The sequence below is a fragment of the Aotus nancymaae genome, unplaced genomic scaffold (assembly GCF_030222135.1).
Source record: "Aotus nancymaae isolate 86718 unplaced genomic scaffold, 86718_ANA_hifiasm-v0.15.2.pri h1tg000006l, whole genome shotgun sequence".
In the NCBI taxonomy this organism is placed as follows: Eukaryota; Metazoa; Chordata; class Mammalia; order Primates; family Aotidae; genus Aotus; species Aotus nancymaae.
Genome location: NW_026988417.1, coordinates 95,404,796 through 95,548,974, shown reverse-complemented (window position 1 = coordinate 95,548,974; position 144,179 = coordinate 95,404,796). Strand labels below are relative to the sequence as shown.

The 144,179-nt window shown below is 43.3% G+C and overlaps 3 protein-coding genes and 1 pseudogene across 7 annotated transcripts; 3 read left to right on the top strand and 1 right to left on the bottom strand.

Moving 5' to 3' along the window:
* The first annotated feature begins 4,312 nt into the window (after positions 1–4,312).
* TLR3 (toll like receptor 3) lies at positions 4,313–22,450 on the top strand. 3 transcript variants are annotated; one of them, XM_064369610.1, is made up of 6 exons: positions 4,313–4,548; positions 12,446–12,890; positions 14,659–14,850; positions 18,064–19,916; positions 20,433–20,652; positions 22,153–22,450. In XM_064369610.1, exons 2-6 carry the CDS (start codon positions 12,450–12,452, stop codon positions 22,168–22,170), a joined length of 2,724 nt encoding a protein of 907 aa, XP_064225680.1. In that variant the 5' UTR covers positions 4,313–4,548; positions 12,446–12,449; the 3' UTR covers positions 22,171–22,450. The 3 variants fall into 3 exon arrangements, with proteins under 3 accessions (XP_064225680.1, XP_012308241.2, XP_012308242.2); XM_012452818.3 differs by having other exon boundaries at positions 4,314–4,548; positions 12,443–12,890; XM_012452819.3 differs by having other exon boundaries at positions 4,314–4,548; positions 12,443–12,890; positions 20,433–22,450.
* A 10,422-nt stretch (positions 22,451–32,872) lies between these two features.
* FAM149A (family with sequence similarity 149 member A) lies at positions 32,873–107,514 on the top strand. Its single transcript, XM_064369602.1, has 14 exons — positions 32,873–33,441; positions 71,317–71,427; positions 71,717–71,855; positions 74,318–74,460; positions 75,734–75,859; positions 76,555–76,725; positions 77,783–77,973; positions 79,442–79,596; positions 84,811–84,914; positions 85,936–86,145; positions 87,756–87,876; positions 89,095–89,223; positions 89,311–89,389; positions 96,569–107,514. The coding sequence occupies exons 1-14, from the start codon at positions 32,873–32,875 to the stop codon at positions 96,640–96,642; spliced, it is 2,322 nt and encodes a 773-aa protein (XP_064225672.1). The 3' UTR covers positions 96,643–107,514.
* On the bottom strand, positions 42,104–42,222 carry LOC135272232 (5S ribosomal RNA; annotated as a pseudogene).
* A 2,487-nt stretch (positions 107,515–110,001) lies between the features above and the next one.
* CYP4V2 (cytochrome P450 family 4 subfamily V member 2) lies at positions 110,002–132,171 on the top strand. 3 transcript variants are annotated; one of them, XM_064369590.1, is made up of 11 exons: positions 110,002–110,215; positions 113,467–113,579; positions 114,973–115,058; positions 115,832–116,022; positions 116,423–116,492; positions 117,830–117,956; positions 120,328–120,513; positions 123,800–123,902; positions 127,958–128,092; positions 128,186–128,365; positions 129,568–132,171. In XM_064369590.1, exons 1-11 carry the CDS (start codon positions 110,002–110,004, stop codon positions 129,738–129,740), a joined length of 1,578 nt encoding a protein of 525 aa, XP_064225660.1. In that variant the 3' UTR covers positions 129,741–132,171. The 3 variants fall into 3 exon arrangements, with proteins under 3 accessions (XP_064225660.1, XP_064225665.1, XP_064225667.1); XM_064369595.1 differs by having other exon boundaries at positions 110,129–110,215; positions 128,189–128,365; XM_064369597.1 differs by lacking the exon at positions 110,002–110,215 and adding an exon at positions 111,209–111,783.
* The last annotated feature ends 12,008 nt before the right edge of the window (positions 132,172–144,179 follow it).

Below are 144,179 nucleotides of genomic sequence, written 5' to 3'. Positions count from 1 at the left end.
GAGGGGAAGTTTAAGTTCAATACCACTCAGTATTTGAACTCAGTGAGAGTAGGGAGAGGGACATGTGTCATTTCCTCTCTTGTTAAAGTTGTCATTGGGGTCTTTGTCTGCTTGAGCCTGGTTCAAACTAGCTGAGGCTCAGTGAGCAGAAATGGAAGTGACACTGGTAAGAGGAACTGTACCTTCACTTTAGAGAAAGAGTTCAAAAACAAAAGAAATGCTTCCTAGAATTTCAGCCCATACAGATCAGAGCCATGTCCTTTCCGATTGGTGACTGTGAAGGATTCAGCTGAGCACAGTTCACAGTGACTGTCTATCTGGTGCTCTTAGGGAATTTAACCATTTTTTTAGGTTCATAATATATTCCTCACATTACATACCCATGAGAAATTTTAATGATAAAAACATCTAGTATTCTGGCTTCCTGCTAACCCAGAGAACATTGGTTGGTCCAGTCTCCTTATCTCCTTGTCCCAATGTAATCCGATACTTAATGGTACAATGTATGTTATTTGGGTGATGAATACCCTAAAGGTCCTGACTTCATCACTGTGTAATCTATGCATGGAGCAAAATGACACCTGTACTCCCATAAATCTATACAAATAAAAAAATAAGCTGAGGCACAATACAATTTTAAAGTGGTTTTGAGCCAGCAGTGACTCATGAACCAGAAGTGGTTGAGAGGCTCCACTAAGGGAATGCAAAGGGAGACTTTCTCAGGATGGAGAAGGGAGCAGGGCAGAGACAGTGCTTGACTGTTCACAGTTACACAGCTACCTTATTTGGTCTATCTCATTGGAAAGTCTTTAGTTATGTAAGTTTGTTGGCTGCTTCTGATTGGTTGAGCTTATGTTTTAATTTAATATAGCTATTTACAAGATATAGTGCTCAAGTTACTATGTTTGCATGTGTCAGTTATGTTTGTGGATCAAGCAAGGTTGAGGTCACTTATGAGTCCTTGCTGGTTTTGTATGTTCATGGATTCTTCCGGCCTGGTCTCCATTTTAACATACAACACCATGAATAAAGGTTTACTTCTGAGATGCTAAGAGCCATTTTAAATTAAGTCTATGCATGATATTGCCTCAAATACCCAATAGTTCACAACAATGAGATATTCATTGCTGACACAAATGTAAGTATTACTGAGCAATTAGTTCTCTATATATTTGGCCCTCACAAAGCCTGGCAAAGTGTAATTATTGTATTGTTCGGTACTAACCAGCCTTTTCATGTAGATGCATTGAGACGAGAGTCTTCTCTTTGTCCCACAATTTCAGTTCTCTATATATGCAGTTAGAAGCTGCAGTGATGCAATCCTCATGTCTAAATTCATCCATTCGGGACATTGTAAAGACAGTCCTGTAAAGCCTCAGCATTGTAGGTGCTGATAATGATGATAATGAAAATGATAAACTTTCCCTTATAAATCTTATAATGAATTGACTAGACTGCCTACAGACTGTGCACTATCTTTGTCTGCAGTTGAAATGGTTGTTTTATCCTTTAAAACAATTTAAAGGATAATTAAAATGACTGTTTTATTAAGAATTGTTGCCGAGCGCGGTGGCTCACGCCTGTAACCAGCACTTTGGGAGGCCGAGGCGGGTGGATCGCGAGGTCAGGAGTTCAAGACCAGCCTGGGTAACATACTGAAACCCCATCTCTACTAAAAGTACAAAAAAATTAACCAGGCGTGGTGGCAGACACCTGTAATTCCAGCTGCTCGGGAGGCTGAGGCAGGAGAATTGCTTGAACCTGGGAGGCAGAGGCTGCGGTGAGCCGGGATCGCGCCATTGCACTCCAGTCTGGGAGACAAGAGTGAAACTCCCTCTAAAAAAAAAAGAATTATTATTAGGAGTGGGCAGAGGTGACAAGAGTGAAACTCCATTAAAAAAATAGAATTGTTATTAGGAGTGGGCAGAGGTGCCAAGAGTGAAGCTCCTTTTTAAAAAAATAGAATTGTTATTAGGAGTGGGCAGAGGCAACAAGAGTGAAACTCCATCTAAAAAACAAAAACAGAATTGTTATTAGCAGCGGGCAGAGAAGAGCAGTGCCTGTAGGTCAGTGTGAGTGGAAGTCGCTGACCACACCCGGCTCATCACTCTAGTAACTTGCTGTTTTGTCAAGTCATTCTTCCAGAAATTTTGCAAATATTATCTTACTTACTAAATTCTCATTAAAATGACCGCTCATATAGAAGGAGGAAACTCATTTAAGTTTTTAGAATGTTAATAAATTTAAGAGACTTTAGTTGCTAGAATTCTGTAGACCTCAGTTGCCCTGGGAATAATATAGCTTCCCTTTATTCTAAGATTGGCTGATCTGTAATGCTATGAAATACCAGTGTTTACTAAATTTGCTATTTTACATGATTTTTATTTAATTCTCTCTCTCTCTTTTTTTTTTTTTTTTTTTTGAGACAGAGTCTCACTCTGTTACCCAGGCTGGAGTGCAGTGGCATGATCATGACTCAATGCAACCTTGAATTTACCTGGGCTCAAGTGAGCCTCCCACCTCAGCCTCCCAAGTAGCTGGGATTACAGGCATGCACCACTATGTCCAGCTAATTTTTGTATTTTTTGTAGAGATGGAGTTTTGCCAAGTTGTCCAGGCTGGCGTTGAACTCCTGGGCTCAAGCAATCTGTCTGCCTCAGCCTCCCAAAGTGTTGGGGTTATAGGGATGATCCATTGTGCCCAGCCTTAATTCTTTTAAAAAGGGAAAAATGAGGTTTTTTATTGTGGCTTCAACCACCATCATAGCTAAATCAGTTAATGCGTAGTTAAGAAATGTACAGTGGAGAGAAAACAATCTGTTGTATTTAGAAACTAGCAAGAATCGAGGACTAATACTATCTGAATATGAACGGGTACTAAGCTCAAACTGTTGCATTAGGAGACCACCAAAATGCATTTATTGAAAGCCGTTCATTAGTCAACCAACGTCATGGGAAATGTAATCTGTATAAGGGGTCATAAAGCATAAGGGATAGGTATGAAGGATTGTTGAGACGATGTGTTTTATTTCGCTAATAATGCATATGACACCACTGCAGCTTTTTTTTTTTTTTTTTTTTTTAATTTAAAACAACAACAATCACTTATTTGCTTGCCTCTCAAGCCTTGGTAATTGTGCTTGGTAATGAGACCTTGCTGCAAGCTTGCTAGTATCCGACTGGCCAGAACTAGTCAAATGGTCAAGCCCAGAGTCGGCGTGGGAGAAGACCGTGCAAAGGTTTGAATTCTGAAGAGGAGTCTGTTTCATCAAAGACCAAAGGAACAGTCCTCCTCAGAGCATGGCTGGGGAGTTATAATACAAAGAATCAACCTCGCCCTGACTTCAAGGTGCTCACAGAGAAGAAATCTTTGCTGTCAGCGAAGTTTTCCTGCACATCCCAATGGGTAGATGTGAGGGACAGTCACTTACTCAGGACATCTGTTTGCTTATGGTATTACGTTACAGATGTCACCAGTGAAAATCAGAGACATGGAACCATGAGCCCAGTAAGTATAACACTGTCTAGCTAAGGCTGGAGTCCAGGAGAGGGCACTTTGCACTGTGGTGCTTATTTCTTGCCATCAATTCTGCAGTCAGTTCAAGCTAATGCCACGTCCCAGTCACCCCAGCTGTTTTATTACTTTGTGTGATAGAAGCATATGGTGGCTTGTGGCACATGCTTAGGCAAATCACTCACCTCCCTAGGTTTTGTTTTCCTAATTTCTCTAACAAGGAAGTGAGATTAGGTGGTCTACAGTTTCTTCCAACTGTGATATGTTACTATTTAACAACATGGTTATAATATAGTATATCTGTAAGGAAAAAAGTGAGTTCATTTCTTAACAAGCACGTTCCCTTAACTAACTGCAGTCATTAAAGTGAATTGAAAAACAAAATGCTTAGTTAATCTGGACTTTTCTGGGCTACCAATTTGTTCCCTAACACGTCTCACTGTGGAAAAGTGCCCAGCAGGAGTGGGCTGGCTCTCAGCTTTGCCATGATTGGCTTTCTCTGCCGTGAAACTCAGTTTCTTCTTGGATGAGGGTGTTAATTTCTGCTGGGCTTATTTTACAGTGTTGCAAAGAGGTAAAAGCCAGACAAAAGATGTGAAAGTACTTTAGTTTTGATTAGGGATTTTTTTTTTCTGTCCCTGTGACCATTCACTACTCAATTCTGACAGCTTCGCATGAGTCTAGCAGAAAATTGAGGGATTCCCCGCCCACATCAAATGGTGAGGTCCCCACTTTTAACAGCTATTGCTAAATCTGTGACGCTTTCAATGAAATCCAAGGGTCTCAGCTTAAAAACAGTTAAAATAAAATAAAAGACAAGGCGTTTTTAAGAAGCAGTCTGAGACACCTGCCTGAGGTTGCCGGAGACTGTTCCTGTTTTCTCCCTTCGTCCTTCTTGGAATGCACCAAACGTAAAAGCATTCTTTTTCAAGCTTCACTTTCACTTTCGAGAGTGCAGTCTATTTGCCACACGCTTCCCTGATGAAATGTCTGGATTTGGACTAAAGAAAAAAGGAATTGTCTGCAGTCATCAAAGTGAGTAAAGGTGTACATTTCACATTCTTAGTGCGCAGGGTCTCTCTTGCTGAGTAGAGTTAGTAGAATGTGTGTGGTTTTAGCCTTCTTTGCTCTTTCTTTGATCTGGTGCTTGAAATCTAGTCAGAGTTATTCAGGAAGGGAAGTGGAAGAAAAGAGAGATGATATGACTGTGGCAGAAGGGTATAACTCAGCATACAAGTAACAGCATCAATATCTAGTTAATATGATACAATATTTATGCAGTATTTAATTTTTTTCCTCTGCAGCATTTTGTACCTGGAAAAACACACTAGGGAAGCTACGGAAATCATTTTGCTACAGCCTTTTTAAAAAAAAAAAAAAAAATCACATTTGCCTTAAAGAAACAAAACTCCAAGAGGTGAAAAGAGCGTATTCCCTCTTCTTAGTTTTATTGGCTGGAGGGGAGACAGGAGCTAGCATTGTATGACAATGTCCTGGACAGGAGAGAGCATTCAGGTGTTCCCAGGAGTCAGTAAATGCTTTCCTTCACCTAGAAGGATAGTGGAAGAAATGGAGAAGTGGAGAGATGTTCAATGTTCAGGTGTATGGGAGGATCAGAAATCGGCCCAGGCAACTGTGGGGCACTCGGGTGAAAATGGAGTCGGGCTGCAGCAGTGTAAAAGCTTCAGCAAGTTGATTGCCAGATTTACAGATGATCACGTGCTAGTATGTGTCTGCATATGGGGTGCCTGTGTATTAACCTAATAAAAAGATTGCAAAGTTTACAAACCAAACTATGAATAGTAGTTAATTAACTCCAGGTAGTCTGGCTCCAGACCCCATGTCCTCACCATTAGGCAATATTGTCTCTCATTTGGACAAAAAAAAAAAAAAAAAAAATGTAAATTTCATGTGTTCTCACAAAATATTTCCAAAATTCCATGGCCCAGTGAGTCTTTTTTAAATTTCTTTTCCATTTTCTTTATTTGTTAGATCTCATTCAACAGCAACTTTTTCTTCACTCTCATTTCATCTTTTAACTGCATTTTTGCTTGTTTTACTGAAGCATGTCCTAGAATAACCTTTTCATACAGATCGTATGGCTATAAACTTACTGAATTTTTGTATATCTCAAAATACTTGTATCATTTTCTTTAGTGATTGGGGTGGATGTGAAATTGTATTGTATTGTATTTCATTTACTGATTTAGAGACAAACTCTCACTCTGTTGCCAGGCTAAAGCATAGTGGCACGATCGTGGTTCACTGCAGCCTCGACCTCCCTGGATCGAGCAATTCTCACACCTCAGTGTCTCGAGTAACTGAGGCCACAGGTGTGAACCACTTTGCCCAGCTAATTAAAAAAAAAATTTGGTAGAGATGGGGTTTCCCTGTGTTGCCCAGGCTGATCTCAAACTCCAGGGCTCAAGGGATCCTCCAGCCTCAGCTTCCTAAAGTGATGGGATTATAGGCATAAGCCACTGTGGCTGGCCAAAGGTAATTTTCTTGTTTTTAAGATATAGGGTCTTTCTCTGTTGCCCAGGCTGGAGTGCAGTGGTGTGATCCTGATTCATTGCAGCCTCAACCTCCTGGGCTCAAGTGATCCTCCTACCTCAGCCTTCCAAATAGCTGGAACTACAGGCTTGTGCCACCACACTTGGCTAATTAAAAAAATTTTTTTGTAGATATGGGGACTCACCATGTTGCCCAGGCTGGTCTTGAACTCCTGGCCTCAAGTATCCTTCCACCTACACCTTCCAAAGTGCTGGGATTATGGGGATGAGCCGTGATGCCTTGCCTGGATATGAAATTTTAAATTCAAAATAATTTCCTCTAAATGTTTGGAAAGCTTATCTCTATTGTTTTCTAGTGGTTCATATTACCGATAAAAAGAGTTTTTTTAATCAAGATTTCTTTTCTTTGGAAATGAAGATTTTAGGATTTTTGTGTGCATGGTTGCAATTCTGAAATTTTGTAAGTTTCTCTCCATGTTTGTTTCTCTTTCACGCCTCCTGCCTAGCATTTGGCAAGTTTTGCCCACTGATGAAATGTCTTCAGATGGGGAAAGTCCTTCAGTGGTTCAGGGATATGCTTTGTAATGGATTAGTCCTTCTCAGCAATTCTGACCTCTAGCTGGAGCCCTAGCTGAGGGGTACATCTCACCTAAGCAAGGAGAATGTATCGTAGGGACTTTACCTGTGAGTTGGTAAGTGGAGGTAGTAAGACCTTATGGTACTGGAAGAGAGGTCTGGGAGGCTTTCAGAGAGGTGGCGGGTGGGGAGCTGGTCCCTGGCACTTGGGAGGATCATTGCCAGCCCTGCATTCTTCATGCGCCTGGGCAAGTCAGCAATGTGCATCCTTGCTGGCCTGGCTGTGGCAGTCCTCGTGGCCTGTGGATATAAAGGATGTGCACAGCGGCCGGGCATGCTGGGTGACTCACGCCTGTAATCTCAGCACTTTGGGAGGCTGAGATGGGCAGATCACAAGGTCAGGGCTGGAGACCAGCCTGGCCAACATGGCGAAACCCCGTCTCTACTAAAAACACAAAAATTAGCCAGGTGTGGTGGCAGGCGCCTGTAGTCCCAGCTACTCAGGAGGTTGAGGCAGGAAAATTACTTAGAACCCGGGAGGTGGAGGTTGTAGTGAGCGGAGATTGCGCCACTGTACTCCAGCCTGGGTGACAGAGTGAGACTCTGTCTCAAAAAATAAAAAACCCTAAACACTGTGCACAGCTTTACAATGATTAGTGCCGGTGTTGTAAAGGCCATGAGATGGGAATATTGCTTTATGGAAGCCAGGGTTTTTTTCTGTTTCTGAGAACTAAATTAGAATATTAGTAAAATCACTGTTTTCAGAACAGTTCTAAATACTCACATTAGTTTTGTTTTCCCAGGATTAATCACCTGAGATGATTTTATTATCTGAAATTTATCTGGAACAATCGGTGTCATGACTTTGAGATCTTACGGAATATCTGTTTAGACGTCATTCCCATCACTTCATCTCTGTACTTTGTGGGTGTATTTGATTTTTTTAAATATCTAAAATTAGGTTGTTGGTCATGCCAGAGAGTATCACCTTGGGACACATCCCACCAAAATCAGGTGTGACCGTGTGTGGAGATAGGAGCAGCTTTCCTGAGCTGATTGAAGCCCAGGGAACACTGTCGTATGACTGCATTCTCACCTTGTGATACAGAAATACCTGAGGCTGGTCATTCACAAAGAAAAGAGGTGTAATTGGCTGATTCTTCTGCAGGCTGTACAGGCGGCATGGCAGCATCTGTTTCTGGGGAGGCCTCAGGGAGCTCTTACCCGCAACAGAAGGCAAAGCTGGCACTGGCACCTTCACACGGCCACGGCAGGAGGAAGAGAGAAGGGGAAGCTGCCACACGCTTTTATTTCTTTATTTTTATTTTTAAAAATTACTTAATTATTTATTTTGAAATGGAGTTTCATTCTTGTCATCCAGGCTGGAGCGCAGTGGTATGATCTCGGCTCACTGCAACCTCTGCCTCCCTAGTTCAAGCAATTCTCCTGCCTCAACCTTCTGAGTAGCTGGGATTACAGGTGCCTGTCACCATGCCAGGCTAATTTTGTATTTTAGTAGAGACGGGTTACACCATGTTAGCCAGGTTGGTCTCGAACTCCTGACCTCAGGTGATCCTCCTGCCTTGGCTTCCCAAAGTGCTGGGGTTACAGGCGTAAGCCACCGTGCCCAGCCACCACACACTTTTAAAAAACCAATTATAAGAATTCACTCACTCACTGTCAGGAGAACAGCACCCAGGGGACGGTGCTAAATCTTTCATGAGAACTCTGCCCCGTGATTCAGTCCCCTCCCACCAGCCCCTGCCTCCAACATTGGGAATTAAATTCAACATGAGATTTGGGTGGAGACGCAGAGTCAAAGCATGTCAGCTATGTATGCAACATAGATTTATCTATTCAGAGCCAGCGCTGCTCCAAGTGTTCTAGTCCTAGACAACACAGTGTGGGATAAGAACTATGTCCTCTACTCCTACAGCTTCGCACTCTAGGGAGGAGCAATAATCAATCATCAATAATACACAACATTTCCATCAACCGTAGCACAGAAAAAGCAATCTAGAAGAAGAGCAAGATGGGAGGGTTTGTGCTTTGAACATCAAGACTCGTTATAAAGCTAAAGTAAGCAGAACAGTGTGGTATTGGCCTGAGAACTGACAAATATTTCAGTGGAAGAGAGTAGACAGCCCAGAAACAGACCCTCACTTAAAACATTCACTCAGTTTCTAAGGAAAGCACAGAACAATCCAGTGGGGGAAAGAAAGTATCCTTAAAAAATGGTCTGACTGACTGGTTACACACACACAAAACACCATGACTCCTACTTCATGCATACATACACAGTAATTCATTTCGGAGAGATCACAGACCTAAGCATAAAAACTAAAACCATAAAGCTCTTTTCAGAGGAGAGTATCTGAGTAATGGGAGTCGAAAAGTTTCTTAGACAAGAAACAGAAACAATAAAAATTTAAGAGAAAATAATGAACTAGACTTCATCATAATTAAGAAGACATCATTAAGGAAATAAATAGGTAACCCACACACTGGGAACAAATATTTACAAAACACGAATCTGACAAAGGACTGATACTCAGATATGGAAAAAACTCCTACAACACTGTAATAAAAAGGAAGCAATCTAATAAATGAGTAAAATATTTGAATATATAAGTGAAGATATATAAACGAACAATAAACACATGAAAATTGTTGAATATCGTTAGTCAGCAGGGAAATGTAAATTAAAACCACAATTAGCTATCACTACAAACTCACCAGAATGATTAAAAATAAATAAAAATAGGTACCAAATGTCATCAGGGAAGTTGGGGTGCAATACTTTCCCAAATGATCTGGCGGTTTCTCATAAAACCAAATGGCCCAGCCATTCCAGTCCTGGTTATTTACCCCAAAGACATAGGACACATTCACGTGTCACTTAACAATGGGGATACGTTCTGAGAAACGCATTGTTAGGGGACTTTGTCCTTGTTAGGGAACATCATAGGGAGCGCTTACACAAAACCAGGTAGTACAGCCTGCGGTGCCTAGGCTGCAAACCCACACAGCCAGCATGCGACTGCACTCAACACAGTTGGAACACAACGGGAAGTACTTGTGTAGCTAAACATAGAAAAGGTAAGTGAAAATGTGGTATAAAAGATTACAAATGGGCCGGGAACAGTGGCTCACGCCTTAATCCCAGCACTTTGGGAGGCCGAGGCAGATGGATCACAAGGTCAGGAGTTCGAGACCAGCCTGCCAACACGGTGAAATCCCATCTCTACTAAAAAAAAAAAAAATTAGCTGGACCTGGTGGTGCATGCCGCTAATCTCAGCTACTCAGGAGACTGAGGCAGGAGAATTGGTTGAACCCGGGAGGTGGAGGTTGCGGTGAGCCAAGATCACGCCATTGCACTCCAGCCTGGGTGACAGAGCAAAACTCCATCTAAAAAAAAAAAATAGATTACAAATGGCACTTGCATAGGGCACTTACCATGCATGGAGCTTGCAGGACTGGACGTTGCTCTGGGTGAGTGAGTAACTGAGAGGTTAGTGACTGTGAAGGCCAGGACATTACTGTGCACCATGGCGGACTTCATAAGCACTGCACACTTAGGTTATACTAAACCTATTTAAAAATGTTGCTTCCTTCAATAATTAACTTACTATAACTGTTTTACTTTATACATGTTTTAATTTTTAAAACCTTTTTGACTCTTATAATAATGCTTGGTTTAAAACAAACACATTGTACACCTATACAAAAATATTTTCTTTCTTTATATTCTTATTTTATAAGTTTTTTTCTATTTTTAATTTTTTTCTTTTCATTTTTTAAAACTTTTTGTTGAAAATGAAGACAAAAACAGACACATTAGCCTAGGTCTGCTCAGAGTCAGGATCATCAGCGTCTCTGCCCTCCGTCACCTCGCGTCCCACGGGAAGGCCTTCAGGGGCCACAACATGCACAGACCTGTCATGTCTTGTGACAACAGTGCCTTCTTCTGGAACCTCCCAAAGGACCTACCTGAGGCTGTTTTACAGTTAACATAAAAAAAAAATAGGTAGAAGGAGTACACTCTAAAATAATTATAAAAAGTGCGGTATAGTAAACACATAAATCAGTAACATTCATTTATTATCATCCACTATTATGTACTGTACATAATTGTGTGTGCTATATTTTATATAACTAGTAGTGCAGTCGGTTGGTTTATAGCAGCACCACTACAAACATGTGAGGAATGCATTGTACTATAATAGGACAGCTACATCAGTAGGTGCTAAGAATTTTTCAGTTCCATTATCATCTGCAGTGAATATTTATTTAAATGATTGTAAAACTGTGATTGAGGCTGGGCGCATTGGCTCATGCCTGTAATCCCAGCATTTTAGGAGGCCAAGGTTGGAGGGTCAATTGATGTCAAAAGTTTGAGACCAGCCTGGGTAACAGAGCGAGACCCTATCTCTGCATAAAATTTTAAAAATGATAAAGAATTGGCTGGGTGTGGTGGTACATGCCTGTAGTCCCAGCTACTTGGGAGGCTGAGGTGGGAGGAGCCCTTGAGCCCAGGAGTTGGAGGCTGCCATGAGCAGTGATAGCACCACTGTACTCTAGCCTGGGCAACAGAGTGAGACCCTGTCTCTAAAAATAAATAAATACAAACAATTTTTAAAATTGTAAATGATATTTACTGACTTTAGATTCTCTGGATTCACATAGGCCAAGAACCTCATACTTAATCCTAGCTTCAGGACAAAATGCTAACACTTCACATCTTGACAATGTCAAGCAATGTTAAAACTGATAGGTTTAGGAAATGTAAGAAAGGAAGAAGTGTGGAAAAAATGTATTTATTTATTTTACATAAAATAAAAATTAACTGGTTGGGTGCCATGGCTCACACCTGTAATCCAAGACTTTGGGAGGCTGAAGCAGGTGGATCATGAGGTCGAGAGATCAAGACCATACTGGCCAATATGCTGAAACCCCATCTCTACGGAAAATAAAAAATTAGCCTGTCACGCCTGTAATCCCAGCACTTTGGGAGGCCGAGGTGGGTGGATCATGAGGTCAAGAGATCGAGACCATCCTGGTCAACGTGGTGAAACCCTGTCTCTACTAAAAATACAAAAAATTAGCTGGGCATGGTGGCGCATGCCTGTAGTCCCAGCTACTCAGGAGGCTGAGGCAGGAGAATTACCTGAACCTAGGAGGTGGAGGTTGCGGTGAGCTGAGATCGTGCCATTGCACTCCAGCTTGGGTAACAAGAGCGAAACTCCGTCTCAAAAAAAAACAAAAAAAATTAGCCTGAAGTGGTGGCACGCGCCTATAGTCCCAGCTACTCAGGAGGCTGAGGCAGGAGCATCATTTGAACCCAGGAGGTGGAGGTTGCAGTGAGCTGATATCATGCTGCTGCACTCCAGCCTGGAGACAGAGGAAGACTCCATCTCGGAAAAAAAAAAAATTAACTAGAGAAAAGTTATAAAGAGAATGAGGGAAAAATATAATTAAATTCCTTATATTTATATTGAAATCAATAAATGAAGAAATAGAGGGGTGAGAGTATTAAGTTATGGAGGTGACCATGAGAATTACAGGCAGAACCTACCAAAGGAGAGACATTGCCCTACAACTGGGATCGAGGTGAAGGATGGGAAGGAAGTTTGGATGTTTTACTTTTTCACCTTTCTGCACTGTTTGAAATTTTTCCAGTTGATGTATTACTTGTATAATATGTACTTGTACAGCCTAAGAGTATGAGTAATAATATTACACATAGTCATATTTTGGTGATATATTTTACAAGGAATATACCTTTGAAAGCCATGTGCTATTAATGCTGCTCATACTTCTTAATGTTTCTTTTATACAGCAGAATCATGAGACAGACTTTGCCTTACATCTACTTTTGGGGGGGACTTTTGCCCTTTGGGATGCTGTGTGCATCCTCTACCAACAAGTGCGCTGTTAGCCATGAAGTTGCTGACTGCAGCCATCTGAAGTTGACTCAGGTACCCGATGACCTCCCCACAAACATAACAGTGTTGAATCTTACCCATAATCAACTCAGAAGATTACCGGCTGACAATTTTACAAGGTATAGCCAACTAACTATCTTGGACGTAGGATTTAACACCATCTCAAAACTGGAGCCAGAATTGTGCCAAAAACTTCCCATGTTAAAAGTTTGGAACCTCCAGCACAATGAGCTGTCTCAACTTTCCGATAAAACTTTTGTCTTCTGCACGAATTTGACTGAACTCCATCTCATGTCCAACTCGATCCAGAAAATTAAAAATGACCCCTTTAAAAACCAGAAGGTAAGATGAAAATGTTTATTGTTACTAAAGTTTTTAAGTCACTTATCCATCCTTAGACTTACTATCTAAACATCAAGAAAGATGAAGAAATCTGATCTAATCCAAGTTAACACAAATACTGCCATTATAATAGAAAACGCTTCCAAAAGAGAAAATATACTCTTAAATCAGTTTCATCCTTAATTTTAAATGTTTGCCTCTCTTGCTTTCTCCCATGAGAAATAGAACTTAGATGCAAGAGGTAGAAGTCATGACAGAGAAGAATCAGAATATCCCATAAGAACATGGAAAATAAACTATCAATGCTGCTGATTTAGCATGTGAAGTCATGAAAAAGTGTTGAGTCCAAATTCTCACTTAAATAAAATTAACAAATTGATACAATGATAAAGTGAATTGTTCAACTAAAAATGACCTACTCCTGGTTTAAGAAATCGCCTCGATGGCTATTTCAACGACTTTTTCAATGGTGGCGTCACTTTTCCAATGAGTACAGCTTTTCTTCTTTTCAGCACTTTGCTTGAATTTTAGTTTGTTTTTTCATTTTCTTTTTAGTTGACATGTAATAATTGCATATATTTATGGGATACAGAATAATCTTTCAATATGCATATACAATCTGCAATGATTTAATCGGGGTAATTATCATCTCTATCATCTCAAATGTTTCTCATTTATGTTGTGAACATTCAGAATGCTCTCTTCTAGCTTTTAAAAAATATACAATAAATTGTAGTTAACCATATTCACCCTACAATGCTTTAGAGCACCAGAAAAAATGCATGCTATTGTTTCTAAATCTGAGGTAATTATTAAGTGCTTTTCTTTAGCCAAAGTGATTTTCAAGTTACTTCATTTTATGACCTTATAAAAAATTGAGCATTGTTCTTCCCCAGATGCCAAGAATAATGTACAAATGTAAACATGCTGTGAAACAGAAAGTGATTTGCTCCCTAGCTATTTTAAATCTTTTCTCGGGTCTTCTCAGAGTCTAATGTGGATGAAATACCTTTGAATACAAAGGCCTCAAAATCTGGCTAGAGAAATCATTGCAAAATGTTATTTTTTAAAGACTTAAATGAAAAAACTGCTTCTCATTAATAGAGATTACATTAGGTTTTGCCTTAACTGGTATCAGCTTTTCCTTACCTTTTGCCTGAATTTGAAGCGAACATATTCAAAAGAAGCAAAGGGTGATAAAACATCTCACAATACTGGCGAAGCAAACAAAAATTACTATTCTGTACTAGTCACGAGCCAAAGTGTATGCAATTATGAATCTTTCTCAATGTAAACATCTATTTAAAATTTCATAGATGGCAAAATTCTACTCATGTTTTTTAAGAAAACATTCTGATGCTTATTTTCAAGATTAATGAATGACACTGTATGTTTGATAAGTCATGTGAAAATTCCTGGCATCATAAGTAAATGGTTATGGTAAATAAGTTCATAAATTAGCAATGTTCCTTATACCATAAATAAGTTTAAATCCTTTTTATTTTGGTAAGAAAAATAAAATTATTCTTGAAGTAAGAAATAAAATCCTTCCTAAGATGCTTGCAGGGGTAACCATCACAAAGATTATAACATAGCAAAGATTATTAATCAGGACACAGATGATTTATTATGCTTACTGTTAGTATTCTACAGAAAAATCGAGAGGTGAGATCTTGCTGTTGAAATATTTTAAAGATGTGCTTACATTTAAAAGAACTGTTTTTGACAGCAAGAGTCTTTAACATATGCATATTATTTTTCCCATCAGAATTTAATCACGTTAGACCTGTCTCATAATGGCTTATCATCTACAAAATTAGGAACTCAGGTTCAGCTGGAAAATCTCCAAGAGCTTCTATTATCAAACAATAAAATTCAAGCGCTAAAAAGCGAAGAACTTGATTTCCTCGTCAATTCATCTTTAAAAAAATTAGAGTTGTCATCAAATCAAATTAAAGAGGTAAGACGTAAGGTAAAGTTATTTCACGTTCTACCTTTAAGGTGGGTGGTCCCTATCTGTGTCACATACACAGGAATCTGAAGGTCTCCAGAGAGAGGGGTGGTAGGCTTTGCCTGTCTTCCAGCAATCCTTCACACCTACTTCTTGGGGATACTGGTGCCATTCTCATGAGAGCTTGGGCAGCCCCAGGAGAGGTTAGGAGACTCTGCTGTCCTGCGGCACTGGGTGGAACCCGGTGCCATGACCTTGGGAACATCCCTAACCTCTCTGAGTCTGTCCCCTCGCTTGTAAAGGGGAAATAGTGCTCTCTACCACACAAACTCTCTGAACGAATTGTCCATAAAAGAGTACGATGGTCAAGACCCCAGCTGCGCAGTTGGGCTAGCTGGCTTGGTCTCCGGGCTTTGTCTTTTAACAACCGTGTAATCAGGCAAGTTATTCAAGTTCTCTCTCTGCAGCCTCCCAGCTTTCAAATGGGTGTGATAATGACGCTGTTTCATAGGACCGTGTGGTAAAGAATTCAGGGCAGGGGCAGTGCTCAGTAAACGATAAGCAGCACTATGTTGTCAGCTTAATTAACTGACTGGCCTGTCTCTTCTCGGAATCGTGATCTTCAATCTAATCATTTTCTGTGGCGGGGGAGCAACAACTGACCGGGCCAGTGGCACAGGAATTTACCAAGACAGTTGTAGGTGGAAAAAGGCTCATTTGTTAGAGAAAGAAGGAAAAGACAGTGCAAGAAGACAACGGGCATATCAGCAAGAGAAACTGACTGCAAAGAAACAATGCTTGTTGGGGACTTTACAGATCGTGTTTATGCTGAGTGCTGCAGGGGGCTTTGTGCAGTCCTGACGGCGCCAAGGTGGCAGTGGGCGAACCTGCTGGGGGCTGGTGACAGCTGAGCACAGGAAGACTGTGAGTTATTTTCACAAAAGGGCTATGTGCCTTGGATCATGAAGAAAGGCAGACTTATAACTCATCTGCTCTTTTGCTTTCCCTGGGTCCTGCCGGACTGACTCCTTTCCCTAAATAGGATACCACATGTTCACATACAGGTTTGTCTGTATTTCACACACATTCGTTCCAGGCCATAAGACTACTGGAAATCCTTAATTACAGCTCTATTCTTTCTCAGACATAAAAATAAATGGCATTCAAATTTATCCTGAGATATTAAAATGTTTGTGTGTGTAAGCTATTCATTTTACCTTTTTTTTGAGATGGAGTTTCACTCTTGTCGTCCAGGCTGGAGTGCAGTGGCATGATCTCGGCTCACTGTAACCTCTGCCTCAGCCTCCCAAGTAGCTGGGATTCAGGTGCCCACCACCGTGCCCAGCTAATGTTTTGCATTTTTAGCAGAGACAGGGTTTCATTGCTGGGCAGGCTGGTCTCAAACTCCTGATCTCAGATGATCTGACCACTTTGGCCTCCCAAAGTGCTGGGACTACAGGCATGAGCCACCATGCCCGGCCTAAACAGCATTTTTCTATGATTAAGATACTTATTGTAGTAATCTTATTAAATACATAAATAAATGAGAGATAATAATAATAAAAGGTGATAAAAAAAATCACTCAAATCTCCACAGTCAGAAACAACCACTGTTGTATTTATCCCTGACTTTTCCCCAAATAATTATAAGGAAAAACAACAGCTTAAATTCTTACTGTACTTAAATTTATACTTTTTAAAAAATCCTTGAGGTACTTAACTGTGTGTGAAACGCTGTGATAAATGTTTAAAAATATTTTATATACATAGTATTTTTAATCAGTTTATTCTTAATTGTCATTTTCACAAAAGTAAACTGAGACGAAGAAAGTTTGCGTGACATATCTCAGGCCCCACAGGATCCACCTGGGACAGAGCTGGGTTTCTGTGACTTGGACCAGAGGCCCTGCTCCTGACAACTATGCTCTGTCACCCTCTGAAGATCATGATGTCACCTGCTCTTCAGATTTAATATCATATCATGAACATCTCCCGTACAATTAATCATTCCAAAGCTTAATTTTAATGGCTGTAAAATAATGTTATCATGTAGACTTATCATACTTAATTTCATCATTTTCTGCTTTGCATTTTAACTCAATTATTTATGATAAAACACCCTTTCTTCTATACTTCTTTTTTTCCATTAGTCTTACCGTCCCCCAGGTAACACATTAGAAATCAGAGCCCCACCCTCAACCCCAGAGGCAGTGGCTCATGCCTGTAATCTCAGCCCTTTGGGAGGCTGAGGTGGGGGTGGATCACAAGGTCAGAAGTTCTAGACCAGCCTGGCCAACATGGTGAAACCCTGTCTCTACTAAAAATACACAAAAATTAGCTGGACGTGGTGGTGCACGGCTCTAATCCCAGTTACTAAGGAGGTTGAGGCAGGACAATCGCTTGAACCCGGGAGGTGGGGAGTGCAGGGAGCTGAGATCGCATCACTGCACTCCAGCGCTGGGGACAGAGCGAAACTTAATCTCAAAAAAAAAAAAAAGAAAAAGAAAATCAGAGCCCTTGACTCCCCTTGGTGGACTTGACTGCCTGGGACAGGCCCCAATTCTCCCTGGATTCCTCCTCTTCCTCCTGCTGTTCTCTTATCCCCTCTGTGAGTGCCAGAACATCCAAGCCTCTGGTAAGGGGGTGGGACGGAGCAGAAGGCAGCTGGAAAAACATGACAGTAAAATAAAGTCAGGAGAAAATCTGGGTGGAAAGACGAGAGGGAGAGCTGGAGCTCAGCATTCCAGAAGGGAAGGTGCTATCACTGCTTTGTCATAAAAGCCATCCACTCCTTCCTTCCATGAGGTTCACTGAGAACAGCGGGCCGCCAAGACACAGCCAGGAGCTGCCCAGGAGTGACTTCACAGGCAGTTTATTCATTGCAATTGTTCTCATGGTGATAAAGAAAAAGTGCCAGGAGATTGATCCTGGACTGGGAAGTCAGAGACGGCTCCCTGAAGAGGTCACATCTAAGCTGAGGCTGTGAGTGCTGAGGTTAGCCAGTGGCCTGGGGAGATCAGAGGCTGGAGTGAGAGGTGGTGCTGCAGGCACCGGGTAAGGGAGGATCCCTGCATTAGAAGAAGGGGGAGAAATGACCTGCCCACAGGATGTGGCGAAGGGGGAGTGGAGATGGATGGAGTAAAGAGCTGCGTCTAAGCTTTTCAAAAGCCTTACTGAGTCTGTGCTCTTTTGATTGTTAACCTCTTTTTTCCCTACCTTTAGTTTTCTCCGGGGTGTTTTCACGCAATTGGAAGATTATTCGGCCTCTTTCTCAACAATGTCCAGCTGGGTCCCAGCCTCACACAGAAGCTATGTTTGGAATTAGCAAACACAAGCATTCGGAGTCTGTCTCTGAGTAACAGCCAGCTGTCCACCACCAGCAACACAACGTTGTTGGGACTAAAGTGGACAAATCTCACCATGCTCGATCTGTCCCACAACAGCTTAAATGTAGTTGGTAACGATTCCTTTGTGTGGCTTCCACATCTGGAGTATTTCTTCCTGGAGTATAATAACATACAGCATTTGTTCTCTCGCTCTTTGCACGGGCTTTTCAATGTGCGGTACCTGAATTTGAAACGGTCTTTTACTAAACAAAGTACTTCCCTTGATTCGCTCCCCAAGATTGATGATTTTTCTTTTCAGTGGCTAAAATGTTTGGAACATCTTAACATGGACGATAATGATATTCCAGGCATAAAAAGCAATATGTTCACAGGATTGATAAACCTGAAATACTTAAGTCTATCCAACTCCTTTACAAGTTTGCGAACTTTGACAAACGAAACCTTTGTATCACTTGCTCATTCTCCCTTGCACCTACTCAACCTAACCAAGAATAAAATCTCAAAAATAGAGAGTGGTGCTTTCTCTTGGTTGGGCCACCTACGAGTACTTGACCTGGGCCTTAATGAAGTTGGGCAAGAACTCACAGGCCAGGAATGGAGAGGTCTAGAAAATATTTTTGAAATCTATCTTTCCTACAATAAGTACCTGCAACTGACTAGGAACTCCTTTGCCCTGGTCCCAAGCCTTCAGCGACTGATGCTCCGAAGGGTAGCCCTTAAAAATGTGGATAGTTCTCCTTCACCATTCCAGCCTCTTCGGAACCTGACCGTTCTGGATCTAAGCAACAATAACATAGCCAACATCAACGAGGACACGTTGGACGGTCTTGAGAAACTAGAAATTCTGGATTTGCAGCATAACAACTTAGCACGGCTCTGGAAACATGCAAACCCTGGTGGTCCTGTTTATTTTCTAAAGGGTCTGTCCCATCTCCACATCCTTAACTTGGAGTCTAATGGCTTTGACGAGATCCCAGTTGAGGTCTTCAAGGATTTATCTGAACTAAAGATCATCGATTTAGGATTGAATAATTTAAACACACTTCCAGCTTCTGTCTTCGATAATCAGGTGTCTCTAAAGTCACTGAACCTTCAGAAGAATCTCATAACATCAGTGGAGAAGAAGGTTTTCGGGCCAGCTTTCAGGAAGCTGAGTGATTTGGACATGCGCTTTAATCCCTTTGATTGCACGTGTGAGAGCATCGCCTGGTTTGTTAATTGGATTAATGAGACCCATACCAACATCCCTGAGCTGTCAAGCCACTACCTCTGCAATACACCGCCTCACTATCACGGGTTCCCAGTGAGACTTTTTGATACATCATCCTGCAAAGACAGTGCCCCTTTTGAACTCTTTTTCATGATCAGTACCAGTATCCTATTGATTTTTATCTTTATTGTACTTCTCATCCACTTTGAGGGCTGGAGGATATCTTTTTACTGGAATGTTTCAGTACATCGAGTTCTTGGTTTCAAAGAAATAGACAGACAGACAGAACAGTTTGAATATGCGGCATATATAATTCATGCCCAAAAAGACAAGGATTGGGTCTGGGAACACTTCTCCCCAATGGAAGAAGAAGACCAATCTCTCAAATTTTGTTTGGAAGAAAGGGATTTTGAGGCAGGTGTTTTTGAACTGGAAGCAATTGTTAACAGCATCAAAAGAAGCAGAAAAATTATTTTTGTTATAACACACCATCTATTAAAAGACCCATTATGCAAAAGGTAGGTAAAAATTGTGAAATTTTAAGTGTGTACTTGCTTATCAATTAAACCTTTTTTTTTTTTTTGAGATAGAGTCTTGCTCTGTTGCCGAGGCTGGAGTGCAGTGGTGTGATCTCAGCTCACTGCAGCCTCTACCTCCCAGGTTCAAGTGATTCTCCTGCTTCAGCCTCCCAAGTAGCTGGGATTACAGGTGCACACCGCCACGCCCCACTAATTTATGTATTTTTAGTAGAGTCGGGGTTTCACCATATTGGCAAGGCTTCCTGGCCTCAAGTGATCCACCCACCTCAGCCTCCCAGAGTGCTGGGATTACAGGCATGAGCCACCATGCCTGGCCTCAATTAAAGTTTTAAATTAGCAATATAACTCACAACTCAAAGAATTTTAAAAATAAAATTAAGAAAAAAAACTTCCTGAGTGTCAGTAACAGTTTAAACTCTACAGAGTATTTTAAATAGTAGTGCTTCCGGCTGGTAAAAACCGTATATTGATTCTTCAATACATTTCTTCACTTAGATTCAAGGTTCATCATGCAGTTCAACAAGCTATTGAACAAAATCTGGATTCCATTATACTGATTTTCCTTGAGGAGATTCCAGATTACAAACTGAACCATGCACTCTGTTTGCGAAGAGGAATGTTTAAATCTCGCTGCATCTTGAACTGGCCAGTTCAGAAAGAACGGATTGGTGCCTTTCGTCAGAAATTACAAGTAGCACTTGGAGCCAAAAACTCGGTACATTAAATTTATTTAAATATTCAATTAGCAAAGGAGAAACTTTCTCAATTTAAAAAGTTCCATGGTAAATTTAAGTTTTGCATAAAGGTGTTATCATTTGTTTATTCGTATTTGTAAGTGATTATATTCTATCACAATTATATCTCTTTTAGGAAAATGTTTCTCCTTATTTCAGGCCTATTTTTGATAATTGACTTAATTTTACCCAAAACAAACGTGGAAACACATAAGAATATTGTTTACTAATAAATATACAATTGGCCACTGAGCCTATGGCAACTTAAAGGAGTCTTAAATATTTAAAACATTTTAAATGTTTTAAAACATTCCTCATTTAAAAAAAAGTTGGAATTATATGAGGGTTTGTGATGATCTTTTTGTTTCTTTTGGATGCGCTTAGAATGAAAGATAATTGTTACAAAGGGTATAATGCTATTTCCTTTGTAAAAGCGTAAAATATATACCCATATTTTTAACGTTTAATTACAGTATTTTTTTAATGGAAAAACTTTGTATTTTAGTAAATACTTGTCCCAGCGTTGATTTTGTGAAATGTTAATTTTTTAACATGCATATCCAAGGGCAAAAACCATTTGCAATTCATTTTTATTAGTTAATGAGATGATTATTTGAATGAATATGTACTTGTATTTTCCTGAGATATGAGTTTCTGCTATGGGAGGGTAGAAACAATTCTCTTACTAAAAGTATTGTAGACAGGCTTGCTTTCTGAAGGCTAATCAGTAATTGGCTTTGTGGAAACAGAACTTTCCTCCCATGGTCGCAGACTCAGGAGATGGCGTTGGCAAAATCACTTGGTCCCACTGAGATTCTTTGACCCTTGATCTTGAAAATTCTGATAATAAATAGCATCTTAGATATTCCCATATAATTAGTGATGATGATCATTGTATAATGTATTCCCAGGAATGTATTATTTTACCATAAAATATATGCTATGTATAAGGTAGTCCTTATCTAGAAAGGCTGTTTTTATTTTTGCTTTTTGTGTTTGTTTGTTTGTTTGTATTTTAGGGACAGAGTCTCCCTCTGTCACCCAGGCTGGAGTGCAGTGGTGAGATCTCGGCTCACCACAACCTCTGCCTCCTGGCTTCAAGCCATTCTCCTGCCTCAGCCTCCCAAGTAGCTGGAATTACAGGTGCATGCCACTATGCCTGGCTAACTTTTGTATTTTTAGTAGAGATGGGGTTTTGGCCAGGCTGATCTTGAACTCCTGACCTCAGATGATCCACCTGCCTTGCCCTCCTAAAGTACTAGGATTACGGGCGTGAGCCACCGCACCCAGCCTTTTTATTTTTGTTTTGCAATACAACAAAAAAGGTTTTTAGTTTTGCAATAAAAGAGAGTCTGATTATTGGAAATAGACATCAATAGCTTTTGGAAATATTTATACTTCCAATATTTAAAGAGAAAGCTGAAGTTATAAGGCTGAGTTAATTTCTATACCTGAAACGTTCATTTTTCTGCTGAATTCAGGGAGCATTTGAGACATGACTTTTGGAACTTTGATGTAAATAGTTAAGTATTCCCAAGGCTGCGTTCCATCACCCTGGAATGAGAAATATCCACGGTACTGCTGGTTCAGAAGAGTCTACAGTCTGCCCACACTGTGAATGTGTGGAGGACTAATTGTCACTTTCATATTATTTGCCACCCTTACAGCTGAGACATTGTTTTTTCAGCATTTTAGTTAAGACTTGCTTTTTAACTGTACAGTAATCCTGTTTTATTTTGGCATTATAAAATAAAAATCACAGCTTATTCTTTTCTTATATGCTTTGTGTGTTATCAATAGTCTCAAGTATTCATAAGATATTTTAAATAAATCATTGTTGTGCATTAGTCAATATATTATTAAGTTGCTTAATATGTAATTTATCAGTGCTGTTTAATATATAATATCTATATTTAATATATCAATATGTTACTGGCGGAGGGTGTCCAGGTTCTTGGTGCTTTGAGCAACGAATTGGACAAATGAACAAAGAATGAGGCAACAAAAGGAGAGATTTATTGGAATCGAAAGCACACCCCACAGGGTGGGAGCGGCCAAGCGAGCGGCTCAAAAGCCAGGTTACAGAATGCTCTTGAGTTTAAATACTCTGCAGAGGTTTCCATTGGCTACTTGGTGCATGCCCTATGTAAATGAAGAGGCTAAAGGGAAATTACAAAGTTATTTACTTTTTGATTTAGTTGTAGGAAGCGTTTAAGTTCCCTGCTGCCGAGACCCTATTCTCCTGCCTCAAATATATCAATGACATATTCAATATTTCTTTTTTTTTTTTTTTTTTGAGATGGAGTCTTGTTCTGTCACCAGGCTGGAGTGCAGTGGCGCAATCTCGGCTCACTGCAACCTCTGCCTCCTGGGTTCAAGTGATTCTTCCGCCTCAGCCTCCCGAGTAGCTGGGACCACAGGCGCGTGCCACCACGCCCGGCTAATTTTTTTTTTTTTTTTTGTATTTTTAGTAGAGACGGGGTTTCACCATGTTGGCCAGAATGGTCTCGATCTCTTGACCTTGTGATCCGCCTGCCTTGGCTTCCCAAAGTGTTGGAATTACAGGCGTGAGCCACTGCACCCAGCCGACATACTCAATATTTCATTAAGTTGCTTAATATTTGAGAGGTTAAGATGTACAGATAATGACCTCTAAGTGAATACAAATAAAACTAGTAAAAGGTGTAAACTCTGACTCCTATCTGACCTAGGCGGGAAGTAACATCCTGAACTTCAGCAGGCTGTCCTGTCTAATTGTTCTCAGGAGGAACGCTTGTCCCTGGGGCTGGAGAGAGGGGGATTGAGGAAAGGATGTTTGTCGGGCCTCTTGTGTAATTCACACAAGTGACTTGACTTGTTTGAATCCTCGCAGGGCGCCATCCTGTTATCTGTTCACTCCAACTTCTTCCTGTTTTTCACACTGCAGAACAAAACCCAACTGAATCAACATTGAGTTTCAAATCAACCTTGGTATTCAGGCTGTACCTAAAAATGAACACTTTTAGATTGTAATAAGAAGTAGATGCTATCAATTTGTTAGTGAGGAGGGGAGGAGTTTTCAGTGCCACTCAGTTAACAATGTCTAATTATTCAAATATACACCTTAGATTGTAAAAGTGACTCAATGGTGAGTTATGGTGACCACTGAAAAATGTAAAGGTGCTTCAAATCAAGAACTTAGAAGGAATTTCTTGCGATCTGTTGAGACACAAAGCAGATTAGCAGTTGTCGGGACCTAGGAACAGGAATGAGGAGTGGCTGCAAATAGGTGGAAGAGATCTTTTTTGGGTGATGCAAATGCTCTAGAATTGGATTATGGTAATAATTTGTACAACTATGTAAATTTACTAAAAGTTACTGAGTTGGATACTTAAAACAGGTACATTTTATGATATGCAAATCATAGATTCACAAAGCCATTAAAAATAGTATTCTTTGAGCAGCTACACCTAACTCTGTGCTAACTACAATGGTGAACAGGAGGATGGGATAGAGGTGTGGGCGATAGGAACTGAGCAAGAAGGGATTTTCAAAGATGGTCCTGGGCAGGGAGAACTCCACAGAGGAGATACAGCCCGTTCCATGGTGGGTGAGATTTCAGTGCGTGGAGAAGATGGCAGAAGGCACAGCAAGAGGGAAGATCATGAGGGAGATGTGAACATGATGTTTGGAGATAGTGGGGTGCCGAAGAGGATGAAACCAGGCTGCAGAGAGTGTGGCAGAGGTGTTTACACGCAGCGTTTAGAAGTCGTGACTTTATAGGTTTCAACTGGCAAACCCAGACCTCATGATAAAATTCCCTCCTGGGATCTCTGCCTTAGATTTAGGTGTCAGCCACTTAAACAGAGGAATACAGACTATAACTTCACGGCCCAAAGCCAGGCTGGCTCTCACATAACAGAAAAGGGCTTTAAGCACCTTTTTTTTCCTATAAACAAATACATCTGTGTTAACATAACAAAGGACAATCACTCATTAGTTATTAGTTACACTAGATGACGTATCAGCCACTCTTAGCTGTAGCAGCTCTCTAGCCTTGCTCCATGGTCCTGTTTAAGGGAGACAAGAGCTGTGCCATGTGACTGTTTTCAGAAACCATGCTTTGTGTGCATTGGGCAGGAGTCACCAGACTTTTTGGTGGTGGAACTCTTCCAGTATTGCTTGAGGATTTCTGGGCAGACAGGGTTGGCTTATTTAGCTTCCTTTTCTCTTAGGTCAGTTCCCCAGGAAACAAGATTCTGGGATGGAGATTTGCATGAAGGAAGTTTCAGGGTGCTCTGATTTATAAGTGAGTGAAATAAGCTGGATTGGGATAAAAGAGAATGATTAACTGTGATGCAATTCATGATTGCAACTGAGTTCTTAGCTAACCCTAAGGGAAGCTCTGGAGATAGAATGACCCTACAGAATTGGCAAAAATCTAGGCAAAGGGGCTGGACCTCTCTCCCCGTCACATCAACCAGTCACAGACACAGGCAGCCCCAGGGAGGAAGTGAGACCTTAAATAAAAGGTTTTGCCAAAAGAAACTCAAAGGGGAGGCCCCAGTTGTGAACCATCAGAAGCTAACACACTGTGCAGCTGGGGGAATAAGTGCCTGGGTCCCAAGAGCAGAGCCCCCTGTAAAATGGTCCTTTAAAACTGATAACAGTGAGAAAGTGATGACATTGAAAGGGATCTGACCCAACCAACTCCATCTTGCTTCTAGCCTTGTTCACTTCCGAGTGTAGGCAAACTAACTTTGGGAGGAACTTAGTTTATAATTTAACTTCAAAATGAAGCTGGTAACTTCCCTTTCCCAAAACGAGCCTCCTTCTTGCCAGGGAACCCGACTGCCTTTGTAGGACTAACAAATTAGCCATGAGATTTGTAACTCAACGACTCCTGCAGACAGCATCACTATTTCAGAATGTAAGACTGGCCTTTTGAGATGTCTTCTCAAGTTTTTGCTTTTCTGACAAATGATGGCTCATCCAGACCTGCCAACATGTCCTGTGGCTCCACCTAGGAATCAACTCAGTGTAAGAGGACAGGTTCGGCTCCCTCTGATTTCATCTCCAGCCCAAAAAATCAGCACCTCCCATTCCCTGGCCCCCTACCCACCAAACTATCCTGAAAAAACCCGGGCACAGTGGCTCATGCCTGTAATCCCAGGACTTTGGGAGGCTGAGGCAGGTGGATCACTTGAGGTCAGGAGTTCAAAACCAGCCTGGCCAACATGGTGAAACCCCATCTCTATTAAAAAACAAAAAAATAGTTGAGTGTGGTGGTGGGCACCTGTAATCCCAGCTACTCAGAAGGCTGAGGCAGGAAAATTGCTTGAAGCTGGGAGGTAGAGGTTGCAGTGAACTGAGATTGTGCCACTGCAGCCTGGGCAACAGAGCAAGACTCTTGTCTCAAAAAACTAGGCAGGGCACAGTGGCTCACACCTGTAATCCCAGCACTTTGCGAGGCCGAGGCAGGTAGATCACAAGGTCAGGAGATCGAGACCATCCTGGCCAACATGGTGAGACCCTGTCTCTACTAAAAATAAAAAACTACCCGGGTGTGGTTGTCAGTGCCTGTAGTCCCAGCTACTTGGAGGCTGAGGCAGGAGAGTTGCTTGAACCTGAGAGGCAGAGATTGCAGTGAGCCAAGATCGCACCACTGCACTCTAGCCTGGGCAACAAGAGCAAAACTCTGTCAAAGAAAAAAGAAAAGAAAAAGAAAGAGAGAGAGACAAGAAGGAAGGAAGGAAGAAGGAAAGAAGGACAGAAGGGCAATCACTGAGCCAAGAGAGAAGCATTTATGGTATTTTGAGGGTGGCACAATGACCTTACTTTTGTCTGGACTCAGACAAAACAATGACGTGGTGGTGCTTCGTGTCGCTTTCTAGTACAGACGAGTCTTGTGGAGGTGGCAGGTGGTGAGTCTGCCTGTGTCCCACGGGAGGGAACGCACCCACCCTGTGAGTGCCAGGCTGCTCCTGCACGTCAAGGCCCGCTCCCTTGATTTCCTCTCTAGCTCCCTTCACACGGGGATCTTCTCGGCAGAGATCTCTTTTTTATCTGAGTACTTGGTCGAAAGGGACAGAAGCTCAAAGTGGTTTAGGCAAAAAGGAAGCATGTTTGTGGGACAACGAAACTCGGAAGGGGAGCTGGAACAGGCTTCTGACACCACCGCACAGTGTGTGCTTCTCTCTGCATGGTGGCGACATCGCTTTGCACCGCTGGAAATGCGGGCGCCCAGGATCACCAAGGCTGCCATTTCCCACCAACAAGGCACTAGCCATCTTTCCTAGTGTGGTTTCCAAAGCCTCGGGACGAGCCTCTGCTTGGTCTAGCTGGGGATAGATGTCCATGTCTGTGGCCGTGGGAGTAGGGTGCCGGGGCTGGCAGCACCCACTAGAACCATGTGGAGAGAATGGCAGGAGGAATGGTCCCCACAAAGCAAGTCACTGCTATTTCCCAAAGAGGGGAGCCAGGCAGCAAAGCAGGGTGTGCCCACGCTGGGAGCCACGCGGAGCCAGTCTGCTGGGCAAGCTGGACTCGTAAGGCATGAGCAGAGACCTCTGTTGTTCTTTCTTCCTCCCTCAAAGCTCTTTTTTTTAATGCTTCCGTTTGGATGAAATCTCTAGCTTATTAAAGGCTTATCAGACTCACTTAGATAGTACAAAGCATGGCCCAGCCTCATGGTGCAAATCTCCAGTCCAGTAGTTGTAACGAAAGCACAAACGTTTTCCCAGTTGGAGTTCTCCTCTTCTCTGCCCAGGGCCTGCTACATCAGCTGACGCCCCCATCGGGGAGTGGCTGGTGTTGGCTTCCTTTGTCTCCACACTCCTCCTGCTCTTTTACTTGCTACCTGGGGCTCTGAGTATCTCCAGCGTGGGGATCCCTCACCAGCGTAGAGACCCCTCTGTGTCTCCGCCATGACGGGTATAAGCCCAGACACGTTCTCCCTCCACTGGGTGCAGTCAAGTGAGGCGGCTACAGGAGGACGTGGGGAAATGTTAAGCTTGCAGAGGGTCACTCTCAGTTCACTGCTCCTAAGGCATGACTGAGGTAATGCCAGATGTGATTAGACGAGACTATTGTTTCTCTCTTGAAGTCCCTGTTCTGGGCTAGTTCTATGACTCTGTTTACCCATAGTCACAGAAGCCTGAGATCTTGAGATCATTCACATGTCACTAGAAAATTGCTATCCTCCCGATTTATTGCTTGCCCCACCTGTCTTGAGGTCATTTTCTGTAACAATGGATAAGAGGATAAGAATCTTTTGTGACCTTTAGGTAAACCCACATGTTGCCCCCTCCCTTGGTTACTTTGTACCTCCCTTGGTTACTTTGTACCTCCCTTGGTTACTTTGTAACTTTCTGTTCCCCCCGATAATGATTCTGTAAGAAGACTGACATCAGTCACTGTATGTAAAACCATATATAAGCTCTTGTGCACAAGAATAAATCGCTGATCTGAGCACAGCTCATTTCAGATCTCCAGACCCATTTCTCTATCTCTCTTTTCTTCCGCGCACTCTCTCTTCCAGGTATTAGGACCCTCTTGCTGGTCAAGAGATCCCTGGCAGACGTGCCGATCTCAAGGCCAACAGCACTCCAGGATCTGAGGGGTTCAGCATGCAGAAGCAGAGAGATAACGGACATGTGTTAGTTAATGTAATTCTTGCAAGGTACCGTTCAGATAAGCACAGTAGAGGAAACTGAAGAACAGAGAGAAGTCTTGGTATTGTCTAGTGGCAAAGACAGACTGTGAGCCCACACAGCTCAGACCCACAGGCCACCAGACTCCAATGCCTCCCAGCAGTGCTTAGTAAATATGTGTTGAATCAACAAATGTTTCTCATTGTTCAGAAGTTTGATAGTTTCATAATCAAAATTGACAGTAATTTTCTTTGTAGTTTCTGGCCCTGGCGCCACGCTAAGTGAGGCGATTTAACTTCTCAGATCAACTGCTCAGGTTATCTGTTTTAAGTTTCAAGTTTCCAAAACATATTTCTTCATAGCAACCTGGTCATAATTTCCTAATACTTTCTCCATGATGTAGCCAAGTGTTATTATATACATCAGAGAGACAATTAATGAAATTGTTAATCAATATAAGCAGAATGATTTTATCACATAAAGCAGGACTCTGACATGTCTAATAGTCTATATAAAACCATTAGAAAGAAAGATTGACTGTTGGCTGTGTTTACTCTCACTTCCCGATCCTGCTTGAGTCAGACTACATCACCTGAGGCTCAGGTTCTGAGGATGACATGCTGCTGGTGATTAACAGAGAAGTCTGGCAGCATGTGTGAGACACTGTTGATGGATGAACAGTGGGAACAAAAGACTGGACACCTTGCTAAGAATGGCTTACCATGTTTGCAGGTATAGGTCATTTTCAAAGGAAGGCCCTCCAAACAAAAGGATCTACCATTCATTCAGTGCGCCTTCTTCGTGAGGCTGGCTGGTGAGAATGCTACGTCCAGGACCCTAACCAACAATGATACTTCTTCCCCGGCACCACCATCTTCTTTTTATGATTCTTGTCATTCTCCCTATAAATTTAAAACTGTTATGATTACCATTTTAGTTTGTAGCCAGCTTTTTAGAGTGAATTTATCCACTAAAGCCTTTCATAGAGCTACAAGCAAGATATTATGATCTTGAAGTATCCCCAAATTAATTAACACCCCAATCATGGTATTTCCTAATGTACTGCCATAACAAAGTTCCATGAGCTGGGTAGATTAAAACAACAATTTTTTTTTTTTTCTCACAGTTCTGGGATCAGGAAGTCCTAACTGAGGTGTTTGGGGACCTGTAGGGGAGGAGTCATCCCTGCCTCTTCCTAGCATCCTAGTGGCCGTCAGCCTGCAGCACCCTTTGACTTATGGCTGCTTCACTGCAGTCTCTGCCTCTGTCATCCCATGCTGCTCCCCTGTGTGTCTGTGCTCACATCTCCCTCTTCTTAAGAGAACACACCGGGCATGGTGGCTCACCCCTGTAATCCCAGCACATTGGGAGGCTGAGGTGGGTGGATCACCTCAGGTCCAGGAGTTCAAGACCAGCCTGATCAACATGGAGACAACCTGTCTCTACTAAAAATACAAAATTAGCTGGGCGTGGTGGTGTATGCCTGTAATCCCAGCTACTTGGGAGGCTGAGGCAGGAAAATTGCTTGAACCCAGGAGGCGGAGGTTGCAGTGAGCTGAGATTGTGCCTCCAGCCTGGGCAACAAGAGTGAAATTCCATCTCAAAAAAAAAAAAAAAAAAAAAAGAGTACACCCATCATACTGGAAAAGGGCTCATCCTAATGACCTCAGCTTAACTTGATTCCATTTGGAAAAACCCTATTTCCAAATAAGGACACATTCACATGAACTGGGGGTAGGACCACAACATATCTTTTGGGGGGACACAGCTCAAATGTACCCACCGCTGGGACACAAGCAAACACACCTTACAGACAGAATGCCTCGAAGGCCGGGATCTGGAAGGACATACAGCTGTTCTCTAGCTTTATTAACAGCATCTATCTGTATACTTAAAAAAAAAAGTATGCCCACAGAAGGGAAGTGGCGAGAAGGGAAACATGGAAAGATCTAAAATCAGAGAGCCCAAGACAGCTGCATGAATGTGCCCCTGTTCAGGAAGAATTGCTCGTGAAGGGGAAGGGTGCTCGGGTCTAATGGTTAATGTCCCCTGTATGTGAAGCATGTGATGCCTTCCCCTTGCTTTGATTCCACACTCACTTAGCAATCATTGGAATTAATTTGGTCCAAACAGGAATTCCTCTTACAGGGAAAGGGAAGATGATGCAACATTACATCAGTGCTTTATGAGTCAGGTTAATGGGGCTCCACACTGAGAGAGGCTGGTCAGCTGTGAAGGTGCTGGGCCATCAGATATCTGAGCCTGAAAGATCAGGAATCCTGAGTTCTGGCAGCAAAGTGCTACCCTCCAAGGATGTAGGTGAGCTGAATCAGGCTTTGCGCCACAATGGCCCTGCCTTGCTGTTACTTTCAGTTGCATATGTTCAGATTCAATCAAGTGACTGGCAGCATACTCACTGAAAGCAAATATTCTAGAAATGATGGCTATTTGCATTGAAAGTGACCTGATATATTAAGGGTTTAATTACTCCATGAATCAGAATAAGATCTTTATAAAATAAACAAATGAAAAAAACTGAAGGAGTGTTGTATGAAAACAGGCCAGCGTTGGGACGGACCGTCCAGACTTCTGAGGCTACCTGGTGAGTTGCTGCAGAAGAGGAACAAGAGAGCATGAGAAACGTTCACGGCTCAGCACCAGCCTGCTCCTGGTCTTCGTGTTGTGACGGAGTTGGCACTGCTTCCCTGGCTTGCCCCCAGCCCTCTCCCTCTTATCATGGCTGCTCTCGGAGGTGTCTGTTCTTAATTTCCTCTTTCTCTCATTTTGATTCTTCACTGCCTACTGGTGCTTCACACGCTGACTACTGTGTGCTCTTGTCTCTCTGAACATCCAAGGCCCTTAAAAATCTGACCCTGGGTAGCCATGTCTCTTCATCCCTTAGGCACACAAATGCTCTGCTGTCCCCAGGCGAATGTCGACTACGAAGGGTACCATCACCTGTGCTTGTTTTCTAGGGCACTCATCGGACACTCAGCATGTGACATGGATTATTCCACGCTCTGGGAAGAGAATAGCTCTTCCTTTGCATGCCTGTGCTTAATGCAGTCTTGAAGCAGATGAGTGCTCAGTATATGTTTGTTGGTGGCAGTTAGATGCAGAAAAGGAATCGTGACAGGATATCATAAGCAGAAGACTGTTTAACCGGCTCCAAATAACGCAGAACTTAGCATTACCATGGAAGTTTACCGTGGCTCAGACTCCAGTTTGATAACTTACAAAAGTTTCAAATACATAAGCATGAATGTCAGTTTACTCACTACCAGACTTAATTTATCTCATTTCCCTACCCCAGATCAGGAAATGTATCTCCTGAGATCAAAGCAGAAACCCTTCCCTGAATATTAATGGAAAAACTCTGTCAATATCTCATTATTATTATTATTTTCACAGTGTCTCACTCTATTACCTAGGCTGGAATGCAGTGGTGCCATCATAGCTTATTTAAGGCACAAGCGATCACCTCAACCTGTGACTACAGGTATGTGCCAACGTGTCTGGCTAATTTTATTTATTTATTTATTTTTGTATTGATGGGGTCTCCCTATGTTGTTGCCCAGGCTGGCCTGGAACTCCTGGGCTCAAACGATCCTCCCAACTCCGCCTCAGAACGTGCTGGGATTACAGGCAGGAGCCACCGCGCCTGGCTGTAGTAAGTATCTTATTTTTTAACCTTGCTCCACACTGACCCCACACCCCTGCAGATGCTCACTCACACGCTCTACGTTTCACGTATATTTTTCAGATTAAGCAAAATATAATTTATTATTACAGTTAGTAAAAAACTTTGCCTTTCATATCTGTCTTTGAATTTGCAGTCATTCCGATTATATTTTGAGTTCACAAACATTTGCGTTAGTCTCTTGGTTCACTCCGACAGGTGTTTAAACAGGCGTGGTGGGTCTCACTAGCTCAGCTCTCAGAGCCGGTCCTGTCTGCAGGTTCGTGCGTGGCGCACCTCGCTGTCGCTCCCACCCCACCCTTACTGACGCGCTCTGAGCAGGACCCTCGGGTGGGGGGTGGGGGACGCTGCTGTTTCGAGCTCTTTCGCCCAAATACGCCTTCCCACCCACCTTCCCTATCATCAGACAGGTGGCCTGACCCCAGCACGCGCAGGCTTGTCGGGCCGGTCAGTTCCAGACCGTTTCGGAGCCAGGATTCGCCTTCCCGGCCCTGGGCCTGAGCTCGGCGGGTGGGATCTGCGAGGCTCCCCGCGCGGGGGAAATGGGCGAGGGTTCCTTTAAGGCGGAAGCGGGCGGGGGAGCGGGGCGCCCCCGCGGGCACAGCCCGAGCCGCACCGGGGCCCAGTTAGCCGGGAGCGCGGAACGGGGCGCGCGGAACGGGGCAACGGCTGCCGCGCTCCGGCCCTGCGGCCTCGGGGTCTGCTCCCTGCGGCTGGGGCGCTCCGTGGGCGGACCTGGGCCGGGGAGGGCGACCCCAGCGGCGCGGAGCTGAGCGCCCGGGCGGTTCCTTGGGGCGGAGAGGGCGCCAGGTGCCGCCTCGCCCGGATCCCGCGCTCTGCGCTCTCGCCGGGCGCGTCCACGGTGGAGGCATGAAGGCCGCGGTGCTGGACCTCGGGCCTCTCTCGGCCAAACTCTTCAGGACCTCGACGGTGCCCCCCGCGGGCCCCTCCTCCAGCCGCTCGGGAGCTGCCGCCGCCGCAGGGTCCGGGGGCTACGGGGCGGGCACCCCGCTGGGCGCTGCCGCCACCCCGACCCCGCTTCCCGCCCTGGCTCCGGACCCCGCCTCCTACCCCGGGGGCTCCGCCGCCGGCCGCGCCGCAGGAGCAGTGGGGACCCCGCCCTCGTGGCTCAGCAGCCCCGGAGCGGCCAAAGCCCCGCCCCAGCTCCCCACGCCCCCGGGCGGCGGCTGCAGCGCCGTAGGCTCCCCGGCCCACCTGGTGGTCCCCGCGCGGCCGCCCCCGGGCCCCGGCGGGGTCTGGGCTGCGCTGCCGTCCCTCGCGGGCGCCGCGAGCCCCCGGAACCCACGCCCGCCTGGCCCGGGAGAGCGAGAGCCGGACGCCTGCGTGACCCCCGGGGCTGGCCCCGGAACGCTGCTGTCCACCCTGCCCGACATCGGCAAGGAGGAGCCCTCGGGCAGCGACTCCGAGGGTGGCGAAGCGTGAGTAGCAGTGGGGCCCTGGCGCGTGCTCCTTTTCCTGCCACCCCCGACCCCTCCGCCTGCCGCCCTCACCTTCTCAGGTGCGTTTTAGGAGATAAAATGCCGGCAGTAACTTCCACCAACCCCTGGGCACCCTCCTTGCCCTTTTCCTGGGTCAGTCCTTGGCTTTGCAGGCTTTCAGGTACAAGCGGGGACCTGCTTTGCGCATTTTCTCAGAGTGAATCCTAAGGGAGCTTGAAGGAAAAGACAGAATGTTCCCTTCTGCCAGCATTGCTACTTAGAGAGTTTGTTAGTTTGGTTTTCTTGAGGACTTTTGGAAGTCCCTTTCTTTGTCTCAGAATATAGCAGGCATGCAAGGAAACGGAACACATAGCTCTGCAGCAACTATTTTAAGAAATGGTGAGAGTTTGTGCTTTCCTAATTTCTGAGGCGCAGCCCCTAGTCTTACCAAGTGGGATGGGTCTCCTTTGTGTGACATCTAGTTAGTTTACATATGCGTAACATCATCTGACACGAATGGAATTGTAATGCCCAGGACACGTCGGATTATTTCCCTAGAGCTCCTGAGAGCTGCCGCAGTGTCCTGAGTTACTACAGAAACTTGACTTCATGGGAACATTTTCACTGGGAATTGGAGGCCACTTCCCTCAACCCCTTCCCCCTCACACACCCCTTTCACTTCTGATAGTAGTGACAAAAACATTGCTCTTTCAAAACGTGTTTTAGAACTAAGATGAATTTTAATTTTTGATGAACAGAGCATATTGTTAGCTATTCTTCAGTGGGTAAATTTTCATCCTGAATGCTGCAAAGGAATAGTGAAATGGTCAAAGACAGAGGCGCCCATTCACAGACGGAGGTTTCTACATTGTCATCTAGTGAGGCCATTCCCTACTCCCCCTAAGAAATCCTGACTGATTTTTGAATTCATACTGATCCTGACTCATTCACATTTTAAGTAATTACAGTTTCACAAAATTGCACGATATTCATGTCAACATGAAAATAAGCAGTTAAGCAAAAAGTTGTTCCCACTCATTAACAAATACTATATAATGAAATATGTTTATCAACTGATATTTTTCCTTAAGGAAGATTAATTGCTTTTGGAAAACTGACTGGAATACCTATGCCTGAGGAATTAGACCTTTGTTCTTGGCAACTGGTCCTTAACATTTATGCAATTAATGTTTTATGAGAAAACAGATCTACACAGATCTTAAACTCTAGTCTTAGTGCTTTTAACAAATAGGCACTGAAATGTGCAGCATGGCCAGTGAAAGAATTGGTGTTAGTTTCAATTCTTGAACATTTTAGCTCACGTTTATATTGTGCAAAAATTTGCAAGAGACACTTTTCCAATAACACTGCATTTGGCATTATTTACAGAAGAGATTATCCTGAATTAACAGACGCATTCAATTTTATGGACAGTGAAGAAATTGAAATTTTAAAATTACTATTATTATTTTTTGAGATGAGGTCTCCCTCTGTCACGCAGGCCGGAGTGCAGTGGTGTGGTCACTGTTCACTGCAGCCTCAACCTCCCAGGCTCAAGCGATCTGATTCTCTCATCTCAGACTCTGAGTATCTGAGACTACAGGTGTGAGCTACCATGGCTGACCAATTAAAAAATTTTTTGTGTGTGGAGACGGGGTCTCTCTCTGTTGCTCAGGCTGGTCTTGAACTCCTGGCCTCAAGCAGTCTTCCCACCAAGGCATTGCTGGGATTACAAGCATGAGCCACTGCATCTGGTCATGAAATTGGATTTTAGGTAAGTGCCATGAGAAGTAATATACACAGCTAGGTGCTTTGCAGAATCTTCCTGAGTCTGTGTGCTCCTACTGTCTACAGCAGCAGGTAAAGGCACACACAGGCAGAAAGCAGACTGGCCCTCTGGGCATACCATTTTTCCTTTCCTTTCAGATCTGTGACTACTCACATTCCCTTCCTCTCATCATACCCCACTCCTTTTTCAATCACTAAAACATAAAAAGAGATGAAGGGGAAGGAAGAAAGGATTAAGGTGACTTTTCCTTCAGTACTCAGACTTTGCACCTTCAAGGATTTTTTCCTTTCCTGGGTTTCTGCAGTGGTGATTTATAACGCGGAATAAACAAACATAAGACAGTGAATTTAAATTTGCTCCTACCATCTCATCTGTCACTTGGCAGATAGCTGCTGCTGTTAGCCTGTGTGGTTAATATTAAAATCAGGAATTTAAATTTCAAGTCTGGGAACATGGAGAAATGGGTAATGTCGAGGAAAAAAAGAGTGATGAGAGAGAATGTGAATACGTATAAAGGAAATGTAAACCTATCCACAAGAAATGTAGATGAATTTTAAGACTGTGGCACTGAGTTATAAAGGAAAACCCTATTAACAGTTTATACTTTTTTGATAACTCATACAGTTTACATCTGTCTGATTCTTTACTTGGCTTTAAAAAGAAAACTAAAATTAGTGAAATTAACTTGAGTAGGAAAATATGCAAAATATCCTGCCATTTAGAGGGGTTTTTTGTAAACAAAGATGCTGAATAGCAGCAGGGTTTTTTGATCTCTGACCCAGGAATTCCGTAAGTGAAAGGCCTGTGGAAAGGAAACTGCCCTTTTTGCTCCTCAGGGCATCCTGGCTGCACATCTGAGCCAGACGCAGAGGATACAGCACTCTCTCTTCACCTCACTTCCTGCATCCCTAGCTGTGTGATCAACACCTTTGATCTTCACCTTGGCTTCCCTGTGCATTTCATGTCTATATTACGCCTCAGTGTTTTCCAGTCTCACTCATCCCTCTTCACCACCTCTTTGCACACTTCCGGTTTGAGACACACACTACATCTTGAGAAGGTCTTACTCTCTTACTTGTACTGCAAACTTAAGAATTCCTAGCAGTACGTAAGGTGGATAGACAGATAATTGCTGTGTATCAATGTTGGTAGATTGCAAACTTCCTCTAGTCAGGAAGTATTTATCGCTTGTATAGTCATAGCTATTAGCATATACTCCTTTTTTTATTTTTGAAGGATTGAGTTCCATTGTTGAAATCACGTTAGTGTGGAAACATGGCAGTGGCTGCTGGAAGGGCTTGTCAGCGTGGCTGGCAGTGAAGCGATTGGAGGTACTCATCTTGATTCCTCTGACATTGAGGCAGCCTCCAGTGCGGGGAAGCCTGTAGACCTGGAAGTCAGAGGAGGTGGATTCCACCTCAAACTAGTGGAGCAATTCTGGGCAGGTTATTCATTTTTCCCTAGCTGTAGTTTTTCTTTCTTAATAATATGGAGGTGATAATAATACTTTCCGCATAGAGGTGCTCTAGAAATTAATTAAAATAATAAGTAACACGGAGAAATGCTTAAAAAAAAGTGTGTTATCTGCCGGGCGTGGTGGCTCACGCCTATAATCCCAGCACTTTGGGAGGTGGGCAGGTCACCTGAGGTCGGCAGTTTACGACCAGCCTGACCAGCAAGGAGAAACCCCGTCTCTACTAAAAACATGAAAAGTAGCTGGCGTGGTGGCACGTGCCTGTAGTCCCAGCTACTCAGGAGGCTAAGGCAGGAGAATCGCTTGAACCCAGGAGGCAGAGGTTGCAGTGAGCCGAGATTGCGCCACTGTACTCCAGCCTGGGCGAGAAGAGCGAGACTCCATCTCTAAGTGTTATGTATGATTACTACCTACTTCTTGGCACAGAAATGAAAATTGAGAGCCATGTTTTATCTAAAGAAACCTTCTAGGTGAAGAAAAGACTGAGAGAGAAAAATGATTCATTATAGTTACCATGTGACTGTAATAAATGGTGTCTTTTATTTCAGTTATTTGGGAGAACAAATTATAGTACATGCCGGTCTTTCATCATTACCGTCCCTGCATGACTTACAGAAGATAAGGGTTAGTTTAATTAACATTACCACTGAGTGCTATATAACACCTAGAAGGGAGTGTATTTACTACTCTGGGATCAAGCTTTTAATCTGCAGAATAATCAGTAGTATCACAAATCGTACATTTGTATAGCCCGTGTGTATTCCTCCATTGAAATCCTTTGATTTAGATTCACGTCTTATGTCCATTATCGGACCATAAACTCTGTCCTGTGGCATGTAAGGGAACACATACCCATAAAAGACATTTATTGAATGGATGAAGAAAATATTTTCTTCATGTAATCCACTATCTTGGGTTCCTAATCTTACAACAATCTTGGGGCAATTTAAATGTCTTTCTTTAAGAATAATTGTTGTCTTGGGTTTTTTTGTTTCATTGTCTTGAAGTTTTTTCAAGGTTAATAATGCTTTCTGCTGGGACTTAGCATTTTCCCAGGGATGAAAGGTGAGCTCAGTGTACAATTGTCATATAACTGTTACTTTCTATTAGAGTCATATGACCATTGCTTTCATTAAAAATAAAAATGAATTCAACTTGGTTTTCCATGTCGAGTATTTGCTTAAACCCAAGAAAACAATTTTGTTCTCACTGTCTTGTGCAGTAGACTTTTGCTTTAAATTATCCTCTTTCTTTGTTGTTATATTTAAGTCTTGAAAATTGTATTTGAGTTATCAGTTATACGTTCTTTTGCGGTGTGTTTAAAGAACACATTTTGAATGTATTCTAATTTCTTACCCAACAAGCATGGCCCTTGATGTGTGCCAAGCTCATAACGACGGTCCTGTGGGATTTGAACCCTTCAGCATTGCATAATCACAACAGCTCATGTAAATTAGTATAGTTTTAAGAGCACAGATTGAAGTCAGACTGACTTTGATCCATCCCATTTTACAATTTTTCTTAGAATGCTAACTAAGCATTCACATTGGCTACCGTATTTAACCTCTTTAAGCCTTACCTTCTCATTCATAAAATGGGAATTAATAAGAATGCCTATTCAAAGAGACATTGTAAGGATTGAAAGAGATCGTATATACAAACCTGTCTCTGTGGTGGCTGGTACATAAGCAATCAATAAATATCTGTTACTATTACCTGAGATACATTATTTTAAATATATTTTTATTTGTTACCCACAGTCAGCATCTTTTGTATAAAATATAGCTTATTGCTATGATCTGCAGTGAAGGTTAATGTATTATTTAGTTAATTGTCAACCTGTATTTAACAAATATCTATTCCATCTAAGATCCACATGGAGCTAGATTTTGGAGTAATCAGGGAAATAACTGGAAATGGATCTTATCAAAAAGCAGGAAAAATAAAACAAATGATCCAAGAGTGGTTTCAGACACACTGCTGTGAGCATACAGCTAAGAGAGAGGAGGATGCCCGGAGATCGTGCATCAGGGAGGAGAGGTGGCAGGGCTCTGAATTCTAAAGAATGTGCAAAATTGGGGCACATGGATGTCTGGGGCTTGGGAGGGCACTGGAGGAGACCCAAGGGGCATGAGCAGATGCAGGGAGGCACAGAACCACATGCACGAGGCTTTCAGTTTGTTAGTGGCACAGCTTTTGTGAAAAGCGTTGAGAAAACTAGGGAGAGCCTTGGATACCAGGCTCTGTTTAGTAAACACCGGAGAAGCCGCTGTTTAGTGGGGGGGAGTGGCATGAGCAGGCTGCGCCTTAGGATTGAGCTAACCCACGCAGGGAGCTAGTAGGAGGCTCTAGGCATAAACAGCTGAGAGGTGTGGAGCCGAGGAATGAAGACAGTAAAAAGGAAGATACTGAACTGACAAATCTCACGAGACTGGCAACACATAGGTGAGGGGGAGGAAGTGCTGAGAAGACGATGTCACGTGGCTGGGAAGAGCACCACTCATAAAGCAGGATCACAGAAAATGCGGGTTTGTCAGGCAGATGAGGAATTCACTCTGGGATACACCTTGAGCTGAGGTCTAGGAAAACATCCAGAGAAGGGACCAGGCTCAGGCTGGACGTTCGTGGTAGAATGTGGCAGAAAGTTAATAAACAGGCAGCTTGGCCTGGACAGGTGATGCTGAACACACACAGCGATGACAAAATACACAACAGATGACATCACACGCCAGGCGAGATAAGAGTGCTCATTACTGTGGTTGCCGGTGCTTCAAGACCCCCTGAATCAAGGGGTGTCTCCTTTCTCTGCTGGAACAGTGCTTCTCAATGTGTGTGCCATTAGCTAGCAGTTACCAGTTAGTTACTTGCTCCCTGCCCAAGAAGAGGTAAGTACAGAAAGGGAGAATACGCGTTTAGAAATGTTACAGCAATTGGCAGAGGAGCTTTATGTCTGTTGACTCTAATAATTACATTTGGATTCATATTTTGTGTATCCATCTTACCATTTTATTTTCCTATTTATTTTTATATTTTAACAGTATTTATGTGCAATGCATTGGAAAAACGTTCTGACACTGCAGATAGTTTGAAAACCACTGAGGCAGACTTTACTAAGATACCTTTAGACCACACTGAGCTAAAAATTTCAGGACACCAAGGAAAAAAAAAACAGCCAAACGATTACATTATCTTTTACTGTCCTTAAAATACCGGGCTAAGCAATATTCAGATAGGATCTTCTGATTGAAGATGCAATTCTTTACATTGTGCAGATGATCTGGAGTTGAGGATGTGCCCAGTTCACAGCGTCTGAGTGCTGTGGTCATCGGGATGCAGCCTCCAGCCAAGCACCCACTGCCTGGAAGGAGGCACTTTCTGATTCGTATTCCTGCTTTCAATCCTAGCTTGTAAATTTAGGTTTTGTTTTAACATTAAAACCATGGGGAGTGGAGTCTATTGCTTTCTCTCAAAATAAACCTTTGGATTATTCAAAATGAGGAGTGACAATGGAAAGTGAAAAAGCCCGGGAAAAAATGTCACTTAGCATTTGCAGGTACCGTACCACGCATCCTTCACATACAGAGGACACTTTTCTCATGGGTGCGGTGCAGGTATTTGTTTCATTTTATACAGTCAAATCACATACCTTTTCAGATATGCTGAATTTTGCAATTCATAGGCAAAGATTTTAAAAAATTACCTTCACATTTAATGGTCTTATAAATAGTGTTACACAGACACATATTTACAGGACATGACTCACTAGGCACTGTGTACTACATACTAATCAAGCAAATGAATAAATACTATTCATTAACGATGTATTGAAAAACATTAAAAGTTGTCCCTTTTTGTTTGAGAGGTAGAAATACTCAATGAAGACGCCATCTTTTATAAAGCACAGAAAGGCTTTGTCATGATTAAAGATTATGGAACTTTGCAATGATTAAATATCATTAAGAAACTGATGGTCTTTGGCAGTGATAAGAAAAACAGCCAAGCTAAGACTTTCCCTTCTGTTCTTTAAGAAACAGATTATTAAGGCAAACAGATTATTAAATAAAATGTTCTTCTCAAATGCGTGCATACTTACATAGTCTTCTTAGAATCATTGCCTTCTTTAATTTATAACCTTAACTTGAAATTATTTTCAAATATTGTGGAAGTTCTATATAATGTCAGTCATTAGGATGAGGACACATCTCACCTTGGGAGCTCCTGTTCACACCAGGCTTTTGATGTTAATAATTCTATTTCAGAGAATGTTGCTAGTTGTATAGAAAGTTAAAGGGGGGATTTATTTTAAAATGCAATATTTAATTCAATTCCCTAATATCAAACAGTGTGAAGGCTTGAAAACCATCCCTGTAGATGCAGGACTCTTCCTAATTCAGTCGAACTAAGAGTCTATAAATAGAACTCCTCGAATAAAATGAACCCCTCCCCTCAAACAAATAGAAGTTTTGTTGCTAACTTAGTGCAAAAAATTAAATCCTAAGGAACTATAGTTTCAGTATATGAAGTGCACTTTAAATAAGTGGGTGATTATATTCCCAGGAAAGGTCTCCCTCAGATGTGTTTTACTTACTGGTTTTAACATTTTTGTAAGCATGTTTTACTGATTGATGTGATCATTGATCAACTGCTCGTTAGTCCACAAAGCCAGGGTTCTTAGCATTTGAAGTAACAGTTGGTATTTCAGGATCTACTAGGCACCACATATAGCATGCATGTTTTATAGACATTATCACAAATCCCCAAAACATACATACAGGGTAGGAATTTTATTTCCATTTTACAGATGAAGAAATTGAGACTCAGAAAGAATAAGAAATTACCTAAGTCCACCTAGCTGCTATGTAAAAAATGTCAGATTCAATTCCTGGAAATAATCTGTATCTTCCACACATAGATATAACCAGGTATTTTTAATGAATTAAGATAGTAATGAGGATTAAAATCTACTTCCAAAGTAACTCATGGTATTTCCACTGGAACAAAATGACTCCAAAGAGTTATACTCTTTCCAATAAAAATTTAAATATAATATTAGTAATCTAAAAGTGTCTTTCTCAAAATAATATTCCTATTAGTACTGATAAAGAGACCATAATAGTCCATTTCAAAGTACAGATAACAAATGCCTTTTGTCATAAAGGCATGACTTCTTAACAATAAAGCATTCATTGTGTCAACTCTTCCAGTTTATTTTTATAATTATGTTTCTTATAAGTTATATTTGGTGTCTACCAAATCAAATATTTTATTCATACTAGAAAGGCAGTAATGAGTAAGCACTGTCTTACTAGAAAAAATGGAGAAGCAATTAGAGGATGCATTGCCAGGGAAAGGCTGTCCTGTACGTCAGCATTTTCTTTCTCTTTTTTAATTTTTTAAAAAGCCTACAGCACCCAGTATTCCCAGTCAGTCTCCCATCCAAGTACTAACCAGGCCCGACTCTGCTTAGCTTCTAACATCAGATGAGATCAGGTGCGTTCAGGGTGGTATGGCTGTGACAGCACTTTCTTAATTAGAGGTTTCGCTTAAGGGTTTGGAGGAAGCCTTATCATTGAATATTGACAACTGTAATCCTTGCCAGGCACTAATGTTCGTCTTTCTCTAGTGAGTATATTTGTTTCATAAAACATTTAACATTTTGGATCTTTTTTGACTGTTGATTTCTAACATAAATGATACAATTTTGAGGATCTATAAAATATAGTTAAAATATATTTTTAAAATATGTATTTTTAAAGTTTTATTAAAGTGACAATTTAAAAATTAGTAAATTCAGTTCTTTACAGTGAAATTTCTTTCGTAGGGCGTACCAAAATTACATTGAAAAAATCTTGGGATCCTACAGAAGATATAAAGGGGACATTGATTGGAATTGATATTCAGATGCACACAAACATATGATGACTGTCCTAGCAGCGGCTGCACATTTACCCACCTGGCGTGGGCCTAAAACCGAGCGTGGTGCTGCCATCCTACACCCAGCAGTTGTCTGTCTTTGCTCTCTTCTGACTCTGTTGAAGTTCTGCTTCTGATTCTTTTGTCTTTGTCTTGATTTTGGGGTGGAGTTTAACCTTGGACTTGATGAATGCATTTGGCTCTTGATATAATTAATCCTCATAGCTCCTGAGAATCTGACTCCAGCGCCCCTGCGATTCATTTTCCTGAATTCTCTTGTTAACTGTGCCAACCAGATCCAGCCCCATGAACTTACCGAGGCAGTGACTTCCTGGCTGGCACCATGCTAGACCTGCCAGGGAGGCCAGAATAGCTGGTACTTGTCTTTCCTTTTCCCTTCATTCGTTTCTCGCTCATCTCAATTGTATCTTTGTATTCAGTGAAAACATTGCTGACAAAGTATCTATAGATAAACAGAAAAGATGTTATGAAGAAGTCTAAAAGAAACTATTGGTAAAGAAACTATAAGGTGACTGTAGACTGTAGGCTGTCCTAAAAGATGACTGACCTGCTGTCCTTAAAACCGTCAATGTCAGTGAGGTCTGGGGAAACGTGGAAGAACCATTTCTTTAATATAGACTAAAACAGATGTAAGAACAATTAAAAATATGGAACCTTGATTGGATGCTAGTTTAAAAATATAGCTGTAAAAGACATTTGGGAAAATTAGATTTGAATATTAAAGAGAATATTGGAGTGAGTACTAGTTTTAGGACACTATCATTGATGTCCTCAGATATGATAACAGTATTAGGATTCTGTAGGAGAACATCCTTTTAGAAAATTTACGGTAAGATATGTATCAGTAGAGTGTCATGATAGTTGCAACTTCCTTTCAAGTGATCCAGAATAAAATCCGTGTCTGGATTTAAAACAATATGGTAAAATATTAACCATGGTTGAACCCAGGTGATAGGTATTTTTTTTTTTGCTACAAATCTTTCAACTCTTCTGTATGTTTTAAAAAATGTTATAGTAAGAAGTTGGAAAAACTATTGTATGTAAGAATCATTATTATTCCGACCTAACAGAAATGCTAATTGTTTACTTTTCATGGAATTGTTCATAAATAATCTAAATATTTAGAAGGTGAATATCTGAATGATGCAACAAAAGATCACAAGTAAATTCTTGCCTCTTTTTTTGGAGAGTCCTAGGTTGCTTCTTAATATTTATGAATCTTAATGTTCCAAATTTTGTATTTCCACTTTTCTTGAAAGCATCTGGTAATGGTGACTTTCTTTTATAGAATTCCAAGCCTTCAGAGAAGAATCTAAAGTTCTGAAGAAGGAAAAATGGAAATTACGATAGAGCCTAGAAGAAAATAAATGAATACGTTTAGTTTTGTTACAAGGGAATAAGAAATTGTGGGAAAGAGAAAAGATGGAAGAGATACTTTTATTCATAGGCCATACCTGAGTTCAAACGCTGGTCATTCTGCTATAGCGTCTACTGTTAATACAAGGAACCAGGAAGGCGCTTGAAAAGAAAATGTCACTGTTACCTGACTTTTCAAAGGATATTCAAGTCTTATTTTTGCGAAATATGGTTGTTTGTATAGTTTACTTTTGGCAGAGTATGGTTGCTAGCTTACATCGTTTATATAGTTGCAAGATGGCTCTAGTCATTGCAAGTTTTCTTGTCTGTACCTTGATGAGGTGGGTTAATTTCCATTTCCCGGCCCGTGCTGATGTTGGGGGTTGATTTCCCCGGGCCTTTAGCACGCCTGTGTGTTTTTGCTGGATATGCAAAAAGGCAAGGCCCTTCAGAGCTCTTTATTAGGGCCGTTTTCCAGGGTGGCCTTTGCAGTGAGCTGCCTGAAGAGATGAGAGGAAAGAGCAGATGAGCCTCTGGCTCTCTGCCCTCAGCTTGTGGACCAGCTGGTTCGCAAGCTCAGTGTTTCTTGTGAGGCAGTACACTGCAGGGTCAAGAACCAAATGCTTGCCTTGTGGGAACTGGGGTCCAGGGAACAGACGTGAATTCTGATACTGTGGCGGCTGCTTTTGCAGTAAGTAGTAAAGTCTTTCATCTCTCATCTAGGATCTCGTGTTTTCTCTAAGCCTCCACAAAATTGTGACAAACTAATGTGCTAGCCTCTAAGCGGAGTAAAATGAAATCCTTCAGAGTCCTTGACAGCCAGCATATGGTTACCCAGAATATTTAAGCAGCAAATATTTTTGTGACAACTGCTTTCTTAAAACAACAACACTTTTTATGCAAAGCAGTGACCATAGCTGAATTTTGCTAGACAAAATTCTGTTCTAAAAATTTGCCATCTTAACTCAATAGCTAAAATTTTATGATGTGTATGAGAAAGGGCTACATGCTCACACAAACAACGAGAAACTTGGCAGTGGGCAGTCACTCTGTTTCTAGGCCTCCACTCCACAAAGAGGTCAGAAAAGGATAAACTGATGATGAGGTCCCAAGACACATTTAAAGAATAATGTCGTGACTAGGAAACTCAAAGGCACTATATTCCTCCAGAGTGGAGGCAGGGGCCAGGTTGGCTTTTGGTTTCTTATTTTTGCAGAACACAGCATGGTGCTGTGTCCACAGCCATGCAGGTGCATGACTAGACTGTTGGAAATCCTTGCCGGTGGCATCTTGCCAACCTTTTACTTTTTCTCAGTACCTTTTGTCTAAGTAACGATGCAGTTCAGGCCCTCAGCTTGCTGTTTTGTAATATGTGCCAGTCATCTGATTCTTGAACCGTATCTCCCTGCCTGGAGGAGCACAGAGCTAGGATGCCTGCCACGCTAACCTCCCCTGCGGAGGTCTCTCGACCATACCCAACTGCCGAGAGAAGCGGCCCTAGGCAGCTCCACAAACGCGGTAATGATGCTGCTCCTCCAGAGCTGATCAGAGCAGGCTGGGAAGCCTGAGGAAGACAAGCCGTCCATCAGCCGGCCAGCAGTCAGTGACATGGTCCGGGGTAGCTCTACCCGAGCAGTGATGTCAATGCAGTGAAATAGGTTTGTCACAAGAATTTGCACGTGAGGTAGAGGGAGAGTCAACAACATAGGCTTGCTGTCGGGTTTAAGTGAGATCATTCCCAGAAGGCACTTCGCAGAGTGCTTGGTTGAAATATGGGGCTTAATAAATGTTGGGTAATTAACACTACTGTTATTATTCGTAGTTGAGGCTGAACTCTGAGAGAAGGTAAAGAACAGAGAGGCCATGAGCTACTTGGGGCCAGGAATACCCAACAGTTCGAAAGGGAGGCCAGAAAGAAATGAGGTAGAGGTGAGATGCTGAGGAAGAAATGTAGAGAAAGTGGAATCACATGAGTGAGTGTGGCACCCTCTCTGTGTCCTGCAAACTCGCACTGCCAAGAGTGCGGGGTAACAGCTTGTTCTCCAGCTGCCTGGGAGGCTGGATGACCTTTGCAGTCCCCAGAGAGCCTGCCATCTCCTTCCTCCCTTATATTCCTGTTTAGTTGCTGTTTCCTAGACTCCTGTGGGATCTGGATGCTTGTTTTCCATATTTCTATTTTAATAATTTTCATAAAATAAAATCCTTTCATTAGGATCGCACCACTTGCCCAGTTCACTGAGTAAGGCTCACGCCTTGTTACCAAAAAGGATACATTAATGTACTTGCCTTTCCCAACTCACATCTTCCTGAGGTCCCCCTTTCTTGCTGGATGGATAGAATTTATCCGCTCTCTCAGCTTCTCTACCATATGACGGTATGATGGTCAATTTTATGTGTCAACTTGACAGAGCTAAGATACACCAGATAGCTGATAAAACATTATTTTTTGATGTGTCTATGAGGGTGTTTCCAGGAGAGATTAGCATTTTCATCAACAGACGCAGTGGCATCTACCTTCACCAGTGAAAGTGGGCATCATCCAATCCTTTAGCGGGCCAGATAGTACAAAAACGCAGAGGCAGGGCGAGTTCTCTTCTCCTTGATCTCGGATGCCCATCTCCTGCCCTCAGACACTGAAGGGCCTGGTTCTTGGGTCTTTAGACTCTGGGACTCCACCCTCGAATTCTCAGGTCTTTGACCTTGGACTGGGGGAGTCATGTCATCATCACCCCATCGACCCCCCTGCTCTTGGGTCTTCACCCTTGGGCTGGATCACACCACTGGCTTTCCTGGTTCGTCAGCTTGCAGATGATGCAGCTTCTTAGCCTCCACGATGGCGTGAGCCTGTCCCCCTAATATATCCCTCATATAATATCTCCGTATCCTATTGATTCTATTTCTCTGGAGAACCCTAATACAGGGGAGTGAGAGACACTTGCTCTTTATAAAATGGGCAGCGTGTCACCATTCCGTGGTGATTTTGAGCGAATTTTCTGCTTTGCAACCACTGAAGAGGCTTACTGAAGGCTGGAATGGAGTGAAATTTTGTAATGGTAGAGCTGTAACGTATGCCAATTACAAATGTTGCAGGCAGGACAGTTATTTCACAGGCAGAAGTAGTGTCCATGTGATTTTCTGAGAAGCTCTGCTTCCCATCAGGCAGAGGATGCTGGAGTTGACGGCCTGGGCCAAAGCAGCAACTGTACACCCCTGGCCAGCTCCACCCGGAGTGGCATCACATTGGGAGTTTGAAATCAGCCAAGGAGGAACTACTTTCACCCTGCATGCCCATGAAATCTCAGAGCTTTGGTATCTCCCGGAGAGTTAGTCTACCAGCGCACTGCTGCTACGTGTGTTTCACAGTAAACAGCTTTTCAATCTACCTGAATTCCACAGGTAGATTGAAACAAGGGGACACTTTTGACAAAAGCCTTTAAGATTACTCTGTCTGTCACAGGAGCACTCAGAAGAGATGTCGAGAGGTTGGCCTCTCCAAAGTCACATAGCTGGAGTGTTGGTACCACGTTCTGTCTAGTGGCTTTCAACATTTATTTTCTCTCTTATAGCACCCATCAGAGGATGATATATATGCAAGAAACAGTTTCGTGAGCAATTGTTAATGTAATCACTGTAGTTATATCCCTAACTCTTCACACAAACAAGAATAAGAGAATGTATGTGAAAGGGGTAGTCTGAAATATTCTGGGTTTGTTTTTTTTTTTTGAGATGGAGTTTCTCTCTTGTCACCCAGGCTGGAGTACAGTGGCACACTCTCAGCTCACTGCAACCTCCACCTAACTGGGTTCAAGCAGTTCTCCTGTTTTAGCCTCTCAAGTAGCTGGAGTTACAGGCATGTGTCACTACATCCAACTAATTTTTTTAGTAGAGACGGGGTTCCTCCATGTTGGCCAGGCTGGGCCCGAACTCCTGACCTCAGGTGATCCTCCCACCTCGGCTTCTGAAAGTGCTGGAATTACAGGCATGAGCCACTGCGTTCGGCTTTTTTTTTTTTTTTTTTTTTGAGATGGAGTTTTGCTTTTGTTACCCAGGCTGGAGTGCAATGGTGTGATCTCGGCTCACTGCAACCTCCACCTCCCGAGTTCAAGCGGTTCTCCTGCCTCAGCCTCCTGAGTAGCTGTAACTAGAGGTGCACACCACCACACCTGGCTAATTTTTGTATTTTTAGTAGAGACAGGGTTCCACCATGTTGTCCAAGCTGGTCTCGGATTCCCAGCCTCAGGTGATCCTCCCACCTGTAATCCCAGCCTCCCAAAGTGCTGGGATTACAGGTGTGAGACACTGCACCCAGCCAATATTCTGTTTTTTAATGCAAATCATTGACAAAATTAGTCCTTCATTTTTGTGGTCATAGCTTACAACTGATACTGGGGTTAAGGACCGTGAGTTTAGGTGATCCAAGGCGAGAGGAAGGTGTGCTCTGCAGGGGACACAGAGGACTCCTGTTGCAGGGGACTCCTGTTGCAGGGGACGCAGGGGACTCCTGTTGCAATTTTTGGTTCTTGGGAGCCACTCAGCTGAATGCCGTAAAAAAACCAAACCAAATGAAGAACAATGGAACCTTCCCTGGAACACCTTAGTGCACAGTGCTTTCTTTCCTCCTTGCAAGGACACGTATTATGTGTATTTTGTTTATCATGGGGAAGGGCTGAGCTCTGCTTAATGGAACTACATCTAGTATATTCTCTAGTATATTCCAGAGCTCATGATTTTTCAAAATTCAAGGTCCGTATTAAATCCGATTTATTTAGAATTAGGGTGTTTACCTTATTATTTAATGGACTTCAGTTGTTGGTTTGGTTAATATTCACACTTTTTAATATTCACACTTTAAGTTTAGCATTGTATGTCTGTGTGTGTACATATGTGTGTGTGTGGTTGTGTGCATGATTTCTGAATGTCTCTGTGTCTGCGTAGGTGCATTATGTGTCTGTAGTGGTATGTGTGTGTATGGGTGTTTGTGTGTGTGTGTGTCTGTGTATCTGCGTGTTTCTCTGTGTGAGTGTGTGTGTGCACCTCTGTGTATGAGTGTGTTTATGTGTCTGTATTGGCATATGTGTGTGTGTGTCTCCATGTGTGAGCTTGTATCTGTGTGTGTGCGTGCATCTCTGTGTGTCTGTGTATGAATGTGTGTCTGTGTATCTGTCACTTTGTGTCCATGTATGTGTCTTTGTGGGTGTGCCTATGTGTGCAGGTGTATGGGTGTGTGTGTGTGTCTGTGTATGAGTGTGTGTCTGTGTATGAGTGTGTGTGTGTGTCTGTGTGTCTGTATGATCCAAATATACTTCTAATCTGTGCCTTGCTGTCCCTATTGGGAGCCTCTGTTTTGGCCCCACACTGACCCTGAAGCAAGATGCAACTCTCTTTTCCCCATAAGGAATTCATGAACTGTAATTGCATTAAATCATGAGGAAAAACTCTATACTTCATTAAATATCCCCTTGAAAGATGAATGTGGTTCATATCACACACTGTACAGTATCTCACTTCAAAAGTTTTCTTAATTCTGCTTCCAGCAAGGGTGGACTGGATTGTTTCAGACCAGCCACCAGCTGAGAGCAACTAGAGAAACTGAACGCTATAAGACCACGCTGGAGTTGGGGTGACCTGGAAATAGTGCAACGCCAGGGACTGAAACCCAGTTTTAGATCTTCTCAATTCCTGATTGGATTAAGGTGGCCTGTGACTGTGAGAAACCCCAGCATAGTCTGTTATATGAAGCAAATACAATCCTCTTTGAACTTAAGCTGCAAGGAGCAGCTCTATATTGTTTACCAGACACCATTTAAGTAGAAGAAAGAAATGTTAAAAATAAATGTACACATCAAGTGTTTGTATGTGCAAATATTCCTAATAAAAGAAAGCTGGTGTATCCTGTATTATATCAGACCAAGTAGACTTCCCAGTAAATAGGAAGCATTGGTAAAAGTAACAAGGGCCATTTCATAAAGATTAAAGGGCCACTCTCTGAGAAAATGTAAGAATTCTTAATTTGTAGATACCAATAACATTGTTTCAAAAATACATAATGATGCATTAATTTACTAACTTGTAGCAGCTAATGTCTGCTGCCAAGGTTTTCTCTCCAGATGCAAGAGAAAAGTGTTCTCACCCTTCCTGTCCATCTGCCTGTGGCAGCCAAGATTGAATGGAAGAGTGCAGGAATTATAGAACACGGCTAGGAGGTTACAACTCAGACGTAAACAGTGAAAAACCTATTTTACTCCAAAAAAGGAATCTAAAATTCGACTTTATGAAATATAGTTGGCAGAACTAAAAGAAGGAAAATCCAAAATTGTAGTGGAAGATTTTAACAGTAATTGTGTATAATTGCCTGTTTGTTTGAGACAGGGTCTCACTCTGTCATTCAGGCTGGAGTGCAGGGGTGTGATCTCAGCTGACTGCAGCTTCTACCTGCCCGGGTACAGGTGATCCCCAGGTTCAGGTAATTCTTGTCTACAATACTCTCCTGGCCTTTTTGTCTACCTTTGTATCAGTAACATACTGTCTTATTTACCGTAGCTTTTCAATTCATTTCGTATCTGTGAGAGGAATTACTATGTTGTGCAAATCTTTCTAAGGTAAATTGGTGGTATTTTTTCTGAAACAAATTGACTCTAAAAAATTATACACGATTGGCCAGGCACGGTGGCTCATGCCTGTAGTCCCAGCACTTTGGGAACTTGAGGTAGGTGGATCGCTTGAAACAGGAGTTTGAGGCCAGCTTGGGCAACATGGCGGAACCCCATCTCTACAAAAATACAAAAAAATTGCCAGACATGGTGGCACATGCCTGTCATCCCAGCTACTCAGGAGGCTGAGGCAGGAGAATCGCTTGAACCCAGGAGGTGGAGGTTGCAGTGAGCCGAGATCATGCCACTGCACACCAGCCTGGGTGACAGAGCAAGACTTTGTCTCAAAAAAAAAAAAAAAAAAAGAGAGTCTTCCACTCTCCATGTGCACACAAAGAAGAAGGGATATGAACACACAGGGAGATGGTGGCCTTCAGCAAGCCAGGGCAATGCCCTTACAAGAAACAAACAAGCCAGCACCTTGATCTTGGACTTCCAGCCTCCGTAACCGTGAGAAATAAATGTCTGTTGTTTAAGCTGCCTAGTCTATGGTGTGTTACCATAGCATCCCAAGCTGATGGAGGCAATGGTCTTTTCAATAAATGGTGCAGAACTAATTGTATATCCTTACAGAAATGAATGACACCCGATACCTCAAGTTACACTACACACACAAATCAATTTCACCTGGATTGTAGATCTGACCATGAAAGGTGAAACAATGAAGCTTCTAAGAGAGAACATAGATGCTGATTTTCATGCCTTAGGATAGGTGAGGATCTCTTTGCTAACAAAGTAATTGCTAACCAAAAAATAAAATATAAGTTACACTATATTAAAATTAAGACCTTCTGTTAATCAAAACAGACCATTTACTGGAAGGTTTTAAATAACCAAACAAGCTTTGTAAGCCCTTTAATTATAATTGATTGTTGGGAAAAAGTTCTTTTTAATTTGTTTTTGAGTGGGTTTAGCTTCTGTTCTGGCTTTCTTTATCATCTCCATAAAAGACTGGAAGACAAAACACTAAATAGTTCCAGATTAAGGCTCAGCAACACAGATAACGTGTCATTTCCACAGCAGAGACTTGGCGAAATTAATCATTTGACAAATTATCTTGATACAATATCATTTTCCAGTTTGTGTCACTTCTAATAAAGAACAAAATTTTAAAGATCTATTATCTGTTTCTGAAAATTAAGCCATCAGTATTGTCAGGAGACAAAATTACAACACAACAAATGTAGTTCAAAAATCTCAATTGGTTTTACTTGCAATTCTAGAATTGGGCAACACTTTTTTCTTTTTTTTTTTTTTTTGAGACAGAGTCTCGTTCTGTTGCCCAGGCTGGAGTGCAGTGGCACGATCTCAGCTCACTGTAACCTCCATGTCATGGGTTCAAGCAATTCTCCTGCCTCAGCCTCCTGAGTAGCTGGGATTACAGGCACCCACCACCACGTCTGGCTAATTTTTGTATTTTTAGTAGAGGTGGGGTTCCACCATATTGGCCAGGCTGGTCTTGAACTCCTGACCTTGTGATCCATCTATCTCAGCCTCCCAAAGTGCTGGGATTGCAGGCAGGAGCCACCGCGCTGGGCCTACACTTTCATAAAATAGAGTAAGTGTGCCAAGGGACAGATCAGAGGAGGTGAGTTTTAGAGACAGGACATTCCAGTGTGTTTTTTTTTTTCCTTGTAAGGTGGGAATAGGGAGACAAAACAATAGAAAACTGATTGGCTGACATTGAGTTACTACAGGTTAATGATGAAAACAGAGGAAACTTCCATGTCATGCTCATTGAAACTGGCCTGTTTGGGAAATCAGGTTGTCTTTCTCTCCCGATTTCTGGAAAGGCTCCGGATAATAACACAGGTTGGGTTTGGTGATGTGGAACTTTAGCATGGAACCACATTTTGATTTTTAGTCTGGTCTTTTGATGGCCTCCTCTAATGTTATCTAACATTATTGAAAACACCTTTTTTCAAAATCAGGCGTTAACTTTTACTGAATTTAAAATGCAATTGATTATAAGACACACTGTCACTTTACATTCCACTACAAAGAAAAATGTTACAATACTTTCTCATTGAGAATTTTAATTCTTATTGTAATAGATTGTTTAAATTTAATCAGAGTTTTAAAAATTGTAAGTCACTCTTTTGCTGATATAAAAAAGAAAACATAGGCTGAAAAGAATTCCTAAAAGTTGTTAGCAGAGACCAACTATTGAGAATGCCTTTTCTGCTCAACATTTTTGAGGTCTTTGCTTTTCCACGTGGCATTTTTGTGTTCTTAAAGCACTGGTGAGACATAGAACACAATAATCACTCTTATAGATGTGAAATTGATTAAAAAGCTACAATAAATAAGACAGTGTGTTACTGATGCAAAGATAAACAGATGCGCCCTGGGAGCACAGTAGAAAAGCCAGAAACAGACCTATTTGTCTATGGGATTGTTGCAAAGTTGGCGTTGCAGACATTAGTGAAAAGATGATTGTTGTGGGCTGAATGTCTGTGTCTTCTAAACCAAAAAGTATCTAAGACAGGTCTCAGTCAATTTAGAAATTTTGCCAAGGTTAAGCACATGCCAGGGAGACAGGTTTGTGCCTTTTTCCAAAGATGATTTTTGAGGGCTTCAGTGTTTAAAGGGGAGAAGCAGGCTGGAGGGGATAGAAGGCGGGTATAGTCTCACTACTGAATCCACTTGTTCCCAGACAAAAGGAGCAGGGAGGGGAATGGTCAATTAGGTACTCCTAGGCTCAGTAAATCTGCTCTTTTGCTCTTTTTTTTTTTTTTTTTTTTTAGATGGAGTCTTGCTCTGTCTCCAGGCGGCAGACTGGAGTGCAGTGGCGCGATCCTGGCTCACTGCAACCTTCACCTCCTGGGTTCAAGCAATTCTCCTGCCTCCGCCTCCCGAGTAGCTGGGACTACAGGCTTGTGCCACCACACCCAGCTAAGTTTTGTATTTTAGTAGAGACAGGGTTTCACCATGTTGGCCAGGCTGGTCTTGATCTCTTGACCTTGTGATTCGCCCATCTCAGCCTCCCAAAGGGCTGGGATTACAGGCCTGAGCCACCACACCCAGCCAGTAAATCTGCTCTTTACGAAAGATAAGGTGAACATAGAGTAGCTACCTGTGAAAATACTTAACCTTTTATCTGTAGCTATCTGCCTATCAACAACAGGAAAGTTTCTTGCATGACACAACTTTCAGCTTGATTTTTTCCTTTTGGCATAGTGAACCAGGTATTACAGAATATTCAGGAGACTGGAGAGATGAATGGGTGAGACAGGAGGATTTTATTAAGGTGGCCACTGGCTCAGCAGATTCGCATCCCAAGGCCGAGTGGCTGACAAAGACAGGGCTTGACTTTTTATACATCCAGGATGACACAGCGGCTAACAGGTTCACAGAAGCCAGAACCAAGAGCAGTTCATTAATTTGTAATACGTCTTATGATGTATGTTAGATTTGAAAATAGCAGTTTGAGAAACACATTGAACATTCTTTGGGTGTTATCTTGCCCTGTGACCTTGCAACTGCTCTGCAAGAAAAACAGGAGTCTTGAGATGCCTGGGAACTGCTGAGAATGTGGGGAGAACAGATAATGTAGGTTTTACAGGGAGTTGGTTAATTTCAAGCAGAGCTGGGGGCTAGGTTTTATATTGAACACAACACAGTAAACTTTATAGCAACTACAAATTATAAGGTTTTGTTTTTACTATTGTTATTATTTAGTTTCCTTCTTCAGGGTCCCAAGTTGTTGTTTTTCTTTCAGTCTTTCCCTAAGTTCACATGTTAAGCCCTGAACCCCAGTGTGATGGTATTTGGAGATGGATTTTTTTTTAAGAGACGTGGATGCTGGGTTCCTAGACTAGCCTTGCTTGTAGAGCTGGCCCGCACTCAGCTGCTTAGGGAACATGAGTAAAGGCGTTCGCCTCAGCACTCCCCACCCCTCCCTAGGCCTTCACTGGTGGGTCAGGGTTAGACAGGAGTCATGTATTGTCTTGACTTCCTTTCAGGCTACATACTACATTCTGCAAGCTGGGAGGTGATTTTTTAATAATTGTGATAAATATGAATGATATAGAATTGATCATTTTATCCATTTTAAGTGTACCATTTAGTGGCGTTAAGTATCACATTCATAATGTTGTGCCATCATCACCATCTTCCATCTCCAACAGAAACTCACTGCCCGGTATCAGGAACTCCCCGTCCCTTCCTCTCCTCAGCACCTGGCACCACCGTTCTACTTTCTGCCTGTATGAAATTGACTACTTTAGGGACCTTATGTAAGTGGAATCATACAATATTTGTGCTTTTGTGCCTGGCTTATTTTACTTAGTATAATGGTTTTAAAGTTCATCTATGTTACAGCATAAATCAGATTTTCACTCCTTTTTAAGACTGAATATTTCATTATATGTATTAATATATACCACCATTTGTTTATCCATTCTCCTGTTGATGGACATTCGGGTTGTTTCACTGTTTGGCTATGTGAATGGTGCTGCTGTGAGCGTTTTTTTAAAGAGATGGGGTCCTGCTCTGTCCTTCAGGCTGGAGTGCAGTGGCGTGATCACAGGTCACTGCAGCCCTGACGTCCAGGGCTCAGGTGATCCTCCTGCCTCAGCCTCCCAGAGTACCTGGGAGCATAAGCATGTGTCACCACACATAGCTACTTTTAAAATTTTCTGTAGATCCTGTAGAGACAGGATCTCCCTGTGTTGCCCAAGGTGGTCTCGAACTCCTAGCTCAAGCGATTCACCCACCTCAGCCTCCCAAAGTGTTGAGATTACAGGCATGAGCCGCTGCACCTGGCCTGTGTCCCTGCTTTTAATTATTTCAGGTATATGCCAAGAAGTGGGATTGGTGGATCGTATGGTAATTTCACGTTTCACTTTTTGAGGAATCGCCAAACGATTTTTTCATAGTAGCAGCACCATTTTACATTTCCACCAGTGATGCACGAGGGTTCCCTTTTCTCTACATCCCACCAAAACTTATTTACTTTCTTTTTAAACAGCCACTCTAATGAGTTTGAAATGGAGGACTGATCTTTTTTATATTTTGTGGCAAGGGCTTCTAGATAGCATTGTGAGATGCTGTTGAAGATAGACACATCCCAGCCTCAGAGTTTAAACTTGAGCAATTATGATCTTTATTTTCTTCTTTTGCAACAATTTAGACTGGTATTTTCCTGAGTCTAAAATAGGAAGAAGGCTGCATGTGAAGCATGTTCATGCCTGACTCTGTACAAAGTGCTGCAGCAGAGAGAGGAAGAAGAGGCTCTTGCTTTTTTAGGTGTATGAGAAAGACAGCAAGAACACAGTCATCCTGAGAGTGTCTGGCAGCCCGAGTTCTCCTTTCAGCTTTGGTCAGCTGAGAGCCCTGGAGCACCAAGTAAAGAGGAACCTCTGTCCTCTCCCAAGTGGCTTCTTTAGTCAGACCTAAGTTTTCCCTGGGTATCCTCCATTACCCTGGAATCTGACAGCTTTGTTGATTTACATTTAGAAATGGTGTTCTGCTGGTGTCCCCACCCAAAGATAGAATCGGTTTTACTTACAACAGTTAAAGCTGTCGAGAGAAACCCTAGCAGCCTCCTGTGCTGGAGGTTTGCAGGAATCTGGGCTGTGCTCCCTGGTCTTCACCAAGCAGCAGCAGGCCTGCCCTTCTGAGGCCTCGCTTTTTCCTTTCTGGAACACGAAACCTTCGATTAGTTCCTCTACTTTTCAAACATTGATTAAAGGTCTATTATGTGCTGAGGCTGGGGTGACACAATTCAATATGACATGATCCCTGGGCTCAAGCAGTTTTTTAGGTGGGAATGTGTTGGGAGGATACAATGTGCAACAGATGAACCAGGGTGGTGGCTCTCGAAGTGCATCCTGGGCCAGCAGTACCAGCAGCGCGGGGGACCCTGAGAAATCCACATTATCACCCTGGACTTGCTGCACCAGAGCTTGGGACGGGGCCCAGCAACTTGGTTTTTCACCAGCGCTCCAGTGATTCTGCTGCATGTTAGAATTTGACAACCACTGAATTCGATTCTGATCTGACAAGCAAACTGCAGCGCGAACACTAGATAGTGGGTACCGCCCATTTGCCTCTTCACTCACATTCTTTACTTTAGATTGTGTATTACACACAAAACCCATGCAATCTCCCAATTCTAGTGTTCTGCAAGTCCATCTGTATGCTGTGACGTTTAATAATAGATTTATGAAGACATTGTGTCGTAATATTGTATAAATATGAGTGGCAGTAGAGGAAATAATCATTTCTCATTATCCCTGGTGGTCATGGTCTGTGAAGTCACCAGAAACCATGATGTAGTGGATACTGAACCACAGCTGTAGAGGAAATACAGGGCGAGCTTCCTGGGAGCCTCCAGTCTCAACGTTTTCGTCAACTGATAATACCTGATTTTGTCTAATGCCTGTTCCTATTTAAAGACACCTTGTTTAATACATAGTGCTGACTTGCTAACACTGAACTCACTGACAGCACTCTCTGTGCCTTGTGCCTGAACGTGGATCAACACACATGCTCCCTTCCTAAGGCACACCACAGCCATCTTGCACTTAGGAACACCTGACAGCTTCAGCACAACACTCCAAGAACACGTCACACAGCCAAATCGCCAAAAAAAGCACAGCAATTTGGAAAACCTGTCACAGCACTGAATAGACTCACAAAAGTGCACACTCGTTTACAGTGGGAGAGCTGAAACAAGGCAGGGTCACCTCATGTGTCTGCATACACTTGTAACTCAGCTGTGTCATCATTCTGCACGTGTGCAGAGGGGCATGGAGGCACTACATGTGTGGATTTGGGGCTTAGAAATGTATTTTAGCAAGCAGGTGAAGTTGCAGAGAGTGAACCAGAGAATGATAAGGATCGATTGTATCTTATTCAGTTCCATATAATATAATGTACAATAGTGGTCTAGCGATTACTACAAAGTCTTTCTTTTCTGCTGTGCTATTTAAAAGAATAAATCAGACATTGAAAAACACATTTTTGGAAAATTTGGCTTTATTGATGTTACAGTTTGCCCAGTTGAACTCTTCATAGAATATATTTGGATAGTTATTTTTATTTTGAAAGACTGATTAATTATCAAAATTTTTGTAAAAGTTTTTAGATTATTTTTTCTTTTTTTCACTTTATACTGATACAGTAAACAAATGTATAAAAGTAAGAAAAAAATATTGGCTATTAAAGAATGTCATTGAACCCATTTGTTCATTATATTAGGTTGAAACAATGAAATTTCTGTTTCTCTGGTTCAAATAGTGTAATATGGACAATTTCATATGATCCTACCTAATAATTATTCTTTTAGAACTTGGGTATTTTATTTTGAATAATGTACTAATTCTATATTTTTCTACAATTTTCTATAAGCTTGTGGACCTCGTTGATTACCTAGGACTTTCTAGGCGTTTTATGCTCTTCATGTTAAAAGTCTAAGTATTTTTCATCTTCTCTTTTTGGATACAACATTCATAGCAATTTTAAAGTGTCTTGCTCGTCTTTGCCATGTATGGGAGCTTTAGCGTCTCTGTATGATTTGTGAAGAGCTGTGCGGCTGTGCCCTGCAGGGCTGGAGGTGTGATGCTGAACTAGCCAGGCTGCCCACAGCCTAACAAGGTGCCTCTGCTTTTCTGTCTGCCTCTCTGCCTGAGTTTTCTCACTGGCAGAATGACACTAACAGTAGCGCCCCCTTCAAAGAATGACTGTGAAGCTCAAATACACCGATACATATCAAATGCTTAAAACAGGGCCTGCCATGTGGTACATGTTCAATACATGTTAGTGAATCCTGCAGTAGAACACATTTGTTGTGTTTAAAACAGGCCAATAATGAAAGAAACTTTAACAGAAATCAGCAGATTGGATTTGAGATAAATCTTTGAAAGCTAAACGTTTAAAGCCAGACTGGACTGATCTGGAGAAAGCTGTGTACCCTTAGGAGTTTACTGGATGTTGCTGACTCTCTGTTTTTTTTTTCTGTATAAAAGAGTAACCACCTTTCAGGTGGCTGAAGGTTTTGTTCAGGTGGTTGTTGTGAGGTTTATGAGAAAGGTACATTAGTCTGTGGCCCTAAGTGCCCGTCAGAGCGAAAGCACCCCATCCCTCGTGCACATTCGTTATCATGACACTTTCTGTGGGCGGTGCGTACCAGCTACTGTTCCCTGGAATGGTGACTTCTGATTTAAACAGGATTCTCCATCTATTCTGGTATGAAAATTCAGCAAATCCTAAATCTTACCAAAAAGACATAAATCTGGGAAAGGTTTTTTTTTTTTCAATAGTGATGAAAGGGGAAATGTTGACATCTAGTGGCTTTCTGACAGTATTACATGCCAACATTTCACTGCATGCTACCTTTCAGTCCCAATCTAGAGCTATAGCTTGGTTTACATAGGCTATTCCTAGAAAATTCTCATAGAAGAAAAATTCTGTTATTTAATATCATATTATTTATTACAATTTCCTGGACTCATTTTAAAACAATGTATTTGTAAATTTCAGCACTTGTCCTACAGAACTCTACACCAGTGATGTATCTCCCCCTTTCAGGAGGCGGGGCATCAATAAAACATGATATTGTTTTATTAGTCTTCTCTGAAGGAAGTTGCTAACTTGTACAATATATTTAAATGTGTATAGCAGGTTAATGCAAGCATCTTTAAAACAAACTTTTTATTTTAGAGCAGGTTTAGATTTACAGAAAAGCAGCTCCCTGTTATTCTGGTACACGTGTCACAACTAATGAACCAACATCAGTCTGTTACCATCAGCTAAACTCCACATTTTATTCCTATTTCACAAGAGTACTAGTCAGGTTCTTCAGAGAAGCAGATTGGACAGAATGAGTTAGTGAGTATGAGAGCGTGTGTGTGTGTGTGTGTGTGTGTGTGTGTGTGTGTGTGTGTTTGCGTATGTGGAAAAGGAGAAGGATTATTTTAAAAAATTGGTTCACGTGATTGTGGAGGTTTGGTAAGTCCAAAATCTGCAGAGGTGACAGATTATTTTGGAGGTTACAATTATATTTTAGCAAATAGGTGAATTTGCAAATAGTGAACCAGAGAATTTCAGAGATCGAATGAGGTCCACCGTATGATGGAGGGTCATCTGCTTCGCTAAGAGCTCACTCAACTGATATTAACCATTACCACCACTTTCCCTGGTGCTCTTCCACTCTTCCAGGGTCCACTGTACATTACATGGGTTTGTCACGTCTCCTCGGTGTCCTCTGGTCCGAGACAGTTTCTCAGACTTTCTTGTTCTGATGACCAATACAGTTTAGAGGAGTACTGGTCGCGTGTTTTGTGGAATGCCCCTCCGTTGGGGTTCACCTGTGTTTTCATCATGGTGAGACTGGGCTTGTGGGCTTGGTGGGGAAGACCACAGAGGGAAGTGCTGGTCTCATTGCCTCATCACAAGGGCGCATGTCAACATGACTTATGGCGGATGGTGCCAGCCTTGACCACCTGGCTCTAGGAGTGCTTGTCAGGTTCCCCCCTGTGAAGTCATCCCCCCTTCCACACTGCACTCTTGGAGTCAAGGTCCACTCAAGTTGGGAGAAGAAGGTATGAGGCCTGCCTCCTGGAAGGGGGAGATACACATCACTGGTGTGCAGTTCTTCTGTAGGAAATTCACCTCTTTTTCCCATTTATTTGTTTGTTTCTTTCAGTACGGGCTCATAGAAATTTATTTCGTACTTTAGTTATAATGCGATAGCGCATGACTTGATTCGTTACTCAGGTTGTTCCAGCTTTGGCCGCTTGGGGCTCTTGCACGTTGGCTCCTGTGACATGCTCTCATTCTTTTGTTGTTTTTGTCTTTGTTTGAGCACTTTCCTACAGTCTGGCAGTATAAGACGCTCCAGGTACATTTTGTATTTCCCTGCCCCAGCCCCAGAATCTGCCACTTCTCCAAGGAGTCCTGGTCCCTTTATTGCAGAATGGCATTTGGTGTGGTCTGAATGTTCATATCCCCCAAAATCCATAGGTTGAAAGCTCTCTCCAGTGAAGTGGCACTAAGGGTGGGGCCTTTAGGAGGCGATTAGGTCATGACTGCAGAGTCCTTGTGAATAACAGAGGGCCTAGGGGGCTTGTTCACCCTTCTGGCCATGTGACAACACAGCTGGAAGGCACCCAGACACTGAATCTGCTGCCACTTTGATCTTGGACTTCCCAGCCTTCAGACCTGTGGGAAATAGGTAATGGCAAAACCCGCAGTTACTTTTGCACCAACCTAATACATTTCTATTGTTGATAAATCACCCAGTCCATGGTATTTCGTTACAGCAGCCCAAATGGACTAAGCAGTGTTAGAAATCGCCATCTGGGCACTGGAGAAGCTCTGTGGTTAGAGAGATGACACAGTTGTATGTATATGTGTGTATTTGCAGAGCAAGGACACCATTCTGATGTGTACAACTTTCAGTTTACGTGATACCCATGTAAAGCTAGGACTGCTCATACTGGATAAATATGAAAGATGATATGTAATTTTTATACATTATAGTGCATAATATTAAAATGAACTGGTTAATACTCCACCTAACATTTAAAAAAAAACTCAGTTTAAGTAACTCAATGCTTTTAAATGCTGGAAAAAAGAATAATTTAACTTACAATTTATTATGTATCTATATGCACTTTCCAAAATTTGTCTCTCATTCACACAAGGAAGACAATATTATTAGCCTTGCTTTAGCTAACATCTGCTCAAAGCATTAAGTTAGCAGCTCAGGATTGCATGGCTAGGGCAAGACAGAGCCAGCATTTGAAATCAGGTCTACTTTTAGAGGAGGTAAATATTGCTTATAATTTTTGGAATAATTTTGTATTTTATATTACTAATTAATTTTCAGAGGGTGATCACATAATCACATATACCACTTGTTTTTTTGAGATAGTGTCTTGCTTTGTCCACCCAGGCTGGAGTGCAGTGGCATCACCACAGCTTACTGAAGCCTCCATCTCCTGAATTCTAACCAGCCCTCCCACTTCAGCCTCTCAAGTGGTTGAGACTACAGATCTGTGTGAACACACCAAGCTATTTAATTTTTTTTTTATATATAAAGACAAGGTCTCACTATGTTGCCCAGGCTTATCTTGAACTCCCAAGCTCAAGAAATCCTCCCCGCTTGGCCTCCCAAAGTGCTACGCCACTGTGCCCAGCCTCTATCATTTATTTTATCCTAATGAATTCTCCAAAGTAGGGTAAGGCAGGCCCTATTATTTCAGGAATTGAGGTTTCCAATTTACTGACTATAATTACTGGTGCAAGGGTCCTTGCCATTAAAATGTAAAACACTTAATAAGATAGAAAGAGTTATATACTTTTCAATTCTCAATTAGGGTTTAAATAATCAAGGAAAGATGGGAAATCATATGGACTAAGTACAAATAACATTGTATTAGGTTTCTCCAGAGAAACAGCCAATAGGAGATCTATGTCTACCTCAAAATCTGTATCTATATATATCTGTATAAAGAGATTTATTACAAGGACTTAGCTGATTGATTATGGAGGCTGACAAGTCACAAGGTCTTCAAGGAGAAAGGCCAAGTTGGAGACCCAGGAGAGTCAGTGAAGTAGTTCCAATCCGAGTTGCCAGTGTCTGTTGTTTTTGCCTTTTTATGAATATCTATTCTGACTGGTGTGAGATGGTATCTCATTGTGGTTTCGAATTGCATTTCTCTAATGATAGGTGATGTTGAGCTTTGTTTTATATGATTGTTGGCCATGTATATGTCTTCTTTTGAAAAGTGTCTGTTCATGCCCTTTGCCCACTTGTTTATAGGGTTCTTTTTTTTTTTTCTTGCAAATTTGTTTTTAAGTTTTTTAAAGATACTGGATATTAGAGCTTTGTTGGATGCATGAAATATAAGTGTAAAATACACACTGGATTTCAAAACTTACTACACAAAAATTGAAAATATCTAATTACTATTTTTTATGTTAAAATGATAATATGTTAGCTATATTAGATTAAATAAAATATATCATTAAAATTAATTGTCCCTGTTTCTTTCACTTTATAAATGTGGATCCTAGAAAATTTAAAATTGCATGTATTCACATATTTCTACTGGACAGTGGTGATCTAAACCAATCCAACCTAAAGATTTTATCACTTTAATCTTTAAGCAAGCAACATAGTTTTAGGTTTTGAAATTTGAGAGAAGAGAAAAATGAATTAAGGAACTGTTCAGGTTTTGAACAGAAGTCATAGGAAATATAAAAGTTAGGACTTGGTGGGTTCGTGAAACTTTGACCATCACAATCTCTCTGCGCAAAACTGAAAAATGGCCTCTGTGCAAAGATCAAATCATAGGCAGTGATAAAGGTGAAATCAAAGTTTGTCTTATTAAGATGTCAGATTTAGGGGTATCTCATAGATCATCTAGGATAAACAATAGGACTTTAAAAAAAATCATAAGAGAATTGTCCCACATCTGTCTGAAAGGTGGACCAAAGGCCCATCTCAGAGAAGCCATTGTGATTTGTGACTAATGGAAGGGGTGAACTCTGATAAAATAATGGAAGGGGTGAACTCTGACAAAATTCAAAGAAAACCACAGGGTTCTAAGAGAACTATAGTGGCAGAGTGATGGAAGCACCGCTGGCTTGAACTAAAAGGGGCACAGATTTTTGGACCCCCTTCTCCAGCCTTCTCTGGAAGAAAGCAGGGAGGCTACTCAGTTGCAAACTTAGGCCATTTCTTATCCCTGAGGAAGTCTCAGAGGGTAGAAGCAAGAGCCCAGAGGACAGAGCTAAGGGCTGGGGAGAAGGCAGGGAGCAGAAGTGAGTCCTCCTCAAGGCACAGGTGGCACGGCCTGCTGCAGCCCGCAGTGGCTGCTGTGTGGCTCTGCTCCTCTCCTGTTGTACAGGTGCCCATTGCTGCTGTCCTGGCTCTGTCTCACCATTGTCGGCTGGATGTGGGGAAGGTTGCTGCCTTCTCTCTTTAGTTCACAGGAAATACCCCAAGCAGACGCCTCATCCACACGTGGAGGTGCTTTAGATGATGAAACTTCTGAGCATCTTGAGAGAGCTGGGTGTATCGTGCCTGTGGAGTGGTGTAAATGACGTGTGGCCAGAGGAGGGTTATGGCAGATTAAAGAGGGCCGTCGGTTCTTCCCATTGTGAGGGGGTCTGTTTTCCAACTCTTTCATTCTGGAACTGCTTTGATCATGGAGTACAGTGGAGGAGACACTGCCGGGCGCAGCCTTGAATAGAGCTGGCAGCTCCTACCTTGCTTTCTTGGAGCCCTAAGCCCACATGTAGGAATTCTGACTGTTTCGCTGGAGGGGCTACTTGGAGAAGTGTGGAGGCTGCGTGAGAGAGGGTCCATCTGAGGCCACGCTTCTAACCACTCCCCACTGTGTGGTGTAGACACGTGAGTGAAGCCTTCTCAGACCCTCCAGACAAGGCCACCCTTTACCTATATGCCACTGAGCGGCCCCACGTGAAGCAGAAGGAATTCCTGAATTCTGTGGACTAACAGCATAGCAAAATGGCTGTGGATTTAATCTACTACATTTGGGGTGATTTGTTATGGGATAATAGATATCTGGGACATATTCACACACATACATCCTAGCTGTGTGACCTTGAACATATTACTTAAAGTCTCTGTCATCAGTATTTTCATCAACAAAATAGTGATAATAGTATCTACCTACTATGGGTATTAAGTAATATATGTAAAATAATATATGTAAGAATATATGTAAAATAATATATATAAAAGTAAAAGCAGCTGGCCTATGTTTGGATCTTAAATGACTTTGTGTTTGATTTTTTCCTTTTTTTTTTTTGAGGCAGGGTCTTGCTGTTGCCCAGGCTGGTCTTGAACTCCCAGGATCTAGTGATACTTCCACCTTGGCTTCCCAAAACAGTTGTGGTTACAGGTGTGAACCATCACACCAGGCTACTTTCTTTTATTTCTCTGTCATGTCCATCTTCCTGCCCCTGGCAATATAAGTAATATCAGCGGGTGAGGAGTTGGGGAGAGATAGCACGGGGAGAAATGCCAGATATAGGTGATGGGGAGGAAGGCAGCAAATCACACTGCCGTGTGTGTACCTATGCAGCAATCTTGCGTGTTCTTCACATGTACCCCCAAACCTAAAATGCAATTAAATAAAAAAAAAAGTAGTATCAGCAGGGCAGAGTGGACTTCAGATACCATCAGTTTTCCTGATATGGACACACTTACACACATATCACATATATACATATATACATGTATCAGGATTTAAAATCTCATTGATTTTGTAATTTATAACCACTTACCACTTTTATAAAAGTGGGGAGGATCCCAGTGTCCTTAGTTCAACAATGGATTACTGTTTTTTTCGTTTGTTTGTTTTTGAGACGGAGTCTCCCTTGTCGCCCAGGCTGGAGTGCAATGGCGCCATCTTGGCTCACTGCAACCTCAGCCTCCTGAGTAGCTGGGATTACAGGCACACACCACCACACCCAGCTAATTTTTGTATTTTAGTAGAGACTGGGGTTTCGCCACGCTGGCCGGTCTGGTCTCGAACTCCTGATCTCAAGTGATCCACCCACCTCAGCCTCCCAAAGTGCTGGGATTACAGGCGTGAGCCACCCTGGCTGGACTACTGTTTTTGTTATTGGTAGTGGTTTCTTATCATGCTGGGGTGGTCCATCAGAAATAAACTGAGCTTTTTACTAAAAACTCAGAAAGACATGATTTACTTCTGTAAACGCAGGATATTGAGGAGGAGAAATAATTTGTATCTGTTGAAACTTAGATGGCCTCAGCTCTCAAAAGAGATTGGCTATGGCAGGACCGGGATGAAACGTGTACCGGCACTCAGTGAACTGTCATTACTAAAATCCCTGTCGTGAAGCCTTCTTAGACCCTCCAGACCAGACCACCCTCCACCTGTATACCGCTGAGCGACCCCACGTAGAGCAGAAGAATCACTCCAGCTGCCGGTATTCCTGAATTCTGTGCATTATGAGCATAACAAAATAACTTGATTACTTACATATGGGGTGGTTTGTTACGGGCAAAGGCATGCCTAGTGCAGTGCCCACCCTCTGAGACTAGGCTCAGAAAATGCAGTTCACCTCCGCGCCCTCACCACTACTTCCCTTAGCATTTGAAAATGACGGCTTGCCAGTTTCACCAGCTCACGACAGTCCAGCTGCTCTGCTCCTGGTGTAATCCTGGGCCTCCAAAACGGAATCAAGCGCATGTTAATAACGCAAGCGGAGGCATGCTCCGGGTGTGCAGGAGTCGTACCGGGCTGTGTGAGCCTGCAGGGCAGGACGGGCGTGGAAGGGCCCAGGTCTTGAGTGTGCCTGCTTAGATCTAGCGTTCCTGTTGATGGAGTAATGGAGCTTTCATTGACCGGATCCAGGCTTCACTTTTTAAACTCAACCGCCCACTCCCCACCTCAGCCCGGTGTCCGCAGCCTTTGATGGGGCGGGGACAGGCGAGATGGTCCTGTGGCTCTTCTTTCCTTCTTAAGTGGGTGAAATCCGATTTGGAAGAGGGAAGGGCCGCCAGCACCTGCCTGCATAGCCCCGGAGACCCCGGAAGGCGTAGGGAGGCCGGGCTGTGCGCTGGGGAGCGGCCCTGGGTTGGGAAACCCGCCCGGCAGGGAGCTGGGAAGGCGCGCCCAGCGGGGAGCCGGGGTGGGCGGGCGCGGCCTGGAGTAGCGGGTGGGGGCCGGGCCGGCGAGGGCGCAGCGCTGGGTGGAGGCGGAGGCAGCGCCGGGCGCGGGCGTGGGAAGGATCTGGAGAGGGAAGGGGCGCGCGAGCCTCGCGGACCCCGGGCGCGCCCGGGCCGCCTGAGCTGGGCCAGCAGCGCGGTGGGCGCAGGCTCGGGCGGACGGGGAGCCCCGGCCCGGGGGTTGCGGGGGCCGCGGGCGCGCGTGACCGGCTGTCCGCGTGGGGCCTGCGCGCGGTGCCCCTCCCTGACAGTGCCTGAGCCTAGCGCAGGGCCCGACGTGGGTTCCGCGAGCACAGGCCTGGGTCTGATCGTGATCGGGTGAGTCTCAGCCGCAGCGGGGCTCGCCTTCTGGCCGCTCAGCGGGCGATGTGCGCGGTTTCCTCTGCCCGGGGCCGGCTGCGTCTGGCCTGGACTTCCTTGCGGGCACCTGGGAATCGTCCGGCCTGCCCGGGCACGGCTCAAGCCAAAGGGACTCCTCCGTCGCCGCGGCCGCGCCTGGGACTTGCTGGTCTCGGTCAGGGGGGTGTGAGTGTTGCGTGTTGAGGAGCGGCTTCCCATGGTCACCCTGGAGTGCCCCTGTGTGCCACCCTGTCCAGGAAACCAGCCTGCACTTTAGAGTACAGTGCTTATGTCAACTAGGAATAGAAAATTTTGAAAGCTGCTGTCAGTGTTTGACATCAGAATTTCTACAGAGCAGTGTGGCAGAGCTTTGTGGACTGTCAAGAAGCAACCTAAAAAAGTAACTGTTTCCCTGACAGCTGGAATGGAGTCATGGAGATTGGAACTCCCCCTTAACCTCCATGCACCAACAAATGAGTGCAATATAGTTTAGTGTCTGCTTCAGTCCATCCTACGAAGGCCTGGGTCCTGTCCCCACATCAGCAGCCTTGCTATACTTAAAGAGCATGGATGGGAACTAGTGTAGAACCTGCATCGTCTATGTTTTAGGTAATAGAAGCTTCGTAGACATGCCACCACATTCAAGTTTTCAAACACTTGTAGAACGCATCTGGTAAGTTGTGTAGACTTTCTTAGACAGATGTGTAGGATATGTACTAGTCCATAATTTACATGGGGATTAAAGAGGTTCAACATTATGCCTGGAGGATCTGTGCAATTCTTGGTTAGAAAACAGAGAAACCAAAGAACTAAAAGAAAATGTGAAAGAAAAAGGAAGGGATTTTCTAGGCTTTGCTCTTAATTCATGACGTTAGTAACTTGTGGTCCTGGAGAGACATGCAGGTCAGTGGGCTGCATCCCGGAAGAAACTCCATCCCTACCTTCTTTGTGCTCTTGAGTAGTTATTGAGATATGGGCTTGAATTCTTGTTCACCTAGTTTTTTTGTGTGAATTGTGTGGTCAAGTTTGTATGTTATTACACTGAACTCTGAAGCTCAAAAAATTACTCAAAAGGAGATACAGAAGGGAAGGGCAAAGAAGAAAAACGATGGAGAAATGGTGTGGAAGTAGGGAGGCTTCTTTTTTTTTGAGACATAGTCTCACTCTTGTTGCCCAGGCTGGAGTGCAATGGCACAATTTTGGCTCACCACAACCTCTGCCTCCCGGGTTTAAGTGATTCTCCTGCCTCAGTCTCCCAAGAAGCTGGGTTACAGGCATGCACCACCATGCCTGGCTAATTTTTGTATTGTTAGTAGAGATGGGATTTCTCCATGTTGATCAGGCTCGTCTTGAACTCCCGACCTCAGGTGATCTGCCTGCCTCAGCCTTCCAAAGTGCTGGAATTACAGGCGTGAGCCACCACGCCCGGCCGGAAGTAGGGGTGTTTTAAGGCATCCAATTCATAATAATTGGTGTGGCTGTTACCCAGCTTCCCATTTCCCCCTCCCCTGCATCCGAAGACATCCTGGCCTCAGCTCTGCATCCAAGGCAGTGGGAAGCCTGGTCCTGGAAAGGATATAGTGTGTTGTGAAGTGACATGAGTTCCTCTGTTTTGTAAATAATCTTCTTCTTAATTTGAAAAGACATTCCACTCTTTCCCCTGAAAAAGAGTGAATTTCCTAGAGGAAGAAATTATTCATTGAAAACAAAACAAACTGGCATGCGTCCCATTTTGAATTTAGCTCTGACCTTGCACAAAAGGCAGAGGAGGAGCTAGAAGCAGGAAAGGTGGTCTTGAGCAGAGCAGACGCTCCATTTGAAGGTGAAAACCATTGAGGGGAACATCAGCTCCCAAAAGAAGAGCTGTGAGTTTTTATCTAGTAAAAAATTATCCAATAATGTCTTGAATCTGGGGAATATTTTCACATCCAGTCACAATGCAATCCTATGTTTCAGGCATAAATCTTCAGAGTAATTCTATAGTGAAAATGAATTCTGCATTTGAGTTGCTAATTTCATCTTTGCCTGTTGATTCTTTCAACAGAGGACATCTTTTGTGTGATGAACGTGATTTCAGGTGCTTAGATTAAAAGATGAATAAGGTGTCAAAGTCACAACAAAAAGTTAAAATGTGAAAAGAGCTATATAACACAAAATGTTATGCGAGGTCCAAAGAAATAAGAACACAGTATCTTCATAGAGTAGCATGTGATGATGATGACAGCAGTGAGAGGCCAGGTGCAGTGGCTCATGCCTGTAGTCCCAGCAGCTTTGGAGGCTGAGGCAGGAGGATCACTTGAGCCCAGGAGTTCAAGATCAGACTGGGCAATATAGCGAGACCCCATCTCTACAAAACATTACAAAGCCAAGCGTGGTGGTACTCACGTGTAGTCCCAGCTACTGGGGAGGTTGAAGGTGGGAGGCTAACTTGAGGCCTGGAGGTTGAGATTACAGTGAGCTGTGATCCTGCCACTGCACTCTAGCCTGGGCAGCACAGCAAAACCCTGCGTGAAATAACAATAATAATAATAATATAACAACAATAATAGCAGTGAGCAGGTAAACCTGCCTTATCCAGCACTGATTAAATACTTCATATACTTTGTCTACAGATGTGGATACTGCGTTCAGGAGAGGAAAAGTGACTTGCTTGAAGCCTCAGTGGCAGAGAAAATTTGAACCCCTATGATTATTCTATAGATGTGTATCATAAAAGAACAATGTTTTAGTTAATTCATCATGCGGAATTTTAAAATTCTTTCTCAATCATATGTTAACTCATATACCAGTATGTTTTTCTTAGTGTTCCAAACAAATCTATTTGATGTAATTTTTAGTTGATTGTTATTTTATGTTATTAGTATTTGTATGTTTCCCTATAAGGTTATTGAGTCAAATGTAAGCAAGAAATAATTAATGGCTTGAAAGCAACTGAAGAGGGCTAAAGGTAAAACGGTTTGTCAGCATCAAGCTTGTTCTGTATTCTTTTCTCTGGTGGCCTTTCACACCTTTATTCTCAGAGTTACCTGGTTGTACTTAAGATATATAAGCAATAAGGAGAAGAAAAAACATCATATAATTCTATGATTCTGTCTTGCACAAGGCACATCTGTGGAAGGCAGAGGTTCTTGCTAATCTGTACATGGTAATAAATTTGTTATAAAAAATTTCCTTTGTTGGCTGGGCGTGGTGGCTCACGCCTGTAATCCCAGTACTTTGGGAGGCTGAGGCAGATGGATCACTTGAGGTTAGGAGTTCGAGACCAGCCTGGCCAACATGGTGAAACCCTGTCTCTACTAAAAATACAAAAATTAGCTGGGTGTGGTGGCAGGCACCTGTAGTCCCAGCTACTCAGAAGGCTGAGGCAGGAGAATTGCATGAACCCAGGAGGCAGAGGTTGCGGTGAGTGGAGATCAGTTAGGTAGCATTATAATTGAAAGCAAAAGCAAACTTTTAAAAAATGCATGTTCAAGTGGTGTCCTTATTAGAAATATTAAAAGCTGAAGTTTTTCCTGATTCATTACCATATCTTATGTTAATATATGTTTTATTTGTAAGGGAAAATAAGATTTCTATTAAAGAACAGAAGTTGTTGATTATTAAACATGAGGAAGATATTTTGACTAGAGGAAGTAAATGTTTTAAGCGGTTCATTGAAAGGACATTTCAATGATTAACAGGAACTGTGCTACACCAGTTAGGCTTAATAGTTTATTTAACATCTAGATGTTAAGTGGGGAACTAAAACAGAAGAAATACCTTTTATTTAGAAATAACAAACAGCAATGCTAAATTAAAGCGAGTTAGATGTCTGTGGGGCTTCTAGGTGAGTTGAAAGAATTTGATGTTTCTTAGTTAACATGGGATTAATGATTTTTTACTGGAGGGCTTGTTGGGTTTTGCAAGCATAAGGGGCCTGGTCAAGGGACAACTGGGACCTGAAATTCCTGAAATACTGTGAACTGTTTGGGGGCAACTTTGACTTCTCTGGCTAAGTCACAAAAAGTTGATGTTCTTTTCAGTTCACATAAAGGTGTACGTAGGTTAATGGAAACCTTGATTTTAAGAAAAATAAAAAATGGACTGGGACAAGTGGCTAAAGCCTGTAATCCCAGCACTTTGGGAAGCCGAGGCAGGCGGATCACGAGGTCAGGAGTTCGAGACCAGCCTGGCCAACATGGTGAAACCCCATCTCTACTAAATATACAAGAAAAAAATTAGCTGGTCATGATAGTGGGCGCCTGTAATCCCAGCTACTCAGGAGGCTGAGGCAGGAGAATCGCTTGAACCCAGGAGGTGGAGGTTGCAGTGACCTGAGATTATGCCACTGCACTGCAGCCTGGGCAACAGGGCGAGACTCCGTCTCAGAAAAAAAAAGAAAGAAAAGAAAAAGAAAAATGACAAGGTCCTAAGCCTCAGTTTCTTGAGGATGTGGGGTGTGTGCGCGTGTGTGTGTGTGTGTGCATGTGTGTGTGTGTGTGTGTGCATGTGTGTGTGTATGTGCATGCGCACAAACTTATGCACAAGTGGGTTTGGAGCAATGTGGCAGAAGAAGAGGAGGAACACTGTATACAAAAAGGAAATTGTAAAGTCTTAATGAATAAAACTATATTATTACATTAGGGAGACTTTTCATGTTTTATTTTATTTCCAGAAGGGGACTGTCGGAAGGATGTAGAAGGCCCAGTTTTTCTGTGAGAAGCAAAGATCCTTTACCTACACATTTTACAAGAAATGTGCAGAAAGCCATTGATAAATATACCTGGTAAGAATTCATCTCGTTCATTGCTTCAGATTGCAAAACCACAAGATGCCCGTAACCAATGTGGGAAGCAAAATCAGTGATTAGATACATTTCTAAAAGTGAAATGCGGTTTTATTGTTAGCCTAGTGTAAACGTCATACAGTAAAAATATTTCGAAATTAGTATACTGTGAAATTAACAAATATATTTAATGAAAGAAAGAGCAAGCAGCCTCAGAGAAGTGAGGCCACTTTAGCAGTCCGAGCCCTTCTAGTAACTGTGATTTCTTTGCCTGTGTTCATTCCCTCAGCGAGTCCCCGCCATCGTTTTCCTCCAGCGGAAGCTGCACACCCACGGGGGGCCACACCTCTTGGTCTGGGTCAGCCACGCAGAGCTCCACCACCAGCTCGTCCACGGAGAGGGGCTCCATTTATTCCTGGAGAGATGACGTAGGTCTTGGAATATGTTGGATCATCTTGTAATTACAATTTATAGTGGAGAATTGCTTCCTTATGTTCAATTTTTTTTTACCAATTATAAACACATGACCTGCATACATACATGTACATACATATACAAGCATGTACATGTTACGTGTGAAAATAATAGATCGCCAACTATGGAGAAAAGTAAAACTCGTAATCTCCTGGCACGTCTTAGCTGCCAGCAGTTTTCTTGTTTCCAACCTGCCGCCAGCTCTCCGGTGTGTTCCCTATGACTTCTTAGGTGGTATCCATGGCCAGAAATTCAAGACAAACCCTAACAACTAAATACTTGAATAAGCAAAAACTGTTGGAAAAGTAAAAGTTGTGATAGTCACTAAGATTAGAGACCCCCCACCCCACCCCCACCCCACATCGCCAATATTCCCAGTCAGATATTTCACCTTCACCCCCTACCCCTGGGGGAGCTGTTGCCTCTGGCCTGCTTTTGTCTGTGTGAGCCTGGGATTCTGGCTGGGTGAGCTCTGCTTCCACGGCTCCAGCTCAGCTTGCTCAGGAACTCACTGGCTCCACTGGCTCCTCCCTCCAAGGGTCTCCGAGAATCCCAGGACACAGCCTTTTGTAACGCCCACCCGGCTACAGCACCTTGGGTGTTCTGTTTTACCTCGTTTGTGCTGTTTTTCTTTCCTTCCTTTTCTTCTTCTTTTTTTTTTTTTTTTTTGACAGAATCTTGCTCTGTTGCCCAGGATGGAGTGCAGTGACGCGATCTCCAGGATGGAGGTTCACTGCAACCTCCACCTTCCTGGTTCAAGCGATTCTCCTGCCTCAGCCTCCCGAGTAGCTGGTTTTACAGGTGCGCGCCATCGTACCCAGTTAATTTTTGTATTTTTAGTAGAGACGGGGGTCTCACCATGTTGGCCAGGCTTGTTTCGAACTCCTGACCTCAGGTGATCCTCCTGCTTTGGCCTCTTAAAGTGTTGGGATTACAGGGGTGAGCTGCTGTGCCTGGCCTCTTTGCTTTCTTTAAAAGTGGTTCTCCACTCCCATAGCATACATGAATCCACTTTTGCCTGTAGCTGTACAGCTGTGATTCTCAGGGGAGCGGGCAGTGGAGGGGCACCAAAGGGGTCTGGAAGGGACTCAGCTCAGCACTGCTTGGAGGACCTTTCATGCACACGCCTCCCTCACTTAGGGGCAGCTGCCTCCTTCCTCGCCCTGATGCCCACTCACCGCCACCCCTCAGGCCTGCTTTTCTTGGTGGAAGGCTGACACCACTGCTTCATTCTGCCTAAATTCTAGGATTCTTTTAATGCAACATTTAATGGAATTACCAGGGAAATTCATATAAATTCCATTTATAGAATTAAAAATACTCCAGATCCAGACCCTATAATTGCTTTTCATTTTAATTTTTAAACATGTATTTGCTTATTGATGGGAAATATTTGCAAAAGGAACAGAATGCAAAAGGGTGGAGAAATGAAAGTGAGCCCTCTCCCATGCCCCAGCCACCCAGTCTCCTCCTGGGAGATAAATATTATTATTAATTTTCCTTTTATTTGTATTTTAAAAGAAATAATTCAACTTCCCTGTAATCTGGGAATCTGGTTTATTATCAGTTTGAGAGAGGAACTAACGCAGAAAATAACAAATAGCATTCTATGAAAATCAGCCTGGACTGACCATCTGCGGACAGGTGTGTCTGACTGAGTACACAGTCTCCCTGTGAATTGTGGAGATTCCTGTGCTCCTAGAAACCCACATGGCGGGGATCTCGCCCTGGCTTCGAGCTCTAGGATAGTTGCCTCGCAGATGAGACCATCTAGGAAGGCTGGGAGGTTTTCTCATCTCCAGTTCCCTGCAGCCAAGTGCAAGAATCTCCGAAAGCCAGAGGAAAAATCAATACTCAGGTCTCACCCTACTAACCGGACTTCTTAGGATAACTAAGGATTTAAAAAAATTTTTTTTCACTTCATTGATTTAAGGAGGTTAATAGCCCTTTCTACAAAAATAATTTCCTTTTCTGTGGTATCATCAGAAGAAAAAAAATCTTTTGTCTTGCAGGTGTGCTTAGGTGTGTCAGGTACAGCTCTGTGAGGGACCCATGGCTACATGTGTGCACACAGACACACAGATGTGGGCGTGTCTGTGTATCTACACCGATGTCTATGGCAGTGTGAATATCTCCACCTATTCCTGCATCTGTGCGAAATCTCGAGTCTTGTAACTCCTGTGGTAGAAGTTTTCTCTATTTAACAGTAAAAGAATCTAGGCTCAGAATGAGATGGGATTTCTCAGAAAGGTGACAGCTGGAGCAGGGCTGTGTCTGACTGCAAAGCCACCTTCTTTTTACCATGTGATGCACCTGCCTACATCATGGGTCACATTAAACATATAAGTAGCATTGACTGAGAAGGCCGAGCTTCTATCACTTTTAGTGTTATAACTAATGTGCATTTCTGCTTCAGGAATTTGATGAAGCCAGCGCACAGACCGTGCAACGGTTACTCTGGGAGGTGGAGGAAATGCTATTTGAAGGGAAAGTGAACCCTCAGACCCAGAATCTTCTGGCCGAATGCGGGGAGTGGACAAGAAGATCCCTCCATCTGAGGTGGGGCCTGGTTGGTGGAAGTTCTCTGGAGTGGGTTTTCGAAGCACCTACCCCTGACCTGCCTTGATACAATCAGTACATTTGGACTGAATGCACCTGCCCAGCCAGAGTATAGACGCAGAGCGCAGTCCTTCACTGAGAGGTCACTTCCCTTGTTATGGTGTCTGAGGAAATACTGAGACATTCCAATACTCATGCGCCTTTTAATTTGCAAGAAGCAAATTCAGCTCATCCTGAGAAGGGCATTGCACATGTAATGATTGCAGGAACGGTGGAGGCCACCTCTTACCTTCGCATTCACTGTGTGTGAGCAGCATGTGTCTGTCTTCATCCCAGAACACAGCGAGGACGGGCAGTGATTGTCGCTGGACAGCTGGTTAATGCATCTTCCCATCTCACCCCATTCCCTATGTAGAGAGGATCATGTATTATTTATTTTTATCAAAGATGGAGAATATGGATTGGGAATGAAGGCAAGCTTTTTTTTCAGTCACTCAGCCAACTTACTGGGGGACAGTTTATCAAAGTTACCTGAGTTCCTCTAGATTCTATCTGGGGAGAATAAATTAGAACACTCATGTAAATATGGCTGGATTTTCTGCTTACATCGACTAGGTAACTTTTACAGAAATCTTGACCAACTAGGGTTTTTTTTTTCTTTTCAATCCTAAATAAGCCACCTGCCTTAAAGAGTATGATGTGCCCACTAGATACCAATTGTGGACACTCACTTTCCTGGGTATGGTCACTCACCAAAAACTCAGGAGCTCAGACTTATTTTGTCACTGCTGTCTTACATCATTGGTAGAAATGGAGGGAAGGTGGAAAAAGGAAAGACTGCAAGGTACATCAGCCCAATGTGCCTATTTATGTATTTTTATTGTTATGTTTGTGTTCAACTGTGTACTAGTTAATGTATATGGAGAGCTTCAGTGTGCCCGGTGTCGCCTTAGACAACTGAGTCTGTCATACATGATCTCTTAGCCATTCGTCAGCCCTGCAAGGTAACCATTATCATCCTGTTTTGCAAAGGAAAGACAAAAAATCAAATCAGGCTGAGAACCTTGCCTGAGACTAAGTCAGTGGAAGAACAATCTGGCCTAAACTCTCAAAGCCACATTCCTCTGTGATGCGTGATGCTTCCCATGTACCCATACACACCTTATCATATCATACACACGCCTGCAAAATCACTGTCTCCTACTTTTAAAATCCCAACATGTTTTCCCTTTGTCTGATCCAACATGTGAGTCGCTTCTCTTTTACCTTGCAGAGTATTAGGAAGACAGCTGATCCTGCCCACTGACGAAGGCGTCCAGCATTTCCAGGGCAGCGCTCCTGGCTCCGCGGTCCCCAGACCCCCACTCAGTGCCTGCAGACACAGCAGCAACATCAGAGAGTATGTTCAGTTAAGCTACTCTCAAAAAAGTATTGTTAGCTGTATTTTAGTTATACTTTTACATGTTTATCTCATCCACAAGCCTCAGCACCACCCAGTTTGGAAATTTAGATTCTGATGAAGGGCAGGTACAGAGAACAGTTTTTACAAGATGCTTTTGATTCTGAATTGACAATAGGTGTATGTGTGTGTATATACACAGAGATACTTAAAATGTATCTGGAGTACACATGCACACACACAGTAGTTACCTTCCACGTGTGTCCAAAGGCTCTGTGACAGGTGGACTGGGCGGAGGCTGGAAGCCGCCCCACTGTGATGGGTTGTAAGCTCCAGGCAGTGGCAGCAGGAGAAATGAAGCTCTGTCCTGCCATCTGTTCACTAGCAGATTTTGATGACTCTCTTTATCCATTCACACATATTTGGTGTGCTGTGACATAATGTGATCCTTTCACTGCAACCAATGAGGGTACAAACTTATAGAATACTTTAGGCTTTTAGAAGCCCTTAATATTTTTAGTGATTTCTGTATTCAAGTGTTTTTAAGGATTTGAGTTTTTTCCAATGTAATAATCAGTAGTTTTTGGGGGGGATTCTGTACTTTACAGATAATTTAAAGTTTCACCGTAATCATTTAAGCATTGCATTCTTGGTATTGTATAAACTCCCATGGAGAATCTGTTTTTTTCCCATAGGTTGTGCATCTCTGGCTCTCAGTTAGTCCCAGCAGCACTCTCAGCCTCTGCCCTGCCAGGCCCTGATGGTACAGGGATTGCTGACCTAGCAGCGCATTCATCGCTGGAAGAAGAGGTTTACCTTGTAGATGGGAAGATCGAAGAGTATTTTGCTTTTGACAGAAAAGAGAGGTAAATAGGATCTTACTCGACATCGACCTCCTAAAATAATATTAATTTATTTGACATTTATTGTTATTGTATGCTCGTTTAGTGTTTTGTGTCTTTTTTACTCACCCGAAAGATTTCCGTTCTTTGGAGAGTAATGAACTCCCCAGAGCTTTTAGATTCCTAGCTGGAGGTGCATGTGCGGGAATGGTGAAGAGCGTGTTGAGGATGCTTGTGCAAGCAGACAAGGCTCCTCGCAGCCCTGGTCCCAGGGGCTCCAGGTTCCCTATCACGGGCTGCCCGAAACGGCCCAAGCGGCGTTCCCGCCTCTGCACTAAATGTGTATTTTATTCCTAATCAAAAACTACAAATATTACCTGATAAAAATTTGCCCCATGATTGAAAATTGATACATTAAAGGTAACACTGATAAAACGAGTCTTAAGAAATGTAAGAAGACTGAAATCAAGCATCTTTTTTGACCTTCGTGGTATGAAACTGAAAGTAACAGGAAGAAGACTGGAAAAGTCACAAATAAATATGTGTAAACTAAACAACCAGTGAGTAGGGCAAAGAAGAAATCAAAAGGGAAATCAGAAAACACATTGAGACAAATTAAAATGGAAACACGGCATATTAAAACCAAACTTATGGGATACAATAGAAGCAGCTCTAAGAGGGAAGCTTATGACGGTAAATGCCTACATTAAGAAAAGAGAAAGAGCTCAAACCAACAACCTAACTTTATACCTGAAGGAACGACAAAAAGAGCAAACCAAGCCCAAACTTAGTAGAAGGAAGGAAATAACGAAGATCCGAGCCGAAATAAATGAAAAGAGACTAGAAAAAAAGAAAGATCGGCAAAACCGAGTGTTGGGGTTCTGCTTGGTTTCGTTCCCCTGCCCGGTTTTATTCATGTGTAATTGACAAAAATTATATATGCTACAAAGAATAATGCTGTTTTACCAAGAATATGTGTATTACTATATGTATAAGTGTACATACATGGATGTGTGTAGATAGAATTATTTTAACTCTAAGCACTGATATTTTAGTAATTGGAGTGGGTCTTTATCCTTAGTGATGACAACTGTCTTGAACAAAAACCAGCTCAGCTCGGTAGGAAATGGCGCAAACTCGGACTTCCTCCTGTTTCCCCTCATGACTGTGTCAAAGATGCCGTGACAGCAGAAGTGTTTGATCACGTCTGGACAGATGTTGTAGGACTTTTGCAAGAGCTGATTAGAAAACACTGGGAAACTACACTCACAGGTACTTATGTGCAGAATTTGGCTTAATAAAAAGAGAAACAAAATCCCTGCTCCTCAGCCCCACACCCCTGCTCCTCAGCCCCGCGCCCCTGCTCCTCAGCCCCGCACCCCTGCTCCTCAGCCCTGCGCCCCTGCTCCTCAGCTTGGCCATACCTAGAACATGGTCAGTGAGAAGACAAGTGGGTGTTCTGACTTTACTCATGAGTGATCTTTAGTCCCTTCAAAAAGGACGCTATTGTTTTTTGCATTATTAAAAATAATGCAGTGCTGGCTGGGCGTGGTGGCTCACGCCTGTAATCTCAGCACTTTGGGAGACCAAGGCAGGTAGATCACCTGAGATCAGGAGTTCGAGACCAGCCTGGCCAACATGGTGAAACTCTGTCTCTACTAAAAATACAAAGATTAGCCAGGTGTGGTGGTGCATGCCTGTAATCCCGGCTACTTGGGACGATGAGGCAGGAGAATCACTTGAACCCAGGAGGTGGAGGTTGCAGTGAGCCAAGACTGTGCCATTGCACTCCAGCCTGGGCAATAAGAGCAAAATTCCATCTCAAAAAAAAAAAGAATGCAGGCAGGCATGGTGACTCACACCTGTAATTCCAGAACTTTGGGAGACCAAGGAAGGAGAATTGCTTGAACCCAGAGGTTCAAGGCCAGCTTGGGCAACATAGCAAGACCCCATCTCTTCAGAAAATACAAATGAAAAGTTAGCCAGGTGTGGTGGTACATGCCTGTAGGCCTAGCTACTCAGGAGGCTGAGATGAGAGGACCCCTTGAGCTCAGGAATTTGATGTTAAAAGTGAGCTATGATCATGCCACTGCACCCCATCCTGGGCAACAAAGTGAAACCATTTTCCCTCACAAAATAACAATGCGTATGATTGCAGTCTGGAAAACACAAAGAAATACACAAGAACAAGGCTAGAAGTCACTTTTTTTGTTATAGTAAAAAAAAAATAACTAATCGTTAATAATGAGATATTTGTATTTATTCATGACATCATCTGTCATGTAAAATGTAAATATAGCTAATTGAATAATCCCTTAGTTGTCTTATTTCATCATATAAAATGTTCTCTAAACTTAACAGTGAACAGAAACAAATCATAAAAATGTCGGTGATGGACGTTAATGACTAGTTTTATTCATCAGTTTGTACAATAAGGCCATAATCCTGTTAACCTAAATCCTGTTCTTTTTCTGGTATTTCAGGGACTGGTTGAGCTTTATCACGTGCTGAGACTCTTATTGCTCACTGTATAATCTGTTTCTCCATGTCCCACTGTGACTGCAGTCACAGCAGCCGGTTGCTCCATGGGGGTCTCTGCCCTCTGTAGTAATGAGCGTAGTGGGAATAGCATGGACTGGTGGTAGCTCAAGGACAAATATTCTCAATTAAGAGTGAATTCTCAGTATTTGTATTAGATAATCTGATGTCTCTGGGAATATTGATTCTTCTGTTGACACAGAAGGGGAAAAGCAGAGAGAGAAATTGAAAGTCATTGGAAACAGATTTCCACATGCCCTCGTTCCACGCGCTCAGGCTGATGGAGCCAGTGGCCCTGGGTCTGGAAGCTCTGAGGCTCGCAGCGTCTCCCTGGCTTCTCATCTGAACCTGCCCCAGGTCGGTGTTTTCACACCCTTCTCTCTCTCTCGCCTTCAGTCTGTGTGTCTCTCACCTCAGTTTGTCAAGAGCATTGTTCTATTAAACTGTAGTATTGAGATATTTAGGGCTGCCTTCCACGCTGCCTGCAGCGGGGGGCACGCAGGCTTTCCATGGTAACTTAAAAAGAAACCTTCACAATATCACAGTGCCCAGAGTTCTTGATGTCCTGCCCACGAAGGAGGAGGATGTCCTCAGGTTCCTGGCAGTGGGCACCGCCCTTGGTTTCCAGTTGGAGAAGTACATCCACAGAAGGAACGGCGATGGCATCTCTGTCATAAATCCAAAAGGACCTGAGAGAAGCTGCTGCTGGCAGCTCGTGTCATTGTTGCTGTTGAAACCCTGTTGATGTCCCTGTCATGCGCTCCAGGAATACTGGCCGGCGGGCTGTGCTGAGGTTCACTGCTGCCACCAGAGCCAGTCCAACTGCTGGTCGCTTCACTCTTGGAACCTTCGCTCGCCAGATCCCAGCAGCCTTTCGGGAGCTGTGTCTGCTGGTGTTACTGATCCCAGAACAACCGCCAGCCTGTCACAGAGGCATCCTGGGCTAGCCCACCTCCCATTGCTCTGTGGAGCACAGATTCTCCTCAGTGCTGTGTGGAAGCTGCCATCCCCTGCAACAAGGGAGCTTGCTCAGTAGGCCTGAAGGGGTGGCTGCTGGTTCAGGAAGTTCTGAGCATGCGTGGTACCGTTCCCTAGGAACACCCACGGGAGGTCATGCCTGACCTCTGCTTCTGCACAGACCCTGAAGAGATTGAGAGGGAAGAGCAGCCTGCTGCCGATGAAGCTGTGGCCAAGCGGGGGTTTCAGGGGTATGGACTGTCCCAGTGCCTGCTGAGTACTGCTGCCCAGACTCAGGGTGCAGACCCAGCTCCTGCGTGCACTAACCCTCAGCCTGAGGCTGCAGACCCAGCCCCTGCATGCACTAACTCTCAGCCTGTGGGTGCAGACCCAGCCCCTGCATGCACTAACCCTCAGCCTGAGGCTGCAGACCCAGCCCCTGCGTGCACTAACCCTCAGCCTGAGGGTGCAGACCCAGCTCCTGCGTGCACTAACCCTCAGCCTGAGGGTGCAGGCCCAGCCCCTGCGTGCACTAACCCTCAGCCTGAGGGTGCAGACCCAGCCCCTGCGTGCACTAACCCTCAGCCTGAGGCTGCAGACCCAGCTCCTGTGTGCACTAACCCTCAGCCTGAGGGTGCAGACCCAGCTCCTGCGTGCACTAACCCTCAGCCTGAGGGTGCAGGCCCAGCCCCTGCGCGCACTACAGCTCAGCCTGAGGGTGCAGGCCCAGCCCCTGCACGCACTACAGCTCAGCCTGGGGGTGCAGGCCCAGCCCGAGTGCACACTACAGCTCAGCCTGAGGGGGCAGACCCAGCCCCTGTGCACACTACCGCTCAGCCTGAGGGTGCAGACCCAACCCCTGCATGCACTACCACCCAGCCTAAGGGTGCAGGCCCAGCCCATGTGCACACTATAGCTCAGCCTGGGGGTGCAGGCCCAGCCCCTGCAGCCCCTGTGCAGGCTACTGCCCAGCCTGAGGCTGTAGACTGCTCTGGAGGTGCAGGGGCCTGCTGTGCCCGTTCAGCAAGTCTCTGCTGCAGACTGGAGCACTCAGCCTGCCGGGGAGGCCTGTTCTGCACCTCCCAATGCTCAGGCCAGTGAATGAGGAGGATCAACTCTCAAGCTGTTCTTCCACAGGCCACCAGCAAGACGGAAATAGGCTGATGGAAAATAAACATCAGTTTCTATTTAAAACAATGATATTTGGGTCTGTTTGCGACATGATTATGTCGTGAAGTTAAACAGAATTACTCTGTGGCACTGCTCTGAGATGTGAATCCGTTTTCTACCTTTTGGGAGATAAAAAAATGCTTTCCCCCTAACATTTCCAGCCAGTTTGAAAATTATAAATGTTCTCCCTTCTTTCCATCAAAGTGATACAAGAATCAGTGAGTGTACATTGGGCCTCCTCAGCATTTATCGTTTGCAGTTGAGGCGTTTTGAGGAGATACACAGGTGAATCAAGCAGTCCCTGAACTAGTGACACAAAAGCTCTGACCCAGGGTCAGGTGTAATACATTCTGTGAGGGTCGTGCAAAAGAACAAAGCCTTGGAGAAGAATCAGAGAGTGATTTGTTCTGATTAGAGGAGGGGGATTGGTCTTTTACATTGGAGGTGAAATTTGAGCAGAAACATGAAGAAATGAGCAAGGCTCTTGTGGGAAGGAACTCTGGGTGGTCCATTTCAGCCCAAACAAAGGCGTGGATGAAGGAAAGACAGGGCGTTTTTAGGGACTGTGGTTGGACTGAACTTAGGGGATAAGAAACTGGGAACAGCAGCATAGTGGCAAGAACGGGGGATGAGGAATCGCGAGGCCTGTGAGGAGTGTTTTTCTGGATATGTTGAACTTTTCTGAACTTTAGTGTCCTTAGCTTATAATGAGGACGATGCTGTCTTGTCCAAGGGATTGTTGTGAGGATAAAATCATAGAAATACCTGAGAGCTCCCACCACAGGGACCGGCACATACTAAGCGCTTAATAAATTTTTCTTGAATTGCATTTTTATTGAAAGATCTGGGAGTGGGTGAGACTGGAAAGGACACGCTTGTTCACGGGAGGCCTTTAGTGTTGCCAAGGAGGTTGTTTCCACTGCCCATCTTGTGTCAGGGAGCAGAGAAAATGGATAAAGTCACACACAGATGCACACACACCCCACACACATACCACATGCACACCCTCCACACAGCACCCCACACAAACACACCACACACCATGCACATACCCCACACAAACACACCACACATCATACACCACACACACCCCACATACCACACACATACCATGCACACACATACTACACATGCCACACTCACCCCTCCACACACACCATACCCACACCCCACACAAACACCACACATCATATACCACACACACACAACACACACCATACACATACCACATGCACACACTACACACACACCACACACACCACACACATATACCATGCTCACACACACTACACACATCACTCACACATACCACACACACTACACACCCCACACAAACACACCACACAGCATACACATACCCCACAGACACACCACACATCATACAGCCCACACAAACACACCATGTATCATATACACACCCCACACAAACACACCACACATCACATACCACACACACACACCACACATGCCACACGCACAGACATCCCCCACACAAACACACCACACACCATACACATACGACACATTTTACACCACACACACCACACCCCATACAAACACATACCACGTGCACACACACTACACACACCACACACACACCTAACGCACAGCAACATATCAAGCACACACACACCACACACACCATGCACACACAAACTGCACATGCACACCACATACCACACATCAACACACATACACATACCACATACACAAGTACACCACACACACACCACACACCACATACACACCATACACCACCACAAACACCACAGGCACACACAACCCACAACACACCAAAGTAGGTGCTATGGGGTTCAGAGGAAAAATATACTTTTCAGAGTAGGGTGAGATATGAACCAAGCCTTAAATGATGTAGGTGTGATTTGTTACGATGAGAAAGGAAGGGAGACTCTTCAAAGCGAAAGCAGAACTGCACACCTGGCGCAGGAGCATCCCAACCAAAGATCTTTGTGAGACTGAAAGGGCAGAGGCCGGAACAGCATCTGTGCCCTGGGGCAGCAGGGAAAGCAGAGCACCTCAGAGGCTTGTTTCACTCTTAGTGGAGGGACTTGGCAAGAGGTCTCTGTGCCTTTTCTGTTCTAAAGAAAGTTTTGGAATCGCTACCTGCTTATTGTATTTTTTGATCGCTTTAAACTGCTCTGACAATTTCAATACAACATTCTCTACTTTAAAAAAATAGGCAGTATGAATATCACAAAAAGAACAGTTGATGATAATATAGAAAAGAACCTTTAAATATCAGGCAAAATAAATAGACCTGAAAAATATGGAAATTCTAGAAGCTGAGGACCTTTTAAAATAGCTGTTTTGGTTTTATAATTCCTTTGTTTGGATAAATGTTAAAAAATAAATGGAAAGCAAAGTGAACAGAGTAAAAATAGAGCCTGCTATGAAATACTCAAGGTGTTCTAGGGGTGATTACAGAAGTTCTTAAGTTACTCCTCTACATGTGATTCTGGTTGCCACATCTGTTCATGAATCAGAACAGAATTCCAGTCCCAGAAATCCTGTTCTCCTGAATCTAAATATTACTAGTATTTTTAAAGTTTTGAATTTTACTTCAAGCTCCTGGATACATGTGCAGAATGTGCAGGTTTGTCACGTAGGTAAATATTATGTTAAATCCTCGTTGGTCATATTGTGGGACTGAAGAGGGAGTTAAGAATCAATTAGCCATTAGCTCATGCTTTTACAAATGTCATCTAATTCAGTTCTCACAAGAGCTCTGTGAAGCTGGTATGACTTTTCCCCATTGTAAAGAGGAAGCCGTTAAAGTTCCAAGAACAAAGTAAGCGTTCTAGAATTACTGACCAGGAAGCAGTTAGAACGGGATTCAGATGGAAGCTTCTCCAGAGCTCACGCTTGGGACCCAGGCATCTCACTGCTTATGGGAAGAGAACCCCAGCAGGTGTGGAGGGGAGGACAGGAGAGGTCCTGGGCACGCAGGCCAGCGAGGGGCCTCCATGCCTGGCCTGTGCTTCTCCTGGCCCTCTCTCTGCCTTCCTCACCCTGGAGTTACCAGAGGCTGATACACATCGACCATCAGAGCTCCCTTGCCCTTCAACTTCCAGCAGAGACTGAAGCCCAGCTCTGCTTCCCTACGGCCCCCCTGCCAGGTCACCCTGGGCCGGTGGTGCTCCTCCCCCGTGCAGCTACCCTCTCCGGTACAGGAACCTCTTCCTCACTTCTGGCCACTTTAGGCCAGGTGTGCTGAATGTCCCCCTGGTTAGGAGCCTTGGGGAATTAACCAATTCGTTGTTCATGTCTCAGCCCATGTCTTTATAAAATATCCCCACTGTATTAGCTTTTCCCGCAGTCAGCCAGTGAGTGTGCCATGTGTTTCCTGCCGATTTCTGACAAGCATCGGTCTGGAACGGCACTGGGCAGTTGTAATTTTTTCTTTCTTTCTTTTACTGTTCTCAGGTTCATCGCTTCTCCAACAATTTTTATAGTGACATGAATGGTGTCATGACAATTCAAGCAAAACCACTTCAGCACAGACCTACCTATTTTCCTGACAGAACGCAGTACGTATCAGTATCGGTATCAGTCATAGTCACCCAGCCTCTAACTTGTGCTAGACACACTGCAGCGCTGAAGACTGCAGGGGACATGAGATCACGAAGGTCCCACTTCATCCCATGCTTCAGATGTGCCTGAGCACATCCCGGGGGAGTGTGGAAGAGCAGAAACAGGCCCTTCCAGTACTGTTGTACTGGCCCGAGCACAGAAAGTCAACACCAAGACAGAAGTATGCCAAATTGCAGGGTCTTTATTGCCGGCGGCCTCGGAGGACTCGCGTCTCTCCAGCCCGTGGCCCCAAAAGGAGGGTGTCAAGACCTTTTATACCCGTAAAACCACCTCGGGAGTGAGGGTGAGGGGCGGGGTGGGGGTGAGGGGCTTCAGACATTCTGAGGGCTAGTAGATTCTGTAAATCACCTCATGGGCAGAGATGAGGGTGAGGGGCTCCGGACATTCCGAGAGCCGGGGGACTTTTGACATTCTGATTGTTACTTAAGCGGTTCACAGAAGTTAAGATAAGGATTTGTTTACACATTGTCTGGGTAGGGTGGAAATTACAGTCTTTAGTTACTTATTATTACAAGTCGCAGGGGCCAAGGCGGCATGGGTTTGGACTGCTTGCCTGCCACATTTGGGTTACAGAGAGCAGTTTCAATAGAAAGCCGAGGTATGGTTGAGGTATGCAGTTTTATGGGGCTTTTACCATGTCACAGTACCAACCACAAAACAGTGACTTTTGTGCATTTGGTTGGGAGAGATGGAAAAAGGAGAACGTAGTCATGAAATCTTAATCTTGTGGGCTTGACTGTTTGATTATTCACAATGAAAACCTCAGATCTCTTCCTGTGGTTGTTTCTTCGTTGAAACAGGAAATGGTGGGTCTTTCTATTCATTCAACCAGTTCTTAAGAGTCTGTTCTAGGTGTCAGGCACTGTTCTGGATGGTGCTCACCCAAGCACAGACAGGTGTGTTCCCTGTTCTCACAACACTTGCGTCTGAGTAGCTCACAGGATTTCCTTCCCCCAGGAATGACCAGGAGGACAAACCATCAGGTGGAGGGGCCGATGCTCTCTCCTCCCCACGGCACAGACTGGGACGGGCCTCAGACACTCACCGATTACTAAGTTCTGCAAAGAAAACACCAGTGCCATGGAGACTGCCTTCTCTTGTTTCAGATTCGCAGAGACTAAAAACCCCCAATGTCTATAGTGACGAAGTTCTTCGGGGAACAAAACTGTAAGTCTTGTTTCTCTCATGCTCAACTAAAGGTCACACAGGGCCTTGATGCTTCTCAGGTAGGGTCTGTGGATCGCCCGCGACAAGGCATCCTCTATCCAGTGATATGCAGACACTTCTAATGAGCTCATTGAGTATTTAACATTCAGCCTGCTCCAGGGGTCTACTTCGCTGTATACTAGGACATAAGGTCAGGCTATCTCTGTGACACAGGCAGAATGAGCCTCTGATGGTGGGGTGACCTTGGGTGGATTTCAGTGGCCTCCTCTGTAATACAAATAATTAGTTAATGCCTTTAAATTACATAATTAATACTTTTTAAGGGGAGGTTTAAATAAAATAATGTATGCAAAATGCTATAAAAATAAAAGGAATATGTCTGTATCGGATTCTCTTTAAGGTTGCACTTCTCCCTATGTAGGAGTTTCAGCAAAGCTTTTGATCTCAGGGAAGGGTACTTGTCTCTTGCCCTCCAGCTAACTTACCAGTATTGGCCAATACTTGTGTTGATAATAACAGCTAATGATTACTGATGGCTTTCTTTGTTACCAGCACCAGGTAAAGGAATTACATTTGTGATCTTATTTACTCCCCACCGCAAACCTTTATGTGGTTGGGACTCAGCCTGCCAGAGATCCTTCCCCAGGGAGAGGCTGAGCTGGGCACACCCACACCCACAAGTGGCCTCAGGCTTTGGAGACCACCCACTGGACCCCCGGCCTGCAAGGGAGGAGTTATTAGAAGCTGAGCTCAGGAGTGGGCGGCTGCCAACGCTTACCTGGCAGCTGGACTCTTTCCAGACGCAGTCATCATAAACCCCCTTTCAGCTTTTTAATAGGTGCCTGTTCCTTTCACAGTTTGGGGCTGATGTTTCCAGCTGTGTTAGGTCTGCTGTGCTGATTCTGTCGGGGTCCCTTTGCCTCTGGCCTCGATTCCCCGGTGCCAGTCAGCAGCACACAGCAGGCTCTCTCCTCCTGCCCCAGCCTTCCTGGGCCCCGCTGTCACACTTCATCAAATGGAAACCCATCTCTGCTTCCTACTGAGATAGATTCAGATGCCTCCAATTGTACAAATCCCTCCGTGTTCTGACCCGTCTCTCCCTATAGGCTGGTGATTTTTCAGCTTTCTTTTTATGATTGCCACCCTGGGGAGCCCTTTTAGACTGTTCTCCCCAGTTGCTCCCCCACGCATGAACTGTAGTCCCACAGACAGGCTGTTTGTGTGCATAGCTGTGCTCTGCACATAAGAGGGAAACTGCGGCTTCACAAAGACAACGCCCGTCCCGTTTGATCACGCTGCCTCACCTGCATCCCCCGGCTTCTCACCCGCCTGGATTCTGGCCTGCCTCATGTTCCCTCTGACCCCCACACACACCAGCTCTGCGTCTTCTCACCCCCATCCTCTTTCAATTTTATGAAGATAGCATTTTTCCCTAATTATCAGAGTGCTATTAGTTTCCTGGGGAACATCAGGATAATACCACAAATAGCAGACACCGAAGACCTCCTGTGTGCCCCAGAAACATAGAAATCACAGCTCTTGGCAGATTTCCTATCACTTGCCAGTTATTCATTTACCTGTGTGCTCAGTTACATGATGCTGTGTTGCAGGTTGACTGGCGTAGACCACATGGCTTCCCTGCTGGTTCAGACCTCACGGAGCAGGTTCCCCCCGATAGGCACAGAGACCAGGGAGCAGAACACAGCAGTTCCTGGATCCCGCCTTGTTTCTGTAAGACAGACTTCATTCTGTTTAAGTGGACCATTTAGGCAGTATATTGGAAAACAAACAAAAACAACCTTGGCACTTCCAAGTGAAATTAGTAACATAAGATCTGAGCAGCTGTATTCAAACGCCTTCATAATCGGTTTCCAGAAAGTAAATGGCTTGTGAGAATTTACAGGCAGTGACAGGTTAATTCACCATTTTGTGAAATAAAAGCATGTCTTGAACTAAATCAGAAAGTCCAGGAGTCACAGAAATATCTGATAAGATAGGTGTAGCAGAGAGAGCATGAAATTGGTCAGGAGACCGGAGGGCCGCGAGATCCTGCCACAGAAACTCTTCTGTGATTTGGTACAAGTCACTTTAATCTACCCAAGCCTTAGTGTTCTCCTCTGTAAAAGGGTATTAATAATTGTTAACCCCAAAGAATTGTTAGAAGGATGAAATGAACTCATCGGTGTTAAATAATTCCTGATGTGAAATCATAAGCTCAGGAAATTCTGACCCTGGTCATTTTTATCAGGTCTCATTTTTACAGCCAATCTTTGCCATGTCTGTTGCAGTGGAGGGCGATACCTCTGCGCTCAGACTCCCCTCAGCCATGCAGTCACACGAGGTCTGGGGAGCATGCTGCTGCCAGTACCGTAACCAGCTGCCCCCAGGTTTATAGCCACCCCCCACTCACTCTCACGCAAGTAACCGGTCTCTATTCATTTTATACAACACAGAAAGACCCCTGTTGTAGGAACATAAAGACATAGAGAGAGAAAAACCCTGCCTGGGGCAAGGTTATCTCTTGTATTTCCTGTGCCGCCTTGAGCACAGCACTAGAGCCCATTCCCAGAAGGCCAGAGTTGCAACGTGTTAGCGTTTAATCTTCGAATAACTTCATTTTAAACAAGGCAAACATCATATTAAAAAGCCTGATACTTCACAAATGCAGAATTATATTTCTATTATGGTTTAATATTAAGAGATGAATGTGGTACATGTTTTTTATCTCTCTTTCTCTGTGGTGACACTATCATTTTATCAGGTTTAATAGTGCAGTTACATAATCAAAATATATCTCATCAGGTATTTATCCTTAGGAGACCTGATCCTTAGCAATGTCTAACTAAAAGTTCCCAAATAAATGAGTGAATAAATGAGCATGTAGAGATTTCTTTTGTGTTTTTAAGGATTGCATTTATTTTAAATGAGAACATACTATCCTTCATTTAGTACAGAGGAAGGCATCCACACAACTGTGTGCTGAGCGCCACGCCTGATGGTATAGAACGGTCACCTCTTCGAGAAGGAACGGCCACCGTGCAACAGCTGTCAAGGCCCAGCACAACCCATGCGTTCCGGGTGGGTGCTCTGTTCACTGTAACTTTAATTTTGAAAAACAGTTGAAAACAATGAAACTTGTCCCTGATGTTATTTTTCTTCCGACAGTTGGATGCATCTCGAAAAAGTTCATTGACCCAAATGGAATTTGCTGCTCACACATGGACGGGTCAAAGTATTTTAACAGGTCAGCTTTTCTCTATATATAAATAAAGTGATGTAATAGGTGAGATTTCAAGTTTCAGAAAGTGACGTGGAAGATTATCTACCTTGATAAGCCTGTTTTTCTCATGGAGGAGGGAATAGCAAATGTTTGTGGCCAATGGCCTGACCTTAGAAACTTCAATCACAGAGCACACCTGCACAGACACACCCTTACTTACCTGCCCTTAGGTCAGCAAGGGGGAAATGCCCACATGCTCTCAATGAACTGGGGGCCTCGCTCTAAAAAAAATGCTGTCTCAGGAGCAGTCAGTACCTCTGTTTGCTGTAGAGTTCTCATGCTCTGTTTCTAAATGAAACTCTAATCTCAAATTCTCTTTGAAAATCGAATGATAAAAATGCTTGAGAAAGTTAACACAAATTTGCTAATTACTTTATAACATAGGGTTTTACAGGTAAATACATCTCAGCCTAGTATGTTGTTTGCAGGATAAAGTTCTAGTTTGAATACCGGCCGGTAGCGTTTCCACTTCCGGTTACCAACACCTTTTTCAGGGCGGGAGCGGGGCCTCATCAGGAGGTGTGCTGCTCTGGAGTCTGATGTGGGCTTTTCACTGTCGCTCTGCTACCGGCTGTGCAGCCCTAGGAATGTCCCAATCTCTCTGGGCCTCAGCTTCCTCTTTTATAACAAGCTGGGTAGATAAAATAACTACTGGAAATCTGTGAAAAGGACCTAGCTAGATGCCAGGCATATGTTGCTCGAAGATTATGACTTATGATCGTTCCTATTATAGATAATCTGAAATGTCAGGGATAATTTATTGTTTTACAGGGAATCTTAAACGTATTATAATTGTAAAAGTGAATTGTGTAGAATGTAAGCGTTGTGTAGCGCAGATCTGTCGCTGTTCACAGCAGCGTCTTCTGTAGCCCTGTAGTACAGCGATGTCAGCCATTCTCCAGCTCTTTCAGATTTTGCTCCTGTGCTAATAGCTCTGGGCTGCTGTGCCTTTCTGTTGCTTTTTGTTGTTGTATGTTCTTCAGCAGCATTAGCGGCTGTTCTCATGGCAATGGCTCATTGTCTAAAAGGCAGCCATGCTACACGGTCAGGTGTTGCTTTTTTTTTTTTTTTGAGTTGGACTCTCACTGCAATGCCCAGGCTGGAAGGCAGTGGTGCGATCTCGGCCCACTGCAACCTCCGCTTCCTGGGTTCAAGCCATTCTCCTGCCTCAGCCTCCTGTGTAGCTGGGATTACAGGTGCCCACCACCACACCTGGCTAATTTTTGTATTTTTAGTAGAGACGGGGTTTTACCATATTGGCCAGGCTGGTCTCAAACTCTTGACCTCAGGTAATCCACCCACCTCAGCCTCCCAAAGTGCTGGGATTACAGACGTGAGCCACCATGCCTGGCCCAGGTGTTGCTTTTAACACAACTGTAGATGCTCGGGGGAAAGTAGGTGCCCAAGTTAGCTGATTAATCATCGACGGTGTGTCAAGTGCTCACTCAGTGCCAAGGTCTGTGCTAAAGGCTGGGATTCAAACACCAGGGGCGTTTCTGTCTGTGCCTCAAGGAACATTGAGCCTGGCAGGGAAGCTGGAAAAGGCTGTGAGAGGGCGAGCAAGACCGCCTAGCTCCCCTGTCCAGTGGCTGGAGGGCACAGAGGCTTCCTGCAGAAGATGGCCATCACGAGGGATGAGAGAGAAGGGGGTGAGGGCTGACAGACATGTCTGTGGATGGCCAGCGGCGGGCAGTGCTGAGAGAGGGAATGGGGAATTCTGACACATTCGCTTTTGGGGATGCTGACTGCAGCATGCCAAGTGGAGGTGTCCAGTAGGTAGTTCGGGCACACATAAGTGGAGGTTTGGACAGGGAATTGGGTTCTGAACTTGTTTAAAGTCTGCACTGTTAATCATTCACCAAATGCCAGGTCAGTGTATTCTCTTATCAGGAAGTTTTTTTTTTTTTGCTTTAAAATAAGCTATTTATTTTTTCTACAATTATAAAAATAATACATTATCAAAATAGACAACTTGCACAACACAAAAATCCACCAAGGAAAATACAACCAAGGCCCCCTAATCTCACCACCTAGAGAGAACGCGGCTCAAAGGCGTGAGCTCTGATGAAGGCGCAACGCACGTGCCCAATGCGGATGTCCCAGGCTCGAAGTGAGGCTGCAAATCGCCCACACATGCAGATCAGGAGGCCTAAGTCTTGCCCTTCAAAAACGAAAAGCCGCTTCTCTCCTCCGAGCACTCTGTCACGGTCAGCCCACCATGCCGCTCACGCGGGGAGCAGCCTCTCTGGCCACCAGCTTAGGCAGCTCACCATGATCTACTAGAACATTCAGGAATGAATTAAAAACCAGAGTGGATTCATGGTGACCCCTTAGGAATGTCATTCACTGCTTTCTGAAAGAGGAGAGGTGGGTAGAGCTAGTGTGTGGGGACTGCAGTGACCCCGGGGACGCCCACAGGAGGTCCATTAATACATGGGGTCACATATGGCCACTTAACTCGTGCAGGACCCAGGGAATGGTCCACACCTGTCATCGGCGCCTCACTGCCTCTTAAATACTGACCCAAGACTAAAGAGCTATTAGAAGGGGGAACGCAGCCGCCCAAACGCACAGCTCCAAGACTTTCTGCATCTGTAATGACAGGCTACCATTGAGTTCTTTGGTTTGAAATATTTCCCCTCCTTAACCATTTTTTAATGCTGCAAAGCTCAGTGTGAAGGGAATGTCCAGGCTCCCTCAGAATCAGGCTGGCTTCTCCTCCCTTCTACCCTGTGCACAGGAAAACTGGCCACAGGGGACTCCCTGGAGCTCCGCCTGGCTCCGCAGGGCCTGTGCAGCTGGGAAGGGAGGGCACAGACACCCAGGGCTGTAGGTGCCAGCCTGTGCGTGCAGCATTCTGGAGAAGGCCATGCCTGGTGGTGGTGAGAGACACAGGCCTTGGCACGGAAGCCCTAGCTCTGCTGCTGGCTGCTATGGGACCAGGCATTCCCTACAGGTCCCAGCTTCCCCATCTGTAAAATGGGAATAACACCTCCCTCATGGGCTCCTGAAGGGATGGAATAACACACGGAGCATATAACGTGGTGCCTGGTGCATAACAAGCCTCAACGTGTCCAGGAACTCATCCTGATCACCCATGAGCCTGTTTAAGGTCAACTCTGTCTCATTTAAAAAAACAAAACTGTGCCTTCAAGTTCAGTCTCAGGGTGACCCTGCCAGGCTTGTGCTGCTGGAGAGGACTGGCCAAGCCAACGCACTCACCCTTGGGACAAGTGGTGAGCAGCCTGGTGAGCTCTGAGCCAGCAGAGCAGGCGGGGTGCCCGACAGACAGGCTGTGAGCAGAGGCCCCTGGGCCACCGAGGGGCAGAAAACCTCAGGGAAAAGGAGGCCCTTTCACCCGCCAAAGTGGAAGCTTCCCCGCTGAACACTGGATATCCTGCCACTGTCTGGCCTTTTATCAGACTTAAACACTTCACGGAGGGACCTGTGTTCCTTGAGGTTTCCTCTTTGTTCATCCATTGGTTGTCTCCAAAATCAAAGTCCAGAAGCTTCTGCACTAATTTCAAAGTCAGGCTGAACCCTGAGGAATGAACGAAACTGTTTCAGTTTTCTCCTAAGTCTTCATGGAGCTTACCATAAGCAGGATCGTCGTAAGGACATTTCTGAATCATTCCGATCCATGATTCTAAGAATCACATCTTTCTGCGGTGCTTCTCAGTGGCATAAAGGTGCAGGAGACATTCCCAAGCAAAAGCAAAGCCTTGATAGCACCTGACCTCACACAGGATGTTGGCTCCATGCAGCATGCCGTCCCGCCTTCCTTCACTCACACCCACACTCCTGCCTGCCTCCTGGAATCCCACACTCCTCCCTCCTCCTCATTCAAACCCTACACTCCTCCCTCCTCCTTCCAGCCCCACACTCCTCCCTCCTCCTCCTTCAGTCCCCACACTCCTGCCTCCCTCCTCCTTCAGTCCCCACACTCCTGCCTACCTCCTCCTTCAGTCCCCACACTCCTCCTTCCTCCTCCTTCAATCCCCACACTCCTCCCTCCTCCTTCAGTCCCCACACTCCTCCCTCCTCCTCCAAAACCCACACTCTTCCCTCCTTCAATCTCCACACTCCTCCCTCTTCCTTCAGTCCCCACACTCCTGCCTCCCTCCTCCTTCAGTCCCCACACTCCTCCTCCTCCTTCAGTCCCCACACTCCTCCCTCCTCCTCCTTCAATCCCCACACTCCTCCCTCCTCCTTCAATCCCCACACTCCTCCCTCCTACTTCAGTCCCCACACTACTGCCTCCCTCCTCCTTCAGTCCCCACACTCCTGCCTCCCACCTCCTTCAGTCCCAACACTCCTCCCTCCTCCTCCTTCAATCCCCACACTCCTCCCACCTCATTCAATCCCCACACTCCTCCCTCCTCCAATCCCCACACTCCTCCCTCCTCCTTCAATCCTCACACTCATCCCTCCTCCTTCAGTCCCCACACTCCTGCCTCCCTCCTCCTTCAGTCCCAACATTCTTCCCTCCTCCTCCTTCAATCCTCACACTCCTCCCTCCTTCTTCAGTCCCCACACTCCTCCCTCCTCCTTCAATCCCCACACTCCTCCCTCCTCCTTCAATCCCCACACTCCTGCCTCCTTCAATCCCCACACTCATCCCTCCTCCTTCAGTCCCCACACTCCTGCCTCCCTCCTCCTTCAGTCCCAACACTCTTCCCTCCTCCTCCTTCAATCCCCACACTCCTCCCTCCTTCTTCAATCCCCACACTCCTCTCTCCTCCTTCAATCCCCAAACTCCTCCCTCCTCCTTCAATCCCCACACTCCTGCCTCCTTCAATCCCCACACTCATCCCTCCTCCTTCAGTCCCCACACTCCTGCCTCCCTCCTCCTTCAGTACCCACACTCCTGCCTCCCTCCTCCTTCAGTCCCAACACTCTTCCCTCCTCCTCCTTCAATCCCCACACTCCTCCCTCCTTCTTCAATCCCCACACTCCTCCCTCCTCCTTCAATCCCCACACTCCTCCCTCCTCCTTCAATCCCCACACTCCTCCCTCCTCCTTCAGTCCCTACACTCCTGCCTCCTTCAATCCCCACACTCCTCCCACCCTCCTCCTTCGATCCCCACACTCCTCCCTCCTTCATTCCCCACACTCCTCCCTCCTTCTTCAGTCCCCACACTCCTCCTCCTCCTTCAATCCCCACACTCCGCCCTCCTCCTTCAAAATCCACACTCCTCCCTCCTCTTCCTTCAGCCCCCACACTCCTCCTCCTCCTTCAATCCCCACACTCCTCTTCCTCCTTCTATTCCCACACTCCTCCATCCTCCTTCAATCCCCACACTCCTGACTCCCTCCTCCTTCAATCCCCACACTCCTGCCTCCTCCTTCAATCCCCACACTCCTCCCACCTCCTTCAGTCCCCACACTCCTCCCACCTCCTTCAGTCCCCACACTCCTCCCTCCTCCTTCAAACCCCACACTTCTCCCTCCTCCTTCAATCCCCACACTCCTCCCTCCCTCCTCCTTCGATCCCCACACTCCTCCTTCTCCTTCAATCCCCACACTCCTCCCTCCTCCTTCAGTCCCCACACTCCTGCCTCCCTCCTCCTTCAGTCCCCACACTCCTGCCTCCCTCCTCCTTCAGTCCCCACACTCCTGCCTCCCTCCTCCTTCCATCCCCACACTCCTCCTCCTCCTTCAGTCCCCACACTCCTCCCTCCTCCTCCTTCAATCCCCACACTCCTCCGTCCTCCTTCGATCCCCACACTCCTGCCGCCTCCTTTGATCCCCACACTCCTCCCTCCTCCTTCAAAACCCACACTCCTCCCTCCTTCAATCCCCACACTTGTCCCTCTTCCTTCAGTCCCCACACTCCTGCCTCCTTCCTCCTTCAGTCCCCACACTCCTCCTCCTCCTTCAGTCCCCACACTCCTCCCTCCTCCTCCTTCAATCCCCACACTCCTCCCTCCTCCTTCAATCCCCACACTCCTCCCTCCTCCTTCAGTCCCCACACTCCTGCCTCCCTCCTCCTTCAGTCCCCACACTCCTGCCTCCCTCCTCCTTCAGTCCCCACACTCCTGCCTCCCTCCTCCTTCAGTCCCCACACTCCTCCTCCTCCTTCAGTCCCCACACTCCTCCCTCCTCCTCCTTCAATCCCCACACTCCTCCCTCCTCCTTCAATCCCCACACTCCTCCCTCCTCCTTCAAACCCCACACTCCTCCCTCCTCCTTCCATCCCCACACTCCTCCTCCTCCTTCAATCCCTACACTCCTCCCTCCTCCTTCAGTCCCCACACTCCTCCCTCCTCCTTCAAACCCCACACTCCTCCCTCCCTCCTCCTTCGATCCCCACACTCCTCCTTCTCCTTCAATCCCCACACTCCTCCCTCCTCCTTTGACCCCCACACTCCTCCCTCCTCCTCCTCCTTCGATCCCCACACTCCTGCCTTCCTCCCAGACTTCCTGACACCCTTCCCCAGGCAACCCGGCATCTGCCCTCAGGATGGCATCCAACAGAGCCTGGCTCCCAGATTCAGGCCTGGACACAGGGCTTCAGAGGAGGCGCTCTTACCAGTAACTCCGAGACAGATAGTACTGATGGTCAGAGGCCTTTTCTGTATCTGCAGAAGTGATCGAGGGTCCATAAGAGGGATATTTCTGTCTTTCTGAGGGTTTATTTTCTTTTTCTCTGACAAGCAGACACGAGGCCTTCTTGCTACTTTTGCGTCCAGGTCAAAAAGCACTGGGAGGTACTAATTTAATAAACGTTATTTCTTCTGTGATAGAAAAAAAAGAATGAAGGAACCAAAGCGGTGTCCCAGAGAGTGGGAAGGGTCTCTTAAAGCAGCTGGTGTTGCCCCTGCCCCTGGGAAGCAGCAGAGCTGCCAGGAAGTAGCGCTCCCTCAGCCTCTGGGGCCAGGATCCGCCTCTGTATGGAAGCTTCTGGCAAATCCACCAGCTCTGGAGGACGAGCGGCACTTAGGCTTGGTTCTGTAGGAGCACTCTTCCCTTTTCTCAGGATCCTAATTGGCAGTTTTTACATATGACTATTTCCTAATTTATACAAAAGTGACTTTAAAATTTTTTCAAAAAAGTATTTGCATGGAATGTACAAAGGAAGCTTTCTGAGTGGTTGCATTTATAACATTTTAATGAGCATTAGCTTTTGTTTCGTGTTTCCAGGTTCACAGTATGTGCCTAGATCTTTTCAGAGGACAACTCTGACCTTAAGGAAGAGATTCCAAGTGATATCTTGAAACTGTTTCACCGGAACCATCGGAGCACTCGTGGCTCAGCACAGCACTCTTCACCTGAAAGATGGAAGAACAAGTATTATATTTATCTGTGCGTCTGACCGTGTGAGATGTTAGACTAAGAGAAATGCAAATAAGTCACTGGTAAAGAGAGAGAAAGTCAGACTCACCAAGCTGTTTTACTGGAAGCATGTCCAAGCTTCCGTAGGCTTTGCTCAGAAGGCCTTCATATGTGTTTACAATCCGTCATTTTATCGATGATACACAAACATAATTAGGGTGTGTATGTACTCATACACTAATTATGCATAAGAATATGGTATCTAGGAATATGCCATTTATAACTTTGTACCCTGAGGTATTTTCTAGTCTCATTCTATTAGTAATTCCATCAAAATCCTAGACACTAACAGATACTAGTATTTGAGACAATATGATGGTCTGAATAAGATTATCCTAGTCATGTGATTTTCTCATGCATTTGTAAAAAGTGCTTCAGTCATGAACCTCTTTGAGAAATGTCAGTGGCTAAATCTCCCAAACTAATTTTCTTTTTCTAGTTTTCATCTTCAGATTCAGACAGCTCACGTGAAGCACCCCACAGGGTTGAATGTAAACGTAATTAAAAGCTCTGGCAGGTGTTTACAGTCTAAGCTCCTCCATGGGAGGGGAGCCTTGCACCCCCCATGTGCCATCGCGAGCTGGCCTTTGCTCAGTCACCACCTCTCGGTGACGCCGTCCCAGAGCCCTCGTCTCTTCACGCTCTGTCCTCCTGCTCTGCTTGGCTTTTCTTCAGAGCATGTATCTCCATCTGACGTGACTGTAGAAAATGGAAAGGGGAAGGAGAATTGGTCGAGGCGAGGCTCCAGGCGTGTCTTTCTCTTGTCCTCTCCCGACTGCTTTTCTTGATTGTGATTTAAGTCCTTACACTCATTTTTATATTCTCAGATCTCAAATCAGCTCGTTTCTTCTTTTCTCTCACATAATTGCATTTTATTAGCCTAATTATTATTAATCCAAATTGTAACTTTATATATATAAGGTTATATATATGAGCATATTTATAAACTTAGAATTATAAACTGTATACACACACACATATATATATCCTATAAATGCATAATAAATTATTTTCAGATTATTTCTGACTGGAAGGAGAAGGGATCATTGCCTACTTGTAGATGTCTGGAGTTTAAAAGATGTGTTGAGACTAAAATTAATGTCCTTTATCACAGAGTGACAAAACAAAAATGACCCTAGAGCCTTGCCTCCACTTGTTAATTTCTCCTTGACTGAGACATGGTAGGCAGCAGCAGCAACAGCGACCACTGCGTCCATGCCTCTTTAACATGGGCACAGCTCCACGCAACTGGGGAAGATTGCTAATGCTTAGTTTCCTGCGTGAAACAAACCAAAGCATTTTGGAGAATTTTCTACATTATTCCTAAACATTAGCAATAGAAACGTTTAAGAGCAAATGTCTGTCTTAATTCAGCAGCCCTCACACTTGAAGAATAGTTAGGTAGGTGAGTCGTCTGGAGCCCTTGTTCATGGGGCTGCTGGTTAGCTGCTCTCTGGTGCATTATTACTGCTCAAAGCGCACTGCACACTGGTTCTTTCAGAATCATTCAGGGTATTTCATATCAATTTCCAGGAACCATCCAACTCCTTCCCTATTCAGTTCAAACTCCGTTTGTTTTTTTGTTTTTTTGTTTTTTTTTTTACTTAAGTGTAGGGTACATGTGCAGGTGTGTCATGGAGGTTTGTTGTAGACTATTTGATCACCCAGGTATTAAGCCTAGTACCAATTGGTTATTTTTCCTGATCCCCTCCTGCCATCCTCCCTCCACCCTCCAGAAGGTCCCAGTGTGTGTTGTTCGCCTCTATGTTCATGTGTTCTCATCATTTAGCTCCCACTTACAAGCAAGAACATACGGCATTTGCTTTTCTGTTTCTGCATTAGTTTGCTAAGGATAATGACTTCCAGCTCCATCTGTGTCTCTACAAAGGACATAATCTCATTCTTTTTTATGAGCTCAAAATTCTTAGTAGGAGAAACAGCTGATATTCAACCTAAACTAACATTAAGGTAGGGTATCCAAGACAAAATGTTATTTTATGGTAGCTTTACCTTGTTTGACTTCACAGGTTTTGCAAAGAAGATTCTATTACTTTTATATATTGGTAAAAAACAAAATATTTTAAAAAATAGAACCAGTCCCAGTGATCTTGACTCTTCTAAACATTTAAATTGGAAGAAAAAGTACCATTTTAGAGATTACATAGAGACTTGGCCCTGTCATTGATTTTAAAAATGACCTTTCTCATTGCATTGATTTTTACACCTATGTTAAAATTAGTGTTTTAGTTATACATTAAATTAGATATAGAGATTAGTAAATAATTCTTGTATCAAGGATGGTGCTTTTTAAGCTAACTAGGTAAAAATTAGGGCAATGTTTTTATAATCTAATAAATGAGTCTTACTTTAGAATTAATCTATTAAAAATTGAAAAAAAATTGAACTACTTCTGAGATTGATTTTTTTTTTTTTTTTTTAAGACGGAGTTTCGCTCTTGTTACCCAGGCTGGAGTGCAATGGCACGATCTTGGCTCACCGCAACCTCCGCCTCCTGGGTTCAGGCAATTCTCCTGCCTCAGCCTCCTAAGTAGCTAGGATTACAGGCACACACCACTATGCCCAGCTAATTTTTTGTATTTTTAGTAGAGACGGGGTTTTACCATGTTGACCAGGATGGTCTCGATCTCTTGACCTCGTGATCCTCCCGCCTTGGCCTCCCAAAGTACTGGGATTACAGGCTTGAGCCACCGCGCCAGGCCTGAGATTGATTTTTAAATTCAGATTACAGACTTACGTTAATTAAAATGTTTGTTAGTTTATCCAAAACCAAAGAAGTAATGAAGGAATTTTTAAATAATCTAAAAAAATGTAAAATACCATAGAAAACTGCTAGATTTTGTGAATTTAATGTAAAAGGAAGTATCCATATTGGTCATATTCTGAACTAGAATGGAATTTCTATACCAATTAAGTATATTTTTTTATTATACATCATTTGGGTATTTTTTTAAATTTTCTTATAGCTACAGATCATCGTGCAGGATTTTCAATTCCTTTAATTTCTAATAAAATTTAAAAGTGTTAAAAGAGTTATCAAAAATGTGTTACATTTATAAAAGTATTTTTAGATTCCCAATTTCTGTATAATTTGTGCAAATATCTCTCTAGTCTGAGATTTCTAATACACAGGTATTTATTATTTCTAACTACATAGCAGACTTTCCCCAGTGAATTCAAAGTATATGTCCATATATATTTGCAAAGGCTTTACATAACGTGTGCATACTCCACTGTAATGTTTGTTTCAGGAGATTATGCCCCTGTGTGGTGATCGTCATGGATTTGATTTCATCAGACATTTATTGAGCACTTTCTTGGTGTAAGATTTTGTTCTAAGCATTGTATCGAGCAAGACAGTCTTTGCCCTAAGAGAGCTTAGAGTCTCATGGAGGAGACAGACTATAAACAACTAAATAAAACATATTACTGGTCAGTTAGCAGTAAGTGCTATGAAGAAACAAAGCGAGGAAAGGTGACGGAGTGGAAGGGGCTGCAAGTTTTCGTGGAGCACTCGGGGACGGCTGTGTTGCAGGGGTGATATTTGAGCAAAGCCCAAAGATGAGAAAAGAAGCCACGGAACTATCTGGGGAGAAAGAATTGTAGACAGAGCGAAAAATATATGTACCTAAACCGAGAGCACACCTGGAACACTTGAAGAGCAGCAGAGAGGTCAGTTCATGGGATGGAATTAGCAAGGGAGTGAATGATGGGAGGTCAGTGAGGTAACAGAAGCTGAGGGATTGAGAGCGTTTTTGGACTATGGGAAATTTTAAGTAGTCTGAAATAAGCCACTGGAGCAGTTGAGTTTTGGGGATAAAATGATACAATTGACAAGAGATGATCATGTTTCACTCAAATGATAGTGGTAAGGCTGACGAGAATCCCAGGACTTTGGATGTATTTGAAATTTGAGCCAAAAGATTTGCTGTTGGATGACAGGTGCAGTGTGCCTATAAAGCTAATCAAGAATGACTCCAAGGCTTTTGGCTTCATACTTGGAAGGACGGTGTTGACATTCATTGAAATTGGAAAGACTGCAAGGGAAACACATTTGGCAGCGTGAGAGGCATGTTACGTGAGATGCCAATTAGATGCCTAAGTGGAGATGTTGAGATATTCGGATATCCACACTTGGGTGTGGAGGGGAGATAGAGACTGGAGGTATAAATTTGGGGGTTGCCAGCATGTAGATTGTATTTAAGAACTGAAATGGATGAGGTAACCAAGAAAATGAGTGTAGAGAAATGGAGGAAAAGGGAGTTCTGAGCCTTGTGCCTTTTAACATCTAAAGGCCTGGGATGTGAAGGAAAACCAGTAAAAGAGACTGAGAAAGAATGGCTGGTGAAAGGAAATAGGAGAATACAGCATCCTCAAAGTAAAGTGTCTGTGTGCGGGGGGAGGGGAGTGTTTAAAGGAAGTGATAGGGACTCAAGTATGTTGAGTGTTTATTAGTCAATTGAGATAAGGTCTAAGAATCCGGCTAAAGGTGTAGCCACATGGCAGTTACTGGTGGCCTTGACAAGAACTGATAGGTGAATGGACAAGGCGAAAGTCCGCTTGCAGTGGGTTCAGGAGAAAAGAAGAAGGGAGAAATCGAAGACAGTGGTCATGGGTAGGTCTTCTCGGGAATTTTTCTGTACAGAGGAGTAGAGTAATGCGGGGGCGGGGGCGGTGTTTGTGTGTACATGTGCATGTGTTTCCTGGAAAGGTTCATCGTGATGAATGCCTTCACTATTCAGTATAAAAATGTTGAACCAAAAAGAAAAATAGCTATAGTGTTCTCTGGAGGACAAGTGGAGTGTATTCCCACTGGAAAATTTAAGAAAATGTTGACAGAGCTGAATGAATAGTAAGTTATAATTTAGAAGCAACATTCAGAGAAGGCTACACTTTGTGAAGGATGTCTTCAGAGTTCAGAAAAATAACATTGTAGGGGGTGGAAGTTTTAGCTTAGAAGGCAAAAGGTTATGTGCCTGTACTTTATATGACTGCCAGAAAAAGAAATGTTCTTGAAAGAAAGATAACATTACTTAAAGTTTCCATAATTTTAACATACAGTGTACAGCATTCAATCTAAAATTAAGAGACAGCCCAGGATATGGAGCCAAGTGACTGAAAGCCAAGAGAGAAAACAAAATTATAGCAGACCCACAGGTGATTAAAATAGTAGCACTATCAGGTGCGAGCTAAGAAACAATTTGAATTGCACATTCAAAAATATATTCAAAAAACATGTAATTTCAAGAGAAAACTGTAATCTGAAAAATAAACTGATATCCTAGAAATGAATGATACAGTGACTCAAGAATTCACTGGCTATATTTAACTGCAGATTAAACATAGCAGACAAGGATTAGCAAACTGGAAGAGAGGTCAATACACAGTCTTCACTTTAAACAAGCATAAAAAATAGATATTCCAGAAAAAATTGTGAGGTGATGTGAAAAAATCTAATATCCGTGTAATTATAGTCATAGAACAAAAAGAAAATGGAACAATGCAGTATTGAAAAGATACCATGAAAGAATCTCCCAAAATAGATAGAAGACACCAATGCGCTAATTCAAGAAGCTATAAGAAACACAAGATAGTACCAAGCAAAACATACTTAGGTCCGTCACAAACTGCTAGAAACTCCAAATCAGAAAGAACAAAACAGTCGGAGGGTAGGGGGAGAGATATTATCTTCAAATAAGCAACAATAAGACTGATGCTTGACTTTTAAACACAGATGATGGAAGCTGAAAGACAATAAAAGCATCTTTACAGTGTAACCCAGAATTTTATACATAGTGAACATATACCTCAAAAATGAGGGTAGAAGAGCAGTGTTTTCAGATAAACCAAAATTGGGAATTAATCACCAGAAAATCTGTACCAAAGGAAATACTAATCAGAGTTCTTCACAGAATAGGAGAATTATCCCAGAAGGAAGTACAATGATAAAAGAAGAAATAATAAACATCAGAATGGACAAATATGTGGGAAAATAGAAAATAATACTTACTGTATAAAATAATGAGTAATATGGAATTCAGTACATATTTGGGATTAAAATATTATAGAAATAGCATAAAATTGGGAAAGGTTTAATTGTTGTTAAAGTGTTATAAATTCATTACATTGTCCAGGAGTACTATTCTAAGGCAGAGTTTTATAAAGTAGTGAGTGTGATATAGCAAGATGATGACACACAATTCTATCAGGAATGAAAATGGGCACATCACTACTGATTCTTTAGATGTAAATAAACAATAACTTGATTTGATAATTTAGATGTAAAATAAAACTTTTTGAAAATATCACATCACTCAAGAAGAAACAAAATTTGAAAAGGATTATGCTTATTATAAGACTTAAATTTATTATTAAAAGCCTTCTCACAAAGACAACCCCAAGTCCTGATGACTTTATTGGTTAATCCTTCCAAATATTTAAGGTAAAGTTAATACCACTAGTAGCAACATCAAGAAGTTCTTCAAGGCTGAGCATGGTGGCTCATGCCTCTGGGAGGCTGGGGCAGGAGGATTGCTTGAGCCCAGGGATTTGAGGTTACAGTGAGCTCTGATCATGCCACTGCACTCCAGCCTAGGTGACGGAATGAGACCCTGTCCCTCCAAAAACATAAAAAAGTTATTCAAAATGATCATCATTTTGTAAGGCTGCCACAACCCTGATATAAAACCTAACAAGGACATTCCAGAAAAAAAAAAGGTAAATAGCAATAAAGTAACTGAGAATTACTTTTAAAAAAGCAAATTATAGGCCAATATCATCCCTGAACTCCCAAGCAAAATCAAACTAGTAATATAGGAAGTGGATAATACATACCATCCAAATTAAATTTATTTCAGAAATCCAAGTTTGATATACCATGTAAAAATCATTCAGTGCAACAAATGATGTAAGGAAATAAGCATGTGATTTTCTCAATAAAGAAAATGTCTTTGAAAAAGAAATCCTTGGTCAACTAGGAAAATAAGAATATCACTGTTATCTCTTAATGGGTATCTAGGGGGGAAAAATGACAACAAACTGTATACTTAGTGGTAATTTTATTTTGATTTTCTTATTCAAGAAGCTATACTTCCTGAAATAATACAAAGTGTCAGCTACCACCACTGTTAATCGTTATACAGAATATATTTTCCAGCCCAGCAGGCCAAGATTAATTACTAAAGGGTCTTAAGAATTAGGAAAAAAGAAAAAATTTTATTTTTCACAGAAAACATGATTGTGTACATAGAAAATCCAAAATAATCTACAAATGCACTTAAAAATTATGATTTTAGCAACATCATTAAAAACAGTCGATATAAAAATATTGTGCATTTCTATATACTAACAACAATTAGATAATAAAATTTATAAAAATACAATTAGTAATAGCATCAAAAATCAACTAGGAATAAATTTAATAAAAATGAATATATTAGAGTTCTTCAGAGCAACAGAAATAGGAGATTTTTAGATTATATGTTATAATCTAATGTATATATGGAGAGGGAGAGTTATTTCCTTTAAGGGAAAAGGTTGCTGGCAAGTCTGAAATCTGTAAGGCCAGCTGGAAGGCTTGAAATTCAGGTAAGAGTTCAGTATTGAGTCTGAAATTCACAGGACAAGGCAGGTAGGCTGGAAATTGTGGTAGGTTCTTTGTGTTGCCATCTTGAAGCCAAATTCTTTCTTCTTCAAAAAACTTCAGTCTTTTACTTTTTTTTGAGACGGAGTTTTACTCTCATCGCCCAACCTGGAGTGCAGTGACCCCATCTCGGCTCACTACAACCTCTGCCTTCCAGGTTCAAACAATTTTCCTGCCTTAGCCTCCTGAGTAGCTGGGATTATGGGTGCCCACCACCATGCTCAGCTAATTTTTCTATTTTTAGTAGAGACAGCATTTCACCACGTTGGCCCGGCTAGACTCAAACCCCTGACCTCAGGTGATCTGCCCACCTTGGCCTCCCAAAGTGCTGGGATTACAGGCATGAGTCACCGTGCCTGGCCAAAACCTCAGTCTTTATTCTTGAGGCCTTCACTGGTTGGACAAGGACCACTCACATTCTGGAGGGCAATCTGCTTTACTCTAAGTCTACCAATTTAAATGTTAACCACATCTTTAAAATACCTTGACAGCAACATCCAGTGTCTGACCACACAACCTGGCCCCATAACCAAATTTTGACACATAAAATTATCCATTATAATAGGTAAGACCTCATCAAAGAGATCTAGAAAACATTTCTGGGAGAAATTAATGAAAACCCAAATAAATGAAACAATATGTCATGTTCATGGATTGGAAGACTCAGTGCAGGCATTATAAAGATGTCAATTATCTTCAGATTGATTTTTATATTTAATTGGATCACAATTAAAATACCATCAGGGAATTTGTGTATGTGTGTGTGTGAGAGAGAAAATTTATAGGGAAATACAAAGCACCCAAAATAGCAAGATAGTCTTGATAAATTTGAAAAACAAGTTAAATAACTTATACCAAGAAATATCAAGACTTATAAAATTATTAAAGTCATCTGTTATTGGCACACAAATGGACAAACAGCAATAGAACAGAACAGATCATATGTATGTGTACAATCACCTGATTTATGACAAGGTGACATTCCAGTGCATTGATTAAAGGATGGTCTTTTCATTAAATTTTATTGAGTCCATTTGATATTCATATTTTTATTTAGAAGGGTGTCAAACTCTACTTCACTACCATATACATACACAAATACATTACAGATGCAGGTTCTTGGACCTAAATTAGAAAAGGAAGATTATGAAGCTTTAGAAGTTAACATAAGAGAATATCTTTTTTACCCTGTGGTAGGCAAAGATTTTCTAAACAAGATGCATAAAACATTAACTGTAATGAAAAAGATGAATAAATTGAACTTTTTAAACTTTAAAACACTCTTATTCATTCAAATACATCAGCTGTGGTTTGACTGTGTCCCCCAGAGTTCATGTGTTGGAAACTAATCCCAGTGCAAGTGCTGAGAGGGGGGACCATTAAGAGGTGGTTAGACCGTGAGGGCTCTGCCCTCACAAATGCATTAATGCTACCGTCATGGGAGTGGATTCCTTCTGACAGGAAGCATTAATCCACTATGGCAGGAGTGGGTTCCTAATTAAAGGATGAATTCAGCCTCCTTCCTCTTGCCCTCTCTCGCTTACTCTTGTGCCCTTTCATCTTCTGACATTGCATGATACAGCAGAAGGCCCTCATGAGAGGTAGCTCCTCTGTCTTGGACTTCCCAGCCTCCAGAACCATACTGGTCTGGGTCTGTAATATTTGGTTGAAGTAGCACAACATGAACTATGACAACATCATTAAGAGAGTGATAAGGCAAACTACAGAGAGGAAGAAACTTGCTCTACGTATCTGGCAAAGGATTTGTATTCATATATAATTTATTATATAATAATTGCTCATTACTTATTTATAAGTCCTACAAATCACTAAAATTCCAGACAATTACAGTGTTGAACATGGGAAAATGATTTAACAGGCACTCTCCAAAATGACCAATAGCTTATGAAATGATGCATACTGTCCTAGGTCATTAGGAAAATGCATATTAAAATTTGAATGCTAAGCCTGGGCAACATGGTGAAACCCTGTCTCTACTAAAAATACAAAAATTAGCCTGGAATGGTGGTGTGTGCCTCTAGTCCCCGCTACTCAGAGGGCTGAAGCAGGGTTGCTTTTGAGCCCTGAAAGTCAAGGCTGCAGTGAGCTGAGATCATGCCACTGCACTCCTGTCTGGGTGAGAGAGTGAGATCCTGTCTCACAAAAACAAACAAACAAATCTCAATACAGTTTTACAAGACCTAACTGAATGGCTTTGTGAAAAAAAGACAATACCAAACGTTGGCAAGTACATGGAGCCACTGGAACGATCAAAGATTACTCGTGAGTGTGTAAACTGGTACAAATTTGGAAAACTGGCAGTAAGTACTAAGTCTAAACCGACGCTTGCCTTATGACCTAGCAATTCCACTCCTAGGCATAGTCACAGGAAGGAGAAATATGTACAACGTGTATCAAAAGACATCTACAACAGTGACCATACAACATTCTTCACAACACCGGAAAACTGGAAACAACTGAAACATCCATTGGCAGTAAAATGAAGGATAAATTATAGTTGAACAATGGAATAATATACAGCTGTGAAAAATAAGGGACAATATTATGCATGGCAATACAGAGTCAATATAGATTGTCATAAATCAGGTGATTGTACACATACATATGATCTGTTCTATTGCTGTTTGCCCATTTTTGTGCCAATAATATGATTTTAATTAATTTATAAGTCTTAATATTTCTTGCTGTAAGTTATCTAACTTGTTTTTCAAATTCATCTAAACTCACTGTTGAGTTTTAGAAGCCAGTTACCGAAGAAGGCATGCTACATGATTTCACATTGTGTTGCATGATTGGGGTTGTGGTTACATGGAAGTTAGATGTTTGTCTATGAAACTGTACATTTGAGTGTTATATACTTTATTTGATCCTGGTACTTGTGATTGAAAATTTCCTAACAATTTCCTGCTACCCTCTACGATTTGACATGTGTAAGTATAGTTTGCAGATAACGTAGTTCTATACTCAGCCATGAATTTATTTTTATAATGTAAATTAAGCATCTTTTTGTATTGGGAATCATTCCTAGTGACAAAAAATTTGGGAAATAAAAATATTAACATTTACAAAACCATTCTATAGTATATTCTGGCCCATGACTTTCAAAAGCACTGATTTCTAAGGGGAGAAAGTATCAAAGACCTTGACCAAAAAAAGCTCTTTCAAGTGGGAAGGGCTTCATAGAGGATGAATCTTGAGGAGGGAAAGTCAGGAGATGCCTTCCTGCTCAGCTGCATTAGCTCATGAAGCTGACAACCCCAGGGTTATAAATGTTGTGGGTAGATTGCCTTCACATTGGTCTTGCAATCGTCCGCTACGCTAAGCCCCATTACATTTCGTGGTGAACATTCTAAGGTGTGACACTGTGTACTCTGGTGTTACGAGGCTGTCCCGGGAGAAGGGTCTTGCCACGTATTTCTTGCACTGCCAGCCACCTGACTGGTTTCGTCTGAAATTTCAGCATTCCAAGGCAGTATGAGAAAGGCCCTATCTGGTAACAAAGCATGAGAACGATGACTAAGGGAACAAAGGGACAAGGCTTTTATTTTGTTCTTCACCACAGATTGCCTTCAAAATAAAGGCAAAGCGTCTAAGCCTGGCAGTCCAGGTCTCTTTAAGCTGGCTCCACCCTGCCCACCCACCTCATCCTGCAGGTGTCACTGCATGGGACCTTGTGCTTCCAGCAGGGGCCCCTCACTGCCCCTTGAGCTCATTTTACCCCTCCTGGCTCTGCAGCATTTCTGACCATTTCTGCCCAGGCCCAGACTCGCTGCTGCCTAAAGCAATCTTCCCTCTCTGCTTCTGGAGGGGAGAGGTTGTAATGTTACCCGCCTTGTTTTGTCCACAGAGGTTAGCAGAGAGGGATACAGACAAACCGTTTTTTCTTTCTAATTTTAGATTCAGGAGCACATGTGCAGGTTAAATGGCTATACTGCCTGATGCTGAGGTCGATCCCCTCACCCAAATACTGAACACAGTACCCAATACACAGTTTTTCAACCCTTCCTCCCCTTCCTTCTTCCTCCCATTTCGGAATCCCCAATGTGATGTAGACAAATTGTTTACTTTTATGGTGGTAATTGACCTTGTTATATTGTTCAGCCTCAGCCCTTTAGAGGGGAGGAAACTAAAGCCCATGAGACATGCTTAAAGGTATTAAGTGAAGATATTTATTTTTTTAGTGTTGAAGTGATTAAACAGTGTAGACGTGAGTGAAATAAAAAGCGTAAATTCTCCATCTTCATTCCCTCTCCATAGAGCTGATTAGTATTTTTATTTCCAGACGTTAGAGCTTCTCCCAGAGAAGGCATCATTTTATACGCTCCGTTCTGCAGCTTGTTTTGTTTTGTTCACTATTTCGTGAACCGCTTTCCACATCAGCACATGCAGATGACTGAGAACAGATTCACCCGGAGAAAAGCCGTAGGCATGTTTTTCTCTACACTGAAGAGCCCTGCAGGTGGCTGTGGGCAACCTGTACAGTGGCTTCCAGTAAAGGAACCTAGTAATTAAGCAAAACGGGCATTCAGGCCATTCTTCTATTTCATCTTCCTGGCACTTTAGGGCTTGGGAAGGGCCTGGCCACCCCTGGCCCAGCCACTTTGTAGGAAGCACCGAGCGTGGAAAAAGGGCTGGGGTCAGCACGGGGGCCCTCGGCCGGGAAGAGAGATCGGCGGTCAGGACACGCGTCTCCCCGGGCAGAAATCTCGGGGTCCTTTCCTCCCTTCCCGGGTTCGGTGGCTGGTCTTGGCTCTTCGGCGAGTACCCCGCGGGCGGCTGCCGTCTCCCGGGAGTCCCGGGCAGCCTCGCCCGACTTCTTCTCCCACCCGCCCCTCCGTGTTCTCCGGGGCCCTGGCTTCCCCGGTATGGCGCATATTTTGGGAAATACCTGGCTCACGACCACTCATTTCGCTCCCGGAGGCCCAGTGGCCCCGAGGACACACACGAGGGGGTGACTTCCCTGAGGCTGTGTTCCCAGGGCCACCCTGGATTACAGCGGCCGCTGCTCCGCGTGACCCCGCAGGGAGCCAGTTTGCGCCCCGCCTCCCGGGGCTGCGGTAGCTTAGGGAGCGAGCCGGAGGCGCCGTCCTTTCCCCTTCGGAGCAGGCTTCCCGCCCGCCCGCACCCGGAATCCCGCACCCCGGAGCGGCCTCGCAGGACCGGCAGACCAGCCCCGCCGCGGTGACCTTTCCGACGCCCCCGCCCTATCCAGAGGCGGCCCGAAGTGTCGCCGGCCTCCTCCAGGCCCGGCCTCCCGGGCTCCCGCGCGATAACGACGCCCTGGGGCTCAAGAGCCGTTTTCCGGTGTTTCGCTTTCGGCCGGTGCGGAGGCGGAGGCCGCGGCGCTGCGAGGACCGGGCCGGGCGCAGCTACGGCCCCGGGGTTGCCTCCCTGGCCTCCGCGCAGGCGGGAAACCTCGTTCCAGGGACCCGAGGGCTCCGCAGTGGGCAGCGCGCCGGGTCCGCGCGGGGAAGGGGGCAGTGCGCGGCCGCCGCAGCCTCGCGCTCGCTCCGCGTCCCGCACTGGCCTGGAGCGCACCCCGCGGCCGCCTGCCCTAGCGATGGCGGGGCTCTGGCTGGGGCTGGAGGGGCAGAAGCTGCTGCTGTGGGGCGCGGCGAGCGTCGTGTCCCTGGCCGGCGCCAGCCTGGTCCTGAACCTGCTGCAGTGGGCGGCGAGCTACGCGCAGAAGTGGCGGCAGATGCGGCGCATCCCCACGGTGGCCCGCGCCTACCCGCTGCTGGGCCACGCGCTGCTGATGAAGCGGGACGGGCGAGGTAAGGGCCAGCGTCCCTCCGGGGTCCGCGCCGCGATCCGCACCGCGGTCCGCAGCCCTCCCCGCCATCCAATCGGCCGGGAACCCGCTGCTTCGGGCGTGGCCGCCGGAGGGGGAGCCTGTCGCCCTTCGTAAAATGCACCCCCAGTTCTACCCAGTGCCCCCCGTTCTACCCAGTGCCCCCAGTTCTACCCAGTGCCCCCCGTTCTACCCAGTGCCCCCCGTTCTACCCAGTGCCCCCCCAGTTCTACCCAGTGCCCCTGTTCTACCCAGTGCCCCCGTTCTACCCAGTGCCCCCCCAGTTCTACCCAGTGCCCCTGTTCTACCCAGTGCCCCCCGTTCTACCCAGTGCCCCCCCAGTTCTACCCACTGCCCCTGTTCTACCCGGTGCCCCCCGTTCTACCCAGTGCCCCTGTTCTACCCGGTGCCCCCCCGTTCTACCCGGTGCCCCCGTTCTACCCAATGCCCCCCGTTCTACCTAGTGCTCCCCCAGTTCTACCCAGTGCCCCCCAGTTCTACCCAGTGCCCCCCGTTCTACCCAGTGCCCCCCCAGTTCTACCCAGTGCCCCCGTTCTACCCAGTGCCCCCCCAGTTCTACCCAGTGCCCCCCCAGTTCTACCCAGTGCCCCTGGGCGCCCGCCGACACTGCGAGCGCCCCATCCCAGAGCCGGCATTTTCTCTGCGTGTAGCACAGGACGCGGTGTTTCCAAACCCGCGCCCTGGATCTCTTCTCCACTCACCGCCGCTCAGCTCCCGAAGCCCTGCCGCTCCTCCTGCCTGGGCTTGGGGAGCCTAAGAACAGAAGCTCCCAGGAAGCACACAGCGCTTTAAAACTGGCAAACACCTTCACGCTTAGAGCCGCCCCTCTCGCTCCCGCTTCGGAAAATAAAGAGACTAGGGTTCACTGGAGGCGTCCTCCCAGCATCGCAGGACTCGACCTACTTCAGCTCCCGCTTGGCCTTAATAGGTTAGCCCTTTAGAGGAGGTGGCGTAAAACAGCTGGGTAACTGGCGGCAGGGTCCTCAGGCAAACTTCTAAGGAGGGTTTCAAACGCCTTATTTGTTAAACTGAATTGCTTTTTTTAAAAATTAAAGTCATCTTTTATTATAAAAAGAGATTGACATTGTGTTGGTGGAGAAAAATCACTTTAAGTTAGAAAGCTCTCGAAAGTGCCTGGTATGCACAGCCCCGCATCCGGGAGGGTGAACTCGATCTCAGCACTTCACCTTCATCTGGGGGTAACTTGAGATACGCAGAACTGAGAAGGTTTGCCCAAAATGACGTATTTTAAAATGGGCCCGGACCAGAACCCAGTTCCCTCTGGGGTTGTTAGTAATAATTTTACAGGCTAAGCATTAACTCCAAAGCTTGAAAGACATTTTCTCATTTTCACTTCTGTTTTCTCTAATAAAAATAATGCTGTCGTTTCAACTTCACAAGAATAAGATGAGGCCATGTGGAAGAGTGTTTACTAAAATATTAAAAATATTTTGACAGAAAAAATCAAGCAAAGTCTTTGCCAACCAAATATCATGATGACTGAACAACACAGATATGAAAATCGCACTGGTAAAAATCATCTCAGTTAATTCTAAAAGCAGAACTAACCACCCCTTTTGTCCTAGGGCTTTACGGTATTAAAAAAAATAATTGTACAAAAATATAGATTTTACCCCATCCCGTACCCCTGGAAAGTAATATACTTAAGTCTCATCATATTCTTTTGGGGATTTCAATAATTAAAATCACTAGTGAATAAGACCTATTTCAAAGCAATCTGTGAACTGATTGGATGATTTGAAGTAATTTTCCTTGCAGTCACTTTCAGAGTGAAGACAATGACAAATACTGTCTTTTACAAAGGGACTTTTTATTCCACCAACAAATTCTGGATTTTGGCATCAGGAAAACCACTGTTCAATTTCCAGCTCTATAACCAAGTTGTTTGAGAAATTATGTAAAACTCTTTAACTTAGAGGGTTTTCTCCCCCTTTATTTGTATAAATGATTATATTACAGAGTTACTTTAAGGATTAAATTTATTGTATGCGGAGTTTCTAGATCCCTGTCTAGAACTTGGTTAAAACAAGCTCTTTGGTTGTCAATCAAGCATCTATTGAGATCCTGCCTGGTGCCCAGTGTTGACCTCAGCAAAGTTGGGGATATCAGAATATTCTAAGATATAGTCCTTGTTCCCGAGAATCCTGTCTTTCACACACAAGAGGTGTTGCCTTGGGCCGCGCTCGGTAGCTGACGCCTGTAATCCCAGCACTTTGGGAGGCTGAGGCGGGTGGATCACGAGGTCAAGACATCGAGACCATCCTGGTCAACATGGTGAAACTCCATCTATACTAAAAATACAAAAAATTAGCTGGACACGGTAGTGCGTGCCTGTAATCCCAGCTACTCAGGAGGCTGAGGCAGGAGAATTGCCTGAACCCAGGAGGCGGAGGTTGCGGTGAGCCAAGATCACGCCATTGCACTCCAGCCTGGGTAACAAGAGCGAAACTCCATCTCAAAAAAAAAAAAAAAAGAGGTGTTGCCTTTCGTTTGTGGCTGATGTCCAAATGCTGCCCTCGGCCATCTCACCTTGAAGACTGCAGTTGGCTCCCAGGTGGCCTCTAAACGCCAATCTCGCCTTTTCCAGTCTATTGCGACAATGTCTGCCTTCCCCAGCTGCTCCTAGCTGTTGGCCCTGCTGCCTTCGAACCACAGATTGAGACCTCCCTGTCCCCTCTGTCAGACCAGACCAGGGCAGGCAGTATATTAGCATGACGCAGGATGACTGACGCTGGGGATCTGACCCCGCTCCTTTCATAGCAATTTTGACAACTGCTTCATCTGAGAGACATTTGGAAGCAGCATAGTGTGATGATGAAGGGATGTGTTCTGGCGTCTTGGTACAAGCCAGGCTCCACTGTTTACTAGCTCTGTGATATTGGGCAGTTGTTAGAAAGAGTGCCCATTCTGGGACATCAAAACCTTATAATAATAATTATTCTATAACTGCTAACATGCATTATGTATGTTTATTTGCTGTGGCAAATACTATTTTGAAAAAAAACTTTAGACTTACAGGAAAGTTGCAATAATATTACAGAGAGTTCACACATACTCTCTACCTGGCTTCCTCTAACAGTGACACATTACAGAATTAGTATATTTATCAAAATGAGAAAGCAAACGTTTGTTCAATACTAGTCACAAAATTATCATCTTGATTGAATTTAAAATCTGATGTTTTTCTCCCAGAATTTTTTCAGCAGATAATTCAGTACACAGAAGAATACCGCCACATACCGCTGCTGAAGCTCTGGGTTGGGCCAGTACCAATGGTGGCCCTTTACAATGCAGAGAATGTGGAGGTGGGTATGTGCCAATATGGTCAGTATTGCACCGCGTATCTGACAGCATGAGAATCTCTTCAGAATCAATATAATGCGTCCTTATATTTCAGCCATTTCAGTGCAAAAGACATTCCATTAAGTATTTTAGGCTATACAGGTGCAATTTAATGCTTTCCAGATGTAGTCTGAATCCTGGGAGATTAACACCCTCCAGATAAAAGTGCACATTTGTTACCAGGTTCCAATGTTTGAAAGTCTGCAGAAGGATATAGTTTTTCAGAAACATAAATAAATTATTCCGCAAGGTGAGCACTTGTTATCCACCTGACACTATTTTAAGACTTCAAAAATATGTGACTAGTAAAGTATGTTTCCCTCAAGTTCCTCAGGGTCTCATATTATATCAATGATAACCTTATTCCAAATTTAAAAGAGAATGCAAATTTGATATTTATGGGATAAATATTACAAACCCATGCTGTTGAAATTAGTCCTCCGAAAAGCTGTAGTCCTTTTACTTCTTGGAAAGTCTGGGATAATCATCTCACGGTATGGTGAGAAAAGGATTTGGGGCAGGCAACAAGAATGGGATAAACAGAGCTTCTCTTTGGTTACCAAAATTAAAAACAGAATTCCTAGGAAGTAGTGCCAGCAGGATATGTTTTTCTAATTATGGTGAAAATGTTGGAGTTTCTCATGCTTCTCCAGAATCCTGGCTCAGAGAAGAGAGTGAGAAGGGCAGGCACAGGGTTCCAGCCACTGTTGGCCTAGTATTAACAGAAGTTGGTGTGGTGGATGCAGATGGTGGTCTGTCCAGGGTAGGGGACTTGAGCAAGAAGCCTGGTGAGCACCCTGTGCTCAGCCCCAGCCCCCATCCCTCCTCCCACTTCACACAGACCCTGGGTGATCTGATCACACTCACACTGTCCATTGCTGCCTCTATGCTGAGACACTCAAATAGACATCTCCAACTCAGGTCTTATCTTGGGTGTCTCACCTGCTTTCAGACCACAGCAACCTGAATGCTTCAAAGTCAACATCACTTGAAAATGCACCCATGATTTCCATCTCCCAAGATGTACTCACCCTCTAGATTCGCTCCTCCACCTTGCTTCCTCCCTCCACTCATTAAATAACTCCACTCGGCTCCTGGTTTATGGCAGGAACCGGAGAATCATCTTGGACATCTTGCTTTCCCTCAACTCCATTGAATCCCCAAGCCTGAACGCCAGTTTTATGTTCAAAACTCAAATTGAATGTCTTTGAGGCACACAACTGAAAATGAACCAGAGAGAAAGTCAATGTTGTGAAATGTCCTAAAAACTAACTATACTCTAGCCAGGTATTATTACCATTATAGGAAGGTCTTTTGATGTCTGGATGTCTCTAAAATATGTTTTTCTCTTCCAAGGTAATTTTGACTAGTTCAAAGCAAATTGACAAATCCTCTATGTACAAGTTTTTAGAACCATGGCTTGGCCTAGGACTTCTTACAAGGTATGTCAGCGTACCTTTGTGAAACTGTCTACGGAAATGGTTACTTCAGTGTGCAACTTATTATTTCAGAAATTGACACAGGGTAGCTTTTTCTGTAGCAGGACCATGCTCTCAGAAAGGAGAAGAGGCCAAGGGTCCAGGTGAACGGTTATCTCCAGCCGTGGTGTTCAACAGTGACGGTCACCAGTGTTCAGGAAGACTTAGGAGGTGGCAGGATGGAGGCCACAGTAAAGCAAAGGAGTGTGTGGAGGAGGGAAATCCTAAAAATCCATCAAAAAGATGGCTCCAGAGAAGTCTGGTGAGCTAGTATCCAGAACCAGGACTCCATCCTCTGAGAAAGGGCCCCGGAAGAGCAAGGCAGGAGCCTCAAGGGACTTTGGAGAACTGGAGCAGGGGAAAGATCAAGGTAGAACCATGGAGTGTGAGGATCATCCGAGGACTGAGGTATTGATAGGAGGAGAAAAAAATCATTATTAGAAACTCGGAGCATAGAAATTGAGAAAAGTTCTTACAGTTTTCACTTTTATGAATGCTATTTTAAACAATGTTATAGAACAATGTCCATAATATTCATATTTTGTAACTATAGATGAATATTTTATAGATATGAATATGTCTTTGTCATTCTACCAAAAGCATTTGAGGACCTGTAGATTAAGCGTTTCAGGAGAATTTTGTTGACTTGCTATATTTATGCTTTAATTGTTTTGGGAATGTAACTTTTCTCTTTCTCTCTATTTTTTTTTTTTTGTAACCACATATTTTGTTTCTAGTACTGGAAACAAATGGCGCTCCAGGAGAAAGATGTTAACACCCACTTTCCATTTCACCATTCTGGAAGGTTTCTTAGATATCATGAATGAACAAGCAAATATATTGGTTAAGAAACTTGAAAAACATGTTAACCAAGAAGCATTTAACTGCTTTTTTTACATCACTCTTTGTGCCTTAGATATCATCTGTGGTGAGTCTCATTGATTTGTTACTAAATTTATGGCATAAAGAGGAAATGACCCAAATGGGAAATCACACTCCATCGGGAAGGCAGACGGAGGAACTGGAAGGGCAGTGGGCCCTTCAGCACGGTTCTACTGCTGTGTTAGCCTTCTGAGGAGCAGCAGCCATGCCCAGGGATGTGAGTTGGGCGGGCACGGAGCAACTGCCCAGGAAGGCAAAGGGAAGGAAGAACAGGAACAGGGAGTAGAAGTGGACGGTACCAGAGAAGACGGTAAAGGGAGGAAGAAGAATCCTGGAATCTATAAGGACAAAGCGGGATGTAGGTCTTTAGTGTCTGCCACTCCAGAACAAACACGAGATAACTAACGTGTGTGAACTGAATGGTTGCTTCTCACTGTGTTTTATAGAAACAGCTATGGGGAAGAATATTGGTGCTCAGAGTAATGATGATTCCGAGTATGTCCGTGCCGTTTATAGGTAAATGGAGTCCTTTCAGTTATTTTAAAAATTATTATTGATTTGGGCTTTAGAAAATATTGCTGACAATTTCTGTCTGTGTTATCTCTTTTTGTGGTTTCAGAATTAAACATTAAACTAGAAGTTAACCTCGTCATGTAAGCATGTGTTTAAGCAGTAGAGGAAATGTTATGTAAATTATGGCATATTAGATCATGCAGTAATTTAGAAGCATTATTCTCTGACATTGAGATTACATTATATTGTACATAATGATGCTTACATTAGGATGCTGAGAAAAGAAAGATTAAAAAGTGTTCTGTACTATGATAATTGTTATAGTTAAAAATTATTTGACAGAATGTTAGCAGTGTTTATCATTGTCTTGTGTGTGTTTCTCATTCCTGTGCTTTCTTGTTGCTGTTATTCTTCTTTTCCATGTTTTCTGCACGGGGTAGGTATTGTTTTAATAATCAAAACAGTCCATTTTACTCTAAAACTGCTTTCAGTTCTTCACCTGTTAAGAGGCAGGGCAAGGACTTGGTTTGATGGAGTGCAGAGAAGTGCATTGAGCTGAGTCCATTTAAATCCACTGCTCATTTCGCTTCATTTTAACCAATGTTTATTAAGCATCTCTGATCGTCCAGTCACTGCACAGGGTACTGACTGGTTTTGTAGTTGTACAGGAAACATAACACAGGAGGCAGGCATCAGCCAAAGAAATTTGTGAATTGTAATAACTGCTCCGGAAGAAGAGATCAAGCTGATATCAGAGCAGAAAACAAGAATGTGTCCTACAGAGTGAGAGGCCAGAAAAGGTCTTTCTGAAGAACCGGCGTCTAAGCTGGTCCTGCAGGAGATCACATAGGGGTCTTTCTGCTCTACGGCTGGACGTGAGAGGGAGATGCTGGGACGGTCAAGTGACAGATGGCTACTTAGACAGCCCTTGCTTATAGAGGAGGGCAGCCAGCTGTCATCTGTCACTTCAGAGGAGTTGTCAAACCAATGATGGACCTTAAAAAGAGGCAGATTTCATATCAAACCCTGGTACAGAGGGCCTAGGCAGAGTGGGAAACTCTCCCTGGAGAAACAGAAGCAGAGCCCAGATGCCTACCTAGTAAGGAGGTTTTCTAATGGATTCTTCATTCCTCTAAAGAACCCATTATTTTCTGAGGCTTCATGGGATGCGTATAGCCCATGCCTTCACTGTTGAGCATAAAGCATGGAGCGCTTAGTAGCCTCTAAGACAATCATCATCATTCCCTCAATTGCCCTCATCAAGGCCAGGTACCTAAAGAAGTGTTCAAGAGATATGCATTTCTGATACAACAGCTGATGTATTTTTATTCCGTTTATAGGATGAGTGAGATGATATTTCACAGAATAAAGATGCCCTGGCTTTGGCTTGACCTCTGGTACCTTATGTTTAAAGAAAGATGGGAACACAAAAAGAGCCTTAAGATCCTACATACCTTTACCAATGATGTAAGTCCCTGACTTTTAAAAGTGTGGTAAAATATACATGACATAAAATTTTCCTTTATAACCATTGTAACTGTACAGTTTGGTGGTACTAAATGCATTCACAATGTTGTGCAACTATCCCACTATCCATTTCCAGAACTTTCGGCGAGTCCATGATTTTTATGTTTTTTTTAACAGACCTGGTGTAGGACTATGGAGCCTATGTCTCAGGAAATAAAAGTTGAATAATAATATTAATTAAGTACTCGCTAAGTCCCAAACACCATACCAAATGTTGGAAATGTAGTAATGAGTAAGACAATGTGAATATGGTCCCTACTTGAAAGGAAATTATTCTAGTAGGAGAGGTGATCTGTGATCTATCAGCACATAATTACAAAATGTGATGTGAGTTATGAACACTTAGAAACAAACAGGGTGCTTGGTAAAAGAATAAAGAAGCATGGATCTGTGTATGAGACTTTTCTGGAAAATGTCTGGATTCGGCAGTCATTTTCAAAGGCAAAGGGCATTGATAGCAGTATCTTAACTCAGAAAATGTTAAAATTAACTAGATATTAGTATTTTTAGTTCCAATTCTAAAATAACCGGGAGATAGCGATGTTGTTCTGACTGCATGATGTCAGTCCTTGTGTTGTTGATGTGTTTTGGAAAAGCAAGATTTAATTGAAAATATAAATCAAATTATAATTTCAGTGTATTGAAAAAATTGCCTATATAAATATGTTCTTTCCTTGCTGTACATTTTGATTAAAATCTATTGGAATTGCTTCCTTAAGAGATCAAATGATGAATAAATCAGTAGATGTTCCATGAATGCGATGTTGGCTGAGTGGGCCACAGTGGAGTGTGATCACCTGGTTGTAGGAGAATAGCTGGCAGGTTATATTTCGTAACCTTTTTCCTTAAATTTTGTGCATTAATATTTGATAGCAACAATTAAATGAATTCCAGACTGAATGGACAATATTCATTTAATAAACATTGAGAATTGCGTACTGAGGCCTGGGCACTTGGAATTCCACGAGAATTAAGGAAGACATGGTGTTTTGCCCTCAAAGGGCTTAGAATCTGCTCAAGGCACTTAGTAGCAGATTTGCTCAATTACCTGGTAGTAAAAGGAAGTTGAAATGTACAACCAAATTAAATGTATGGGCCTCAATTCTTTTATCCGTCCAAGAAATATCTAGTGAGTATTCTTAAAATGCCAAGCAGTGCTCTAGAGGTTGGAAATATATCAATGAACAAAGACACGCACTTGGCAGAGTTTGAGTTGGAAGAGAAAGACACTAAATAATAAGTACAACATCATATAATAAGCATAATATCGCATAATATAATAGCATAACATCATATAAGCATAATATCGCACAATATAATAAGTATAACATTATATGATAAGTATAATATCGTAAGTCTAATGAAAGTATCACATAATGTCAGGTGTCAAGGAAAATGGAGAAAAAGAAGGCAGCATTAGGAAGCATTGCAGTGCTAGGAACGAGGGTGGCAGGGATGAGGGAGGTGTCTCTGATCGTGTGACAGTGAGCAGAGATCGAGAAGAAGGGAGGGAGTCTGCCATGCAGGCCTCTGAGGAAAGCATTCGGGCAGCAGAAATCACAGGCGTAGAGGCTGAGGTGACTAATCTACTTGCTGCTTCTATTCCCCGATAACGTAATTAGGAGTCTGTAATTAGACTATTGTATAGTGACTGCATTCTCTCTACCACTTAAACGTTTTCTCATTAGCGCAATGAAATCTCTAGAGTAGTATCTAGTAGACTATGATTCTATTCTTGTGTTGGAAAGACTGCGAAAATAGCACTGGAAAATTAGGAATTTGCCTGAAATTAAATTTATTTTTAAAAGTTTCACCAAATAATGCCTGAAATATTAATAAGAGCCTTTACTGTATTTTCACAAGAGCCTATGTTGTCAAAATGTTGAAATAGAAAGGTTTAGAAAAAATAAATGGGCTGGGCGTGGTGGCTCAAGCCTGTAATCCCAGCTCTTTGGGAGGCCGAGGCGGGTGGATCCCGAGGTCAAGAGATCGAGACCATCCTGGTCAACATGGTGAAACCCCGTCTCTACTAATACAAAAAATTAGCTGGGCATGGTGGCGCGTGCCTGTAATCCCAGCTACTCAGGAGGCTGAGGCAGGAGAATTGCCTGAACCCAGGAGGCGGAAGTTGCGGTGAGCCGAGATCGCGCCATTGCACTCCAGCCTGGATATCAAGAGCGAAACTCCGTCTCAAAAAAAATAAAATAAAATAAAATAAATGAAATAAACTAGCATATTTTATAAGAAAAAGCGTTACTAGGCTGCATCCAAGTCCAAACTGACGCATGTGATCATCATTCAAATGATACAGGTCATCGCTGAACGGGCCAATGAAATAACGGCAGATGGCGAATGTAGAGGTGATGGTAGGAGCTCCGCCCACTCCAAAAACAAACGCAGGGCTTTTCTTGACTTGCTTTTAAGTGTGACTGATGATGAAGGGAATAGGCTAAGTCATGAAGATATTCGAGAAGAAGTTGACACCTTCATGTTTGAGGTATTGTATACTGATTGTTACGTTCAGATATCATTAAACACATTTAGTTATTTTTAGAATCTTTAGCATTATTTGTTAAAATTTAATAAATTTTAAAGTAGTTTAATATAACTAAGGAAGATTCATTATATTTTTATTAGAAATTAGAAAATTTAAGAAACTGGTTAAGTACCAGCTCAACTTTCTTCTTCAGAAAATGATTTTGCTGAGTGCTGAGCACAGCAGTAGACATATATATATATATATATATATATATATATATATATATATATATATATTTTTTTTTTTTTTTTTTTCTCAAGAAACCCTAAGATTTGTCAGAGTTTTCTCAAGCAGGAGAGCAGCCCGAGATTGCTCTCAGTTCTCCACATGGCTTCAGCTTCCTTCTAACCTCCCAGACCCGCAAGTCCACTTCCTCACCACCGCCTTTTTGAGGTTCTAGAAGACGAGCACTTAGCTACTGCCATGAGCCGCTCTACCTAAAGAGCAAAAGCCCTCCAACACAAATTTCAGCTGGCTCATGACCTCTAAAGAGGTCTCCGGTCTCAAATTTAAACATATATATGTGAAGTACTTTTTACAAAGATAGCCTAAATATTAAATACTACAAAGAGGGACTCTCTATGTGAATGGCAAAATAGATAAAGCATGGTTTTTAGAAGCCCATGTAGTAGTAGCCTCCTCATGGAGCAGAGTGAAAGGCACCTGAGTTGTTAATAGCTCTGCCACTGACGTGTTAGCTGCTCTGCGGGAGCCTCTGGCGGCAGTGCCAATGCTTGTGCACTCTCGTGTGAGGCTCCACAACGCAGTGGAAGAAAGCTGTGTGACGGGGCTTTGGATCTGAGTTCCAGTTCAAGCTCTGTGCTGATTAGCCAAATAAGATAGTTCTGATCATTCCAGAGCTCTGTCACAGCTTTCCTATGTGCAAAAAGGAGAGATGGACTGCGTTGGTGGTTTTAAACTTTTTAAAGCAGAACACTTCACTGAAAATAAGTCTTAAGCAGAAAATGGACATCTAAATTAGCTGAAAAGTAGAGAGGTTAAGAGTGTGGGCTTTAAGACCAAATCCCAGCTCTAACGCGCTGGAAGCATGACCTCAAGCACCTCACCTAGCTGTTCTGGGCCTGAATATTCTTATTCTAGTAGCACAAGCCTCATGGAATAGTTATGATGATTAGATTTGTAAAGGTGCTCTGAGAATCGTGATTGGCCCATAAGGAATATGCAGCAGATACCAGGTGTTATTATTTGATGTTGAAGTGGAGAGACCTTCTCACATCTTCACCTTGCCCACACACACGCACATATACTCCTGTACACACATACACAAACACACACATGCACACACCCACATACATATACATACACACCTACGCTCATGCACATACACATACATGCACAGACATGTGTATATACCCATATATGCTCATGAACATACACATGTATATACCCATATACACACGTGCACATACACACACATACACAAACACACGCACACACCTACATACACTCATGCATATACACACATACATGCACACACATACACAAACTCATGTATATCCACATTCACACACATGGGCATACATACACTGACACACAAATATACACAGACATAGACTCATGTACATACACATGCACACATGCATGCAGACACATGCATGCACACACCACCCCACACACATGCACACATTCGTGTACATTTATGCAGATAATCACACATACAAAAACATGTACACACCTATATACACACATGCACATATACACATATATGCACACATATACACATGCACGCACAAATGCACACAGCCATATACACTCATATATACATAAGCACAAATGCACACACAAACACGTGTACATATCCACATACAGCATGCATCTATGCACACCCGCCATACCTACATGTACACACATCCCATCCATCTCCTACCATGCCTTCTGCGGATGGCAGACAAAATAAAGTCGAAAGCTGAGTGGACTCCTCTTACGCCTTTGAATTAGGCTTCTGCTCATAAATTCAAGGAAAGCTATTAGAATTGTTTAGCCAGTGTACTTCCGTATGTACTTAGCAGACAAGCGAGCACGATGGGCCAGAGCTCAAAACTGGAGTTCCGAGTGGTTTCTGTAACTGCCAATGCTGGGAAATGCAATGAGGCGCCGGCCTCAGGGACCTGTAGGCTGTGTATTTTAAGAATTGCAGAATAAGCCCCAAGCAGTTCAATTCACTAGCAGTTTTATAAAACAAGTACTTTGGAGATTTCTGCACAGAGAATGAAATATAATTCCCTGTGCCACATAGGGAAAATGGAAAAGTGAGATCTTTTATAGAGGTGATCATTTTTTTCTCTTTTTGTCCTCAACGTTTCACTCAGAGAGGTAGATTACTGTGGTTGATTTTCCAGATGCATTTTTTTTTTCCTGAATAACTCACCACTTTTGCATGTGGGAATGTGCTAGGGAGCTGAAGAGGTAGCTAAGAGGCCAAGGCCTGAACTACCAAGTGGGTAGGGAAGAAGGTAGCCCGAGACGCTGCACTAGTGTGAGAGGTGGAGGTGGAGCCTCCTGAGTGTGCAGGGTGTGGGAGGATGGCATCAGCACCGCTGGCTTTGTCCTCAGGCGTGCTGGAGGCTCAGCTCCTGCCTCTGCCTCCCACTAAGCTGCTTAGCACAGGAGACGTTATTTTGCCACATCTTTGTCCTGAGTTTTTAATCTCTGAAATGTAAATAACAGTAATGAGTCTTCCATGGAGTTTCTGTGCAGATTAATTGAGTCAGTTTCTGCAAAGTACTTAGTATTTTGCCTACAACTCAGCAAGTATTAAATGAGGTTGTTGTTGACTTTCGAATGCAGAGGATGTGACTTAGAGCCACACCTGTACACCCTGGTACCTGCCATCCACAGGTAAGGCCCACCTTACAGATGGGGGAAGGCAGAAAAGTACAGACTTGCCGAGCAGGCTCTGGAACATCAGGCTTCGTTCCCATCACAGAGGCGCAGCTCACCTAGTGCCCGTGGAATGCCCCCTTTATTAACATACACAGGCACGTCCCACGAGTGTGCAACACTGAGCGACATGGAGCTGTCATCTCTAGGCATGAACCTCCACTTTTCAGGAATTGTTTGCTTGTTTATCACTGAGGTAAGGTCCTGCACAGAATTAATTTATTTTGTTCTTCAGTCACAGTGGAGCCGTCAAATCCAGAGACAATTCAAAAGCGGTTTCTGGTCACTCCTAATCATTGCAGGCTACCTCTGCTTTTTAAGCTATTATTTTCTCCATTTGTAGGGCCATGACACAACTGCAGCTGCAATAAACTGGTCCTTATACCTTTTGGGTTCTAACCCAGAAGTCCAGAAAAAAGTGGACAATGAGTTGGATGACGTGTTTGGTATGTTTGGCCCCTTCCCTGGTATATTGTGGTACTAAGTCCACTGCAGAGATGCCACTGTGTTTACAACAATGAGCAGGAACGCTTCCCTATGGGATCCTTGCCAGTACCATCCCGTTTGCAAGGCCTCCTCCGTTCACTCACAGGCCTCTGCCAGTCACCTGGCAAGTGACTGCACTGGGCTGGATGCTGGGGTGCACAGATGTGTGCTGCTGTTCTCGAGGTTAGATGCTGGGGTGCACAGATGTATGCTGCCATCCTCGAGGTTAGAGGCTGGGGTGCACAGATGCATGCTGCCATCCTCGAGGTTAGAGGCTGGGGTGCACAGATGCAAGCTGCCATCCTCGAGGTTAGAGGCTGGGGTGCACAGATGCATGCTGCCATCCTCGAGGTTAGAGGCTGGGGTGCACAGATGCATGCTGCCATCCTCGAGGTTAGAGGCTGGGGTGCACAGATGCAAGCTGCCATCCTCGAGGTTAGAGGCTGGGGTGCACAGATGCATGCTGCTATCCTCGAGGTTAGAGGCTGGGGTGCACAGATGCAAGCTGCCATCCTCAAGGTTAGAGGCTGGGGTGCACAGATGCATGCTGCTATCCTCGAGGTTAGAGGCTGGGGTGCACAGATGCAAGCTGCCATCCTCGAGGTTAGAGGCTGGGGTGCACAGATACATGCTGCTATCCTCGAGGTTAGATGTTTGGGTGCACAGATGCATGCTGCCATCCTTGAGGTTAGATGCTAGGGTGCACAGATGCAAGCCGCTGTCCCTGAGGTTAGATGTTGGGGTACACAGATGCGTGCTGCCGTCCTCGAGGTTAGAGCGTGGGGTGCACAGATGCGTGCTGCTATCCTCAAGGTTAGAGCGTGGGGTACACAGATGCTTGCTGCCGTCCTTGAGGTTAGAGCATGGGGTGCACAGATGCGTGCTGCTATCCTCGAGGTTAGATACTGGGGTGCACAGATGCGTGCTGACATTCTCGAGGTTAGATGCCGGGGTGCGCAGATGCATGCTGCCATCCTCGAGGTTAGAGCGTGGGGTGCACAGATGCATGCTGACATTCTCGAGGTTAGATGCCGGGGTGCACAGATGCGTGCTGCCATTCTCAAGGGTCTCACTGCTTCCCAGGAGAAACAGAAACATACATGAAGAGTCATGGGCTGTGCATTTGAGTGAAGAAGGTGCTATTTTGGAGAACGGAGTAGCTAGTCAAACTATTCAGAAAGGTACAGGAAAGCCGATTTAGAGAGGATTGCATCTGACCTCTATAAATAAAGGAGAGAAAAGATGGATTAAGCTACCAGGAGTGAAACTTCTGTTCTACAGCAAGCGACCCGGAGGAAGAGCGTCCTGGCTGGATGCCAGTAGGGAGGTCCAGGGTCCCAGGCTTGCTCCTTTGCTCCCTGCCAGCCCTGCCGTCTTGGCTTTTGTCTTCTTGATTGATGTTCCAAGTATCACCTTCATTTTCAAGGCAGGAAGGCAGGGAGGTGGGGGTGCTGGGTGTGTTGGTGTCCTGTGGCTCCGGTGACAAATTCACAGATGGGGAGATTCCCAGCAGCAAATGCCTGTTCCCTCACAGTTCTGGATACCTAAGTCAAAGATCAGTGTCACTGAGCCTACATCACCACGTGGGCAGGACTGTGCTCCTTCTGGAGAAAAAAATCCACCCTTCGTCGCTTCAGCCTTTCTTGGCTGACAGCCGCATCACTGACATCTCTGCCAGTTTCTGCATCACCTTCTCTTCTGTCTGGGTGTGTGTGTGCACGCACGTGCATGCATGTGTGGTGTGGTGTGTGTGTGTGTGTGCTTGTGTGTCTTTCTCTCACAAGTATACTTGTGGTGGCATTCAGAGCCCACCTGAATAATCGCCCCACTGTAAGATCTTTAATTTAAATCTGCCAAGAGTTCTTTACTTCCAAATAGGGTAACGTTTACAGATGGCAGGGTTTAGGACCTAATATTTGGGGGCCCATTATCAGTCTACCACAAAGAGACTTCCATCAATTTTATCCTTTTTAAAACTCACATGTTCCCCAATAACTGCAAGGTGAAAAGGAATAAAGTTGTGTTAGCCAAGCAACGAGGAGTGTCTGACGCGGTTTCATAGCAAGAGGTGGGGAAGGAAAACTAAAGGAATAAAGCTGGAGAGAGAAGGCTTTCCAGAAAGAGAAGCAGATGACCATGGGCACTGAAGTGGAAAGGTTTCTGGTTCGGAGGGCAATAGTGGAGAGCAAGAGACAGTGAAAACTCATCTCATTCACAGAGATGGGGACGGAAAACCGTTTTGTGTGCAGATTGTGCAGGGACCGGAATTTCATATTGAGAGGCAAGCTTTTATTTTGCAGAATGGACGCCATCGAAATCTTTCGGCAACATTTTTGTCATTTTATTTTTTTCACACGGATTTTAATTTTGCTTGGATTGCCTTGAGTGGGTAAATGTGGTCTTCTAAGAGCTCACAGGTTCTTTTGGAATAGGTTCCAATCTCTTGTATCCCTACGATGTTTAGCTGATGCCAGCTTCACGAATGCTCTGTGGTCCTGCAGAACTAGTGACACAATCATCGTTTCTAGAGTCTTTGTTCTGCGCGTCTCATGTTTTCTGCTAATTGCTCCTCACTTTTTCTTCCACTCCCAATCCTGGTTCTAAAATTTTTGAGCAACTAATCTTTGTGTACTGAGTTGCAAGTATTAATTCCTTATGTTATTTTCTTTTTACTGATGTAAATGTCACATAACATAAAATCCATCATTTTAAAGTGTACATTTCAGTGACATTTAGTACCTTCACCATATTGTATGATAGTCACGTCTACATAATTCCAGAACATTTTCAGCATCTCAAAAGGAAACTCAGTATCATTAACCAGTCACTCTTCATTCATCCTTCCCCTGGTGGCAGCCTCTAATGTACTTTCTGTCTCTATGGATTTACCTATTCCAAGTACTTCCTATTCATGGGTTTGTATAATATGTGAACTTTTGTGTCTGTTTATTTTACTTGGCACATTGTCTCATTTTATTTTCATTATACATAATGTTAGAAATTCTGCTTTAGCTGTGGGTATTTCCCATGCTGTGATCCACGTGTTCTTCTTTGATGGGTGTTTGATGGGTATTTAGCATCCCATGCCTTGGTCCACGTGTTCTTCTTTGATGGGTGTTTGATGGGTATTTAGCATCCCATGCCTTGGTCCACGTGTTCTTCTTTGATGGGTATTTGATGGGTATTTAGCATCCTGTGCCTTGATCCACGTGTTCTTCTTTGATGGGTATTTGATGGGTATTTAGTGTCCCATGCCTTGATGGGCATTTGATGGGTATTTAGCATCCTGTGCCTTGATCTATTTGTTCTTCTTTGATGGGTATTTGATGGGTATTTAGCATCCGGTGCCTTGGTCCACATGTTCTTCTTTGATGGGTATTTAGCATCCCATGCCTTGGTCCACATGTTCTTCTTTGATGGGTATTTAGCATCCTGTGCCTTGGTCCACGAGTTCTTCTTTGATGGGTATTTGATGAGTATTTAGCATCCCATGCCTTGGTCCATATGTTCTTCTTTGATGGGTATTTCATGGGTATTTAGCATCTCATGCCTTGGTCCACATGTTCTTCTTTGATGGGTATTTGATGGGTATTTAGCATCCCATGCCTTGGTCCACGTGTTCTTCTTTGATGGGTATTTGATGGGTATTTAGCATCTGGTGCCTTGGTCCACGTGTTCTTCTTTGATGGGTATTTAGCATCCCGTGCTGTGATCCACGTGTTCTCCTTTGATGGGTATTTGATGGGTGTTTAGCGTCCCATGCCTTGATCTATTTGTTCTTCTTTGATGGGTATTTGATGGATATTTAATGTCCCATGCTTTGATCTATGTGTTCTTCTTTGATGGGTATTTGATGGGTATATAGCATCCCATGCCTTGGTCCACGTGTTCTTTTTTGATGGGTGTTTGATGGATATTTAGCATCCCATGCCTTGGTCCACATGTTCTTCTTTGATGTCTGCACCCCAGGCCCACACCACAATTTCAGGTCATCTTATCTACTTGCTTTCATTAGGGAAGTCTGTCCGTCCTGCTACCGTAGAAGACCTGAAGAAACTTCGGTATCTGGAATGTGTTATTAAGGAGACCCTTCGCCTTTTTCCTTCTGTTCCCATATTTGCCCGTAGTCTTAGTGAAGATTGTGAAGTGGGTAAGTATGCTATACCTAAAGTAGAAGGGAGAGGGAAAATTTTTAATGTCTGTCCTGCTCCCGTCTCATGATGTATTGACTACTTCTTGACAGCAGGTTACAGGGTTCTGAAAGGCACGGAAGCCGTCATCATTCCATATGCATTGCACAGAGATCCAAGATACTTCCCCAATCCCGAGGAGTTCCAGCCCGAGCGGTTCTTCCCTGAGAATGCCCAAGGGCGCCATCCATACGCCTATGTGCCCTTCTCTGCTGGACCCAGGAACTGTATAGGTTTGTATGCATCTGAATTGTTTGACCTTTCAGACCCACATGATGATAGTAGGTTTCTCACAGAGATTCCTTTGAGATGTGATGTGACATTGCCTGTATGCAAAGCCTTAACAAAATAGCTGGTTTCTTTTTTCCCTCACTTACTGTGCTTTGTAATTTTAAAATATCATTGTCAAAAGGTATATTAGTATGTTAGCCTGTGTGGGCTTCCATAGCAAAATAACACAGGCTGGGTGGCTTAAACAGCAGAAATTTATTTCTCACAGTTCTGGGGGCTGGAAGTATGTGATCAAGGTGCTGGCAGGGCTGCTTCTCCTGAGGCCCGTCTCTGTGGCTGGGAGATGCCATCTTCTCCCCATGTCTTCACTCGGTCTTTTCTCTGTGTGGGGCTGTGTCCTGATATCTCCGGTCAGACTGCACTAGGGCCCACCCCAGTGACCTTATTCATACTTAATGACTTTTTAAAATGACCTGTCTCCAAATACAGTCATATTCTAAGGTATGAGGGGTTAGGACTTCAACATATGAATTTGGAGAGAGGCACAATTACCCATAACATAAAACATAATCAGTTTCATGGCGGAGTTCTGAAATGCTGTTGATTTTTTAATTACAGTAGAATATAATTTATTGTGGTAAAAACTTCATGTGATTACTTATGGCTAACATAATTTTTGTGTTTATTGCTTTTAAGAATTTCATTTTGCAAATCAAAACAGAAAATGCTTGCCATATGGCCACCTGAAGTATTTAAGCAAAATGAATGCACGTTGTCGCCCTGCATTTTAAACCATTTTGGTTTTAGCATCTCTAGCATTTTATTTATGTAAATGCAGACATTAGTAAAATGAGGTCAGATTGAAATGGGTGAATCTGAAGCTTTTTTGGTGACTCCATAGTAGATTAAAGACACTAAGACATAATCTAGAGTAGTGAGTCTCAAGCTTGAATGAGCTCAGGATTTATTTGGATCAGTTGGAGTACAAATTCCCTGCCCCTCCCCAGCTATTGAGATGTGCAAGGTGGGAGCAGGGAGGGACACTCACGAATCTTCATTTTTAGCAAGTGTCCCAAGTCATTCTGATTCTCCTTCTGCCTACTGTGAAAATACAAAATGGCTTGCTTCCTATGATAGAACCCCGTGTTTCTCACATTTGGGATAAGTCTCTAACTAAAGTGATGATATTTACATTAATTTGAAGGTCAAAAGTTTGCTATGATGGAAGAAAAGACCATTCTTTCATGCATCCTGAGGCACTTTTGGATAGAATCCAACCAGAAAAGAGAAGAACTTGGTCTAGAAGGACAGTTGATTCTTCGTCCAAGTAATGGCATCTGGATAAAGCTGAAGAGAAGAAATGCAGACGAACCCTAACTATGTCATTGGGTTGTGCCTTTATCATGACAAAGGTCTTTCTTTTAAGAGATCCTTGGCATTTACAATTTATACATCATGTGTTCAATATGCTTGAATCCCCTAGACCTAATTTTTCCTTGTCCCCAGTGATCTTGACATCAAGTCTAACAAAGAATTTTGAGTTTTGTATTTTCCTTTTTTTGAGACTGAGGCTTGCTCTGTCGCCCAGGCTGGAGTGCAGTGGCGCGATCTTGGCTCACTGCAACCGCTGTCTCCCTGGTTCAAGCGATTCTCCTGCTTCAGCCTCCCAAGTAGTGGGATTACAGGTGCCCACCAGCATACCCAACTAATTCTTTTTGTATTTTTAGTAGAAACAGGGTTTCACCATGTTGGCCAGACTGGTCTCAAACTCCTGACCTCAGGTGATCCACCCGCCTCAGCCTCCCAAAATTCTGGGATTACAGGCATGAGGCACCATGCCCAGAATACCTTTAGAATTTTTTAAAGGTATTCAGGTTGACTCGGGAACACACACACATGCATGCACACACACAATATAATTTGAAAAGAGTGAGTAATTAAGTATTCTGACTTAGGCTTTTAGGTTTAAAAATTATATTAGTGGCATCAGTTATGACAAGAATAATTATAGTACTTCTCAGATTTTATAACAGAGCAGATTATTTGCAGGTTGATTCATAGGTTCTATACAGTTTCTCATTTGATTGTGCACGTATAGTCTTTGATTCCTCATAGAAGCACAATCACCTTTATAGATCATATTATTGGAAGAGATTCATCTTCAGAATCTCCAATTTTTCAGTGCCTCACAGGGTTAATCATGCCTTTTGGAGTTATAAGGGCCTTAGAACTTATCTAGTTATGCTCCTTTATATTATGGTAAGGGGATGGAATTAATAAGAAAGTAAGTTTCTGCCCAAAGTCATGTTGCCAGTTGGTGACAGAGCCAGAAATACATAGAGGTCTATACTCTAAATCTCCCCACTTGCATACCGATATGCCTGCTACAATATGCTGTAGCTTTGTGGAACTCAGGGTGATGATCAGAGGTGTCATTAGAACATGGGTCTTCTGCTTCTGCTTTAGGTATTGTTCTGGGATTCTTCCTTCTTTAAAGGAAAAAGGAAGCCATTCATCTATATTTAGTAACCCAGTAATATCTCACTTAGTTTAGAGTTAGACCTTTAGTTAATTCAACCCTACAGATCAAATACTTATGAAGCTGATAACTGACACATATTCCCTGAATTTTAATTTCATAGACAATACATCTACCCACTCCATGATTTCTTAAAACTTCATTTAATAATTTAAACAAGATTGGTTTTGTTTTGTTTTCAATTTTTATTCATTCTTCGTAGAATCACAGTTACCTTTATATATCACATATTATTGGCAGAGATTCCTCAGTAATCTCTGGTCTCTGTGTCTCACAGGTTTGATCAATGGCTTTGGAACCAGAAGGACCTTAGAACTTACATGATTATGCTCCCAATGGGCAATAGCAGATAGAATTGTGCAATCAAGAAGGGGGGATATGTATTTTTCAGTGGGTAGCAAAGGAAGAAGTTACAGAACCAAAGCCATTTGGTAAGCCCTCAGCCCGGGCCATTTAGGGCAGGGGAAGCCTCAGCCACTGCAGCCCTTAACCATCCCAGAGAGCCACAGTGCGTACACCCCAGGTCCTAAACTGACAAGAAAAGTCAAGGAAGGAGGGGATACAATTGGAAATATTCTCATCAAATGGTTGATCTCATTATCTAAAAATGGGTGTATTAGAAAATTTCCTTCCAAGATGATTTCGGATAATAAAAGTTGTATTCATTTAAATTGGTATTATCTCTCAATTTTATGCACTTACCTTTCTCTTTTTCTTTTTTTTTTAAAGATGGGGTTTCACCATGATGGCCAGGCTGGTCTTGAACTCTTGACCTCAGGTGATCCACCCACTTCAGCCTCCCAAAGTGCTAGGATTACAGGTGTGAACCACCACGCCCGGCCTACCTTTATCTCTTACATTTTGTTTTTAGTGACCCTAAGTAACACATGACATTAAAGTGAAACCTTGCTTAATGTTACCTTTTGGCCTGAGAACCTCATTCAGCTCCAGAATTATTGTTACTCTTATTTTAATCAGTAAGTCATTTAAGCTGTGACAGTAGGAACTGACAAATTATTTCATGTGCTGCAGTATTGAAATGTGGATGTTGCCTTGTTTTATAAGGGGATCAAGTATCTGTCTATCTGCCCATTACCTGTCTGTTTTCTGTTTGAAAGACATGTCTCAAGAAAAATACATTATATTTTGGATGCAGGTGCTGCATTTTATTCTAAGAAATGATATCAATTCAAAACATAGAAAACTGTTAAAAGATAAACCAGTGGGTGGCTGATTCCTAATGGGTAATAAAAGAAATAGCACTGTGGAGTTGATGTCATCAGTGACTCTTGGATTTTCGAACAAAAGGTTCCTGTACTGTTGTCATACACTGATTGTGAATTTCTCTGACTGAAAAATCAACTAGAAGAAGTAGAATCACCAGAACATTTTGCTCGGCTGAAGGCACAAAGTAAGCTCAGTTACTGGGAATCGGCGAAAACCACAGGCGTCACTGGACCCAGGGATTTAGAGTCCAGGAACCTCTCCAGGTGATGGACTGTTGACTGGGGCCCTGTGCATTGTCACAGACAGCTGGGGAATGTCAGTTTCTGGACCAAATAACCCAATAAGAGATGGCGGTCATAAAAAGATCCATTTTTATCTGGAATGTGTCTAGAAGATCAAAACATTTTTCCTTTCAGCATCTAATCCCTGAGTGATACATTAAAAAAATTTGTCTGCCTAGGCACCCTCTTTTTCTAGGAGCAGCACTCTTATTTTTGAAATTGTCCTACAATAAATTACCCTCTTCTGTTCTCCCCATCTTTTTCCTTCCCCAGTATACACACACTGTAAATATGTGGCTTCAATTGGAGCTGCCATGTTCTTAGGCAATCCCACTTTCTCAACCTTAAAAGAGGTTAAATTTGAGTTCTCCCCATGAGTTTTCGCAGCTGCAATTGAAGAACAGATACAGTTCATCTCTTGTGGTAGAAACTCCAAGATCAATCAGCAGTAGAACCTCTGGAGCAGCTGCTGGGTGATGAGTAGAGAAGCAGATAGAAGAAATGGACAGAGTCCTGAAGGAGTCGGAGTCCCACATGCCAGGTGATGCTGAGGCTCACTGCATGTCTGCCCTGCCCACTGTTCCATGGGTCCACCCTCCTTGGGAACCCAAGAGCCAGTATATTGCCCTTTGCTCACATGGATTGTCTTTCATTTATGACCAAAAGTGACTTAGTGTGTGTCAGGCCGGCTGCAGGATGAAGAAAGGGCCCTCGTTCTCTGGATATGATCTTAGGTCTTCACTCTATTTTCTTTGTGCTGCTCAATAATTCTCTAGATTGGATTAACAGCACATATGCTCACCAGTCATTTAAATGCAATACCATTTAAGAAAATGCAGTTTTCTCTTTTCTAGATAGTAGGAAAGCTAAAGTTACATGCATCGTTTTAGAATGCAGCTAGGCTTAACCTAACACAGCAGTCTAGTTTTTTGGTTCTGCCTTGATGACTCTCCAGACTAATTAGTCATTTTTCTCCTTCTCTAATTAAACCAGGTTCATTTTCCTGCTGGCTAGCTGTGTGCCAGATTTCAGGGGTACATCTCTCATCTCTAATTACTAAAATGAACTGGTTGGATTCTTTCCTCAGTTTCTTGTCCGGAAGTTCACCAAATGGTTATTTCCTCGGGCCAAATTCAATTTTGGAATCAACTCCAGCCTTTAGCTGTTTATCAGGTTCTCTTTATCCCAGTAGATAAATTTTTGGCATGTTCTTTCTCCTTCCATGATTCTCTCTCCTCTTTACCCATCATTTTCTTTCTTTTGGGGTTTGCGTTTATTGATCTCTGCCTTTCCTGATACTATTCAATTTTTTTTCACAGAAATAAAGCCTATACTAAAATGAAACGCAGATTCCTATATAAAAACTTGTAATAACGTTTTTCCTTCAATAAGGCTCATGCAAACAGTATAGATCTTATCAGGAAGAAAAATTATCACATTATTTAGACATGCCTGTCTTATGTTTTAGATGTTTTCAGTTTACTTTTAGTAAACTGAAACTGCCATATATAGTTTTAAAATATGTGTTTTAGCTGAATAGCAAAAAAAAAAAAAATGTAGACACAGAAGTGTCTATTGGGCACTCCTAGGAAGGAGAGTAACCTTTTTTCTTTTTTCTTTCTTTCCTTCTTTCCTTTCTTTTTCTTTCCATATTCTACCTTTAAGCTTTGCCTCCTTGCTTGCTCAAATGAAGCCCAAGTTTTAAGTTTTATGCTTATGGAAATACCGTAAATTAAGACATTTATTTTATTTTTGAGACAGGGTCTCACTCTGTCACCCAGGCTGGAGTGCAGTGGTGCTATTATGGCTCACAGCAACCTCCACCTCCTGGGCTCAAGGGATGCTCCCACCTCAGTCTCCTGAGTAGCTAGAACTACAGGTGCACACCACCACGCCTGGCTAATTTTTGTGGTTTTTTTGTAGAGATGGGGTTTGCCATGTTTCCCAGGCTAAATTAAGACATTTAAATCACTCAGGCACAACTCATTTTATCATATTGCCACATCTTCCTAGGAGTGGGATTGTGCTTCAGTCTATTCGGCTGTCCGTGCCTTAATTGTGACTACCATCAGTAATGCTTGATGTTGTTGCCAGTGCGGGGTGGTTGTTTCCAAAAGCAATGCTGTTTTGGAAAGGCAAAGACTGCAGTGTGTCATATGATACAATTGGACGGAACCTGAAGAGGACATCTGCTCCCACCAAAGGGCATCCAGCAGAACAAGGACCAATCAGAATTCATCCAACAATCATTTTCAGTGTCATCTAAAACCAGCAGTTAATAGTTTACATGTGTGATTGCGACTCACGTGAGAATGAGATGGTCTACAACTGTGGGTAAAGGAAACTTCGTGTTCTCAATCTCTTGTTTTTAAAAAATATTTCATTCCTTATTCTTGTGCTTATTTATCATTTTGCTCTTTCATTCATAAACATCTGCCAAGTACTACTTAGGGAACTAGGGAAAGACAGCAAACAAGCCCCAGTCCTACCAGCAAGGTGTTATAGACAGAGGGAATCAGAAAAACGACAGAAGGAATCAGATAAACAACAGAAAAATGGTCAAGGAGATAACAGAATGGCTGGGAATGAGAAGCACTATGCAGAAAGACAAAGAATAGTAAGGAGACAGGAGGTGGAAGAGATGGAAGGTCCCTTTCAGATGAGATGCTTGCTGGAGGATGGCATCCGGAAAAGATGATGTTTGAGCAGTGGTCTGATTGAAGTGAGTCATGTGGGGATCTAGGACAAGGGGAGGTGGAGAGGCCTCATCCTGGAAAGTGTCTCAGCGGAGGCTCTGGAGAAAAGTACTCTTTGAAGCACGTGCAATTTGTTGGAATATTCAGTGCTTTGGGATTGTGGAAGTGAAGTCGCCATGTTCTTTTTGGCTTTTGTCCCCATGGCCCATCTCAAAGCCAGCACTGGAGCACTTCCCTGCTGCCAGTCCCTCTCATGCTCTGAATCTCTCTGACTTCTCCTCCTGCTGACAGCAGAGGAGAACTCTGCTGCTAATGGGCTCCTAGGATGGGATTCAGCCCACCCTGATCGTCTCCATTTTGATTAGTACAAAGTCAACTGTTTAGTAATCTCAACCCCATCTGCAGAATTGCGTTTCTCATGTAACATAATCATGGGCAGATGTGATACCTCATTTTGTTCACCGTCCCCAGGATTTGAGTGGGAGATTTGGGAGAACATTTTAGAACTCTACCTACCACACCTCTTTTCAATTTAATTCTGATTTGGTTCACCTGGATCTACAGAGGTTTTTAAGTATTTTTTTTTTTTTTTTTAATTTTTTTAGACAGAGTTTCACTCTTGTCGCCCACGCTGGAATGCAATGGCATGATCCTGGCTCACCACAACCTCCGCTTCCCAAGTTCAAGCGCTTCTCCTGTCTCAGCCTCCTGAGTAGCTGGGATTTCAGGTGCACGCCACCATGCCCAGCTAATTTTGTATTTTTAGTAGAGAAGGGGTTTCTCCGTGTTGGTCAAGCTGGTCTTGAACTCCCAACCTCAGGTTATCCACCTGCCTCAGCCTCCCAAAGTGCTGGGATTACAGGCGTGAGCCACCATGCCCAGCTGGTTTTTTAGTTTTATTGTATTACTAGAATGTAACGTGTTTCACTGTGAGAAAACTTCAAACTAAACACGGAAGCACATTTAAATAGGTTAAAAGTCTGTAATCTCACCTTTTAGGGAAACAAACCCTGAGGGTTCCTGCTGTGATTTGAAGGCAGGGCACTTTTGTCCCTCTTGTCTTCTTTTCTGCTGAGCCTGGTAGCAGATGAAATCTAAAATTTGAATTCTTTCATACTGCACAAAGTAGAGAGTTTTGTTTGCCTGCTGCTGCACCATTTGATATCCTAAATCTACAAGACAGCACAACATGCATATTTAAAATACTCATTTTACTTCATTCTCGCTAGAAAATAATTTATTGGCAACATTATCCTACATTTCTAATAAATACAGTTTTGCATTCCAGTAATATACATAAAATATTTACTTAAGAATAAACTCCCCAAAGCTCTAATTTACTGATCAAGATGATATACTGTAATTTCAAGGAACAGAAAACAAAGATTTAGTGGGCAAGTCATTATGGTCTTTAAATATTTTAAAAGCAGAAAAAGGAGAATAAATTATTTTCTGTGGGTCTAGTACGTAAATCTAGGACTGAAGGGTAGAAATTGCAAGGAGGTATATTTCAGTATACAGGGAGTTTTTTCTTAAAAATAAAATTAAAATAGAGCTCCCTGAGTTGGAGCAGGCTGCTTGGAAAACCGGTTTCTCCTCAGTCGAAGTATTTAGACAGGAAAGTTTAAAGTCTGTGTCAGAAGTGCGATCCAGAAGGTTTCAGCCAACCTTATCTGTAGAGTCAGATAGTAAATCTTCCTGCGTTTGGAGGCCATACTGCTTCTGTAGCAACTTCTTAACTCTGCCGTTGTAAGGTGAAAGCAGGCATAGACAGTAAGTGAATGACTGTGTTTCAGTAAAACTTTATTCACAAAACAGGTACAAAGCCAAATGTGGTTGGTCTGTGAACTGTGGTTTGTCAAGCCTGGTGTATTGCATTTCCTGAATTGAATGGGAATAGGGCCTAAATATCAACCCAGTCCTTCCAAATCTAAGATTTCAGTGTGACATGATTCTTTGGTAGAGTGTAGGAAGGCATAGATATCATTTGCTAAAATATCCCTCTAGCAGGAGTTAGGCATACCCATCCGTTATTCACTGTGCCTCCAAGCAACTCTAATAAAGTTCAGTTAGATGAGATTTCAACTGCATGCCACCAAATAACTGGGAATGTTATGAGCATTTTTTGAAATGGAAACCTGTGCATAAACTGCGTGACCCTAAAATGAAATTAGGGTCTTTTTGAGTACAGGATTTTTCTAACTTTTTTGATGTATCATTTACAAATAAAAATTATGTATATATCTACTGTGTACCACATAGTGTTTTGATATGTAGATTGTGAAATGATTACCACAATCAAGCTAATTAACATGTCCATTATTTTACATAGTTATCATTTGTGCTTGTGTGTGTGTGTGTGTGTGCGTGTGTGTGTGTGTGTGCTGAGAACCCATAAAATCTATTCTCTGGCAAAGTTCATGTATATGATACAGTGTCATGAACTATAGTCACCGTGTTTGTATTAGGGTTCTCTAGAAAGAACTAATAGGATAGATGTACATATAAAGGGGAGTTTATTGAGGAGTATTGACTCACAAGATCACAAGGTGAAATCCCACAATAGTCTGTCTGCGGGCTGAGGAGCAAGGAAGCCGGTCCAAGTCCCTAAACCTCAAAAGTAGGAAAGTGGACAGTGCAGCCTTCAGTCTGTGGTCGAAGGTCCAAGAGCCCCTGGCAAACCACTGGTGTAAGTCCAAGAGTCCAAAAGCTGAGGAACTTGGAGTCCAATGTTCCAGGGCAGGGAGCATCCAGCACAGGAGAAAGATGGAGGCCAGAAGACTTTGCCAGTCTAGTCCTTCCACGTTCTTCTGCCTGCTTTTATCCTAGCCCTGCTGGCAGCTGATTAGATGTTGCCCACCCAGACTGAGGGGGGTCTGCCTTTCCCAGTCCACCGACTCAAATATTAATCTCCTTTGGCAACACCCTCACAGACACATCCCGGAACAATGCTTTGCAACCTTCAATCCAGTCACACTCAATATTAACCATCACGAGCCCATTCCTTGTCTATTTGAACCCATACGCATCTCCTGAAATCATATATGATCTTCAAATAAAGACAATAATAAGGTATAATTAAAAGATAATTACACCTAATGTAATACAGTTATCCTCTGTACAACCAGAAATGCACCAATCCCCAATTCAAATGCTATTGCATAAAGTTAACTTTGAAATGCTGATACAAAGCAAATAACTCTTATGTTACACGATAAAGGAAAAAGGCAATAAAATGAAGATATTTTCTTAGTACAAGTGTATATACGCACAAACATATTCTTAACAAAATAAGGAGGAGATATGACGATTACAGTCCTCATTTCTGCAACTGGTCTCATGGGCGTAGCTGGTACTGATGACTACCTTCTACTATCTGTTCTTTATTCCTTTTGCCTTCAGCAAGCATCTCAGCAGGCTGTGGTTTTTTACCTGGTGGAGTGACCCAAACCTTCATTCCTCAGGGGTCTGGGCTGTATGGAGTACCGCCTGGATTGGGCTGCTGTAGTTTCCCGTTGACCTTAATCACAGGGCATGGTAATACTAAGAGTTGCCTGAAGGGATCTCCTGTATTTCTCACATCCTCTTCCTTACCTTCACTGTGGAGTGATAGACTAACTTCATCTTGATAGTCCAGGTCAATCGCCCCAGCCAACACTGCAACTCCCTTCTTAGCCTGTTGACTTAGAGGTAGAGGAGCCCAAAGTGGCCAGGTGGCAAACTTAACTTCCAGTTTAGTGGAATCCTTGTGTCTTCTGGTGGCAGCATTTTCCCCTCTGGAACTAAGACCTTTAGGCAAGCAGAAAGTAATGTCTTAGGAACAGGAAGCAAAAGTTTTGCTAGTGGATCACTATGGGTGATGGTGAATGGTGCCACTTTCACTTCCACCCCTTGATTCCTGGACCTGTGAATCCTGGCTATGGAAGAAACAGTACCATATATTGGATGCTGATTCAGAGCATACACAGCCTTCTGGAGAATTTTGCCCCAGCCCTGCAAAGCGTTGTCACCTAGTTGTCATTGTAATTATGACTTCAAAACGCCATTCCACCATTCTAGCAGTACAGCTGCTTCAGGATGATGGAAACAATGTTGTACGTTAGATCCTCCAACTTATTCACACTTTATAATTGAAACTTTGGACCCGTTGACCAAAATCACCCCATAGACTGCACTCCCCATACTCTGGCTACCACTATTCTACTCTCTGTTATTATGACTTTGACTTTTTTAGATTCCATATGTAGGTACAAATGCACCTCTTCTGATAATCATACGATTTTTATCCTTCATTTTGTTAATGTGGTATAACACATGTATTGAGTTGCAGATGTTGAACCATCATTGCATCCCAGGCTCAGTTGATCATGATCCTTTTAATGTGTTGTTGAATTTAGTCTGGCATATATTTTCTTCAGGATTTTTGGACCTATGTTCATCAGGAATATTGATCTATAATTTTAATTTTGTTTTCTTGTGATGTTCTTGTTTGGCTCTGCTATCAATGTAATGCTGACCTCATTAAATGAGATTAGAAGTGTTTCCTCCTTTTCAATTATTTAAAAGTTTGAGAAAGATTGGTGTTAGTTCTTCAAATGTTTATAGACTTCACCAGTGGAGACATTGGATCCTAAGCTTTTCTTAGCTGACAGTTTTTATTCTGATTTAATCTCCTTACTCATCATTGGCCTGTTCAGATTTTCTATTTCTTCCTGATTCAGTCTGGTAGGTTGTATGTTCCTAGGAATTTATCTGTTTCTTCTATGTTATCTAATTTGTTGATGTATTCTTTTTCATAGCAGTCTCGTGATTTTCTGTATTTCTGTGGTATCCATTGTAATGTTTCCTTCTTCATTTATAATTGTATTTATTTGAGGGTTTTTTCTTTTTCTCCTAGTCTAAAGATTTCTTGATTTATCTTTTTAAAAACAACAACAGTGTCGTTGACCTTTTCTGTTGTTTTTCTACTCTCTATTTCATTTATCTCTGCTCTGACCTTTATCATTTTGTTTCTTCCTCTGGCTTAGGGCTTACTATTTTTTCTTTCTTATTGCTTCAGGTATAAAGTTAGGATATTTCAGATCTTTCTGTTTTCTTAAGGTAGGTGTTTATCACTATCAACTTCTTTCTTAGAACTGCTTTTGCTGCATCCCATGAATTTTCAGTCCCATAAATTTTGTTTCTATTTTTATTTTTCTCAAGATATTTTTTGATTTTCCTTTTGATTTCTTCTTTGACTAATTGGTTGTTCAGGAGTGTATTAATTTTCATATATTTGTGAATTTTCCAGTTTTCCTTCTGTTATTGAGTTTTACTTTTATGCCATTATGTTTGGAAAAGATACTTATTTCAGTCTTCTTAAATTTATTAAGATGTGTTTCATGGCCTAACATATGACCTATCCTGGAGAATGTTCTGTGTGCACTTAAAAAGAATGTGTATTTTGCTACTTTTGGAAGGATGTTCTGCACATGTCTGTTAGGTCTGTTGACTTACAGTGTTTTGAAATCCACAGTTTCCTTGTTGATTTTCTGTCTAGGTGATCTATTCATTGGTGAAAGTACATTGCTATTTATTTCTCCTTTAGTTATGTTAATATTTGCTTTATAGATTTAGATGCATTGATATTGGGTACATATGTATTTACAATTTTTTATCCTCTTGATGAATTGACCCTTTTATCGTTATGTAATGACCTTCTCTGTCTCATGTGACAGCATTTAACTTAAACACTATCTCATCTGTTATAAGGATAGCCAACTCTGCTTTCTTTTGGTTATCATTTGAATGGAATCTCTTTTTCCATCCCTTCACTTCCAGCTTATGTCTGTCCTTAAAGCTAAGTTAGTCTCTGACAGACAGCATATCATTAGATCTTGTTTTTAATTCACTCATCCACTCTGTCTTTTGATTGGATAATTTAATACATTTACATCTAAAGTAATTCTTGGTAGGTAAAGATTTACTGCTATCATGTTGTTAATTGTTTTCTGATGGTTTTGTAGTTCCTTTGTTGCTTCTTTCTGTCTCACTGTCTTCCTTTGTGATTTAATGACTTTTTTGGAGCAATTTGCTTTGATTCCTTTCCTTTATGTTTTGTGTATCTACTACAGACTTCTTTGTGGTTATCATGAGGTTAACATAAAATATTTCATAGTTATAGCCATCTATTTTAAGCTGATAACTTCAACTGCATCTGAAAATACTATATTTTAACTTCTCCTCCTCCCACATTTCATTATTTGTGCCATAGTTTACATCTTCTGTATGTTGTGTATTCATTAACAAATTGTTGTGGTTATAGTTATTTTTTAATACTTGTTTTTAACTTTTATACTAGAGTTAAAAGTGACGATTGCACAATTACAGTATTAGAGTATTCTGAATTTGACTAAGAGTACCTTTAATGGAGTTTTATTCTTTCATACACTTTTATGTTAGTTCGTGTCCTTTTGTTTAAACTTGAGAATTTCCTTTAGCATTTTTTGTAAGGTAGATTTAATGGTGATGAAGTCCCACAGCTTTTATTTGTCTGGTGACATAATTTGGCTCTTTGCCCCCACCCAAATCTCATCTTGAATTGCAATCCCCATGTGCCAAAGGAGGGTAGATGATTGGATCACGGGGACGTTTTCCCCATTATGTTCTTATGATAGTGAGGATGTTCTTATGAAATTTGATGGTTTAAAAGTGGCAGTTAACCCTGTGCACATGGTCTCTCTCTCTCTTCTACTGCCTTGTGAAGAAGGTAACTGCTTTCCTTTCACCTTCCACCATAATTGTAAGTTTTCTGAGGTCTCCCCAGCTGTGAGGAACTGTGAGTCAATTAGACCTCTTCTGTTTATAAATTACCCAGTCTCAGGTAATATCTTTTAGCAGTGTAAAAATGAACAATACAGATAATTGGTACTGGCAGAGTGAGGTACTGCTATAAAGACAACCTGAAAATGTGAAAGAAACCTTGGAACTGGGTAACAGGCAGACGTTGGAATGGTTTGGAGGGCTCAGAAGAAGAAAAGAAAATGTGGGAAAGTTTGAAACTTCCTAGAGACTTGTTGAATGGTTTTGACCAAAATGCTGATAGTCATATTGACAATGAAGTCCAGGCTGAAGTGGTCTCAAATGGAGATGAGAAACAATTGGGAACTGGAGCAAAGGTCATTCTTGCTATGCTTTAGCAGAGACTGGCAGCATTTTTTCCCTGCCCTAAAGATCTATAGAACTTTGAACTTGAGAGAGATGATTTACGGTATCTGGCAGAGGAAATTTCTAAGCAGAAAAGCATTCAAGCTATAACCTGGCTTTTTCTGAAAGCATACAGTTGTATGCATTCACAAAGAGATGATATGAACTTGGAACTTATATTTAAAAGGGAAGCAGTGCATAAAAGTTTGGAAAATTTGTAGCCTGATCATGTGGTAGAAAAGAAAAACCCATTTTCTGGGGAGAAATTCAAGCCGGCTACAGAAATTTACTTAAGTAACCAGGAGCCGAATGTTTATTGCCAAACAATGGGGAAAATGTCTCCAGGGCATTTAAGAGATCTTCAAGGCTGCCCCTCCCATTACAAGCCCAGAGGCCTAGGAGAAAAAAATGGTTTCATAGGCTGAGCCCACGGTCCCACTGCTCTGTGCAGCCTTGGGACTTGGTGCCCTGTTCCCCAGCCATTCCCACTCCAAAGCTGTGGCTAACAGGGGCCGTAGCTCAGGCTGTTGCTTCAAGGGTGCAAGTACCAAGCCTTGGTGGCTTCCACGTGCTGTTGGGCCTGCAAGTACACAGTAAGCAAGAGTTGAGCTTTGTGACCCTCCATGTCAATTTCACAGGATATATGGAAACACCTGGTTGTCCAGGCAGAAGTCTGCTACAGGGGCTGTGTCCCTGTGAAATGTGGGGTTAGAGCCCAGACATAGAGTCCCCACTGGGGTACTACCCAGTGGAACTGTGAAAAAAGTGCCCCCATCTTCCAGACCCCAGAATGGCAGATTCACTGACCACTTTCACCATATGCCCGGAAAAGGTGCAGGCACTCAGTGCCAGTCCATGAAAGCAGCTGTAGGGTCTGTACTCTGCAGAGCCACAAGGCCAAACTGCCCAAGGCCTTGACAGCTCACCCCTTGCATTGGCGTGCCCTGGTTGTGAGACAGGAACTCAAAGGAGATTATTTTGGAGCTTTAAAATTTAATGACTTTCCTGCTACGTTTTGCACTTGAATGAGGCCTGTGATCCCTTTATTTTGGCCAATTTCTCCCAATTGGAATGGGAACTTTTACCCAATTTCTGTACCCCCATTGTATTTTGGAAGTAACTTTTTTTTTATTTTTATTTTAAAGGCTCATAGAGGGAAGGGACTTGCCTTGTCTCAGATGAGACTTTGAACTTGGACTTTTGGGTTAAGGTGAAATGAGTTAAGACTTTGAAGGACTGTTGGAAAGGCATGATTGGTTTTGAAATGTGAAAAGGACATGAGTTTTGGGAGAGGCCAGAGGCAGGCAGAATGATAGGTTAGGCTCTGTACTCCCACCCAAATCTTGTCTTGAATTGTAATCCCCACATGTTGAAGGAGGAGCCTGGTGGGAGGTGATTGGATTGAAGGAGGTGTGTGGTGGGAGGTGATTGGGAAACCACTCCCATGATCCAGTTACCTCCCACCAAGCCCCTTCTTCAACATGTGGGGATTACAATTCAAGACAAGATTTGAGTGGGAGTACAGAGCCTAACCTATCACAGCACATAACCTAACACAGATCATGTGCTGTGATCTCATGATACTGAGAGATTTGAAAGTGGCAGTTTCCCCTGGACACACACACACACTCTCTCTCTCCTACCACCTTGTGAAGAAGGTGTCTGCTTCCCCTTTGCCTTCCATCATGATTGTAAGTTTCCTGAGGCCTCCCCAGCCATGGGTAACGATGAGTCAGCTAAATCTCTTTTGTTTATAAGTTACCCAGTCTCAGGTAGTATCTTTACAGCAGTGTGAAAATGGACTAATAATCTGGGACATTCTTTTTCTCCCCTTCCTTTCTGAAGGACAGCTTTGCCTGGTATTATATTCTTTGTTCCCAGGTTTTGT

Bases quoted from the DNA above. Each gene is read 5' to 3' on its own strand.
- FAM149A (XM_064369602.1), top strand. From the start codon at position 32,873: ATGAAGGCCGCGGTGCTGGACCTCGGGCCTCTCTCGGCCAAACTCTTC. The intron at 33,442-71,316 runs GTGAGTAGCAGT...TTTTATTTCCAG, and splicing joins GACTCCGAGGGTGGCGAAGC to AAGGGGACTGTCGGAAGGAT. The intron at 76,726-77,782 runs GTAAATAGGATC...CTTTATCCTTAG, and splicing joins GCTTTTGACAGAAAAGAGAG to TGATGACAACTGTCTTGAAC.
- TLR3 (XM_064369610.1), top strand. From the start codon at position 12,450: ATGAGACAGACTTTGCCTTACATCTACTTTTGGGGGGGACTTTTGCCC. The intron at 14,851-18,063 runs GTAAGACGTAAG...CCCTACCTTTAG, and splicing joins CATCAAATCAAATTAAAGAG to TTTTCTCCGGGGTGTTTTCA. The intron at 19,917-20,432 runs GTAGGTAAAAAT...TTCTTCACTTAG, and splicing joins AAAGACCCATTATGCAAAAG to ATTCAAGGTTCATCATGCAG.
- CYP4V2 (XM_064369590.1), top strand. From the start codon at position 110,002: ATGGCGGGGCTCTGGCTGGGGCTGGAGGGGCAGAAGCTGCTGCTGTGG. The intron at 116,023-116,422 runs GTGAGTCTCATT...TGTGTTTTATAG, and splicing joins TGCCTTAGATATCATCTGTG to AAACAGCTATGGGGAAGAAT. The intron at 117,957-120,327 runs GTAAGTCCCTGA...CAAATGATACAG, and splicing joins TACATACCTTTACCAATGAT to GTCATCGCTGAACGGGCCAA.